The 120,393-nt window shown below is 34.8% G+C and overlaps 5 protein-coding genes, 1 long non-coding RNA gene and 1 pseudogene across 8 annotated transcripts; 5 read left to right on the forward strand and 2 right to left on the reverse strand.

Annotated features, from left to right (window-relative positions):
- Nucleotides 1–5,508: 5,508 nt before the first annotated feature.
- Nucleotides 5,509–8,384, forward strand: LOC141663835 (G-type lectin S-receptor-like serine/threonine-protein kinase B120). Its single transcript, XM_074469669.1, has 7 exons — nt 5,509–5,969; nt 6,188–6,313; nt 6,385–6,608; nt 6,813–7,023; nt 7,132–7,369; nt 7,480–7,627; nt 7,750–8,384. Exons 1-7 carry the CDS (start codon nt 5,630–5,632, stop codon nt 8,050–8,052), a joined length of 1,590 nt encoding a protein of 529 aa, XP_074325770.1. The 5' UTR covers nt 5,509–5,629; the 3' UTR covers nt 8,053–8,384.
- A 5,915-nt stretch (nt 8,385–14,299) lies between these two features.
- LOC141667149 (G-type lectin S-receptor-like serine/threonine-protein kinase B120) lies at nt 14,300–17,913 on the forward strand. 2 transcript variants are annotated; one of them, XM_074473534.1, is made up of 7 exons: nt 14,300–15,737; nt 15,831–15,956; nt 16,043–16,260; nt 16,373–16,595; nt 16,708–16,939; nt 17,051–17,198; nt 17,311–17,913. In XM_074473534.1, exons 1-7 carry the CDS (start codon nt 14,444–14,446, stop codon nt 17,608–17,610), a joined length of 2,541 nt encoding a protein of 846 aa, XP_074329635.1. In that variant the 5' UTR covers nt 14,300–14,443; the 3' UTR covers nt 17,611–17,913. The 2 variants fall into 2 exon arrangements, with proteins under 2 accessions (XP_074329635.1, XP_074329636.1); XM_074473535.1 differs by having other exon boundaries at nt 14,301–15,737; nt 16,385–16,595.
- Nucleotides 17,914–19,132: 1,219 nt separating this feature from the next.
- LOC141664928 (G-type lectin S-receptor-like serine/threonine-protein kinase At4g27290) lies at nt 19,133–22,531 on the forward strand. The gene is made up of 6 exons (XM_074470885.1): nt 19,133–20,217; nt 20,739–20,947; nt 21,165–21,375; nt 21,482–21,719; nt 21,815–21,968; nt 22,079–22,531. The coding sequence occupies exons 1-6, from the start codon at nt 19,149–19,151 to the stop codon at nt 22,373–22,375; spliced, it is 2,178 nt and encodes a 725-aa protein (XP_074326986.1). The 5' UTR covers nt 19,133–19,148; the 3' UTR covers nt 22,376–22,531.
- A 585-nt stretch (nt 22,532–23,116) lies between these two features.
- On the reverse strand, nt 23,117–31,498 carry LOC141664929 (G-type lectin S-receptor-like serine/threonine-protein kinase B120). Its single transcript, XM_074470886.1, is given in 15 exon segments — nt 23,117–23,616; nt 23,691–23,838; nt 23,945–24,182; nt 24,257–24,467; nt 24,891–25,096; nt 25,202–25,348; nt 25,430–25,785; nt 26,249–26,677; nt 28,075–28,373; nt 28,468–28,615; nt 28,708–28,945; nt 29,040–29,250; nt 29,351–29,568; nt 29,661–29,771; nt 29,932–31,498. Coding segments are annotated over 15 exon segments (4,524 nt in total). The 5' UTR covers nt 31,235–31,498; the 3' UTR covers nt 23,117–23,355.
- Nucleotides 31,499–64,342: 32,844 nt separating this feature from the next.
- Nucleotides 64,343–68,630, reverse strand: LOC141668844 (universal stress protein PHOS34-like). The gene is made up of 2 exons (XM_074475871.1): nt 67,811–68,630; nt 64,343–64,759 (listed from the first exon to the last, which is right to left on the reverse strand). Exon 1 carries the CDS (start codon nt 68,463–68,465, stop codon nt 67,815–67,817), a length of 651 nt encoding a protein of 216 aa, XP_074331972.1. The 5' UTR covers nt 68,466–68,630; the 3' UTR covers nt 64,343–64,759; nt 67,811–67,814.
- Nucleotides 68,542–114,014, forward strand: LOC141664930 (E3 ubiquitin-protein ligase CSU1-like; annotated as a pseudogene).
- Nucleotides 114,015–118,031: 4,017 nt separating this feature from the next.
- LOC141668984 (uncharacterized) lies at nt 118,032–119,989 on the forward strand. Of its 2 annotated transcripts, XR_012553298.1 has the most exons (4): nt 118,032–118,226; nt 118,321–118,362; nt 118,929–119,028; nt 119,807–119,989. It is a non-coding gene; the product is annotated as an uncharacterized LOC141668984 (long non-coding RNA). The 2 variants fall into 2 exon arrangements; XR_012553297.1 differs by having other exon boundaries at nt 118,036–118,362.
- The last annotated feature ends 404 nt before the right edge of the window (nt 119,990–120,393 follow it).

The raw sequence follows: 120,393 nt of genomic DNA on the forward strand, positions 1-120,393 counted from the left end.
GGTTACTGGTAGCGTAAGAGGCCGAAGCACCGGTCCAGCGTGAGCTATTATACAGAAGTGTAATACGGAAGTGTAATATCTTACAAGGCTTGTTATGCCTTTTCTGGCGCCCTATAGGTACCGTATGTCTTCGGAATACGGGTAGTACCTATATTTACGGTATACTGCGGGATACCGGTGCTGTTTCATGACTGATCATCAGGAACAGCATAGTGCAGAATTTGGTTCCAATCGAAATTATTATATTGATTTTGACATCTTACAAGGAATGATTTATTAAGTATTTTATTTTCGGATAAAAGATGAAATGTGGTTTTGATTCAGTTTCTTATTTTGAGGATACTTAGTTTGTTGTTAAATATCAAAGATGGTATTAGTACAGATGATTGGTGTTGACTTCAGTATGGAATGTTGTGAGCATCAAAGTTCGTAGTGATATCTAATTTGATATGATAACAAAATAAGTATTAATTTCAAGAGTTCGGTTTTTGAGTAAAGTTTACGATTCAATCCATAATCATTGTTTCATGTTAGAATTGTTTACGATATTTCCGTAAACACTGTTTTACGAGTTTTATTCTCGTCAAGATTCAAAGTAGTGTTGAAGCATTTCGCTTGAAAATATCAAAAAGAGTTTTATGATTCAGCAATTATGATTTCTAAATGTTCTGCACTGATGCAGATGTCGGTTTTATATCAAACGACCCTATATTTACTATAATGATCTTGCTGAGCATTTCTTCCGCTCATACTTGCCTGTTTTTAAATTTAACCTCCAGTGAGGATTAGCTTGCGCTGTTTAGCTGCATAATTTGAGGAAGCAAAGAAGAAACTCTTGGAAGGTGGTTGATCTAGGGTTTGCGGGCTAGTGTAAGTTTTATTGTGTAAAGTTGTTTATATTATATTATATTATATTATAGTTTTGTATTTTATTTGGGCCTAGTATACTTCATTTCGAAGTTATACTAGTGAGTTTAGTTTTGAGTTGGAATTTATTGAAAAGAGTTTTAAAAGAAAGTGAAAAATTTATTTATGGAATTTGGAATTCTTGTTTCTAGAACTGTAACCTTAAAAGATCTTGGATTAGTTTGGGGTCATTTATGCTAAATATCTTCCGCTGGCATTTGTTTATTGATTAAACAGGTTGATTTAGATTGAGGTTTCATAGTGACGACCAAATCCTCTGACCCCGGATTTGGGGGCGTTACAGGTAAGGGCTTCATCTATTAGTATTATAAAAATATTCTGAAAATATAACATTTTTTTTAGTTTTAACGAGCCGAGTTCGATCCGAACGAGTTCGAGCCGAACATACTAAAAGCTCAGCTCGAGCTCGTTTTCTTAACGAACACATTTTTGTGTTCGAGTTCGAACTCGAGTGGTTAACGAACCGAGCCGAACCGAGTTCTTACCGAGTCGAGTTCGAGCTTGTTCGCGAACAGTTCGGTTCTTGAACAGCTCTATATAAATAGATATTGGACAATCATGTGAATTTAACACGACGTTTTCGCCTACATTTTAAACATAAATATATCGAACATTAAAATTTTGTAAAAATTATCTTGTATATATATATAGGGGGCTACTCCAATAAAAACCAATTTAGAATATAAACTAGAAACCATTTTTTTTAAAAATTAATTCGAAATATAACACATATGGTATGCAAATCGATCGTTGAGAGATGTAGAAAAATACAGTGAATTCGGATTTTAAAAAAAGCTTACGGTTTGACTGGAAAAATCAAATTAAAAACGGAGGGGAAAAGCTGGAATTGGATGTGTGAGGGTGCAGAATTGTTGGGTGGAGTGATTTAGGAGGACCATTAGATTAGTTAGATCTAATGGCTTTGATTGATTTCTAGTTTCTAGTTTCTATTTTAATTTTAGTTTGTATTTGACCATTCCCCTATATGAGTAGTTATTGGTGGATCTTCGATATATAGGTGACGGTTCTTGAATGTCTCTAACTACTTTTTTTAATTTTTTTAGTTAATAAATATCAAAAATTAAAATTATTTTATAATCTTTTGAATTTATTATATCATTCGTAATATTCTCCTATAATTTCTACAATATCTTCCATTAAGATTTTTGAAATCAATTTACCATCATAATATTATCCTGAAACTCTTGCTTTCTCTTTAAAACAACTTACTATCCTGATATTTTTATTTAGATCTTCCATTAACATTTTTGAAATCAACTTATTATCATAATATTCTCAAAAAAAAATTCTAATTTTATCTTAAATCAACTTACCATCCATATATTTTTCTAAATTCCATTTTTAATATAATTTATCATCTTTCTCCTGAAATCAACTTACTATATTATATTTTCCTAACACTTTTCTTTTAATTTTAACCTAACAAATATTACAAAAACACGTATCTATAAATGTATTTTCTTAATATTTTTTAAAATTATTACATCGTACTTGTGTAAAGGAGAAGACGAGTGCGGTGAGTTGACGCTCTCCTCTTGTTTCAATCTATTTTTGAAATTTTCTCAAATTTTTATATTATTAAATAGAAAAATATATTAATTCTTAACTAATAAATAATATAATTTTATGATATTATATTTGTTAATAATTAAAGAGTGACTCACTTGAGTAAACATGTTTAACGAGATAACGGCTTTTAAAATTTCTTGATTTTTTATATTTATTTTTTATTCTTTATTTCAGAATGACCAACAATAGAAAAGAATTACAAAAAAGAAAAAGAAAAACGAAATATCATTTTATAAGGCTGTTTCGAAGCGCGACTTAGCAAAGCAGAAGACGGAGGCGTTCAAGTGGCCTCTATCAAATAATCTCATTCTATTTTCTATTTTTCTTAATTTTTTAAGATAACAAATATTAAAAACTACAATTAACTTATAATCTCCTAAATATATTATCATCATTTGTATTATTCTCCTAAAGTTTATATAACATCTTCCATTAAAATTTTAAAATCAACTTATTATCATAATATTATCCTAAAATTTATCATTTTCGTTTAAATCAACTTACCGTCTTGAGCATAGTTGAATATCTCAAGTGCTTATGATTTTATCCTCCGTCGTCCGCGGTCCTCGGTTCGATCATTTCTTATCTCGAGAATTTCTTCGAACATATACTCATTTGCAAGCCATATTTATCAACAATTGTTTTTTAACATCTTGATATTCTATTAGTTTCTTTTTTTAATATCATTTCTCATAAAATCAACTTATTATATTTTCTCTTCCAATTTTTTTTAATTTTGGGCCAATAAAATACTAAAAAGACAAGTATATATAAATATGTTTTCCCAAATTTTTAAAATCATTATATCCTTATATTATAGTGATGTAAAGGAGAAGACGGGGACGGTGTGGTAACATCTCTCATTTGTTTCAGTTTTTTTTTGTAATTTTCTCAAAATTTTATATTATTAAATAAAAAAATATTATATTGATTATTGACTAATGTATAAATTATATAATTTTATGGTATTAGATTTGTGAATAATAAGAGAACGGCTAATTCGAGTAAATATGTTTAAATAGAGAACAAATTTTCAATTTTTTATTTTATTTATTTATTATTCATAATTTCATAATTACCAAAATCATATTAGAAATACAAAAAAAACGGAACAATGTTTTAGAAGACAGACCCAAGGGAATCGCGACTCCAATTACTATCTTATTATTCTCCAAACTAAAGTCTCTCGACCATATTAATAAAATTTTCTCTTGATAAATTATAATCTTATTATTCTCCTAAATTACAATATTTTAGAAAGTCGATATGAAGTTTAGTAAACTAGTTTTTTTTAAAATTTTATGTTTTACATTGTTCAAATCCATAGAGAAAAATATACCCGTCTATCCCAAATTACCCACATAGTTAAAAATATAATTTCATAAATTATCTCTGAATTCGTTTTCTAATAAAAAGTTAAAATATTAAAATTATTTTTATTTAAAATAAAAGTTGAAAATTATGTATGTAAATATCTAAAAAGTGGACAAGTTTTTGTCACAAAAACATACTATATCCCTCCCTATTTGGTTATCATGTTTTGACTTTTGATGATTTATTTGATAAAATTTTGTCTAAATTTTTTATGTATTATATAATTAAAGTTATTTTTTAAAACTTATGTTATTAGAAACTACAACTATATAATCTATTTAATTTTTTAAAATAATTAACGAACGATTTTTAGTATGTTAAAAAAAATTTCAATTTCATCACCAAAAAGTCAAATAAAAAAATTAGTATGGACATTATTTAGTTGAAGTTTACATGCAGCTATTTCTATCGAAATTTAAGGTATTTTTTTATCGTAAAGAACTCGCAACCGCTATCTTTCGGGTGTACACTTAAACTTCACAGACTCACGTAATAGCGTGCAAACCAAGTTAATCAAGATAAATCCGACTAATTCGACAAATTCTAGTTCAGAAAGTATAATCATAAATTCTATTCCCGTAGAATTCGATAATTATCCCATATTTAATAACTGAGTCAATTCTTTTGTGCAAATCTACAGTGCTTCCTCCAACTTCTCTAGACATTTTTTTAGGTTAAATAAACTAAAATTTGTGAAAATGTTATTTTATAGCAACTTTCTTATTTTAAGAGTAACAAGTAGTTAGAAGGAAAAATTGACCTTGCATTTACAATAAAAACTCTTTAGAAAAATTGAGACATATTATTTAATAATTTTATAGTGGAAATAAAAAATGGCTCTGAAAATAACATTTTCAAAAATTTAACCAATGTGATGATATTACTTCCCGTAAATGTTATAAAAATCGGTAAAATCAACTAAGATTGGTAAATGCATTGATTTATGATTAATCGGATAATTAGAGATTAATTGGATAACCAGATTAATAGAAGAAAAAATTGGATACATTTGAATATTTTAAACTATATTTAATTTTAATACCTTATTTTATTTGTAATTTATATATGAATATACTTATCATATTATATATTTTAAATTATTTAAATTTAATTTAATTTTATATTTAGTAATTTATTTGTAACATACCGATAAGAAAAACACATAAGGATTAATAGGAAATTTTTCGGAATCACCCTTTCTCGTCAATGAATATTACTCCATATTCCCACCTAATTCTTGATATTTGGTATGTGTACGGAGTTTGAGTGCAATGAAAAGTATAGAAATTGAAGATCATATGGTAAATTTGACTAAAATTAGTAAATAATTTTATTTTATTTTAAAAAGTACTAAAATTTGATTAATATATTTCAAAAATAAATGTCAAGAAATAAAAGAGACCAAAAACGTAATACTAGTTTTAATTGACGCAAGACTATCGTAGGTCATTTTTCCATGCTCAATTAATGATTCACAAGTCATAGAATATTGTAGTCGGAGTGTTGGACCACCGTAAATTATTACTTCGTCGAAATTACAGTGTAGTTGCAGGTCTGTAAGAAGATGGGTATTTGACCCAGTCAATTACAAATTGACACCACTCATTTCAATATCAAACCGTACATCTTCATGATAAAAAAAATGTATAGGGATGTCTCATTTTCACCTCCTTGTACTCATCGTAAAAGCATCCCTATATCCCTAAAGTGTAGCACTAGTTTATTACTCTAAATTAAGATGTCAAATCTCGCAAATCTTTTCCTTATATTTCTACTCACGATCACTTGTCCGCTTTTTGTTAATGCTTTGTCCGACTGCAATGGTACATGCACTACTGGAGATGACTGTTCCGGCCAACTTACCTGCATCGACAGAAAATGCAACGACGATCCTGACGTCGGAACTGATATATGTAAAGGAGGATCAGCAGCACCGACTCCTCCGCCTATCGGATTCACCTCCAACTGCAATGGTCCATGCAATCACCTAGGCGACTGCTTGGGCCAGCTTATTTGCATTAATCGTAAATGCAACGACGATCCCGACATGGGAACTAGTTTATGTAAAGGAGGAGGAGGTAAATAGAATTATTTTGGTTGCTCGTCTTTTATTTTAAGGCCATGTTTATTTGCGAGGAATATAAATTGGTCAGTACTACTTTTACTCAATTTGTAGCGTCTCTCACTAGGAGTATAAGTTTTCGAGAATGAATTAAAAAAGAGGACTGATTCTGGAAAATAAGATAATTAATTTTAATATTTAAAGTGAATAAGCTAATATTGGTTTCTGTTATAGAATCAGGAGAGAAAAAGAAGACAAATGGTGGTCTAGTGGCATTGTTCATTATCATTCCACTTCTCATCTGCATTTTGTTGAGTTATCTAGCGTGGCATTTCTGGAGGAAAAAACATAGCAAAAAAGGTAATGTTATTTTTGACATCAAATGTCATGTACCTTCAATTCACTATTCATTTGCTCCTGAAATGATACAGAGGTAGATGCGGAATCAAACGAGAATCTGTTATATCTTAATCTTGAGGTTACCACCAACAAGCAGTACGTAGATAGCAGTAACTTGGCCAGTGGCAGCACACCAGAAGGGGAGAGATATGATTTTAATTTGCCACATTTCAGTTTTTCGAGCATATCTGCTGCAACAAACAACTTCTCTCCTGAAAATAAGCTCGGAGAGGGTGGTTTTGGACCTGTTTACAAGGTATTGCCTATAATTGTAACAAATACTATCAATTCCATAGCTGAGCATGTGTTCAAATCCATTTCCTCACAACTTTAAATGTTATAAATATAAATGCCTTAATAGAGAAAACGATAATGGGTTGTTTTGTCTTTAAGAGATTCGTGGTGCCTAATAGTGTTACACCTGAGTTATTGTTGACTAGAGGTGAAACCTGATTTTTAGGGCAACTTGATTGACGGGAACTCGGTAGCGGTTAAAAGACTTTCACAAAGGTCTGGACAAGGTCTGCAAGAGCTGAGAAATGAAACGGTTTTAATTGCCAAACTCCAGCACAGGAATCTTGTTAGAATTGTGGGATGCTGCATTGAGCAAGATGAAAAAATACTGATCTACGAGTACCTGCCCAACAAAAGCCTGGATCTCTTTATTTTTGGTTAGTGATCAACATGCCTTATGGCAAATAGTATTGTACAATTAGATATGTAATATGAACATTGATATTCTGTCCCTGCCACCCCTTGAGATATTTGTGCTATGACAGATCCTAGTAAACAATTTCTATTGGATTGGAGCAGACGTGTTCAAATAATTGAAGGTATTGCTCAAGGACTTCTGTATCTCCATAAACATTCTAGACTACGTATAGTTCACCGAGATATGAAGGCTAGTAACATTTTGTTGGATGACGAGATGAATCCAAAGATATCTGATTTTGGCATGGCAAGAATATTTGGAGAAGATGAGCTGCAAGCAAACACCAACCGGATTGTGGGAACTTAGTATGTAAAAAAATGCACATGCATGTAGTATTTAGCATCTATATTATAAGTTTTGATTAAATACAGTTAGTACCTTAACTAATGATTTCCTGTAATGATATTGAATCCAGCGGTTATATGTCTCCAGAGTATGCCATGGAGGGCTTATTTTCAGTAAAGTCTGATGTCTTTGCCTTCGGTGTCTTGCTACTGGAGATTCTGAGTGGGAAAAAGAACACTGGTTTTCGCGACTCAGACTGTCTCAGTCTTCTTGGATATGTAGGTTTAATCCTTTTTACTTTTTTTACAATTACATCTTTAAATAAGCGCAATATATGCCTTTGAGCATGACTGATTGGTGTTTTTTAGTAGTCATACTATCTTATAAACTCACTCTTCAGGCATGGGGGCTGTGGAAAACCGAGAGGGTACTTGACTTGATAGATTCAAATCTGGAATTACCTTCTTCGTTTTTGCCACTAAGATATATTCACGTGGGTCTGTTGTGCGTTCAAGAAAGTCCAGCTGACAGACCAACAATGTCTGATGTCATAGCTATGTTCAGCAATGAGCTCATCCAGTTAAGTTCTCCCAATCGCCCTCCATTTACAACTGGTGGCAGCATAGGTTCAAGTTCAATGACAAAAAAAGGCGATAACTTTTCAGTTAATGATTTATCGGCTACAGTGATGCATGGTCGCTGATTACAGGCGAAAACTTTGCAAAATGTTTTGCAAGTCTATTTCCTTTTGAAGAGATCTTAACATTTTCGGGAGTGCAATTAGGTAGCGGAAGACTTGACGTATTCAAATTAGTTTGCTCAAGACTTGTGGGCGTGTATATATATTTTGGCGTGCCAATTAAAAATCCCACCCTTTTATTTTGCCAAGTTCAATTCCAATTTTGAACATACAGTATGTATTCTTTTAGTTTTGGTTTATTTGTTCCTATTACTGGTCTTTTAAATATCTAGAATAATTGCAGTTTGTATTACCTCTTTACCGGAATAAATAAGATATTTATTCCTCCTATAGAACTTGTATAAAAAAGATAATTAAACTTACGAAGCAATTAGAGATATTGATTCCTTTTGATCATTGATCAGTTCTGTGGAGCATTGCTGATTGCTCTATGTCTTAAGTATTAATAAGAAACTAAATTAGTATTACTCAACAATTATTTATGGTTTACTATTATTAAACCAAGAACTGAGAGTAATTTCGAGACACTAGAAGTCTAATAACCTGGTTTGCCTAGGTGCTCTGGCATATTGCCTTGTTAGGGAATATGGCCCCTGACATGAGTTTTGATGTCTTATTATTAGACTAACAAAATATTGCCTTGTTAGAAATGTTCAATCTGTTTTTTATCGGTTATAAACTCAATTCTCTTTATGAACATAAGATTAAGCAATTACATATTACTGTCAGTGTTCTAAAAATCCCTGATTAATCTCCGATTAATCCTTAAAAAAATATTTGGCCGATTAATCATTTCACAGGAAGTGTCAGCCAAGCTATGATATTCAGCCTCAGCTGAGTAACGAGAAACTACCTGTTGTTTTTTGCATTTCCAGCCAATAAGAGTGCCACCAAAGGTAAGACAATAATCAGCCAATGACTGTCTAGTTAGTCTACAGTCACCCCAATCAGCATCACAGAAACCAACAAGGACATGATTTATTTTGGCGGCATAGAATAGACCTTGGGATGCAGTAGTGGCCAAGTATCTAACTAATTTAAGTACAGCATGAAGGTGAATTGCTCGAGGACTGTGCATATATTGAGCCACAATATAAACTGCATAAGATAAGTCAGGTCTTGAAATGGTAGGATAAATCAACTTACCAACAATTCTCCTATAAGCATCTGCATTATGCAGTAAAGGGCTGTCTGAATTCTGCATCAAATCACGTTGTTGATCCATGGAAATAAGAGATGTCTTGTTCTTCAGATTGACTAGTTCTTGGACAATGTCAGCTGTATATTTCTTTTGGCTCGTGAAAATATCAGCAGTGTTTCTTTCCACCTGAATTCCAAAGAAGAAATGCAGAGATCCCAGATCTTTGATTTTGAAGTGACAACTCAAGAAATCAGTGACTTGACTCATAAGGATAGCATTGTTCCATGTCATTACCATATTATCAACATATATCATAAGATAAATCAGTGCATCTCCTTTAGAGTATACAAACATACTGGGATCTCCTGTGGTTTGAGCAAAATCAAAGGAAAGTAATGCAGATGACAAAGCAATAAACCATTGTCTGGGGCCTGTTTGAGTCCATATAGAGACTTCAACAGTTTGCAGACTAGTCTTTGATTTGGAAACATCTTCAAATTTGCATCTGAAATTTGATAGCCATCTGGACAGGCCATATATACTTCCTCATTTAGGAAATCATGCAGAAAAGCATTTGTAACATCAAGCTGAGTGATGTTCCAATTATGCATAGCAGCTAATGCCAGCAGAATTCTGAAAGAGGTCATTTTTTACACTGGTGCAAATATTTCAAAATAGTCCATATTAGCAGTTTGAGTGAACCCTTTTGCCACCAATATGGCTTTGTACTTGTCTAGCTTACCATCTTCCAACAACTTTACTTTATACAACCATTTGCAACCTACAACTTTCTTGTTGGGTGGTAAAGGGACAATTTTCCAGGTTTGGTTAGCCTCCAATGTAGCTAGTTCAACACCCATAGCAGCACACCATTCAGGCACCTGAACTGCTTGTTTGTTAATGTTGTGGTGCCAGAAGAATGTCAGCATTAGCATCAGTCTGTGAGGCTGAGGATATTAAATGAGATGGAAGTCCAGTGAACTCAGAGAATTTTGCAGGAAACTTCTTGACTCTGGTAGGTCTAGTACTAGTTGCAGAAACTGGACAAATATTTTCAGTAACTGTCACATGCAAAGTTTGATTACTCTCAGTAGGTGACTCAATTTCAGAAGAAGGAGATTCACTTTCAGATTCAGTTCCAGTTTCAACAAATTGAATTGTAGCATCTGTAGGATCAATGGAGCTAGCAATTGACTCTGTTGATGTAAAAGGATCATCTATTGTGATCATCTCTGATGATGGAAATAAGAATGCAGGTGGTTCTTGAGCAGATAATTCTTTGAATGGAAAAACATGTTCAAAAAAATGAACATCTCTAGATACTGTCACCCTTCTGGTGTCTAGATTTAGCACTTTGTATCCTTTCTGGCCATATTGATATCCCAGAAATACTCCTTTGATTGATCTTGCAGCAAATTTGTCAGTTAGCTTAGGAAGAATGGTAACATAGCATAATGAGCCAAACACCCTCATAGCATTGTAATCTGGCATCTCCTGAAATAACACCTCATGGGGACTCTGATTTTTAAGAACTTTAGTTGGAGTTCCGTTAATCAGATATGCAGCAGTAAAAATGCAATCTCCCCAGTAAGTAATAGGTAAACCTGAGTAAAATCTCAATGATCTGGCACAATTCAGCAGATGTCTATGCTTTCTCTCAACTAAGCCATTCTGCTGTGGTGAATAAGGATAGCTAGATTGGTGTTTGATACCTGATTGTGTGAGAAAGCTTGTGACTGAATGATTAAAAAATTCAGTACCATTATCAGTTCGAATTTTTTTGATAGTAGTATGAAATTGTGTCTGAATATGCACAATATACTGTTGAAGGATAGCAGGAACTGATGCTTTATCTGACAACAAGTACACCCAAACTGATCTGGCTCCACTAAAGTTAAGAACCATCTATAATTACCATGGGTTGGAATTCTGTAGGGTCCCCAAACATCAGCATGAACCAGATCAAACAGTTTCTCACCTGTATGCTGGCTATCAGGAAAACTGAGTCTGGATTGCTTAGCAAAGAAACAACTATCACAAGTATCCATTATTTTGGTCTGACTAACAACAGGTAGTAACTGAATAACATGAGCAGGAGCATGACCTAACCTGGCATGCCAAGTGTCTATACTTGACACATGTGCATTGAAGTGAGCAGTGTCATTGAGACCAAATAACATTTGCTTTTAGAATTTTCAGAGGTTCGTTCCGCAGTCTGTTGTAATGCAGAGTCAGTCAAAATGTATAGACCATTTTCCTGTTTACCAATCTCCAATCCCGTCTTCCATTGCTGACCTTGCAAGAAGCAACTGTTGGAAAGAAAGGTTATATGGTAACTGGTGTCTTGTAACAGTTTAGACACTGATAGAAGATTATATGTAAATGATGGTACACATAGAACATTCTGAAGTGTTATTTTAGAATTCAGTTGAATGTTGCCCACATGAGTGACCGGAGAAATTTCACCATTTGGTAGTTGTGGAGAAGCATCACTTGACTGTACATTTGTCAGAAAAGACAGAAATGGTGTGATGTGATCTGTAGCTCCGATATCTATAATCCACTTATTTTGAGGAAGATTTCCAGATATAGAATGAACTTGATTGACAAAGTGTCCGTTGTCAGTAATACATTCTGTATTTGCACAATGAAAAGGTGACCATTGTGAATCAGGCCCAAAAGTTGGAGTCTGAGGTTGACTATTCATAGATCTCTGCAACATTTGAATAAGTTGTTGACATTGCTGGTCAGTCAAGGGCATACCAGTAATGTGAATTTCCTTGAGACATTTGAAGTCCTGCACTGACACTCTCTTCAGCTGACCTCATATTGGAGTTAAAGTCAATAATAGTGGAGGCTTGTGAAGACATTGAAGTAATCTGAGAAACATTAGTCACCACTGAGTTTCTAGTATTGAGGACCTTTGGCTTTGGTTTTGGCTTGCCAAAGAGTCTATGCCAGCTTGGATATCCATAAATGCAGTAGCATTTTTCTTTCAAATGTCCACTCATGTGACAGTAATCACATATGACAGTTGACTCAGAACCTTGCTTTTGTTGTAATGATCTGTTCTGATTCTTAGCTTGATAGGGCTTTACAGACATAGCAATATTCTCTGTTAATCCAGTAACATAATTATGTACATCTCTTTGACTCTCCTCTTGTAGAAGTATTGCATATGTCTGACTTAGAGTGGGAATATGATTCATCAACAGGATTTGACCCCTTATAGTGGTATAGGTGTCATTTAATTAACCCCATCAGAAATTGAGTGAGTTGAATATTTTGATCCATTGTGTTTAGCTTGACTTTGATAGCACAAGTACACAGATTACAAGTGCACTTAGGTTTGTTCACTAGGATTTCCAGTTCATCATGTATGGTGCGGAATTTAGTGAAATAAGCAGAAATTGACAGAGATTCCTGAGTTAATCTGGAAATTTCTTTCCTCGAACTAAACAGTTTTGGTGCATTACTTTGAGCATACATCACTTCTAAGTCAAGCCAGATAGCTCTTGCAGTCTCCATATAGACAATACTGTTCCTAATTTCTTCAGTAACAGAGTTCAAAATCCATGATGTAATCATGTTGTTACATCGTAACCAATGAACTAACAACGGTGCATTAGAAGCAGGCTTAGTATAGGACCCGTCGACAAATCTAAGTTTGAGCTTAGATGATTAGGAAATATTCATACATCTTTGCCAATGATTGTAGTTTTGATTCAGTTAACACTACCGTAATCAATTACATACCGGGATTATCAGATGGATGCAAGTAGTACGGATGATTACTATCAACAATTACAGGCATAAATGTAGATCTTATAGTAGCAGACGAGTATGATGCAATTGTAGACATTTAATCAACAATTCCACAAAGATCTTACAGAAAATGTACAAAACAGTGTATCAATTGAGTTTTCTTAGCAAGTAGATATGAGAAATCACTTATGACAAGCAATGAACGAACTTACGATGAGTGATGAACGAACTGCACAATGATGAGTGATGAACAATCTGCAATCTGAGAAACTCGATTGCTGTATCTTCAGAGTTTCAGCAATACTGCGGAAGAACCCTTCGATACCATGTTAGAAATGTTGAGTCTGTTTCTTATCAATCAGAAACTTAACACACAACAATTATCTTTATGAACACAAGATTAAGCAATTACATATCACTGTATACATTAAGCAGATGATTGATTTTATCTATTCTCAGAGAGCAGGAGATATATGAAGATACAGAGAGAGATTGAAGCAGTTGAATCAATAATACAACCTGTATAAATGAGCACTACTTAACTAACTATCTAGTGAGAGTCTATAACAGTTTTGGCGGGAAAGTTTGTTATGCCAGCTGTGATTCTCCCATCTGATGTCAGCACACACATCACCACAGATTTTGCCTTATTAACAGTTAAGCAAATAAATATGATGGTGAATGAAATAGAATTTGTGTTTCTTATTTTATAAAAAATTACAAATTAGGATTATTTTTACCGTAAAGTTTAAATTTTCAAAAATTAAAATAAGAATACATATAGTTTTTATTCAAAAAAGAATTACATATATTTTTCATTTAAAGTAGGACAAAGAAACTGTAAACTTGGCATATTAGAGTATGAATGAACGAAAAATGAAAAACGAAGGCATGCATTTGATAGGCATGATAACTGAGAGCATATTTGCATCCAGTCATATTGTCCATGAAAAAATGTTTTGAAAAGTCTGGGATGATGTTGTAACATTTGTCAACTCAGGGAAGGAAGATACATGCGTCAAACTGCAACTATTCTTCTTGCATTGACAGGCACGGTCTGTTTCTAATTTGAAAACGGGGCCTAACGCCTAACCATTCCTTCTTCTATTATGTATAAAATGCAAAAACATGTGCATGATGTTTACAGTTTACTAGATTGCTTGTGATCACGTCTGTCTATAAGTCTTCTTCTCCCCAAAATAAAAAGTAAAATAAATAAATTATATTAAGATTATTAATCTTAGCCAAACAATCAGTCAATCATTTCCCTAAATGCAGATCAGAACTTTGTGTTGTACATATTTCTGAATATTTGTAACACCACTTGGTCAATGACAATGAGTATACTTATTGTTCAACTTTCAAAGTTTTGGAATTTTCATGCTGTTATACGCCTAATTTCACTGGCAAAAGAGAAGTTGTATTGTGATCATTTGATTACTCAGTGGTTTAAGTTCATTAAATTCCTTGAACATATAACAGCAGCAAATGCAACTCCTTGAGAAAATGGTTTCAGCCAGAAGACCATCTTCATTTCAGCAGCTCAAAATTCTCATCTTTCTTTTTATCTTTTACAACTTAAAGGTTAGCTTTGGATTGGACACCTTATCAACAGGTCGTCCGCTCTATGAAAACGAGATTTTGATCTCCAAAGTTGGCAAATTTGAACTGGGATTTTTCTCCCCAGGCAGTTCAAATAATTCTTATGTTGGTATATGGTACAATTACAAATACATCCAAGATAGAGAAATAGTTTGGGTTGCTAACAGAGAGACGCCTATCCGCAAAAACTCCAACCCCAGACTGGTACTAGACGCGGATGGAAGTTTGATAATCTTTAGTGATTTGAATGAGACAATTTGGGCTCTAAATATTTCTGCTGGTTTAAGTTCAGTTCCTAAAAAGGGCATAATTCATGACGGCGGAAATTTTGTTTTGAGTGATGAACGCACTGTGATATGGCAGAGCTTTGACTATCCCACAGATACTTGGTTGCCTGGTGGGAAACTTGGAATTGATGGGAGCTTGATTAACAAAGAACAGCAACTCACTTCTTGGAAAGACTGGGATGATCCAGCTCCGGGGAATTTCTCTGTAGGAATAGATCCAGGTAAAAGTCCTGAACTTTTTATGTGGATGAACCAGTCACAGATAGTGTGGAGGAGTGGAGCTTGGAAAGGCAACACCTTTGATAATTTTCCTAGTTCTTTATCAAATGGTCTGATGTATTTCAGCCATTTCACAAGTAATCAGTCTAATTATTTTACTTTGAATATATCTACGTCCACCACATTTCGGTATACCATTACTTATGATGGAGAGCTACGTCAATGGAAAGGGAAGCTTGCAGAGGGTAGTCTGTGGGAAGTGCTGTCGTCGTATCCTAGTGATACCTGTAACATGTTTGGTCTTTGTGGTCCTAATTCATTTTGCAAAAATAAGAGTAGTCCTCCTTGTATATGTTATAAAGGTTTTGAACCACGTTTCATGGAAGAGTGGCAGTCTGCTAATTGGTCTGGTGGATGTATCAGTACTAAGCCACTGCAGTGCTTTAATGAATTTAATCCTGTATCTGGAATATCAATGCCTATAAACTCACGATCTCTGAATTTAGAAAGCTCTCAGATTTGTGAGTCTGCATGTTTGGGCAATTGCTCATGCACTGCTTATGCGTACAATGGTGGCAGATGTTCATTATGGTCGGATGATCTACTGGGTTCTCGAGTAACAGACAACTCTCAAGAAGATCTATTTGTCAGATCTTCTGAGGGTCGTTTAGCAAGTAAGAGAATGTACGACCTTTTAAAGAATTTTTAGTTATATATTCCCCATTCTGTTTTGTGCAATGCCTTATTAGTTCTTCTCTTGTAACCAGGGGATAAATCGAAATCAAAGGATTCAAATATTCCAATTGCAGTGTTCATTGCCATTCCACTTCTCATCATTGTTTCATTAACTTGTTTGTTTTGGCGTATTTGGAGTAAAAAACATATGAAACAAGGTATATGTTACACTTATTTTTTTACTTCTAATTGTTATGCCTTCCCGCATGCCCTTCAGATTCATACTACTCCTAAAAATTCACAGAGGTGGGGGAATCAAACGAGGATCTATTATATCTAAACTTGGAAATTAGCGGCACGCAATATACAGATAGCAATGACATCGATGCTGACAGCACCCTAGGAAGAGAGAAGAAAGTTTTCAATTTGCCACAGTTCAGTTTTTCAAGCATAACTGCTGCCACAAACAACTTCTCCCCTGAAAACAAGCTCGGAGAGGGTGGTTTTGGACCAGTTTACAAGGTACTCATAATTATAAAATACGTGTATTTCATACACACGGGCTTTAATTATGAGGTAGCCTAGTAACTTTATTTGGCTTATATTTATCACATCATATTACAAGAGGCTAAAGGTGATGTTTCAGGGTAAATTGTTTGATGGAAATTTAGTAGCAGTTAAAAGGCTTTCAAAAAGGTCTGGACAGGGTCTGGAAGAGCTAAGAAATGAAACAGTACTGATTGCCAAACTCCAGCACATAAATCTTGTTAGAATACTCGGATGCTGCATTGATCAAGATGAAAAGATTCTAATCTACGAGTACATGCCCAACAAAAGCTTAGATTGTTTTATTTTTGGTTAGTGATCATCATACTCTTTGCTTAATGGCCAAACATGTTTTTTTAATAATTAGTTAAACTTTGATATACTATTGCTTGTACTTTTTGAGATATGTGTCCATTATGACAGATCCTAGTAAACAAGTTCTATTGGATTGGAGTAAAAGAGTTCAAATAATTGAAGGGATTGCACAAGGACTACTTTATCTCCATCAACATTCCAGACTACGTATAGTTCATAGAGACCTGAAGGCTAGTAATATTTTGTTGGATCATGAAATGATTCCTAAGATATCTGATTTCGGCATGGCAAGGATCTTTGGCGGACTGCAAGCAAATACTAACCGGATCATGGGAACTTAGTATGTAAAAATGGCACATCTATTATACAACTTTACTCCTGCCTAATTTTGTCTACGTACATTTACTACTTAAATTAATTTTTTTAATTTTATTTACGATATTGAATCCAGCGGCTATATGTCCCCAGAGTATGCCATGGAGGGCTTATTTTCTATAAAGTCTGATGTCTTTGCTTTCGGTGTTTTGCTACTGGAGATCCTCAGGGGGAAAAAGAGCACTGGTTTCTATCACTCAGATTGCCTCAGTCTTCTTGGATATGTAAAATTACTATCAACTTTTGAACAAGGCTTGATAAATGTATTAGTGCATGATTTATAGCCTAATGAGAAATCTTTAAGCAGTCTCACTGTTGTGCATATTCACTCTTCAGGCATGGGAATTGTGGAGAACTGATAGAGCGCTTGAGTTGATAGATTCAACTTTGGAGTTGCCTACCTCGTTCTTGACACTGAGATATATTCATGTCGGCCTCTTGTGCGTTCAAGAAAGTCCAGCTGATAGACCAACCATGTGTGATGTTTTAGCTATGTTTGGAAATGAGCTATTCAAACTGGTTTCTCCTAAACGCCCTGCTTTTACTTCTGGTGGCAGCGTAAGTTCGGGGATAGACAAAGCCGGGCATTGTTCAGTAGATAATATTTTAACTGTTTCAGTGATGGATGGTCGCTGAAATTTGTTGCATACACTCCGCATTCAAAACTCTGTTCTGTTTTTACAAGAATGCTATAGAACCTGTTATTTTGAGCAGGGCAATTATAAATGGATACTTCCCCAAGTTGCAACTGTAATAAGATAGGAGCCATGGATTGACACGTAATCAATTTGAATGTCTATTGAAGACATTATATTCTAAAGAGCATGCGTAGTATGAAGCTCTTTGTTCGGTCATCACATGTCAAAGCTTTTAAGCTGTAACAATATTTTCGCAAAGTTTTGTTAACCTCAGGTATTCCCGATTAACAATAATAACAGACAAAGGATAAAAGCTTATGTTCTGCCAATTCTGTGTGTACACCGTTATCAAACAAAGAAGCATTCAGTTTAAGATCTAATTATGTTAATATTTCACAGAACAGTGACGAGGGAGAAAAGGTTCAGATTGGTACATTTGGGTATAGCGCAGATAAAGAATTGCATCAACATTATTTGGTTACATGCAAACAAGGTGTTGAACAATAAAAAAATTAGCAACACACATAAAATGCATCTAGGTAGATATACATTTGGGGCTTAATAACATTATCAAGTATGGTCTATCTGCAGCCCACCTTGCAATTGACTTTAGCACACGAAATATTCAACTAGTAACACTTGTGCATGTTCTGTTCTTTAGTCTATCTTGTGCAGGGCTTTTTTCATCAGACTAGTGGAGCTCAATTTGGCTGACTTCCTGGAAGATGTCAGAAATAAAAGACCTTTTAGACACCAATTAGGGCAGTCGCTGAGTCCTATAATGTGGTGTTCATGCCATGGCATTTGATACTTTTATATTGACCTGTTCATCTGGTGAAATGAAGAAAGTTTCTCATCTAACTATAACAAGACAGCGCATGATGATGTCAAGGATCGTCGTATTGCTGGATTTTACTAGCAGTATTCATTAGTTTGTTACTAACACTACTCATTTGTGGTGTTTACTAAAAGTATTCAAAGTGCATGAACTTTAATTAACCAGCACCAGAAGTATTCATTAGATTACCCCCTTTCTTTATGGCGCCATTAACATGTGATTTCATATATATAATTTCCATACCGAAAGCTTTGACCTCGTCGTCAAATCATTGCGACAACAAAAAAAAACATTTTCTGCATACATAACTGATATACTTAATTAAGAAAACTCGAAATCAACTAGATTATATAAGGTTTACTACTAATCCACGCTGCATATATATAAATTGTTTTCTGAACTGGTCAAGGTCTGAACATTAATTTAAGGTTTATCGCTGCCAGGTATATCTTTAAGTTTGGTATTTTATGAACACGGTTAAGTCAATGACTAATTTTATGTATTTCTTATGTCTGGACTTCAAAAGATTTGAAGTTATCACGATGCCTATAGCTTGACTGGCACAAACTTAAAATTTTTAATGTTTAGCTTGACTGTAGCTCTACCTGTATAATCCAGTGATTTGTGCTGATTTTGTTCACCGAATTTTGGAAATATTCAAATTTAGACAGTTATTCAAAATGCTAGTCTTTAAAGAGATGGTTCCGGTAAGGAAAACAGATTCATTTAAGCTGCTAATGCTCATGTTTCTTTATACTTTTAAGAGTTTCAAGATTACACTTGGATTGGACGAAATCTCATCAGGCAAAACCGGTGATGGAAATCAAACTTTTAGGGGAGGTCAACCACTCTATGAAGATCAAAGATTAGTCTCTAAAGGAGGCCAGTTTGAAATGGGATTTTTTTCTCCAGGTAATTCTACAAATTTTTATGTTGGTATATGGTACAAAAATATTTCCGTCCAGACAGTAGTTTGGGTAGCAAATAGAGAGACACCCATACGTCAATTTTCCAATGGCTCTCGACTAGAACTAACTACAGGCGGAAACTTGATTCTCTTCGATGGTTTGAATAAAAGAATTTGGGCCGTAAATAATTCTGTGGGTTTAAGTTCGGTTCCTAATAAAGGGGTACTTCTTGACGATGGAAATTTTGTTTTGAGTGACGGATTGAGCATAATTTGGCAGAGCTTTGACTATCCAACAGATACTTGGCTGCCTCATGGGAAAATTGGACTTGATGAGAGCTTGATCAACCAGAGACAGCTCCTCACTTCTTGGAATAATCCTGATGACCCAGCTTCAGGGAAGTATTCGTTTGGGATGGATCCAAGAGGCAACCCTCAACTTTTAATGTGGACAAACCAGACACAGATACTGTGGAGGAGTCAAGTTTGGAATGGCAATGACTTTGCTTTTTTTCCAAATGTTCTGACAAATTTCAGCTACATCATAAATGGTCAAGCTAAATATTTCACATATAATACTTCTGCACTCACCGTTACCAGATATGTCATGACGTATAATGGTCAGATTAATCAGTTAGTATGGTCAGAGACACTCCAACAGTGGGAATTAGTTTTTTCGCAACCTGCAGATAGTTGTAACAGTTTTGCTGTCTGTGGTCCTAACGGATTTTGCAACATAACTTCTAGTCCTGCATGTGGCTGCTATAATGGTTTTCATCCACGTTCGCAAGATGAGTGGCAGTCTGCTAACTGGTCTGGTGGATGCATCAGGACTAAGCCTCTGCAGTGTTCCAATATTGGTTTTAATACTATGTCTGGAATTTCAATGCCTGCAAATTCACAATCTCTGGATTTGGAGAGTGCTCAAGTGTGTCAGTTTGCATGTTCGGGAAACTGCTCATGCACTGCTTATGCTTACAATGGAGGCAGATGTTCGTTGTGGACTGGCAATCTACTGGATACACGAGCATTGGTGGATTCTCAAGGAGATCTATATGTCAAATCTTCTGATGTTATTATAGCAAGTAAGAATAATAATGAGTCGGCATAGCAATTTCAGTAATGTCTATTTTAAGATTTTTTTGAATTGGTTCTTCACCTATATTCAGGAGAAAAAAAGAAGTCGTCTGTTCTAGTGGCACTCTTCGTTACCATTCCACTTCTCGTCTGCATTTCACTGACTTATATATTTTGGCGTATCTGGAGAAGTAAACATAATAAAAAAGGTAAGTGTTAAAGTTAGTTATGACTTCAACATCTCATGTCTGTCTTCTTATACACCCATTAGTGTTTTATTACTCTTAAAATGTTACGGAGGCAGGGGAAAGAAATGAGGATCTGTTATTTCTTAACTTAGAAATTAGCAGCAAGCAGAATACAGCAAGCAATAATATCATTGGAAGCAGTCTGCGAGGAGAGAAGAAAGTTGTTAACTTACCGCAGTTCAGTTTTTCAAGCATATCTGCTGCCACAGACAACTTTTCCCCTGCAAACAAGCTTGGAGAAGGTGGTTTTGGACCTGTTTACAAGGTAATGCCTGTACTTGTAAAGATACTTGTATTCTGTACAAATGGGATTCTAGTAATAATTTTCATGGCTGATTACCCTTTTCTTCATTTAGAAATTATAAGTTTGAATAGCAGGATAGGTCAAAGGTTTGCGGCCTGTTTAAACTATCAAAGATTTACATTAAGTATTCCCATTAAGCAGTTTAATAGTATCAATTTGTGGTATCACGAGATTTCAGGGTAACTTGTTTGATGGGCACTCCGTAGCAGTTAAAAGACTTTCAACAAGGTCTGGACAAGGTCTGGAAGAACTAAGAAATGAAACAGTACTAATTGCTAAACTCCAACACAGAAATCTTGTACGCCTATTGGGATGCTGCATTGAGCAAGGCGAAAAAATTTTAATCTACGAGTACATGCCCAACAAAAGCCTGGATCTCTTTATTTTTGGTCAGTGATCCACATACCTTTTGGTTACAGTAGAAAATGTTTGCTCTACCATTAGAGATCAATTTTCTGTCTTGTTGCTGACAGCTATTGATATGTGCTATGGCAGATCCTAACAAGAAATATCTATTGGATTGGAAGACACGTGTTCAAATAATTGAAGGTATCAGTCAAGGACTTCTTTATCTCCATCAACATTCCAGACTGCGCATCATTCATAGAGACTTGAAGGCTAGCAATGTTTTGTTAGATGATGAAATGAATCCTAAGATATCTGATTTTGGCTTGGCAAGAATATTTGGGGGAGATGAGCTACAAGCAAATACCAACCGGATTGTGGGAACTTAGTATGTATTATGTAACAACTGCATGCCTTTGTATATACGCCTCCATGACTAAATATGGACTACCTGCGCTTACTAATTTGTTAATGTTTTTCTTTTAATTATCATGCTCATTCCCCAGAGTATGCCATGGAGGGCTTATTTTCAATAAAATCTGATGTCTTTGCCTTCGGTGTCTTGTTACTGGAGATCCTGAGTGGGAAAAAGAGCACAGGTTTCCGTAACTCAGATTGCCTCAGTCTTCTTGGTTATGTAGGTTTGCTCTTATTGTTATATATTTAACAATGCGTCATTTATGCTTTTGCATGCTTATAATAAGCAGTATCTGAATATTCTGACAATTGTACATATTCACTGTTCAGGCGTGGGAGTTGTGGATAAGCGAGAAGGTGCTTGAGTTTATAGATTCAAAGCTAGAAACACCTTCCTCATATTTGCCACGGAGATATATTCATGTTGGCCTCTTGTGCGTTCAAGAAAGTCCAGCTGATAGACCAACTATGTCTGATGTTTTAGCTATGTTTAGCAATGAACACATGCAACTGGTTTTCCCCAAACGACCTGCTTTTACAATAAGTGGTAGCTTAGGTTCGGGACTTGTCAGCACAGAGAATCATTCAGTGAATACTTTAACTACTTCAGTGATGGATGGTCGCTGATGTTCCATGTATATTTCATATATATAAGTTTGTTTAGTACCTGAGATTGTATATAGACTCATGGAATAAAAAACCTAGTATGTTAACATATTATATCTATCTGCCAATAGTTTTGTAAGTTTCTGTCCTTATCGATCCTGTCTTTAGTTTAATGCTGCCCACATTTTGATTATCTGTCGGAACTATTGTCGGCAAAAATTACAAATAATTTTTTTTCCTTCAAGCTACTTGTCGACAGTACTGCCACATAGAGTCCAGCGCTGAAACTCAAATCAACCAACTGCTATCGGTGTTTGGTAAACATAATCTTATAGAATTGAGAAAAGTATCGGATGCTATAAAAACACATTGGGAAATACATCATTATTTTCCCTTTTAAGGAGATAAGAAAGCCCATAATATTGTACTTTTGGCCAGTTTCACAACCTCGAACTGGAGGGAAATGCATTAGATTTGTGCAGAGTTTATGACTTAAATGAAACTCTTTTTGCTGTAAGTAGTTCTGATACTTATACTTAAGTTCCTTCTTAAGGGGTCTGCGTTACATGCCAGAGCTTTTACTATCCATCCTGAGGAGCTGGATCAATGAAAGGTAGATCCTCACTTCTTGAAAATAATTCTGCAGACCCAGCTTCAGGATTTTCTCTATGGTGATGGACACTTAAGCGTTTAAGAAGAGCTTACCTAACCCCCCCCCCCCTCCAAGCTTCGACACTTTTCCTGATCAGTACAAGAACCCAGTATTGGAACTGTTCTCGACTTGTAATTACAGTACATGTTTCAACCTCATGAGTTTTACCTACAATCTAGGGTAAACAGGCATTGAATGCTTAAGAAAATACAACAATTATAATTTACTATATATTAGTTGATTCATGAGATTTTAGGCCTTGTGATTTTGTTGAAAATGTAGTTTCTGTATATTTGTTTACAGAAAGTTTGCGTTTATCGTGCACCAAGGTCAGTAATTGTGATCCCGCTTACAGAAGACGATCTTGTCCCAGCTGACGTTGTAGCAGTATTATCAGCACTTCTATAAACAGCAACCATAGGCTGCTTTGGAGATGGAAGTGTTGTTTCGTTGCCATTGTCGGTCTGTCTGCTGCATTGTCCTGCACGCATAAGAGCCCTACTTGTAGGCATCGCAAAACTTCAACTGCTGGAAGAAAATCCTTAGGTATTGATGTGTCTGCAATCTCCAAGGCCCTGCCTTTGCTCCATGATTCCCATACCTGTGAAGTCTATATTAAGTGCAAGAAGTTGAATCAATGACGGCATCTATGATGCAAGTCTAATAAAAAAATTAAATCCGTACATGCTTGATCAGACTTGAATTAGGGATGTCCTCAAAATATCTGTTCTTCTTTCCACTAATGATCTCCAGTAGAAGGACGCCGAAACTATAAACATCTGATTTTACAGAGAAAAAGCCATCTAGAGCATACTCTGGTGACATATAACCACTGTATGCAAACATGATTTTGCTTCCAAATTAGTAACATGCAAACGAGTTGTAAGTATATTATATGCCTATAATGAACATGCTTAATTTGTAAATGTGTAACTTACAAGGTTCCGACCACTCTGCAGGTGTTTGCTTCTACCTAATTCCCTCCAAATATTCTTGCTGTTCCGAAGTCAGAGATTTTAGGATTCAACTCTACATCAAGAAGAATATTACTAGCTTTTAAATCTCTGTGAATGATTTTTAGCCTGGAGTCTTGATGTAGGTACAAGATCCCTCGTGCAATTCCAACAATAATCTCATGGCGCTTTCTCCAATTTAACATTAATTTCTTCCTTTCGTCTGAATAAACATTAGGAACCCATATTAGTAACATACAATTAATTCTTGATAGTAAGTGCTTAAAGGTGGTTTACCAAAAATAAAATAGTCCAGGCTTTTGTTAGGCATGTACTCATAGATTAGCATCTTTTCTTCTTCATCAATGCAACATCCAAGAAGTCTGACAAGATTCCTGTGTTGAAGTTTTGCTATTAGCAAAGCCTCATTCTTAAATTCACAAATCCCTTGGCCTGAGGTTCTCGATAGCCTCTTCACAGCTATTTCCTGTCCATTTGATAATTCACCCTGCATGCAAATGATACTTGAAATCATCTTTAAACACTTTTGCTATTTTGTGTAACACCTGGTTTGACACCTATATCCAAATGCATACATACTGCAAGATTAATTAAAATAAGAATGAACGGGGAAATCATTCTCATTTAATAGAACATGAGATTCTTTTTGCAAGAAATAATTGGATTATATATTTCTTTATATGCCGGTAAAATATCAGGATGATGAGAATTTCTTAAGAGAAGACCATGAGAGTGTGTGGCTGTGTAACTGGCAAGAAATGAACAGGTAGGGTTCATGTGTACATTTATGTAAAACAAGGTTAAGGTCTAAAGTATTTAAAACCTTTGACACTAATGTCAAATGTTTTTCAAGCCTATAACCCAAAAGGGAAATTGGGGACACTTTGTTGTGTAAGTTGTGACATTATACCTTAAAAACTGGACCAAAACTGCCTTGTCCAAGTCTTTTAGCTGGTGAGAAGTTGTTTGTTGCTCTTATGATGGTATCTAAATCGAAGAATGTCAAATCTATGTTGCTGTTTCCTGTAAAGTTGTTGACAGTGGTAAAATCATTGTTTGTCTCTGCATCTGAACCTGCAAGCATCATATCCCGGTACCTTTGTTTTTGCCTTTGGCCTGAGTAATGTTAAATATTGCAGAAAGGATCAGATTGACCACACAGGGTACGCTAGACAACAATTCTGTTCTACACAAGTCTATCTTTTAACAAATTTGGTTTACCTTTTCTCTCAGTGTGTTTTCTACACGCGTAAAGGCAACTTAACAGCAGAATCACACCAAAAATAACAATCAAGACGATGACTACAGTAGGAATCCTCTTCTTTATATTAATCCTGCTAGACTTCTTTGAACGATCTGTTCCATAGGCTGTAGGCACACAAACAAATAATCTGATAAATGCAAGTAAAGAAGATATTAAATATCGACCAAGGAATATGAGATATTTACCAAGCTCTACTGAATCAACTCGCAAATAAAAGTGCTGGCCATCTTGATATGCTTTGATATCATTTAATTCACCTTCCCATACATAGCAACCTTTTCCACCTACCTGGACATTAGCACTAGCATAACTATTGCACTTGCAACTCTTCAAACACTCAACTTCACACTCTCTTAAGCTGAAATTAGCAATATATCTTGCACTTCTTGAATCTGGAAGCTTTATGCCAGTTAAACTCACAAATCCTTCTCCTTTACCTTTTCCACATGTGAGCAGATCTTTACTTTTTTCCTTGCAATGTACATGATCTGATTCATATTCGTACCCTGGCAAACAGGTGCAGTTAGTAGTACTGCTATTGCTGGAGTTGCATATAGAATTTTTTTCCGCAAGTCATATATTTGTCACAGCCATGTTTAGAATTTGGAGCTGACCAGAATGCAATCCATTTATTAGTAAAATAACTTGTTTCGTTAGAGGCATGATAAAAACTTTGTTCAGCAAGTCCCCTGAAATCCATCACATATTTTCGGAACCTTCCAGGGCTGGGGGATGTTAGTGTCATGTATACCTGTCAAGGCTGGGGTTGTTTAGTGCTATGTACTATATGAGATTTATAAAATAGAAAAAAATGATATTAGGAATTAAGTACCTCGTCTTTGTTATCAACGTAGGTATAATTGAAGAGGGAACCGTACTGCGAAAAATCTACTACAGCAGTTTTGAGACTAGTAGCCAGTCTGGCCACACCACTCAGTATTACACCATTCCACGGGCCTGCCCGCCATATTGGAGTATCCGAATTTTTCTTTTGCAAGAAAAACTGAGGCAGCCCTTTGGTTTCCAACGTCATAATATAGTCTCCTTCGGCTGGGTTATCCTCTGACTTCCAAGATGTCATAACCCTGTTCAGACCAGTCTTCCTATCCAGCCCAAGTTTCATCCCGGGCAAAATAGTATCTGTCGGATAATCAAAGCTTTGCCAGATCCTTTTGCGACCATTTGATCCTTCCGCAACAGTTAATTCTAAATTGCCAGAATCCAGTAATTTGGCAGTTGGGTTCATTGTGCCTACATTGTCAGATATATTGCTGCACCACAGAGGTTTTGTCGCAGTTTTATTAGAGAAAATCACAATGTTACCATCAGCATTGATCTTGAAAACAGCATCTTTGGTCACTATAGGGTCATTCCTATTAGCGACCCAAACTACATGCTGTACTGGAACTTTGTTGAACCATATACCCAAGTATCTGTTAGAAGAAGTGTTGGCAGTGCTTCAAAAACCGAGGGTGAAATCGCCATTGGAAGATATAATGGTTTCATTTTTCGCGTCAGACAAGAACTGAGTTGAAGTTATTGTGTCGATCGAGTCGCTAAAATGGAAGAGAAGAAATATTGTAAACCATGATAATGGGTAAGGTGAATCCATTAAAAAATAGAATTCGACAAGCATACGTTTAAAATTTTAATATTCAGCTCAAATATATTGAAGAGCTTCAATTATTGTAGTCTGCAGACAACAACAAGAGGTGCAAATTGATATTTGAGGTTCCAGATACCTAACTGCATTAATGAGATAAGCCAATTGGAATGATACAGTTACTAACATGGTTTAAGAACAACTTGGACTGTATACTGATCATTGTCTTGTGATTACTGGTACTTCTGTTTTTTTTTTTTGTTTTTAAAAAATGGCGAATCAAAATATTAGATATTCACAAACTCATATCTTTACAGATGCTCAAACAACTAAAGAGGCATCCGACTTAGAGGAGGATTTCTCTGATTGTTGCATTCTTTCAGAAATTTCCAAAAGGCTTGCATCAACTTTCTTTTTTCATTATCAAACAGCGATTTTGGAATTAAGATGCACAAGATAACAGCATCCAGCTGAATGAATTTGTTTAGTTTTTTGCAGATACACTTTTCTCAGTTTCGTCAAATAGCTCCTGGAACAAGATTATCCATTTTTAATAGTTACACCTGCAGCCAGCGCCGCCAGGAGCCACTGCCGGAGAAGTTGCAAAAAGAAAAGTTCCCTCGCTAACCCTTAGATATGCTTTTCGTCGATCATCTTTTAGTGTTTGAGCTGCTCAATCATCTATTTTAACGGTTCTTAAATTGCAGGTGATAGACCAAGATATTTATTACTAGTAATGAAGAATCTAAGACATGCTCAGTCACTGAAAAATAATGATAAGCCGAACCATGTGTGAGGCCACTAATTATACAATGTTTCGCTGGTTTCATTACATCTTACCAACTTCAGCCATAGTCTATTCAATGCTGTTCTTTTAGAGATTAAAATCAATTCCGAAAGACAGCACTTACCAGAACTGGACGTTTTCGGTAACTTCGTTTGTTGGTTGCAAATTTGCAAATTTCTTGGCCAATATAACGGTTTCTGTGTACATCATACTTCTGCATATAATTTTAGACCTTTTGAAAACTAAAATCTACTACTACTTATAAAAGCTCTGGAATTTTTTCTAAACTGCTGCTATATTTAAATGTAGCCGAAAGAATATAAGTCACAATTTTATACAAACTGTATTACCAAAAGCAGAACCAATATTTCTTTCATAAAGTCATGCCAACAAAATCACCTACTATATCTACAACTTCTGTTCAAGCATAATTTTGTTACCTTCCGATCACTTCTGTAACAGTTACTTCCGTGGAGGATAAATTAATATCATGATCTCGCATAGCTGACTCCATCTCTACAGAGTTCATTGATGACATGTCCGGAACTCTAGGCATCGGAAGACTAGCACTCTCGCTCTCTAACATATTAAGAACTTGTGACATAGTTGGTCTGTGTGCTGCAGACATCTGCACACACAACATTCCGACATGTATGCATTGCAGTACAATTTTACGAGAATCCACAATTATAGGATCAATCATCTCCTCAGTTTTACCATCTTTCCATAAGTTCCATGCCTGAATCACATAAATATTGCATCATTCCACCTACAATAATATAAGTTGCTAATCCACAGTAAAGAGCAAAACAAAGAGTTTTTGTTAGACTTACATATCGAGTAAGATTAGTGCTTTCAGGAGAGTGAAAAGTATTATTTCTCTGACCGCTGACAATTTCTAATAGTAACACGCCAAAGCTATATACATCAGATTTTACAGAGAATAGGCCCTCCATTGCATATTCCGGGGACATGTAACCACTGCATTGTAAGAAGACATCGATTAAAATAACTGGGTGCTTAGTAATTAATATGCTTAAATACATGTGAGTCGTAGAGGAGAAAAAACTTACTATGTACCAACAACTCGTATTGTATTGGCTTCAATTTGGTTCCCTCCAAATATTCTTGCCATGCCAAAATCTGAAATTTTTGGCTGCATTTCTTCATCTAACAAGATATTGCTAGCTTTTAGATCTCGATGAATTATTCTAAGTCTAGAATCTCGATGAAGATAGAGTAGCCCTCGTGCAACTCCTTCGATGATTGTATACCGTCTACTCCAGTCCAGTTGCGATCTTTGCCGAGCATCTGAGATTGCAGACATTAGAACATATAAACATGATGTTGCAATTATATAAAGTAAATCAACATAGATATACCAGTAGGCTTGAAAAACACATACCAAAAAGAAATGAATCCAAACTTTTGTTAGGCATGTATTCGTAAATTAACAATTTTTCTTCCCCTTCAATGCAACAGCCAAGCAGTCTAACGAGATTTCGATGCTGCAGCTTGGCTATCAGTATCACTTCAGTTTTAAATTCTTCTAAGCCTTGTCCAGACATTTTTGAAAGCCTCTTAACTGCCACTTCTTGTCCCCCAGGTAAAATTCCCTTCAAATTTTGTAAAACTACAAGTCAGTGTATATTTAAAGCATGTATTACCCCCATAACAATTTGTTAACAATATGCTAAACAAAGAAGATTTGTTTACCTTGTATACAGGACCAAAGCCCCCTTGACCAAGTTTGTTCTGGATTGCGAAATAATTAGTGGCTAATTCCACAAAACTGAAGCTGAATAGTGGCAAATGTGGTCCAGTACCTTGCTTCCCTTCAGCAGATAGCTCATCGACTCCCAAAAATTCCGCAGATAATTCTTGACTTCTGCCCGGGGCAGTTAGCAGTGAAGTACTCTGCTTCTTCCATGAGACTAATGTCATGAAATGGAAAGCTAGATCAGGAAATATAGCATTAATTTATTTAACCATTCCTAAAAAATATAATACTCAACTTCAACATTACCCTTAATTTTTCCTCGGAATCTCCAGAAAGCCCACATTATAATTCCAATTACAATTGTTCCAACTACTGCAATTGCTATAATTGCTGCACTTGATACACTCTTCTTACCTCCTGAAAAAAGATAACAAAAAATAGGAATTTGACTATGGGGTTTATGTACTTCAACAATTATATGGAATACTATATAGTCTTCGTCTATTTGCTTTAAACATTGGAATGATTGCTATGAAAGGAATTAGCATTTAATAATAACAAGGCTAAATATGCATACCAAGTTCAGAATTTGATACACGGATATACAGTGTATTGCCACCTTCAAGATGTTCAATATCGATCAATTCACCACCATAAACCATGCAGCCAATTCCAACTACGTATCCATAGGCAATACAGGAACAATTCTTTGTGCATTTATCTTCACATCCCTCGACAGTTGTTTCGCTGGCCAAAACATCTGCAAAATCAGGTAATTTTACCTTCTCCATGTGCAAAAACCCGTCATTAGTACCATTCTTGTCACACTTAAGAGCCTTCTTCCTAATGCATCCACCAGACCAATTTCCTCTAAGCCACTCATCTTCGGATTTTGGACCAAACCCTTCGATACAACTACATCTTTCTGGATCATTCATACTACAAAGTCCAAAATCCCCACATCTATTATAAATTCCGCATTCATCAGTTGGCTGTGACAGTGCCACATTCCAAACTTGCTTACTATCATCCCAAATCAACTGATTAGTCTTTCCATCTGACAAAATATTAAATCTTACGAATTGTGATCTGTCTGCAGCGGTATAAGTGAAGTATGTGTCTCTATTACTATCAGTTGTTGTCCCAAAACCGGAGGCAAATCGTGCCCTACTATTAGGCACACCAATAAATATCAGGCCATTCCAGTGGCCACTTCTCCATATTCGATGATTCAATCCTTCCCAAACAACTATCTGCGGTGATCCTCGTGGATCAAATGCCATAGAATAGTTTCCTTCTGAAGGATCACTAGGACTTCTCCAAGAAACAAGTTTTATAAGATTTTGAGTCTGAGACATTGCATAAACTCTCATTTCTGGCAAAAATGTATCTGTTGGATGACTAAAGCTTTGCCACAAAGCTTTGTTATTATTATCAATATCTTCACTTCTGCAAAGAGCAAGATTTCCAGTATCCCTAAGAGTTATAGAAGAGTTTCTTGATTCTGATGAAGTATTAGTGGACCATATTATGTTAGAATCATTCCCATTTGTAAGTCTCAAATTCCCATCATCTCCAAAGCTTAACAAACCATTTCTCCCAGAGATAGGATTGTTTCTATTTGCAACCCACACAACTGTTTTATCTTGAATACTATAATACCACACACCAACATATCTAAAAGATGAGTTACCTGGACTGAAGAAACCAAAAGCAAAGTCTTGGTTATCTGATGTCATGATCTCACCATCATCTTTCATCACCTCACCTTGCATAAGCAGCTTGCTAACTGAAGTTTGTGAAAGTACAACATAAGCATCATAGATCAATATGATGAGACAGAGACTAATAATTCTTGTGTTTTTGTAAATCTTTGTCATCTTTTTTTATTGAAGCAATCAGGAGAGCTCAGACATTTGTACAATGAAGAAAAAAAATCAACTTGTTTATATTTTGATCAAATGCTATTCAATTTAGGCCAAAAGGATTAACAAAACAATATACTAATAAATTAGCGCAGTTTGTGTAAATTATTGACTTGAGAAAGGTTGAATAAAGAATCTTAGTTTGTGTTCAAGAAAAGGAGTTCATTTTGTAAAATTCGCACTTGGGAAAAGTCCAAAACTAGTGCTCGCCAACTTGAAATAATAGACCTAAAGGGAGTTGTAAATTTATTAATTAAATGTAGTCTTGTCTTCTTCACCATTCATCCCAAGAGAATAACCACCACATCGCACATCCCTAACTAGATAAACAAAATTTATACTAAACTACACTTTTGGGCAGGGAACATTGAGTTCTTTCGGTGTTCGAGTATTCTGGAACCTTTTGGTGGGTGTGTCTGGAAATTATGATTTTTTATTATAATTGTTTATATTTTTTATCAATCTGTAATTTTTTGGTGTTGGTGTGTTTGGAAATTACATTTTTTTATTATAATTATCTATATTTTTTAGCACTCTTGTAACTTTTTGGTGTTGGTGTGTCTGAAAATTACATTTTCTTTTATCAAAATTGTATATGTTCTACAATAAGAAATTAAAATGATTTTTGTGTGAAGCAGGTAAAAATGAATAATTACTAAATAATTGAAAAATCAATATTGTATAACAGGGTCCTACATAGACCTAACAATTCTGATAACCGGTTCGGTTTCGGATCGGATCAATTTCAGATCGGATCTACTTTTAGATTATGGTATATTTGAAGACCATTCGGATCGGATGTGCTTCGGTTTGGATCTAATTAGGATTAAAATCGGATAAAATTCGGATTAAGACCGGATAAAATTATTTTCGGATTAAATTCGGTTCGGATATTTTCGGATCATAACTTAATTATTTTTTCAATTTTTGAGATTTAAAAATATTTTTTTAATTTAATTTAGTCTTTTTAACATAATATAATGTACTTTTACAAAAGAATATGATTAAATAAGTATATTATCATAAACATAAAATTGTTTAAAGTATAAATTTTGCTAATTTCGTGTCATATTCGGTTCAGTTAATATATTATTCGGTTTTAATTGGTTCCAAGTTATAATCCGATCTTGTATTTCGAACCATTTTCGGTTAAATTTTCGGTTCGGATATTTTTAGGATTGATTTAAATCAGTTTTCGGATACTATCAGATTGTATGATTCGAATCTCGGATCGGATCTCGGTTTCATGAATTTCGATTCGATTTTTCGGATTCAGACCCATTTTGTTAGGTCTAGTCCTACATATATAATGACCCTTTTTTTTATCTTTATTCAGCTTTATAAAAATTAACTATTATATTACATCTTTAACATATTACTTGAGATTATTATTTTACTGGAAACTATTTTGTCAAAATTGAACCATAAGTCAATTCTTGGTATACTGAAATCAAGTTGATAATATCAACTTAGCAAGTGGACTCGGGCGGCTGAACACGATGACACGTGCCAGACAACTCGTTTACATCTAAATAATACCTTCCCAAATAATATTTTTTTGCAAATTTACATTGTTTAACGACTTAAGTGTACTACGGCTCAGAGCTTCATTTACTGTCATAACTTCTGCTAATTCCGGAGCCACCCTTCCTTGCTGCAGATAGAGTCGGCCAAATGAACGGTTTGGCTCAGCCCGATCGGAATTCGGCTCACGTAAAATTCGTGTAACTCGGCTCATCACGTGCCGGTTCAGAATTCGACACAAATCGTGTGTTCAGACGAGCCGAATACGAACTAGAATTTGTTAAGCCGGAACCGGCCCGCCAAACCGCCTAGAAAAGAATAACTATACTTCTCTTCCATTACATTATATTTCTATGGGAGACTTAAGTTCACTGAATGATTATAATAGTGGACGCGCACTTAGATAGTTTAATCAGCCTCTTACATTATTAGATTGTTCTTCTCCTGTGATTTCAACCCAGTACATCAATTTTACTTCACTAAATTCTTCTTTTTCATCTTTAGTATTGGGGGAGTATTATGTTTATTCTTATGCTTATGTTGTGGTTGGAGATCTATCTATGTCAAGAATGGCTGACAATTGTAAGATTCGCAAGATAGCTTGGGTCTTGTGCACTTCGCCTTGTAACGACATCTACTATAACTTTTTTGAAATTCACAATGCAATGGTTCGTGGATTTGATCTTCCTTTGGAGTTACTTCTACTGCTTAAAATCGGCTCGCCAAACCGCTTGAATTCGCGAGTTGAACCGTCTGGCATTTGCATTATAGCATACATGTGTTAAAAACCAAAAGTAAAATGCTTTATTCGTGTGTTATTCGCTTGAACCGCCTGAACCGCTTGACTCGCTTGATTCGCGGGCCATTCACGGGTTTTTGTTTTCTCTGATCGGCACGGTTCGGCACGGACCGTTGATTTTCACGGGCCGTTCACGAGTTCAGTGCTGAGCAAACCGGCCCGTCAAAAATTCGGCCCGGCCCGCTCGTTTAGCCGGCTCTAGTTGCAGATACGTTCGAGCTTGCACTAACTCCCCATCAGAGTCTCTTGTTCGCCTGTGGCCTAACCCAAGTTCTAGCTCCATCACCCTCGTATAACGACAAAGATAGAGCATCTGTAGAATGATCTTGGGCACATATCCATTCTACAAGATATTGTTTAGTCCAAGCAAAAATCTTATTTACTTGTGATCTTTTCTTATTCCATACTGTGTCATTACTAGATCTCCAAATTGCCCAACAAATTGAGGCAATCACAGCTTTTTTATCTGACGAGCTGACTTCCAGTACTTCCTTCAACCATACTTAATTATTTGTGCCATCGTTGGAAAACAGTTTGGGAGAGCACGCTATAGTAAATTCAAAGTCTTTGGTGGAGACTTAATCTTCCAAATCTGACACCATGTACTATCATTATCTTGTATCCTCCATGCATTTTTATGCACTTGAAACATCTTGTAAGCACTTTTAACCGAATAGTTTCCCAAGTTTTCCTACCCCTAAGATCCTCATTCCTTAAGCTAAAATAAAGAAGGCTCATTATTAGCTCCTATCTTGCTCATTAAAGAGGTCTTTAATAATACCAGCATCCCATGTTCGACTCTCAACACACATTAGGGTTGCAACTTTATTATCTCCCGGAAATTATAAATCATTAGTAACATATAATCATTCAACCACGGATGACACTTTTTCCCCAGACCCAATACTCCATCGAGCCCCCTTCATAACTGAAAGGAATATGTCCTAAGTCCAATCATGTATTAGGATTTAGGAATAACTTTTATATAATCTGTTTTGATTTCATTGATATTAATAAAAGACTTGTTTTATTTTTATTACGGGTTTTATCTATTTAAGTGTTTAAATAAGATATACCATAGTTTAGAGTAAAGCTTTTTATGAATTATGATGAGATCATAATAGTGAGACCTAAAAGATGATAACTCTAAACTTAAATAGTTCCTGATCATAGGATTACTAACTGGTAATTAATAATCCGCAAAGATCGGTACATAATATGCTTGCTTCATTATGAAGGATGTCTGTTCTCATAGACATTTGTGTGGTGACACTATAGCTAGTATGTAGGTGCTTATTATATAATAAGTTCCTGAACATGACTCGCCCAGCTGAACAACTGATGGAGTTCACTCGCGTGTCAGCAGTTGTTCACATAGTGATAGTTGTACAAGTATCCTTAGACTTGAGGTCATCATAGTCATCTTGTGTACACTGAACTATGCTTTGGTTTAGTTCTTAGTCTCCAGGGACAATTATTAGGGCTCTACTGGGTATAGGAATTTGTACACGAAGATAGTGTATGATCAATAAAGGATCTACCCCTTCCAGTGAAGGAAGCGAATGTTCAAGGCTGATCCACTTATGCTAGTTCAGAAATCTCTGGCCAGAGTGAATGAAATTAGAAAGGAGTTTCTAATTTGCATAGAACTAAGCATAGTAAATGGTAAGCAAGTGATTAAATTAGATAGGCTTGACACGAGATTCATGCCTTGTATTTAATCGGGACATTGTAGGGTAGAAGGAGTTTATTGTACGGTAACTATTCACTGAATAGGTTCTTGGTATTCTAAGCAGTGAATTCATATTATCCGGATAGTCGCGATATGCTGAGAAGTATCCCTCACGATGTAGAATAAATGTGATTAATTAATTAATCATATTTAATAAATTAGAGAATTTATATAAATAATGATAAAATAGTTTTATTATTATTTATTTCTACTACCGGCTTAATATTGAACCTACAGGGTCACACCATAAAAAGAGAATGATTTAATGGTGGAGGAATTAATTAATAATGGCTAATAATTATTTATTTGTGAAATAAATAATTAATTGGAAAATTTAATAATTGATTAAATGAGATTTAATTGATTATAAATTAATTAAGAAAAGTTCTTAATATTATTAATTAAGGATTTAATTTTTTGGAAATTAAATCAAGAGAGAGAATTATTTCTAAAGTGTTTAGAAAAAGGATTAATAATTAAAAGGTGTTTTAATTATTAATGAGAATAATAAATGGGATAATAATAATAATATTTATGGAAAAATTTCAGCTGAAAATTTTGCCTATAAATATACTATTATAAACCATATTTTTATTCTAACCCTAAAATTTTATAAAACCTAATTCTCTCCACCTCCTTCTCCTCCTTAACGTCGTTTTCTTGGTGGATACCGGTGGAGTGCTTCACGTTTGAGGAGCAGCTGCTAAGGATCTCCGATCGTTGCTCTTGGATCGCATATTAAAGGTTAGTAATCGATCCCTACATTTTTACCACGATTTATATGCTTTTATTTGGATCTTATATGTGTAAAAGTATTTTACCATGCCCCCGCTGCGATTAAAATCCAACAATGGTATCAGAGCATAGGTTGTATGCATATAGATCTGTGATAAAAATTTCAGAATTTTATGTGCTTGTATGAATTAATTATGATTTTTATAAGTTATATCATGAATTAATTTTGTCTGATAAGAAATCGTTTCTCAGAATAATTTTGAATGTTGATCTGGGTTCTACAAGTGTTGTAGATCGTCTGGGTATTTTTCTTATATTTTTATGATATATAAATTATTTATTATGAATTTTTGAAGTTGTTGTAATTAAATTCGTAATTAAATAATCATATATATATATAAATTGTAAGTATGTATATATGTATATATATATATCTGCCGCTGTTGCTTGTCTGTCTGTTGGCTGCACGGAAAAGAGAAAAGCAAAGCAAAGGTACACAGATGTCAGGCGGCACGCTGATCAAGAAGAACTGTCAGGCGGCGGCTGCTGCAAGAGAAGGGAAAGAGGTGTCGCGCATTCCGGGAATGCGTTACACCCTGTGGCGCATTCACGGAATGCGTTACACCTTTTAATGGCTTAAAAGGGTTGCAACGCATCACCGGAATGCGTTACAGGGCTTGTAACGCGTTCCTGTAATGCGTTACAGCCCGTCTGTTATTTTTAAATTTGATTTTTGGGAGTTTCGTAACTCCGTTTTGGGCGTGCAATATATCGTTGGATTCATTTTTCCGAGACGGATCTAATGGTGTGATCAAATTTTAGTTTATATAAAAGTTTTGAACTGTTTATATTTCCGGAAGTGTTTTAAAGCTATGTTTGACTGTTTTAATTTCTTTTAAATGCTTCATGTGATACATAGAGATGTATAATGCTTAGACTAATGTGCTAGATGATATAACATGCCTACCTTGATGTTTATTCATGTTTATATATGTGATATATGCTTAATTTATCATGTGATGATAGATTTAGGTGAACTTAAATGAACATAAGGCGTTTGTTAGACAACCTAGTATAGTGAAATTATTTCATAACCTTAATAATAATATTATGAATACAATCATGAGATTCTTGTGTTTATGAAACACGTAATTGAATATGAATTTTCGATATGAGAGAAAGGATGATTCTGTCAACAACAGATTTCGATCTGTAAGAAAAGGTTATTAAGTGACGCCTCTTGACAATGCTCCACCCGATCTGGGAATCATCTGATTATTGATTATTGATTTGAAATATTTAATTTAAAAGGAAGAATCTCTTTATAATATGATTATGATTGTAACGTAATATAATCCCTCTAAAATTAAATAATATCAAGTAGTAATTGGCCAATGACATAACGGGCTTGTGTCGGTCATAGCCTTCCAACGTGATAGAAAGTAGTTCTTATTTTTAAATCATTGTCGTTTCGTGCCACAGCCGAGGGCTTTGATTTTGAAATAAGAAATACTTGTCTATTACATAGAGATGTGTACATTGAATAAGAATCTAAAGGTCGTTGCGTGCCACAACTATGGGCCTTTGGGGACTGATTCAATTGTACGGAATGTTGGGTTAGACTTGACTTAGAATATTGAGTTTGTCGTGCCACAGCCGTGACTCAATTATTCAAGAGGCTAAAGTTTGATTAGGGAATAACATTAGATGTAATTGATAAGAGTTGTCTGCCTATTGAACATTACATGGCGTTTCGTGCCACAACCGGGGTTGTGTAATGGAATGTAGGATCCCTATTCCCACCAGCATTATGAATGCTTAATTTTTCACGTAGGGGGTTGAATAAATTAGATAAACTAGTGGGAGCCACTTATGAATAAAGACCCGATTCATATAGTGTTTTAAAATGAAATCGAATATTTACTAAGTGTTGTTATGTGTTTATCATTTACAGATTTACTTTGTACGTTATGTCTTCTGCACTATCACTCAGGAGCATACTGGATGCTCACAAATTGACTGGTCCTAATTATGCTGACTGGCTTCGAAACTTGAGAATTGTTCTCAGGATTGAGAAGCTGGAATACGTGATTGACTCACCTAAGCCTACTGAACCTGCTAGTGATGCACATAATGATGAACATGTTGTGTATCGTAAATGGGTAGATGATGCAAATGTTGCTCAATGCATCATACTAGCTTCCATGAACATTAAGCTACAGAAGCAATATGAGCATATAGATGCTCACACTATCCTCATGCATCTACAAGAGTTGTATGATGTGGCAGGGAGGACAGCTCGATATGAGATATCGAAGGAGTTGTTCATTTGTAGGATGTCTGAGGGATCATCTGTGAATGACCATGTACTTAAGATGATCAATTTGATTGAACGTCTTGGACAACTTGGTTTTGCCATGGATGGGGAGCTGAGCCAAGACTTGGTCTTGCAATCGCTTCCGAGTTCGTTATCGCTGTTTGTTGTGAACTTTCACATGAATAAGTTGGATGTCAGCCTGCCTGAACTCCACAACATGTTGAAGACTACAGAATCGAATTTTTCCCCTAAGAAGAGTTCTGTTCTTCTAATTGGTGAAGGTTCCAATCCTAAGAAAAGGAAGAGGAACTCTTCCAAGAAGAAGAAAATAGGTGAAGAAAAGCCGGTTCCACCAAAAGCTGAAGACCCCAAGAGAAAAGTTGTTTGCTTTCACTGTAACAAGGTGGGGCACTGGAAGAGGAACTGCAAGGTTTACCTTGCAGAATTGAAGAAGAAGAAGGGTAGTGAGACTGCCGCTTCTGATTCAGGTATGTTCATGATAGAAGTGAATATGTCATTAAGCCAAATTTCTACTTGGGTATTAGATACCGCCTATGGTTCTGACATCTGCAATTTATTGCAGGGACTAAGGAGAAGTAGCACTCTTAAAGAAGATGAGGTGATTCTACTGATGGGAAATGGAGCAAGAGTTGCTGCTGAAGATGTAGAATCATTTCATTTACATATGCCTACGGGCAAGACTATTGTTTTAAATAATTGTTATTTTGTTCCCTCGATTGTGAGGAATATTATTCCCATGTTAGACTTGGCTGGATTTTCATTTATTATTGAGAATAATGAATGTTCTATTCTTAGAGATAATATTCTTTATGGACGTGGTGCTTTAAATAATGGTCTGTATATATGTGACATAATTTACTTCAGATTGAACAAACTAATAAAAGAAAAGGGATGATGAAAATCTCACTTTATAGTGACATTGCAGTCTCCATTTAGTAGACATGGAGAGAGGACTGCAAATTTGCTAGGAATGGTACACACAGATGTATGTGGACTAATGTCTAAGCAAGCCATGGGTGGATTTTCATACTTCATTACTTTCTTAGATGATAGATCTAGATTCGGATATGTGTTTGATGAAACACAAGTCTGAAGCCTTTGAAAAGTTCAAAGAGTATAAGTATGAAGTGGAGAAACAAACCAAACATAGTATTATAATTCTTCGATTAGATCGAGGTGGTGAATACTTGAATGGAGAGTTTCTGGATTATCTCAAAGTAAATGGTATAGTCTCCCAGTGGACGCCTCCAGATTGGTATCTGAAAGGAGAAATCGAACTTTGTTAGACATAGTTCGGTCCATGTTGAGCTATGCAAATCTTTCAGTATTCCTATGGGGTTATGCATTGGAAACCTCAGCATATTTACTGAATAAGGTGCCTTCCAAATCTGTTCCTCAAACTCCGTATGAGATATGGAAAGTAAGGAAACCGAGTCTTAAACATGTTAAGATTTGGGGATGTCCAGCTTATGTCAAGAAAGTTGACCCAGATAAGCTGGAATATCGATCCGTAAAATGTAGTTTTGTGGGATATCCTAAAGAGACTTTAGGGTATTACTTTTACACCGATCATCGCGTGTTTGTCTCTAGACATGCTACCTTCTTGGAAAAGGAGTTTATCCTTGAAGGAAACAGTGGGAGCAAAATTGAACTTGATGAAGTTCAAGAAGCACAAACTACTACGGATCAAGTGGAAACACCTGTTCTGACTGAACAACCTTTTGTGGAACAGCCCATTCATAGAACAGGGAGAGTGTCTCGCCAACCTGAGAGGTAATATGGCCTTGTCATTAAGAATGACAATGAGTTGTCGATCATTGATGATGACGACCCTATGACCTATAATGAGGCTATGAGTAGTGTTGACTCAGAGAAATGGCATAGTGCCATGAAATCCGGAATGGAATCTATGTATACGGTATACGAAAGAATGATTAGAGCAGATGGTCAGGTGGAGACCTATAAGGCCAGGCTTTTGGCAAAAGGATTCAAACAAAGGCAATGGATTGACTTTGATGAAACTTTTTACCTGTAGCCCTGTTAAAATCAGTTCGGATTTTGCTTGCGATTGCTGCTTACTACGACTATGAGATCTGGCATATAGCCAGATGGTTTTCTTTCCAAGGGAAATGAAAACCTATTGTGTAAGCTACTGCGAACCATATGTGGTTTAAAGCAAGCTTCTCGAAAGATGGAACATTCGTTTTGATGAGACAATCAAAGAGTTTGATTTTATCAAAAACGTAGATGAACCATGCGTCTACAAAAGGGTCAGTGGGAGCGCGGTAACATTTCTTGTATTGTATTGAATTAGAGTTGACACACATAACAACATAGCAGACCCACTCACAAAGCTACTTTCTGAAAGTCACTTTGATCGTCATAAAGACAAGATGGGTATTAGATACCAGAGTGATTGGCTTTAGTACAAGTGGGAGATTGAAAGGAATATGTCCTAAGTCCAATCATGTATTAGGATTTAGGAATAACTTTTATGTAATCTGTTTTGATTTCATTGATATTAATAAAAGACTTGTTTTATTTTTATTACAGGCTTTATCTATTTAAGTGTTTAAATAAGATATACCATAGTTTAGAGTAAAGCTTTTTATGGATTATGATGAGATCATAATAGTGAGACCTAAAAGATGATAACTCTAAACTTAAATAGTTCCTGATCATAGGATTACTAACTGGTAATTAATAATCCGCAAAGATCGGTACATACTATGCTTGCTTCATTATGAAGGATGTCTGTTCTCATAGACATTTGTGTGGTGACACTATAGCTAGTATGTAGGTGCTTATTATAGAATAAGTTCACTGAACATGACTCGCCCAGCTGAACAACTGATGGAGTTCACTCATGTGTCAGCAGTTGTTCACATAGTGATAGTTGTACAAGTATCCTTAGACTTGAGGTCATCATAGTCATCTTGTGTACACTGAACTATGCTTTGGTTTAGTTCTTAGTCTCCAGGGACAATTATTACGGCTCTACTGGGTATAGGAATTTGTACACGAAGATAGTGTATGATCAATAAAGGATCTACCCCTTCCAGTGAAGGAAGCGAATGTTCAAGGCTGATCCACTTATGCTAGTTCAGGAATCTCTGGCCAGAGTGAATGAAATTAGAAAGGAGTTTCTAATTTGCATAGAACTAAGCATAGTAAATGGTAAGCAAGTGATTAAATTAGATAGGCTTGACACGAGATCCATGCCTTGTATTTAATCGGGACATTGTAGGGTAGAAGGAGTTTATTGTACGGTAACTATTCACTGAATAGGTTCTTGGTATTCTAAGCAGTGAATTCATATTATCCGGATAGTCGCGATATGCTGAGAAGTATCCCTCACGATGTAGAATAAATGTGATTAATTAATTAATCATATTTAATAAATTAGAGAATTTATATAAATAATGATAAAATAGTTTTATTATTATTTATTTCTACTACCGGCTTAATATTGAACCTACAGGGTCACACCATAAAAAGAGAATGATTTAATGGTGGAGGAATTAATTAATAATGGCTAATAATTATTTATTTGTGAAATAAATAATTAATTGGCAAATTTAATAATTGATTAAATGAGATTTAATTGATTATAAATTAATTAAAAAAAGTTCTTAATATTATTAATTAAGGATTTAATTTTTTGGAAATTAAATCAAGAGAGAGAATTATTTCTAAAGTGTTTAGAAAAAGGATTAATAATTAAAAGGTGTTTTAATTATTAATGAGAATAATAAATGGGATAATAATAATAATATTTATGGAAAAATTTCAGCTGAAAATTTTGCCTATAAATATACTATTATAAACCATATTTTTATTCTAACCCCGAAATTTTATAAAACCTAATTCTCTCCACCTCCTTCTCCTCCTTAACGTCGTTTTCTTGGTGGATACCGGTGGAGTGCTTCACGTTTGAGGAGCAGCTGCTAAGGATCTCCGATCGTTGCTCTTGGATCGCATATTAAAGGTTAGTAATCGATCCCTACATTTTTACCACGATTTATATGCTTTTATTTGGATCTTATATGTGTAAAAGTGTTTTACCATGCCTCCGCTGCGATTAAAATCCAACAATAACTATATTTCTCGCTTCCCAAATGGTTCTCCAGATAAAACTGGGTTGTGCATCAAGAAAATTGCCATTTGCAAAGTACCGAATGTTATGTAGCTAGGATGTCTAGATTCTTAATAAAACTCCAACCTTGTTTACCTAGCATAGCCAAATTAAAATCCCTGAAATTTCTACATTCCAATCCCCCAGCTGACTTATGATTGCATAATCGGTCCCAACTACTATAATAAAATCCAAGAAAGAATTGATGCTTTCTTGTGAAGATTTCCACCAGTATTTTGTTACGATATGTTCCAGGTCCTGTGTAACATTCAACGATAACAGAAAAACAGTCATGAAAAAGGTTGGCATTGATTGAGCTGTCGACTTTATCAATATTTCCTTTCCAAACTTAGAAACTCGTTTTGCTAACCTTTTCCTTTAGAGACACTAGAATGACATATTTACGCTACTAGAAAAATGTCAATAGACATCAGTCAGTAACTGTTGTTAAAAGTTTTCCGAACCGATTTTTATGTGGGTGTAGAGAAAGTTACTCCATATAACATCGGTTGTGAACTGATGTCTAATAACAGCTTTAACATCGGTTCCAAATAGAAACCCGATGTCTATTCTCTATTTCGAAACAAAAACTACATTACAACCTTTTCCATATAGCTTTAATATGATATAATAATGAACTTTAATATTTAATTTACAAGATAAAAATCAGTATTAACATCATTTTTAAACATTAAACTGATGTCAAAGTTAACTTTTTACATCGCCTATAAATGAAAATCGATGTTAGAGGTTTGATTAGACATCGGTTCCTTAACTAGATCTAATGTGTTCGAGAACAGTAACATTAGTTTTAAGAAGTTGTATATCTCAACTGATGTACATTGACTATACATTATCCTCTACTGATTATATTATTTTGCACCCAAATATACCAAATGCTAAATCTAAAACATATTTCAAAATAAAAATCTACCAAAAAATAAACGCAAGACCAAATCGAAGCCATAAAATTCTTTTTATCATTACTAAACCTCCAACAAACTAACAAACTCCTTAAGTCATCAAATATATAGACTATCTACTTACATTATTTAATCCATCCAATTGGCCAACTGTTGTGCAAGACATGCATGTATTATAACAAGACTAAGTCAAATTGACAGCCCTAATAATCAGTTGTATGATAATCTAAATTTATATTTTGTATTGTATGACTTGAGTCGGTAAAAATGTCAAAGATTAGACTGAAGTATTTTCTGTGAACAGTCTCAAGCCTAAGAATAAACTCTGGAAGAAGATCAAGAAGATCACGCCTCAAAGAAATTGTGAAGAAATTTGGAGTTGAATAAATCTGTTTTAGGAAAAATGTTCTAAGTCAAGATATCTACATGTCACGGATCAAGTCATATAGAGAAGTCATTCGAGAACTCCAAAATGACTTATCAAGAAGTCCAAAATAGCTTATAGAGAAGTTTCAGAGATATCGACAAGTCAAATGAAGACGTGAAGATTGGAGATATCGACAATTCAATTTTCTCATTTGAGATCTCAGAAAAATCGACAAGTCAAAATGCTTATAGAGATCTCAGAGATATCGACAAGTCATTTCTACATGCAAAAGTTTGGAGACCTCGACAAGCCAAGTTCACTTATAGAGAACTCAGAGACCTTGACAAGTCAAAACACTTATAGAGAACTAAGAGATCTCGATAAGCCATTATACTTATCGAGATGTCAGTTCTCTAAAGATCAAACTGGAGATCTCGATATGAAGCTCAAGTACAGAATGTAGACAAGTTAAATATTCAAGAGATAACTTAAAGTAGGGTTTAGTACATCTTATTGCATGTTGTGTAAACCTGTGTTTATTAATCTATAAAGTAAACACTGGTCCTTTGCTTTTAAAAATTGTATCAAACAGATCTAGATTTTCTTGTAACTCTCTCAAGTAAGAAGCTGAGTTCTTTACTTACAAAGAACCCAGGATTTGTAGCAAAATACTAGCTTGATTTTAATACAAAATTAAGTAAGTTTTGAAATATTATGTACACTGTTTAATTTGAGTTAACATAATACTACTGCATTTCTAATCTGTTTTGTTCACCAAGTAACAAACATTCAAAAAGCCTTAAAAATATCTACAACACATTTACCCCCCCCCCTCTGTATTGTATTCATTACCTAACAAGTGGTATCAGAGCAAAATATAAAAGCAGATTAAAGATCTTAGAAGAATGAATACACAGAAGATTAACAATATCAAGATTCCTGCCTTTGACAGATCTAACTACACATTATGAAAAAAGAAGATGTTATTGTTTATAAAGATGGCCAACCCATTATATGTTCAGATTCTCAAGAATGTCCCTTTCACCCCCATAGAAGAAGTTGAGGAACTACAGATGGAGACATGGTCATTCCAGCTCATTATGCCCCTAAAGATCCCTCAAAGTATACTGAACCTGAAAAGGAGAAAGTCTCCCTGGACAGTGGCTTGCAATTGATTTTAATAGAGTCACTTGACAATATAATTTACAATAACATTATCAACTGTGACATAGCCAAACAGATCTGAGAGAAAATAGAGATTCTATGTGAGGGAACATAGGAAGTTAGGTCAAACTAAAGGAGAATTTTGGTATCTCAGTATGAGGGTTTTATGTCTAAACCAAAAGAGAGTATAACTGATGTTTTTGAAAGATTCAATAAGTTGATTAATGACTTGTAGCTTCATGATAAATACTATGAAGCTGAGGAGGTTAACTTGAAATTTTTGTTCACCCTTCCTGACCATCTAGAACAGAAGATCTCAGCCATAAGAGAAGGGAGGGACTTGAGCAGAATGACACTGGAGGTTTTATATGGTATTCTAAAAACCTATGAACTGAAAATGATTCAAAGAAAGTCTTTAAGAGTTTGTCAAGGGCACATTGTTGATGGATCAAGTGCTCTAGTTGTTAATAACAGCCAGTCATCTGATGATGAACAAGAAATCCAGACTCCAATTGTCTCAAGCAATGAGCAAAAGAACAAGGAACCACAGAAGCAAGTTATTCTTGAACTTGAAGAGGATGAATTCTATACCTTGGATGAACTGGATGATTTAGATCAGTCCATGGCTTACTTAGAAAGAAAATTCTTTAATATTAGAGTAAAGAAGCCAAAGTTCTTCAAAAATAAGGAACAAACATCCAACAAGGACAATAGCTGGAAAGGAAAAATACAATACAACTCTGGTGGCAAAAGTGGCTACAAAACTGGATCTGTTGACGGATCAAAAATTAGATATTTCAATTGTGATGAATTGGGTCATTTTGCCACAAAATGTAGAAAGCCTAAAAAGGTGAAAAAGGACCAGGCTTATCTTGAATTGAAAGCAAAGTATGAAGCTCTTCTAAGAAAGCAATAGGGTAAAGTTTATATTGCAGAAGGAAAGAGTTGGGATAATTCTGAAAATGATGAAGATGAGGAGTTTGAAAACTATGCACTCATAGCATTGGAGCAAGGAGAGTCATCCTCATCAAAGACAAAGGTACCAACTCTTACTACTATTGATTTGAATGCTAGTCAATATAAGGAGAATATTGAAAAGATGAGCATGGAAATGTTCCACATCCATACTAGCTTGGTAGCAGCTACTGAAGAGGTCAGTAGGTTATCAAAAGCTAATGAGAAGCTTGAGATTGAGAAATAAGATCTAGAACTGCAGCTTGTTGAGCTTGAAACTGTCAAGTAAGAAAATGAATATCTAAAGAACAAGCTAAAGTGTGTTACTGAGATAGAAGCTGTGTTGAGAGAAAAGTTAGACAAAAATGAAGTGAAACTGAAATCATTCAGAAATGCATCTCGGTTAGTTGGTCGGTACCATGAGAAGAATAATCCATGTGCTAACATAACTATTGCCTTGGATTATGATGCATTGAACAACAACAGGAAAGTTTAAGGCGATAAGGGAAAAGCAACCGTAAGTGAAGATATCTCAGCTATGCTGAGAAAGGTTAGTTCACCTATTTTCAAAGCATGTGAAGTAAATTTCAGTGAAGAATAGTTGATCATAAAGCAAGAAATTGTTGATGAGGACAATAAAAATAAATGTACATAAACAACTCCAACTTCTAAAGCTGAGAAGAAGCCCATGGTTGATCAAACCCCCAAGAAGCCAATCAAGGAGGTTAAAACTGAGAATGCAGAAAAGAAAAAGAAAAACAGAAATGGAAAGATTGGGAAAAAAAGCAATAACTTCGCATGTGTTGCATATGCCCCTAGAAAATAATGTCAGAAATGTGGCTCTACAAATCACCTAACTCACTTTTGTCAAAAGGCTGTTGGTGAACCAAGATTAGGAGCATGCAAATATAATGAAGCAAAGACCAAAGATCCATATTCCTTCTGTGATAAGTTTGATTGCATTTCTTGCAACATGAAAGTAATGACAAGTTGCTACAAGCTGAGAGTAGACCTCAAAGAAAACAATATTGGAAATGAACACCATTCTTTCTGAATCAACTCATTCTAATTCTACACATTCTGTTAACAAGAAGAAAGTACCCAACACTGCTTGGGTAGCTAAAAATACTTAATCCTCATTTTGTATAAGGAAAAATGAAGAAAGTCATATGGATCATAGACAGTGGATGCTCAAGACATATGACAGGTGATATGGCTCTGCTATCACAATTTGAGGAGATAATTGGCCTATTAGTGACTTTTGGAGACAACAACAAAGGTTTTATAATGGGATATGGCGAATTGATTTCTGGAAATGTTATCATTGAGGATGTAGCATTGGTTGTTGGTTTGGAAGTAAATCTCCTAAGTGTCAGTCAATTCACTGATAGAGGATTCAATGTTAAATTTGACAAAGGAGAATGCTTAATCATCAGCAAAAAGACTAATAAAGTTGCCATGAAAGGAGTAAGAAAAGGAAGTTTATTTGTTGTAGACCTGGACTCGGTAAATGAGGATGGAATTTGTTGCTTCCACACCAAGGCATCTGAAGAACAAAGCAAGTTGTGGCATAAAAAGCTCTCTCACCTGAACTACAAGGCAATCAATACTCTAGTCAAAAATGAGTTAGTGAAAGACATGCCAAATCTGGAGTTTACTCAGAATGAGGTCTGTGAGACTTGTCAAAAAAGGAAAAATGAAGAAATTAAGTCACAAAAGTAAAACTGTGAATTCTATAAGTGCACATTTGTGACTTATTCATATGGACTTATTTGGACCAGTTAATGTCTTATCAATTTCAAGGAATAAATATTACAATGCGAAAGCCATGCTTATTCAACATAGAACCAGACACCAGGTTCTTGTGAATATCAGGCACAAAAAGTACATTCTTCAAAGTCAGGTTCTTTTCAGAGGTCATCTTCAGAATCACTGTACCTTCTCCTTCAATCATAGAAGTTGCAGAGTTCCCCATGTAGAGCTTCTCACCAGCATTAGAAAGTTTGAGGCTAGAGAAAATTGCCTTGTCCGAGCAAACATGCCTTGTCCGAGCAAACATGCCTTGTAGCTCTAGTATCAATCCACCATTCCCTTGGATTTGAGCCAACGAGGTTTACTTCAGAGATTGTAGCACATAGGTCTATACCACATATCTCCTTAGACACATTATCAATCATGTTTGCTTCCTTCTTCTTGCCGGGCTTCTTGCAATCGGCAGACCTATGCCCCATTTTATCACAATTGAAGCACTTTCCTTGAAATTTTGACGGCTTCGAAATTCCTCCTTTGGGTGCCAGCTTCCCCCCTTTCCCAAAATTGTTAATCTTGGGCTTGGAGCTCTAGTGCTCCACCATGTTTTCCTTTTCAGTGACAACATTAGTTTTCCTCTGGGATCCTCTGTTATCTTCTTCGATACGAAGTCTAACGATAAGATCCTCCATAGACATCTCCTTACGCTTGTGCTTAAGGTAGTTCTTGAAATCCTTCCAACCATACGATAACTTTTTAATCACAACGGAAACTTGGAAGGACTCACTTATGACCATCCCCTCGGCATGGATATCATGGATAATCACTTGTAGTTCTTACACCTGAATGACCACAGTCTTAGAATTCGCCATCTTGAATCAAGAAAGCGACCACTGATCCACTTCTTTGCCCCAGCGTCCTCGGTTTTATACTTATGGTCTAATGATTCCCATAAGACCTTAGCTATTGTTTTCTAGCAATATACGTCATACAATGAATCAGCCAAATAGTTTAGCACATAGTTCCGACAGATAGAGTCGGCATGCTTCCAGGCATCCGTAACATACACAGTCTGCATATCACTCTCTGTAGTGAGCAATGGTACTTCCTCCTTGAGATATCGATCAAGGTTTGGAGTGGTTAGATAAAATAACATCTTTTGCTGCCAGCGCTTGAAGTTCGATCCATTGAACTTCTCAGGTTTCTCAGTGTGTGCAGTAGGCACAACAGGATGAGTAGGCGCTACAGGATGCATAGGCGCAACAGGTGGGACAGTCGTAACAGGTGTCTGTACACCAGTATTCTGTCCAATAGGCACCTGGAACTGTCCAACGACAGTATGTCCCCAAGGCATTTTTCCTTAAGTCACATGTCCCGAAGATACATGTCCAACCGGCGGCTGACCCCCATCAGGTACCAGTACCTGTGCGTTAGGGTATAGCGGCGGTTGGTGATCCCCATCAGATGCTATAATCTGTGCGTTGGGATCAACCACATCGTTACCATTCATATTGTTCACGTTATCCATTAGTATGTTAAATAAAAACAAGCAAGACAGATTTTTCAGTCACAGATTAAACAAAATAATAAGCTTTAAGATTATTTCACAATCTGTGCAGAAACAAACCAATATGTTTATGTGTGTGTGAACAAAATGAACAAACAGAGTAACAGAAAAAGAGGAGAGAAGGATATAATATGAGTCCAGTGCAAAACTGTCTCCTTAAAGCTTATTAGCCCTCACCGTCGTGTGCGAGCGAAAAGTCTCACAGGATAAAACGGATTGCGGTGATGTAGAACATCACTCTCTCAGCGCTCTCTCAGGGAGCTTGAAATATAGCAAGAAATTATCACCGGAGGAGAGAGGGGTAGGGTTTTGTGTTTAGAGACGAATGTGTTTTTGGTTTTCTCTAACCCTAACGCCCTAGAGGTGTTTATATAGGTGTGGTTAGACTTGTGCGCTACTCTTTTCCATAATTATATATCATTATTTATGGAATCAGTGTAATACTTGCAAGCTACTCTATTCCATAAATAATCTGAAACAGAATCAGATTAAAAATATCAAGACATACACCATATCAATTAATCTGAAACAAAATTAAATTAATTTATGCCATATTATTTGAGCCAAATTCTAGTGAAAAATAATAATTTCCATTATTAAGAGAATATCATCATATCTCACACATCTCTTAGTCATAATGCTCAAAATATGACTTACCAATACGGGACTTATACCCATATTTTCCAACAAAAAGAATATTCGCGTAAAAAAAATTCGTTAAAAGAGTAATGTTGTGTTAGTGTTCAACTGAAAAATTATGTAAACATTTCTCTTTATATTAATTAATATATTTAAAAAATTAAATTTATTTTGCAGGCGTATCGCGCGGGCAAAAATTCCTAGTTAAATTAAATACAAAGTGCAAAGTGTAGTATAATGTACAATATTTTGCAATATTGTAAATCACGATTTTTTTTACAAATAATATTAGACTATTATGAATATATAACATAATGTAACTAAAAGAATTGACTAATTACAAAAATTTTATTTTTTAATTTTAACTTACAACCCCGTGCGAAACCGGGACAAACAAGTACTAAGTATAATATAATTATAGGTCAGTTTAACTTATTCTAAACAAGAATTTATATTCACAAAAAAAAATATTTAAATATTACTAAAATTATCACTTATTTTTAGGTTTAATATGTGGATTTACTGATTCCATGCTACATATTCCCTCCATCTCATATTATGTGTCATTTTTTGACTATTATGTGGTCAAAGTTACCAAATTTTGACCGATAATTAAGAAAAATTTAGGTAATATTTTTATAAATTGAAAAGTACATTTTAAAGAGGATTAGATATATTTTCTAATGATACAAGTTTTAAAATTTATTTAATTATATATTAAGTATATTTTGTGGTCAAAGTATAAATAATTTGACCATAGACTAGTCAAAACAAGACACATAATATGAGATGAAGGGTGTATATAGCTCGTGATACATATTTTCGTGTTGCGGGCTGATACGGCGTTGGGTGTTGCGCGTCACCACTAATGCGGCACATATATTAACGCATCAGAGATACATTTATTAAAAGTGAGAGCCGAGGACCATACATTTTGAAAATGAAATATTTTGATGATTATCTCTGTTTAAACGCAAATACTTATTTTTTTAACAAAATTTGTTCAACTATAAAATTCGTCTCAAGTCAAGGTTATATTTTTAAGATATCTAGGGAAAAAGATAATTTTCCGGTGTGATAATTTGTTCATGTAATTTATACATTTTAGACTTCGTCCAATTTGACATCAGATGGATCAAGTATTTCAAGGTGACAACAGACAAAATATATCAAATTTCAATTGGGGCAGTAAATTACGTCTAAAACTGTTATTGCAATTTTCAAAAATCGTTTCTACCTTGCTCACATAGAATCAACCAGAAAGATTGCACGACAAGAAGCAGGGAATGATAAAGACAAATTTATATTTTTTTTGAATAAATAGTACTTGCCATAATCAAATCAAATCTTTGTCCAGTACATACTTAATACAATCAGGTGGGTTATAGAACCATTCACCTACGTCTGACATAGAACAAGTGGCTTGTGCCAATTCATGCGCCACATTATTCGCAAAGCGATAAACAAACCTAACAAGCACTGGATTTAAGTGCTTCAATAATTAGATACAATCTTTAATAATCATACCAAAATAAGTTTCTGCCGGACCTCCATTACATGCATCAACCAGTAATTTAGAATCAGTCTCAATAATGCAATGGTCTAACCGTCGAGAAATCACCCATAATAAGGCCTCTTTCATGGCTAAGGTTTCTGCTTCTCTCGGGGTCCAACGTCTAGACATCTTATAACATTTAGCACCAACAAACAAACCTTGAGCATCTCTCAGGATAATACCCAGACCAATCTGCCCTGTTCGAAATATTGCAGCATCTGTATTGATTTTACTCCAGCCTTCAGGTGGTCTTCTCCAAATAGAATCACCTATAGCACCCTGACCATGTGACTGCAGTAACGATAGCTGAGCAGCTCTCCAGTCTGCAAGAAGATGCATCGCTGTTGCATTAATGCCAAATGCAGACCTGTTAATTTTATCCAAGGTCCATTTATTCCTTCTATGCCAAATAGAGTAACTGATCATTGCAATAAATGCCATTTGTTCCATATTACAGTGCTCAAATATGCGTAAGAATATCATAGCAGTTGTCTCATGTGGTGAGGCCTGTATAATATGTTGGAGCCCTGTACTATACCACACTGATCTCGTAAAATCACATGTAAATAGCACATGTGAATCCGTTTCACTTGAATGTCTGCATCAGGGACATTGACCATGTTCCACCACTCGTTTAATAAGAAGCCCAGAAGCAGTAGGCAAGCAACCTTTACACACCCTCCATACAAAATGAAGAAATTTACCCGGAAATTTCAAATTCCATAGCTTCTGCCAAAACCATCTATACTCACTGTCCAACACACCTTGCAGCCATTTATAACAACTTTTTACGGTGAATATACCTGTATCCTCCAAGCACCAAAACCAGGAATCTCGTCGATCATAAAGAGAGATTGGAATTCGTTCAACCAAACCTGCATCCCTATTATTAAGAACATCCTTTATGACATCCATATCTCATGTTGTGTCGTCCTCATTTATCAAACCATTAACAGTACTATTCTGCAAGTACTCAGGCATAGGAGTAGTGACATACCCATTCGCATCACTTGGTAGCCAAGGGACATGCCATACTGCTGTGTCCGCACCATTACCAATGCGTCTCCTAGCCCCTGCTTTAATCACAGTCATAGCCTCCATCAAACTACGCCAAACATAACTAGGATTTGAACCCAGTTTAGCCTGTAAAAACATTGTATTTGGATAATACTTGGCCTTTATAATTTTAGAGACAAATGGATTTGATTCCTGAAGCAGTCGCTACCCTTGTTTAGCAAGCATGGCCAAGTTGAATTTTCTTAAGTCTTTAACTCCCAACCCTCCATGGTGTTTAGGCACACACATTTTGTCCCACCCCATCTACCGAATACCCTTACCTGCTACACCCTTTCCCCATAGAAATCCATTCATCTTGCGCTCAATATCCTCACAAATACCAGCATGAATTAAGAACAGATTCCTCCAGAAAGTGGGAAGCATTTGAGTTGCAGATGACAATAGAGTCAACTTACCAGATCGAGATATATTTTTAACAACCCATCCATTAATTTTCTACTGAACTTTATCCTTTAAAAAAGCAAAAACATCATGTTTAATCCTTCCTATACTCATTGGCATACCAAGATACTTACCTGGTTTTTCGACCTCCTGCACTTGAAGAATGTCACAAACCGATGTTCGGTCCGCAATCTTTGTATTTGGACTGAAGATAATATTAGATTTTTGGTAATTAATCAGTTTCCCAGAACATGATTCATACTTTTGCATAATTGTTTTCATGGATCTAGCTTCGACAATAGATGCTTTAAAAAAGAAGTACGCATCATCAGTAAACAACAAGTGAGACACTGGGGGGCACCTCTTGCTATCCTACAGCCATGAATAAGTCCACTATTTTCATACTGCCGCATCATGCCACTTAAACCTTCAGCACATAGAATATAAATGTAGGGAGAAATGGGATCTCCCTGATGAACTCCCTATCAGGCTTAACATTACCAAATATCTGCCCGTCACGTAAAAAAATATAAGATACTGTTTGAATGTATACCATGACTCGTTCAATCCAAATGCTATGAAAACCAAATTTATTAAACATGGTTTGTATATATCTCCATTCCAGCCTATCGTAAGCCTTTGAGACATCAACCTTTAATCCAGTCATCCCTTGTAATTCCTGTGATTTCCTATGAATATAATGGTTGACCCCATATGCAATGAAGGCATTATCTGTGAGTAAACGATTTGGGATGAATGCACTCTCCTGCTCAGAAATAATTGTGTTCAATATTAATTTCAGTCTGTTTTCCAGGACTTTGGATAAATTGCGCATAAATACATTACATAAGGATATGGGTCTAAGGTCAGCAACTTTCTTTGGTTGTTTAATCTTCGGAATCAAGCAAATAATGTTGTATTAACACTATCAGGCAGCCTTCCCGTTTGAAAAAACATCTTGCAAAAATTACACAAGTCCTGACCAACAATATCCCAATACACTTGAAAGAAAGCAGGATTTAGTCCATCAATACCTGGAGATTTATCTAGATGCATAGCAAATATCGCTTCTTTAACTTCAAGATCAGTGATTGGCATAATAAGAAATTGCTTTTGATCCTCAGATATTTGTTTGAAACCAAGACGTTCTGATAAATCATCTCCCGTATCTGCTGAAATGAAGATATCCCCAAAATATTGTGTAATGAGCTCCTGGATTTCTTCATCTTTTTCTATCCATTCTCCTTGTGCATTCTTCAATCTTCGAATTTTATTATGCTCTCTCCTTGTAGACGCATACTGATGGAAGAATCTGATTTTTTTATCACCATCTCGCAACCAAAACTATTTGGCCCTCTGGCGCCAGAAAGTTTCCTGCTTCTCCAATAATTTTAAATATTTTCGGCGAATCTCCCCATACATACGAACCTCAGCATTGTCTCGTCTAGATCGTAATCCTTTCATCTCGCGTCTATACCCAGCCAACTTGGTCTTCAGGTCCTTAATGAGCCCCCCACCCCATTCCTCCAATTTAGCACAACAGTTCCTAATCTTGTCTAGCAAATCATTTGCTTGTCCATTAGTCCAACACTCTCGAATAATACATTTACAATTACTTTCATTGAAATTTACACCAGACATTGTCATTATCTACACTACACTGATCAACCAACGAAAAATTTAATGCATTCAAGAAAAAGATGGTGAAAATTTGTATAGAAGATGGGATTGGTAAATACAGTAACTGTCATAAAAAATAGAAGGAAACTGTCAGTCAGGACAGAGAGAAAAAAGTTACTAAACTTTGGCTATGAGAATTACTTTTTTTCATATGACTATAAAGTTTATTAAATTGTAGGACAAACTTTATATAAGAAGAGGAGGAAATGATAAAAGACAAACCAATCCGCAAATGAGATGTTGGGCTAAACGTTGCACAACTTCAAGACAAACTACATATGAGATGAGAGTTTTTGGGCCGAACCCAGTACTAGTATCAAACTAACCTTTTGGGCCAAACTTGGTAATTATTGGTGAAGAGAACTCCTATTAGGATTTCGGTTCAATATTCAAAAAAGGGTACTCCATAAATTATTCAAAAAACTTATATAAGTTATAAATATTTAATAAATATTTATCTATTTATCACTTATAAATCAGTTATTCGCTTTAAATTATAAGTTATTTATTATAAAATTTTCTAAACGAGCACTTATTTAAGGGTAATTATTTGACTTGTATTTTTGGTAAGTCAAATGAATACAAATGTTTAAGATTTAGGAGTTAGAATGTGCCAAGGACATACCGGGCAAACCCGTTTGCAAAATCAAAATTCTGAATCACGTAGAAAACTTGTTCCCCTGGTAGATCGTAAAATACTAAAAACCATGAATGGTTTTATTCTTCTAAGCAACGTGGTGTACGCAAACAGCTTGCATGTCCAAATCCTGGGGACACATTACACATACCATTCCAACCACAATTAACCTCTTACCTAGCTAATTTACTTCTTTATAGTCTGCTGTGCATCAGCGCATGGGAATGTTATGGGGGCACTGAATTTATATTTATATCCTATTTGTTCTACAAAGACATGGGGCTCAAGCCTTCTTCCAACCACGAGCTTGTTCACTGTACAATATTTTTTATATACATATTGCATGACATTCTTATCTCTGTTTCATATATTATATTATCCATTTTCTTGCATATAATTCCCAAACAGAAAATTCTCATAGCCATCGCCTTCCGTCCAACCTTATTTCGCTTCAACAGTGCTTTAATTTTTCTTTTTATTTTATGATCGCACTTCTTCACCTTCTTTTTATTTAACTTATAAAAAAATACACTATTTGTATATATACAGTACACATTCATTTCATACAATCTCGTGATGAGTAAAAATCAAATTCAGATTTTGAAGCGCTAAAAACTAAACTTGTACTACTTAAAATTATCTTACTTTACTTTCATTATAATTATTGACTTAATTAATAATGTGATATTGCATTATAAACTCTGGTGGATAATTGCATCTCACGGATATATAAAAGTTAATTTAGATTATCATGATAACGATTAAAAGTAGAACCTTGCGCACGTAGGGCACACGTATGTTCGTATTCAAAAAATCCTAAAAAATGTTAGGTCTCTTAGGTACATAGATGAAGACTTTTTTTTTCTAGGGTATGCAGAGATTCAAGCCACTGTTACATGGTATGATACGGAATAGCTTATAACCGGTACTAACACTTTGTACCACACATACCGACGTAGGCAGGAGGTTAGAGCATCTTCAAGAGTAACATCTAAAACTGTTAGCTAAAATATGGTTAGCTAAAATTTTATTCAACCTGTAAGCATTTTTATTCCAGTAGCATTAGCTATAACCATGAGCTATATTGATAATATTATTATTTTTATTAATTTTAAATATATAAATAAAAAAGTTTAATTATTTCTTTTTTTGAAAAGGAGTTTAATTAATTATATTTTTTATATTAGTGGAAATAAAATAATATATTTAATAAAAATATATTTTTATAATATTATAACATTTTTATATTTATATCAATATTTTAAAGTAAACATTATAAAATAAAAATGAGTAATTATTATGAACATTACTTACATATAAAACAAAATATATGACTAGAACATATATTAATATATTAGAATTTTTATAAATTTAGTTAACAATAAATTATTTATCACACTTAATATTACATAACACTTTTTTTATAAATAAAAATACATCTATACATCAATATATATAATAATTATGAAGATATATACATCATTTTCATATTATAATATTATATATTTAAATCTTAAACATGTTATAAAAAATTATAAATAATAAAATTTAGAATAAAATTTAGGCTAGATTAGGGTTAATAAAGGCGGGAGATGACGTGGAGTATTATAGATGATGGGTGAACAATCAACAAATTGGCGTGCTTGTTTTTTGTTATCTAAAATTATAGTCTTCTCGTTGGAGTGTTCCATTTTTTACATGTTAGGTATAATAGAATGACACATAGATATTATACCTAACAGATGAAGATGCTCTTAGGACTAGAGGTTCAATGCGTCTATTGAAATGGTTGGTGAGCTATTAGGGTTCGATTTATATTATAATTGAATCGGGCTTGTTAATTAAGTCGAGCTCCAATAATTCAACTTCTCTCCCGAGCCGCGTGAGTTCCAACTCCAAATTACACGTCTGGCTAGATTCGTCAGTTATATCAAATCTTTACTATTTTTTAAATTTTTTTATTATAAATATATTTTTATATACATATTTACAATTTTATTTATATTCCATATATCTAATCGAGTTGAATTCAAGTCGAACCGATCATATTTTGAATTTTTGTTTAATTTAGTGAAATTAATTCAAAATTTTTAATCAAATTAGAGAATATTGGATTTTTTACGAGTCAAACTCCGAATTTGAATTTTAAGACTCAATCGAGCTTGACAATATTAAATTCCGTATAAAATTTACATCATTGCTACTTTTGCAGTCTTGCTAAGAATTTGTTTCAACTTTCGAGCGTGTAGCATTACCCCGAAAAACCAATTCACAATATATGTGATTTGTCGAGTTAATCACAATATTTACTTGTTTCAATTTTCAAGCATGTAGCATGACCCCAAAAAACCAATTCACAATATATGTGATTTGTTGAGTTAATAACAATATTTACGAGTTGTATTCTCGTATTTGATATGCAGTTTTATTATTTAGTTGCTATTTTGTGGACATGAACCCCAACGTTAGGTGTTGGCGTTGATGATCTGTCCTATGTTGGAATTTATTGATCATGAATCCATGCTCTTCCTGTCTTGTATCTCATTGGATTGACGCCCCTACGCCGTAAATGTCTCTAGCGATGATAAAAGTACAACAATAACCTTAGTTGACATGTATGTCTCTGCATACTTTGCTTAACATTTTCCCGATGATGATAATATAGTACTTGGGTTTAAAAGAATAAATAATGTTGCACCAATTTTAAAATCAATGAAAACTAGAACACTACTATCGAACCCAAACTATAAGAAGGTTACTGACTTCTCTAGCAGACCAGCAGGCGATGACATTGAGCCTACAGTGCTGTATATAAACAATAATAATGTTTTTTTTATTTAATTTAATTGTGTGGTTCATGGCCACAGAGCCCACAGGTAATGTTATGGCCAGCCATTTTTGTCAACACGGGGGAGTCAATATTTGTGATAATAACATGCTACTATATATATTTGCCATCTCAAGAAACTTTGAACAAAGACCCTTTCCTGCAACAACTTGCACTTGCACTTATCTTTTTCTCTTTCTTTTTTTTCCTTAGGCTTTATCACTTGGAATTTGAAGAAACGACTACATTATTTATTTAAGTAAATCATATCAAAATCTGGAACCGAAATAGATTTAGTGTGGTGTGACACCCATATATATCTTGAAAAAAGATTAAAATCTCTTGGAAGAAGAATCATGAAGAAATGTGAGCTCTGCAGCTCCATTGCAAGAATGTTTTGTGAATCAGATCAAGCAAGCTTGTGTTGGAGTTGTGATGCAAAAGTCCATTCTGCTAATTTTTTAGTGGCTAAACATTCCAGAACTCTTTTGTGTCAAACCTGTCAATCTCTTACTCCATGGACTGGCTCTGGCCCTAAGCTTGGACATACTCTTTCAGTCTGTGAATCTTGTTGTGTTCATGGGGATTCTACTCATAATAATCATGTTGATGATGATGAAGAAGATGAAGATGAAGAAGATGAAAATGAAGAAGATGATGATACAGATGAAGAGCAAGAGGAAGATGATGGGGAGAATCAAGTGGTTCCTCTTTCATCTTCATCTTTGGCTCCTCCACAAATTACAAGCTCTTCTAGCAGTGAAGAATCTTCTGTTAGGTTGTCCAGTGGTGCACAAAGTAGCAGGCAACCAAGATTCTCCATACCATGGAGAAGAAATCAATGATCTTGACACAAAAAAAGGTGTGTTTACATTTTTCTTTCTTCTCTGTTTCCTTTTCTTTACATGTTCTTGAGATTCAATCAACTTTTCTCCAAAAGTTTGATTAATGATTACGATGCTTGTTTAGTGTTCAAAATCTTAGTTGAAATGTCATGACTTTCTTGCTATCTGGATGAGTAAAATCTCATTTTGAATTAGTCTACCTCTATGTTTTATGTATGTATGTAGTCAGACAAGAAAAAGACCATGGAAACACTTGTTTGGGCCAAATGAAGGAGGATACAATTGGAAGATCAAAAGGAGGACAATGAGACAAGACCTGGTGATGTAATACAGTTAGACAAGTCTTGAATCCAAAGCCAGGGATGAAAATATCACAAACCTAATTCTAGTCAACATATTTTAGCATGTTACTTAATGATGTTTATTGTAATGTTGTTATGTTAAAGCTGCAATGCTACGACTAATTTATACCATCATGTAATGAAATTACAGATTTTTTTACTGTGCCTGCTATCTTAAACCTATCCGTACCAATTAAAATGATAAATACAAATTTATTCAGATAGTATATTTTTTTAGATCTCAATTCTCAAGTTGTTTCTTGGAATAAAGCTACTCTACTAGGTGTAGTATGATTCTTGGTTTTGGATGCAAATTTTAGGCAAATTTTGTGAATTAAGTGTCACAAACCATGATTAGTGAAATTAGGCTTCTTAGAAATGCACCAGTTCATGAATCAACCATTCAACACATGCATAATTTGCGTAAATAATGTGTTAACAAAGTAACCAGAAACCGACCATTTCTTGACATTCAAACAGGACGCAGGAGATACCTGTGATCTTATATTTAACGTCTCCTCCAAATGTAGGAGTAAAATATAAATGATTCCTTAAACAATAATTTAGACTAATTCTATAACAAGCACCACTATAAATAAAAGTTGGTCCCGATTCCGACAGAAGCATGTGCCTCCCATCAATTTTCTTATTTTGCCGTGCAGATAGTAACCTCACTTTGTACTTAAATTATTATTTTCACGCCTAATCCCAAAACATGATTATATATTTCGAAAATCAAAATTATTTAATTGAAATATCAATTTATAATTTATCAAATATTTTTTAACAAATTAAATTATTTATCATCGATCTAGCAAGCCGATTTATCAGAATGGAGGTCTCAAATTTTAACCTTTAAATATAGTTTTGTAATGGGAAATATGTGAAGACATAATTTTTTTAAAATTTTAGGGAAAATAAATAATTTCGTCACCCAATTTATTATGTGTTTAAAAACTTACCACTCAACTATAAGTTTTTTTGTTTTACTCGCTAACATTAGATTTAGATTTTTTTTTGTCACTAACATTAGGTTCGGATTTGATTACTAGTATTTTGTCAATTTTCAATAGTATTATTAAAAAATAGTGATAACCAGTACAAAAAATGTCATATATGTGTTTTATAAGAAAATTTATATATGTCTGAGTTTACTAGATGCATATGAAGGATTCATATAATGTCTGAATTATATACGTATGTTATAAGAAGGACACATATTATTTTAAACATCTTATCAGAACAAATGTATATACATTGTTTTAAACAGACGCATAAAATCAATTCATATACGTATGTTACTTTTTAGGTGGGGTACTAAACTCAAAACCAAATTTATTAGGAAGAGACATCCCAATCTGTACTAAAATTATTGGGAAATAAGAAAAATAAAAAATTCAATATAATTAAATTAGCAAACTGATCATAAAATACTAAAAATATTAAAAATTACATATCAATATTTTACCAAACGACACTTTCGAAAACCAAATGAAATCACTAATCACGACTCCTTCATGCAATTCTTACCGGCCCAAAATCAAAACTATAAACCCATCCACTCTAATAGAATTGTGAAACAAGTATACGTATAAGGATTTTTCTAGTGTGTGTATAAACGCAAAAATAGAAAAATGTTGTAATAATGTGAATTTGGTATGCAATCAAACAACTCTCACAACATATTTTTCTTACAAACATAGTTTTATAACTTATTTATAAGATTTTTTTTGTATATAAAAATTTAAACGTTAAATTATTATTAAGAAGAAAAAAAATTAAAATAATTCATGAAACTACATCTTTTAGGAGCCTTAAAATGCTTGTCAAACTCTCATCATCAAGATAAATGTCTTGGGGGACATATAGAGTACTATATATAAAGATACATATATATATCGAATCATTAAAATATTACAGACTACCACTATATATTAATAATCCTAAAAAAATTTGACAAAATGCTAATAATTAAATCTGAACCTTACATTAGTGAGTAAAAACAAATATAAACCTAACATTAGTGAGCAAAAAAATAAATAATAATTGAATGGTAAGTTCCTAAAAACACGATAAGTTGGGTGACGAAAAAATTCATTTTCCCAAAATTTTATTAATTATTGTAAGAACGATTACTGTAGCAGGTAAATTATACTTTGAATTTTCTAGTGTGTGCCCAAGAGCACATGCTAAGAATCCGTGTCTGATGAGTTGTCAAAATTTTATTGGTGGGGAGTTTATTAATAATGATGGATCTCGTGCATGCACAAAAATCTCCACCAATAAAATTTTGACAATTAATCAAGCACGGTGATTCTTAGCATGTACTCTTGGACACACACGAGAAAAACCGATTATATTTATCTGACATTGTTATCAATAATGACAGAATAAAAATCAACACGCTTGCTAGCTGCTGGATTGGTTAAATACTTAAATCATGTACACTGATATTGGATATTTTGAGGGGAGAGAGAGAGAATAAATAAGGAGAGAGAGAGAGAGGAAAGTAGTGGTGGAGATAAAATGTGAAGACGTGATGGACATATTCGTGGCCATGGGTGTATTAGAATTGTTTAGTTAGTAGTAGCAGATTCCTTTTAGAGGATAGAGATATATGCATGTATGTATGTAATCTATATATCTAACTTATCTTTTGAGGTGGCCCCCTGTTCTGATTGATGATGTTTGGATTCTGTTTTCTTCTTCAAACCCTGGTGGGTATCGATTTTGATATGTAATTTCATTTCATAACTCTGAGTTGCCACTAATCTTAACCCCATATTTACAACTATTTTCTTTATATTTCCATTATTATATACAAGTTGGTTCGCACAATTCAAAATTAAAAATAATAGTATCACATTATTATTTACATAAAATTAAAAATCATAATTCGTGTAAAATATAGATTTAAATATAATAGATAAAATGCTGTTAAAATATGTAGTTAAAAAAATCAAAATTAATTTCACCGTATAGTCCAGTTATGCATGCACCTAATTATTTACTTATACAAATCTGATGTTAACTTACTAATACGATTATTTTAAAGTAAACTGACGCTTGGATGTTCAGTAACAAATAAAAATTGAAGGAAAATAAAATTTATAAAGAGTAGAAGTTAATTTTTGTCAGTTGAGATTTTATTATATAAAATTTTATAAATAGTTATATATTTTTTTTGTGAGTACCAAGATTTGGGACCTAAACATGGTTTCGATTATTAGTATAAATAGTTGATAGTTGATAACTCGTGCGAAACACGGGTCCGAGACTAAAAATATCGAATTAATATTTGTAGAGAATTTTTCATAATCTGTGCGAAACACGAATTAAAATTAATATATTAATATCAAATATTAAATTGGCACTTACAAAAAATAGTTATGTGGTTAAAAAGAATCAAATCAGTTATGAAATTTTCCACTATAATTTTAATTTTGCATTATTTTACTTGATATAGAAATCTAACATATTAGTTTTATTTTTGTGACACGAATTGTATATCTATCTTACGAACCAAATATTTGTTCTTTAGATAATTTAATATTAATTAATATTATTTAATAATTATTTTATAACTAACTTTTTCAATATAGTTTATTTAATATTACCTAATTATCGATAGAAATTAATTTACAAATTAAAAGTAAATAGATGTTATTAAACTTAATTTAATATTACTTATATAATCTAAATACAACCCATAAATTTGTTATTGTTAAAATATGTATTTTAATTTTAAGTAAATAAACGTTGTGATGGACAGTAACAAATACGATCGTTAAATCAATAATTTTTGGTTTAAAATTTAATAAATATTACTAAAGTCATTTGCTATTACTTAATTATTTTTAAAATAATATTATCCAATTTAAAAGTAAACTAACACTAGGATTGACACTAACTAATAAAAAGAAGTCAATTCGTGTTAATAGTTTACTTTGCAGTTAATAGTTTTTCAAAATAAAAGTAAATATAGGTTTTTTTACTTAATTTTTTTTTATCGTAGATAACCCGCAGCCGCTACCCCTTTGGTGCGCACTGGGTTTTTTTTTACTTAATTTAACGTAATTTAATAAATTTTAATATAATTTATAAATAAATAAAATTTACAGAGAATATAAGTCAATTCACGTTAGTAATTTACTTAATAGTTTGCAAAGAAAATAAAATTTACAAAGAATGGAGGTTGATTTGTGTTAAAAACAAAGTTTACAAAAAATAAAAAATAGAAGTCATCATAAGTTAGTACTTTGCTATTTGATATTTTTAGCATCAAATTATACATGATTTGACTTATTAATAAAAAATATATCTCGTATGCTATTTAATAATCGTTTCTGCTGCAATTATTATCTCCAAATTTGACATTAACACCACTTCTGCTCTGTGGGCTGTAGACTAGTAGTTGAACTTGGTCACGGCGCATAAAACACAGATAAACTATTAAACTGTTTCACTATCGCAGCTCCTAATGTTCAAATTTTATGTAAATATTTGTTAGTGTTTATTTGATGATGACTTTCAAGACTTCAAAGAAGAAATATTCAGGCATAACCTGGTAACTGGTATCAAACATATATCAAGCACATATGAAGTTCTGCTCAACTACACAAACTCATGTGGAGTTCAGTTCGAGTTTATAATAAGAATCGAACAAGATTAAATTTGATCTCAATTCATCAGCGAGCTCCCCCGACTTACCGATTAGAAATGCTAGCAAAGTAAGCAATCAAATTATATACCCCTCAATACGCTGATATCACTTCATCCATTCTTCCTGTATACCTGCACATCAACAATCACTAATTGGCCCATGCCCCCCTACATATCACTTACCTGAACATCAACCACCACTAATTGGACCCTAACCCACGGAGAGGTGCAATTTGGAGCCCACCACTAGATAATCATTTCATAATTGACATTCAATCATTTAGATGGGCATCTTCATCATCTCCTATCACAGAGTCAGTCACTCCAGTTACTTGTCAAGCTTTATCTCCGGTATGTCTGTTTTTTACTACCTTTAATGTTATACACAGAAATGGTTATAAGAATTTTACGTATTAACTACAATACCAAGAAGAAAGGCATATACTTTAGCTTTATAAAGAGACCACTAACATAACCATCACAATTATTTCAACTTCCAAACACAGAGATGACCCCCACCCAATTATACTCTTGTATATTGTAGCGCTACTCTTTCATGATATTGTTATGGTTGCAAAGCACAACTAAACACAACGTGCAAAGCACAACTAAACACAACGTTTTAGATACAGTGCAACATGTAAGAAGTAAAAGAAGCCGAAAAACATTATCATTCCGTAACTTAAAACAGAACCAAAAATTACAAGAAGAGGAAGAGCTCAACACCACCTCACTTTATTTTTTCAGACCGCACAAAGTCACAGCAGAGGATCACTACACACTCTGCAACATCTTCGGTAATTCCTGTCACTGGTAAGGCGGGCCTGAATACACGACACTAGTCCAAATCTGTAGAAATTATTTAAATTTGTTAGAAATGTAAATAACAAGGGCACCAGAATATAGACAAAGGTTTCCAAACTGTCCTGAAGTGATAAATACTAGTAGGGTAAGAAAGGGCACAAATTCATGCACTTGACATGTTTAATTGCATAAACATTCCTGTTCATGATAAGAAGTACATGCTCTATAATTGTGAGTCGGCCACAAATATGAAGCATCAGGTGGACATAATGCTCTATAGTTGTGATTCAATTACTATATAAATCAATCTCATTTTCGATTTGGCTTATTGGATGTTGAGAGTATGATTAACGTTTCATCGGTGTTCTATGCAAATATACTGCAGATAACCAATTTAGGTACCTCTCTTATAGAACCTATTAATAATGACACATTAGAAATGCAAATGAAGCCTTGTAATAAGATATAAGCCAAAACTGACCCACATCCAATAAGAGGACATGTTCAAGGAATGCATCTTAACTTTCCAGCCAATAAAATATTTAAATTTAAGTGACTCTTGTACATGTAAAGTTATTGAATTGAGCTCCTAGTTTTATGAAAAAAAAACTTAATAGGGGTTGTGACTATGTAAGTATGTATTAGGAACCCTTGCATTCTCTATAATCACATTTCACGAATCTTGACTTTTAAAGGATTGTCCAACAAGGGAAAGTCGGAACATTAAATATATAATTGGACTGGAGACCCTCAACTTCCCTCAATGGTGATTGAACACGTCCAATCTGTCATTATGGACACATTTAGCTGTGAATTGGGAAAATGAAGATATTGACTGGTTATAATAATTCAATTTCCCACCAAACTCTTCTGAGCTTAGGACAAACATGCGGAAAATTAGAGTATATCTACACATTACCTTTCTCTTGGAACCTATTTATTGCATAAACTAGGAAGATCATTAGTAATAGCAATGATAGGGTCACATATTACAACCATCACACAGGATACCGGAAACATGAGGTTTTTCAAAAGGCTGCACTCAATAAGCATATCAGCAAGACTGCATTTGTTCAGTTAGTAATGGACTTCACTGGATGATCAATGTGAGGAAAAAATAGTGCCGTTCGATTTCCACTTATTTGTTTATTGGTAAAGAGCATTTAAGAGTATCACTAGTTATCATATATAACCATCAGAAAGTACATTCAAATAGAACAGCTACAGACTATAGGTAAAGCTTAAGAATTTTAAAAGAACTACAACCAGAAAACTGTTAGATACAAAAGACAGAAACTTTGAACATTATACATAAGAGCATCGAATATTTAGATACACGGATTTGTGAATTGAAATTTTCTCCTAAGAACAAAATTGCTCAACTTATTTTAAAAGGAAAAAACAGCATTGAGCATACAATTTATTGCCATTACAAGAGTACCTGAAGCCTGAAGATTTTAGGTTGATAATTAGAATTTGCCATGTACTAAACAAATCTATGCCGATAGCATTAGTTAGTGTTACGATTAACTTTGCATGAGAGAATCAATCCTAATACACTCACAAAGTCACAATTATCTAACTTGTCAACTAGCAATACAAGAGAAGAATTGCAGAAAAAATCAAGTGACAGCAGCTCTTAAGTTGACTGACTTAAGAAAGGTTAAATGCATTATAAACCTGACAATGACAACACAACAATACAACTATTAACTTGATGATATCTACAAACAGTCAGTCAGACAGAAAGAGAAACTGAAAAAACATAATTATTTTGCATTTAAATTTGATATATATTTTAGAATTTGCGAGTTATTTGAAGACATTCTATACTCTATAAACTCCATACTGACTACAAAATATTTATATCATCGGAAAACTTTGAAACATTATTTAAACAAGTTTTGCTCAAACTAAAATGTAGTTCCACTCGATTGTTGTATTTGCAATTTACTTTAATCAAAACTAGTATCTATCTGCTACCTATAATAATATCAGAATCGTGAACTACAAAAATCAAATCTCAACCAAGTCAAAGCAAGTAGATTGTTAAAAAAGGATATGCAGAAGGGCTGAAAACACCCTTCAATTTGTACATAATCCAAAACACTCTTGATCATACAGTTATTTCCTATTAATATAACATTATCCACCAAAGTTCTCTTATAACTAATCATGTACAAGTGGACAATATACATTATGTATCCCGAAAATATGCACAAGATCAAGCAGTCATATGCATATAAAGAGTGTTTGTCCATATACAAACTAATTTAGTCTAAAACTACAAGTTGGTGTTTTTACTTGGAACTCCAAGCTGGGTGTCTAGTAAGATTTGAGACCATTAATATATAGTACTGTGAGTCAATAACTAGCTAGTTTCTTCTTTATTTTTTTGCATTACACCGACGGCTGATTTCTTGTGAAACATGACTTTGGAATGAAACGAAAACTAAATTTCACCCGGTCTTCAATTGAGATCCAATGAATTAAGCAATTCACATTATTTATTATAACTAGTAATTTGTACCATTGCAATTGTATAATCAAAGTCTTCTATTGATGATCCAATAGATTAAGCAATTCAAATTATCATAACACGCAGTGTACTACTGTAATTTTATAATTATCCCCTACAACAGTGCAACATAAAACACTTCAAATTAACATTTTTAGACCACAATGTTGAGAATTAACATTCTGTTTCCTGAAAATAAGCATTATGCACAAGATCAAGCACACACAGGTATATAATGAAGAGTCTTTGTTCATATACAAACTATTTAGTCTAAACACTACAAGCTGGTGATTAGTTTAATAGTCACATTGTGTACGGCAATATGTAATACTGAATACTGTGAGTCGCTGACTAGCTAGCCTTTTGCACTATCGTGACAGCAAATTTCTTGTGAAACATTAACAAAATTATAAGGCTTGGATGAAATCAGTGTCCAATTAATGATCCAATTGATTAATTAGTAATCTGCATTTAAAACCGCTAATTCATAGTTTTGTGCCAATGTAATAGTATAAACATCCCCTACAACAATGCAACAAACACCAATTCAAATAAATTCAGTCATAACCATTTTATACCTGCTTATTTATCCGAATTAGCATCGCGAGAAGCCGGATCCTGTTCAGGCACAGAATCAATCTTCCCAGCCTTCCCATTCTTATCAGCACCAGGATACCTAACAACAACCACAGGACAAACACAATGATGCACACAATAATCACTCACACTCCCTAACCTCCCTTTCGCATTACGTCTGGAAGCACCAGCACCTCTACTCCCCATAATAACAGCACTCAACCCTAACCTCTCAATCTCCAAACAAAGCCGCTCCTTCATATCATGATCCTTCACAATATGTATCTTAAACGGCACATGCGCCTCCACTAACGGCTGCGCCACATTCTTGGCTTTCATATTCGTTAAGTTATCGAAATCTTGTTCGAGTTTCTGCTGCGATTCTTCGGAAGGATCGTCGGGGACTGTGATGTCTCCTGAGCCCCAGTCAGCGCCGTAGAGAATGGAAGTAGGGCTGACGTGGAGGAGGATGACGGCGTCACCGCGACGGAGGTAGTTTTGGACGGCCCATTTAACGGAGTAAGCGCTCTCGTCGCTTAGGTCGACGGCGATGGCGATTTTGCGTTGCGCGTTGGAAGTGGGTGTCGGGGGTTGAGGGAAACGTGGGGAGGCTGGTTGGATTGTGATCACTTCTGGTGGCTTTTGCGATGAGGACATGATGAGAGAGATTTTTAGATACGAGAGAGATTAAGAGAGATTTTTAGATATGGATTTGTGAAAGCGATGTAATAATATGTGCTTGTGTTGTGATGTGGATGGGGATGGAGAGATGTGTAATGACGCGGGAACGGTTGGAGAATCGAGGTGAGTTATTATGACGGTGACGATCGCCTTGGTAAATGTGATTGTTTTTTTTTTTTTGGCATTCGTTGATTTTGAGTTCGGGGATTATTTTGTTATTTTATTTTATTTTGTTTGGTGTTGTGATTATTTTATTTTGTGATTACTGAATTCGCATCAAGATAATTTGTACTGTCCCCATTAGACTAGACTAAATGTTTCGTCCATCTTCGCGTTTCGTGGGTTAAAAAGTCAAATATAAAATTGATATATTTAGAATTTATGTATTTTTATATTATGTTATATTTTCGTATAAAATTGAATATTAATATTAATTAAATAAATAAAAATATAAGATTTTTAGGTAAACAAAATATATAAAAGTTAAATATTTAGATCATATTTATATACATATTATAAAATTAAGTAATTATTTTAAAAATAAACATAGAATATCTATTATAAATATACATATATTCATTATAAATATTAATATTTAATTATAATATTTATTTATATCGTATACTTTATGTCATTTCTTGTACTTGAAGGGAAAATATAAAACCGACACAAATTTTGATCGTGTATTTTCGTGTTCATGTATTATCATATTGTGTACTAAAAATTTAAACACAGACACTAAATTTTCGCATTATTTCGTGTCATGTACGTTATGTCGTATCCATAATTGTACCTGCACCATCAGCTCGTCAGAAATCGAGTAAGATTAATAACATGAAACATTATTACTTAAATTCGATTATAATTCGATAATGTACAAGTTTAAATAATTTATCCATTTTTAAATACATATATTTATTATTTAAATCAAATTAGTATTCTAAATCAATTTTAATCTTCAAAGTTAAAACAAATATTTTTACATACAAATGTGTTTATTAGGCTAATTCTAACCGGGTACTAGTTCAAACAATTGTACACGATTTTTATTCGAACTAGGAATAATCCAATACTCCAAACACAACCTTAATTGGGCCAAACATAACTAATTTTGAGGGTTCATTATTCTAAGTTTTTTTTGCGAAAATGTGGGAATTTTATTAAGTACTCAGGTCAGTCGCCATACAATTTGTCACCTCGATGTAAATAGACTGTCTATCAAAAATACGATCGGGATAATTATACAACGTCGTCGTAAGCTTATGAGCAGCAATATTTGCAGACCGTTTAATAAAATATAATCAATTTTATTTAATTGTTGAAAATGTGTACGATATTCCTCAATTACCATTCCAAACCTGGAACGCATCGGAGTTTGACTTCTAATTGCTTGTATTGCCACGAGATGATCAGATTCAACGACGATCTCCAATCAGCCCATTTGTTTGGTCCAACTTAATGCTTCTTTGATGGCCACTGTTTCATCCAATTTTGGCGCAACCAATCCTTGGTGTAACTTAGTTTCAACTTGAATTAGCTCTCCTGTATAGTCACTGGAAATTAGTCTCAAACCAACCGTATCTCGATCTTCAAAAAATGCCGCATAAACTGTGACATTCAATGTGTTATGTTGAGGTTTAACTCAAGTAGAAGCTCCATCTCCCGTCATCAATGGTTGAAGACGGACATTGGTAACACGACCTTGGGTAGTTTTCCAGTGTGAAAGGTACTCTTTTGTTGCTGCAACAACCTTATTAACCGTAGATGATCTTTTGTTCCAGGCCAATTTATTTCGAGCTCTGCAAATTGTCCAAAAAACCATAACAGTAATAGCTCGTTCTTTATTACTCCTGTTGCTCAACACTCTTTACAACCAACCTCAGAATTTCATTTCTTTTGTATAATGAACTTTGATGTTCAAGAGTTGCCAACACTGTACAACAAAAGGGCACACTGCTAGTGTGTGCGTGATAATTTTTTCTACATTATTACAGACTGGACATTCGACTTCAAGTGTTACATGTTTTCGTTTAAGTTGGACAAACGTTGGTAGACAGAACGATAATGCACGCTATACCAGATTAATTGTCTTTGGTATTGTTTGAATTCCCTAAAGCATTTTCCAAATACTAGTATTATACTTTGTTCTCAAAGTTCTTTTTTGTGATTGAAGCCAATTGTATGTACTGCATACAGAATACACTCATGTGTTCTCATGAGTCTAGTTAATGGTGTTTGCTACATTGGCTTCCTCGATTTGTACGTTTAAAATGCAATGTAGATCTTGTTCATTATAGATATCCTTGATAACATCTACATCCCAATCTCTTCTGTCAACATACATGAGTGACACCATTTTTTAATTTTTGATTTCTTGACTTACTGTACTAATGAAAGGGTTATAACCATCCAGTATAGCCATGATTGACCAGAAATTTTGATCTCCTTCCCTTCTCTCACTATCCGTCTAATTCCAACCATTGTCATATTTTTTTCCTAAAAAATGCTACCCCAAATAAAACTGGGACTAGTGCCGAGAGTCGAGTTTAGGAAACCCCTATACTTAAAATAACTTTCTTTATACACCTTTGACACTAAATTGTTTGTATTTGAGACCAGCCTCTAAGCTTACTTGCCCAACATTGCAAGATTAAAATCTCCGAATTGTCTAAAGCCTAACCCTCATGCAGATTTATGTTTAGCCATATGTTCCCAGCTCATCCAGTTTATTTTAGAATTTTCAGAGCAATTTTTACTCTACCAAAACTTTGATAGACTCTTCTCAATGTCACATGTAATCTCCAGTTGTAGGAGAAAAATGCTCATAGCATATGATGGCAAAGACTGAGCTGCTGTGTTAGGAATATATGTGCATTAGTTTGATGATATGTTTAACAAAACACTTAAGTAGAAATCTAGTGTTTGTAGCCTCAACGGATAAGACCACTTTGACTATCCGTTGATGGTGTAGCTTTACTTAGAAATAAGTCTAGTATTGTAGCACATTTCAGTCTCTGAATTTGAGATATAATTCTTAAATGTTGAGGGAAATTATAAGTCATGTTGACTACTAAAGGATATGCAGATAGGAAGGCCAATTGTAAATATTTCATGCCTTGTAATTTTGTATAAATGAAATGGTGTCAACGGATAACTTAAAGACCTTCAACGGATGAGAAACAAAACTTCAACGGATGTCTCTAAAGCTTCAACGGATAACATCCTTCAACGGATGAGTGCATCAACGGATAGAGCTTCAACTGCTAACACATCAACGGATAAAGCCATCAACGGATGAAGGCTTCAACGGATGTTCTGTTAAATAGCAGTTGACAAGTGGTAGTTGTACCTACAAACAGAGGCACATGGGTTGACAGAGACAACTGAGATGTGGTAGCCTATTTCAGGAACATCAGAAAAAGCAGCCGTTCTACTCTAGTATAAAGAGGCAATAGTCAACAATGCACTGGAGTAAAATGGAGAAGAAACAAGTGGAGAACTTATTTTATTATTGTACTTTTTATCTTTGTCTTCACTTGTAAACTTGGTGTTATATAAACCAAGTAGCAGCTAGTAATTAGAATAGAATTTTTCCAGAGCTGTTTAGAAAAATCTTGAGAAAAATTATCTAGCTTGTACTAGGATGCAGCGGTGATCAACTTCTTGAATCACAGATTTTCTGAAATACCATCTCTGGTGGAACAACAAATCCACCAGAAAAGTTTTTAAGGTCTGTTGTGTTCTGTACTTTTGTGCTTGAATATATATCTGTCTGTATTAGCTTAAAGCAATTCACACACTTGTTTATCTTAAACACACAGCCTTTGAAACTGCTCAAAACTTGAAAAAGTTTTGAGATTTACATTCAACCCCCCTTCTGTAAATCTCATTGTTAGTTTACTAGGAATAACAATTGGTATCAGAGCAGGCTCTTGACACACAAAGAGTTTAAAGTTCTTGGAAACTAACAAAGATGAGTAAGAAGGATATTGGAGTAAAAATCCCAGTTCTTGACAAAGACAGTTATCACCATTGGAAGGTGAAAATGCACCTTCATCTACTCTCCCAAGATGAAGGTTATGTAAACTGCATTGAGAATGGTCCTCACATTCCCCACAAAGTAGCCACAGTTGCTACAGCCACAATTGTTGTTGGTCAATCCATTTCAAAACCTAGAGCAGAATGGACAATGGAAGACACAGAAGAAGTCCACAAGGATAAGAAGGCTATGAACATTTTGTTTAATGGTCTTGACAAGGATATGTTTGATAATGTGATAAATTGCACAACTGCCAAAGAGGTTTGGGACACAGTTCAGCTACTGTGTGAAGGTACAGAACAAGTAAAAGAAAACAAAATGCAGCTTCTCATTCAACAGTATGAGTATTTTTATTTTGAAGAAAATGAATCTTTAAATGACACATTCAATAGATTCCAAAAGCTGTTGAATGGACTGAAGCTGTATGGTAGAGTGTACCAGGTGAAGGATTCAAATCTTAAATTTTTAAGATCATTGCCAAAGGAATGGAAACCCATGACTGTCTCCTTGAGAAACTCTCAAGATTATAAGGACTTCACTCTTGAAAGATTATATGGAATCTTGAAGACTTATGAACTAGAGCTGGAACAGGATGAGGTATTGGAGAAGGGAAGAAAGAAAGGAGGTTCAGTTGCCTTGGTAGCTGAAAATGAGAAAGAATGCAGACAAGAAACTGTGAGATCAACATTAAACTCCAAAGATGGCACAAGCAAATCAGAATCAGGTAAGGGGAAGGAGCAAGTTGCTGAGAATGAAGACAACTCCAGCCAAGATGACTCTGATGGTATTGATGAGCATCTTGCATTTCTGTCCAGAAGATTTGCAAAGATGAAATTTAAGAAAAACACTAGAGCCACTAAACCTCATAAGAACATGGTGGACAAATCCAAGTTCAAGTGTTTCAATTGTGGTATAAGTGGACACTTTGCAAGTGAGTGCAGAAAGCCAACTACTGAAAAGAAGAAATTTGACCAAGTAGATTACAAAAAGAAATATTTTGATCTGCTCAAGCAAAAGGAGAAGGCTTTCATTACTCAAGAAAAAGACTGGGCAGCTGATGGAGAAGAAGAGGATGAAGATGTGGAATATGTCAACTTGGCTCTCATGGCTGATTCTGAGGAAAATGAAGTTAGTTCATCAAGCAACCAGGTAATCACTACTGATTTAACACAGCTTACTAAAGAAGAGTGCAATGATGCTTTTAATGACATGTCTACTGAATTGTATCACTTGCGTGTGTCTCTTAAATCTCTTGCTAAAGAAAATAGTAGGATTAAAGAGAACAATCTGTTTTTAAGTAATAGAAATGCTGTGTTAGAAGATAAGTTGATTGACCTAGAGAAAACTAAGCTACATTGTATATCTGTTGAAAATGAACTAGCTGAATCTGTTAAGAAAGTAGAAATACTTTCTAATCAATTAGAGAGAGAGCAAGAGGTGATTAAAGCCTGGAAGACATCTAGGGATGTTAGTGCTCAAATTGTCAAGGTCCAAGGAATTGAATCATTTTGTGAGACTGCCTGGGATAAAAACAAAAAGAAAATGGAATTAATTGATGGGCTTTCAACGGATGTGGAATCAACGGATGATGAAAATTATCCGTTGAAGGAAGAAAAGGAGCATCCGTTGAAGGTTCCTCAATTAAAACAGGCAGATGTTTCTAACAGTGAAAAACTAAAGAAACTCAATAAAAAGTTTGGTTCAACTTCCAAGAACTTTGTCAAAGAAGAAGCAAGCACATCCAAAGATTTCAGTAAGGTGAATATAGGACACATGACCTTAGAACAGTTAAAGAATAGGCTCAAAGTGGTTGAGGATAAAAAGGAAACTAAAAGGAAATCTAATAGAAATGGGAAGGTAGGGGTTAACAAATATAACAATTACACACCTGATAAGTATGCTCCTAGAAAAAGCTGTGTGCATTGTAATAGTGTTAATCATCTATCTGCTAATTGCAAATCTATTAAGAAAACTCCCATACCTGTACCCTCTTCCATGCCTAATATGCCTGCATCACCTCTGCATGCTATGCCTGTTATGTCTCAACAGAATCCTTATGCACATTTTGCAAACATGCCATATTTTAACAATCCTTATCTTGCTGCATTTAGTATGCCTCAAATGCCATACAATATGCCTATGTGGAATAACATGTTTGCACAATCCATGCCTTATCAAATTCCAAATGTGCTAAATGATTCTGTGACTAACCCTACACCTCAACCAACTACATCTAAGATCAAGGTTGACTCAAAGTTACCTAAGTCTAAAGATGCAGGATGAATGAAGTCTAGGAGAAAGGCTAACATGAATGGACCCAAGGAAACTTGGGTACCAAATTCAACTTGATTGATTTTATGGTGTGCAGGGAAACAGAAGAAATCTATGGTACTTGGACAGTGGCTGTTCAAGACACATGACAGGAGATTTCTCCCTGCTCACAGAGTTTAAGGAGAGAGCTGGCCCTAGCATAACCTTTGGAGATGACAACAAAGGGTTTACTATGGGATATGGCTTGATTTCAACAAGGAATGTCATCATTGATGAAGTTGCATTAGTTGATGGTCTCAAGCACAACTTACTGAGCATCAGTCAACTATGTGATAGAGGGAATACAATTTCCTTCAATTCTGAAGCCTGTGTTGTCACCAGTAAGAAAGACAACAAAGTGGTTCTAACTGGAGTTAGAAAAGGAAATATGTACTTAGCTGACTTCAACTCTACTGATGCAGAAACTATTACTTGTCTCTTCAGCAAAGCAAGTCCAGTTGAAAGTTGGCTATGGCACAAGAAGCTATCCCATTTGAATTTCAAGACAATGAATGATCTAGTCAAAAAGGACTTAGTTAGAGGAATTCCTCTTGTTGAATTCTCAAGGGATGGTTTGTGTGATGCTTGTCAGAAAGGCAAACAAAGGAAAGCATCATTCAAAAAGAAGCTTGAAACAACAATTGATGAACCATTACAGCTGCTACATATGGATTTGTTTGGACCAGTCAATGTATTGTCAATTGCAAGAAAAAGATATTGCTTAGTGATTGTAGATGATTTCTCAAAGTTTTCATGGGTCTATTTTCTTGGATCAAAGGATGAAGCAAGTGAAATCATTATCAATCACATCAGGCAAGTCAATAATCATCCTGACTTGAAGGTTAGGAATATCAGGAGTGACAATGGAACTGAGTTCAAGAATTTGATAATAAGGCTGTTCTGTGAAGAAAATGGAATCATGCATGAGTTCTCAGCTCCAAGAACACCTCAGCAAAATGGGGTAGTTGAAAGAAAGAACAGATCTTTAATTGAGGCTGCTAGAACAATGCTTGAAGAATCAAAGTTACCAACATATTTCTGGGCTGAAGCTGTTAATTGTGCCTGCTACACTCAGAATATTTCTTTGATCAATCAAGCTAAAGGCATGACTCCTTATCAGTTGTTCAAGAGAAGAAAACCAACTCTAAACTTTCTTCATGTCTTTGGATGTAAATGCTTTATACTGAGAAATCAATCTGACCATAAAGGGAAGTTTGATGCAAAGGCTGATGAAGGGATATTTGTTGGTTACTCAGCTGGAAAATCTTATAGGGTCTACAATCTAAGAACCAACATTGTTATGGAATCTGTGCATGTTGTGTTTGATGATAAAAAGATTGATGGACTAACAGATGAGGGACACCATGAGAGACTCAAATTTGACAACATTGAGATATATTGTGATGATAGTGAAGAGGAGACTGATGGAGATGACACTTCAAAAGGGATTCAAAACATGCCCTTGGATAATGCACAAAATTCTGCATCCGTTGATAGAGGCAATGCAGTATCCGTTGAAAGACATAGTGCATCATCCGTTGAAGTACAAAATGAAGCATCCGTTGATCATAGATCATCAACGGATAATCGATTTACATCATCAGTTGATAAAACTCCAAGTTCCCTGCAAAGGACCAACAACTCAGGGGGAGTTTCAACTAATCAACACTCTATCTCATATCATGACAATACTGAGGCCACCTCATCTAGAGTATATCTTCCACCTCAAAGAAAATGGACCAAGAATCATCCCTTTGAACTGATTATTGGTGATGCATCATCTAAAGTGCAAACAAGAAAAGCTACTCAAGATGAATGTCTGTATAGTAGTTTTCTATCTCAGGAGGAACCTAAGAAAGTGGAAGAAGCTTTATTGGATCCAGATTGGATATTAGCTATGCAGGAAGAGCTGAACCAATTTGAGAGAAACAAAGTTTGGAAGCTGGTACCCAAACCAAAGAACAAGAGTCCTATTGACACAAAATGGGTATTCAGAAATAAGATGGATGAAAATGGCATTATCATAAGGAATAAAGCCAGATTGGTTGCTAAAGGCTATTCTCAACAAGAGGGAATAGATTTTGATGAGACATATGCTCCTGTTGCAAGACTTGAAGCCATCAGAATTTTTCTAGCCTATGCAGCCCATGCCAATTTCAAAATCTATCAAATGAATGTCAAGAGTGCATTTCTAAATGGGAAATTGGAGGAAGAAGTTTATGTAAGTCAACCTCCAGGGTTTGAAGATTCAAATTTTCCAGACTATGTGTATAATCTGTTGAAAGCACTCTATGGACTGAAGCAAGCACCTAGAGCCTGGTATGAAACCTTATCAAAATTCCTTTTGGAGAATCACTTCACTAGAGGTACTGTTGATAAAACTCTCTTCTTTAGGAATGTTAATGGCTCTAGTATACTTGTTCAAATTTATGTAGATGACATAATATTTGGATCTACAGATGATAAGCTTTGTAAAAAGTTTGCTAAGCTAATGCAAAGTAATTATGAAATGAGCCTGATGGGAGAACTAACCTATTTTCTTGGTTTACAAGTTAAACAAGTTAGTGATGGAATTTTCATTAGTCAAACTAAATATATTTATGATCTTTTAAAGAAGTTTGACTTAATAGAATGTTCATCTGCAAAAACTCCCATTGCCACTGCCACCAAACTTGAATTAAATAAGACTGAAAGGTCTGTGGACATTACAAGTTATAGAGGCATGGTTGGTTCACTTTTATATTTAACTGCCAGTAGACCAGATATAATGTTTTCTACATGTCTCTGTGCTAGATTTCAAGCTGACCCTAAAGAATCTCACTTAGTAGCTATTAAAAGAATTTTCAGATATCTCAAGGGGACTCCAAATCTAGGAATTTGGTACCCTAGAGAGTCTGGTTTTGATCTAATTGGCTACTCAGATGCAGACTATGCAGGTTGGAAAATAGACAGGAAAAGTACAACAGGCTCCTGCCAATTCCTGGGAAACAAGCTTGTATCATGGTTTAGCAAAAAACAAAATTCAGTCTCTACTTCTACAGCTGAGGCTGAATACATTGCTGCTAGAAGTTGCTGCTCTCAAGTGTTATGGATGAGGAATCAACTCCTTGATTATGGACTACATGTTGATAGAATTCCTATTTTTTGTGACAACACAAGTGCCATAGCCATAACAGAGAATCCTGTGCAGCACTCAAGGACCAAGCACATTGATATCAAGTACCACTTCATTAGGGAACATGTGATGAAAGGTACAGTGGAACTTCATTTTGTTCCAAGTGAACAACAAATTGCAGACATATTTACCAAGCCACTTGATGAATCAACATTCACAAGATTGGTAAGTGAGCTAGGTATGCTTAATTACTCTTAAAATTCATGTCCTTATTGCAATTTGATTTGAAGCCTGAAATGTATTAGCTGCAAGAACAAATTTAATTTTTAACATAGATTATTCCATCAACGGATATTCCCTATCCGTTGAAAGTCAAAATTGTTCTATCAACGGATGTTCATTATCCGTTGAAAGTCATATACATTTCTGGAATTTTTATCCGTCAACGGATAAAACTGAAGTGCTCTTCAACGGATGACAGTTTACCTTATCCGTTGAAATATCACATCAGTCGATTCAAGTGTTTCACAGCCGTTGATTCTATTGTCTTAACCGTTGATACTCATACATACAGCTGTATGTATTTGTTTTAAAGGTAATTTTTAGAATACTTACAGTTTATTCTTAAACGGCTGAAATTCACTTACACATATTTTTTGTTTAATCTCGTATTTATGTTTTTTTTTTAATTTGAGAAAGTATATAAGCCCTTCTGATTTTTCATTTTTACTTTACGCTTTCTTGAAATTTCAAAGCTTTTACCATTTTCTCTCTGCAAAACCTTCAAGTTATTCTCTGCAATTTCTACTCACAACAATGGCACCAGTAGTAAAGATTATGTCTCAATCTGGGTTCATCTATGAGAAGAACAATTTCATAGCTTTGGTAGAAAAGAATGAAGCCCACTCAGATTATCACAAAATGATGGACTTCATCAAAAACTGTAAACTTAGCTATGCAATGCTGGAAGCCCCAACGATTTACTGTGAAGTAGTTGAGGAGATTTAGACAACTGCTGAGTTCAACTCCATAGATATGACTATCTCCTTCACTCTCAAAGGTAAAAATCACTGTGTTAACTGTGATGACTTACTAGCATGTTTTAAATTACCTGAGAACAATGCCATGACACCACACACTGATAATGATGTATCCAGCATGTTAGATTCCATAGGTTATTCTCTTAACTCTGCTAGTTTAGGGAGTATTAAAAGAAAATGCCTTAGGAAAGAATGGAGTTTTCTTGGGGATGCCTTTATCAAGGTTTTCTCTGGGAAAATTAGCAATTTTGATGCCATAACTTCATCTCTTGTTAATATGCTCTATATGCTTGTTTCTGATAGGTATTTTAATTTTAGCAACTATGTTATGCTAGAATTGGGTACTAGATTAGGTAACAAAGCTAATAGACCTAATAACATCTATTATGCTAGATTCTTTATGTTATTGGCTAACCATGTTGCTGAAGGTTTGGTCATTACGAATGAGAATAATAAACTCAAGTGCTGGGCACAAGAGAAAAGAGTTCTTGCAGATTTATTGAGAATGGATCTCAACAGCAGTGTGTCATTGGTATATTTACCAATCATGAATGCACCTCAGGTAGGTGAGGTAATTACTTCTACAACTCCTACTTCTTCCAACCCCTCTATTTCTTTATCTTCTAGTGTGGCCATGGAATCTGTGACAATGCCCTAACAGATTCCTACCAAGGTCACCAAAACTAAACTTTCAAAATCAAAGACAAACAAAACCACCTCTGTTGTTTCTCAAAAGACAACAGTTGTAACACCTACCATTAACCCTGAGGGGAGTGAACAGGGTGTGAGTGGTGAGGGGAGGGGTGAACATCAAAGAAACCCCCAGGATAAGGAAGGAGAGAAAAGTGCTTCCCAAGCTAGCCAAGCCATAGTTTCTCAAAAAGCTGTGGTGGTTGAAAAGGTTACTAGCATATCCCTAGCTGCATCCTCCCAAAAGGATGTAACTATTGAAAATAGTTCCCAACCAGGAACACACAAACGAGGGAGGGACACTAAAGCCAAACACTCACCAACAAAAGCCTTTATTAGAAGAAAGAGAGCTAGAACCCAATCTTCTACACAGGGTTCACACATTGCACAGATACATCCATCTGTATCTATGCCTTCTCAAACTCAGTTTGATATGGCTCCAACAAATGTGGAGTCACAGCCCCATTCTCTCACAATTAACACACATCAATCACCACACACTTCTTCACCATCTCAAGATGTGGATATGTTATTCCCATCAATTCCTGATTCTCCCTCTTTACAACTCAGGGAGGAGCCCCACTCAAATACAGGTGATCATCATCTTTTAGATAATTTGTTGGATCACCCGCAAATTCTTTCAGATGTAATTGAAGGATCTGTGTCACCAAAACTCATATCAATCTACACAGATTCAACAGTTATATCACTTTCAATTTCTACTTCTTTTCCTTCTTCAACGGATATCACTCATCCGTTGACAAGTGGTTGTTCTTCAACGGATAAGCTTAACAGCAGTTATCCGTTGATACCATCAGTTTCACCTTCAACGGCTATTCCTCATCCGTTGATAGTCTCTACACACACAACTGAAATAATTCCAAGTGTAGAAGACTTGATTACTGTACAATCACTTCTAGGACTGAGGGAAGGGAGTGACAATTTGAGTGAGAGGCTGGGTTGCTCCCAGACAAAAGGAGAGATTGAGAGCTCAAATATGCATGCTATTTCTTCCAGCATGGCAAAAGTAAGTGAGAGGAGTACCGCCTTAGTAGGTGAAGGTGAGGGAGTGAGTTGTGTGAGCCAGGAGGAGCCCCTGATGCAAGAACATAGAGAAAATGAGAGAAAGGCAGGTACATCAGATATAAGGATGGATCCAGCCATTGCTAGTGAGTCAATGATTGTGAATGATGCTGAAAAGGAAAAACAATTTCAGCAACATTACAAAGCTGTAATTGATAACATTTCCTTGGATGCTGACACTTTTACTCATCCTGTTTCAGCCTATCAAGTATTGGCTGCACAGGGCAATGTGGAGGCAGAAAAGACACTACATCTAGTACATACAACAGCATCTCTTCAAAGGGACAAAACTGCTATTAACAAGATGCCTTCAACAGCTGGTGAGTCATTTGAAGAATTTGGAGTAAATTCTGATGATGATGACTTTGTTTCTTCTGATGGAAGCATGAACTTAGGGGGAGATGAAGGCCCTAGTTCTATTCCAAATCTACCTGAATGGGCCTTCACAAAGGAGTCTACAACAGGGCAATTCAATGTCTCCTTAGTCAAACAAATCAGTACTATCAAACAGGCCATTCAGAAAACTTCTCATGCTGGTACAAAGGCTATCCTTACAGCTCACTTGGACTCACTGCATCTCATGAAGTTGCAGCAAGTAAGACAGAATCTGACTGTGGATGAACTCAGAAAGGATATTGCTGACTTGAAATCCTACAATTCTGAAAAATTGGATTCAGTCATGCCCTTTGGTACAATGCAGGACATTTTGTTGAGATTGAAAAAGGAATCACATACTGAAAAGAGGCTGGCCAAATTGGAAGACAGAGTTCAAGTTATTGAAGATTCTGTGGCCACCATTCTTCACAACCAACAATCTCAAACAAATCTACTTATGCAGCTGGCAAAAGCACAGGGCTTGACCCCTCTCCTTGATGATAACAAAAAGGGGGAGAGTAAAAGGGAAGGGGAAGGAGAGCCATCTACAAAAATCCAAATATCTAAAGTGCTAGTTCCTGCCATCACTACTTTTCCAATAATTCAAATCAAAGGAAAGCCTGATGGAATTGATTTAATCCAGCTAGCAGCAGCTGAAATTCAAGTGAAAGAGCAAAGGAGGAGAATTGATGAAAGGATGCAACAGCTGTTTGGCTCAACACAAGATAAATCAATATCTGTGAAACATAGCACAAAGGTTGAACCAATCAATATGGAGCACAAGCCAGAAAGGAGAAATAAGGTTGGAGAGACTTCTTTCAAGAATCTGAAACCTATGGTTCTCAAGCCCAACACCAGATCCAGCAAGGACTCCACAAAGAACCCTCTAGACTTTGCTCAAATGAAAGAAGTAGACTTTCCTCTTCCAAAGCCTGATGAAGACAAAGTTTTGGGTACTAGCATCATAAAACACAAGGAGACCATGGATGAGGCAGTAAGGAGAAACATGGCTATTATCTTTAGAGAGGGAAAGAGCATATGTGTGATGCAAGGACATCCCAAATTCTCAATAGCCAAGAGGGAAGAAACCAAAAGGTTAAAGAAAGAAGCTGAAAAACTCAAGGCTGACAAAAGAGCACAAGCAAAGCTTGAACAAAAGCTAAAGTCAAGTCTAGTTGAAAATGAGAAAGGAATTGAAGTCAGGGGTGAAGACAAGATTGCAAACTTAGATGAGGTTTTTGGGAGTATATTTGGTGAAAGCATGGAGGAAAAAGAGGAATGGCAGAAGGGAAACAGAAGAAAGGCCAAGGCACATAGAAGGAGTGAAGGCAACACTGAAGAAACTAAATCTCTACCTTCCATACCTGAACCCTTTGTTGCTGATCCCACTATAAACATCCATGGTGAACCAATCATCCCAAAAGAGGAACCTATTGATTGGGACACCATCAATTTGCCTACCTTTTTAACCACTCTTCCACTACCAAAGAAACAGAAAAGAAAATCCAAATCTACACCTCCCCTAAACTCTAAGAAATTCACTCAAAAACATAAACCTAACCCTAAGCCACCCATTTCTAAAGATGATTATGTTCACATCTGTGACATAAAAGAAATTTCAGACATTGAACTCTATCTGGATGAGCTGGAGGATGTAAGGGGAATTGCTGCTTACAGACAGCTACCAGAGAGATTGGTGTTCAGATACAAAGGAGCTGGGGAAAGAACATGGCCTCTCTACAGGATTCTGAATGAAGGCTACTCTACCTTGATCAGAGTCTTTTCAGCCATACAAAAGGATTCTGGCTTTACCAGGACTGCCAAGACTGAAATTCTCAACAAGATTGCCAACATAAGGAAAACTTGGAGGGAGCCCAATGCTTTGCCCAGAACCTTACTCATTCAAGAAAGGGGAACTACAATTCACAAATCACCTCATTGGTTGATGGAATTCAGAGATGATAAAGGAGTCAGAAGATTTTTCAGACTTGAAGACCAACTCAAGATTGCCAGCAATGAAACTCTCAAAGAAATGCAATCTAAGTTGGATATCAGTGATGAAGATGAAGCTGAATTCTTCAGACAACTCCAACTCCAAATTGAGGAAAATGACAAAGGGCTAGGAAAGAAAACCAGGGATCAAAGAAGAAAAAGATGATTTGCTCAGGCTAGAGGAGCACCCTTGGAAACACTGTAAATCTTCAATTACCTTCTAGTACATACACTTTTGCAGCACTTTTAAATTTCTACTTAGTTTCGGTTCATATATTTGTTAAGTGTTTTGTTATCATCAAGTTAACCTTGAATTTATGTCTACAATTCTTATAGACATAAATAGGGGGAGATTGTTAGGAATATATGTGCATTAGTTTGATGATATGTTTAACAAAACACTTAAGTAGAAATCTAGTGTTTGTAGCCTCAACGGATAAGACCACTTTGGCAATCCGTTGATGGTGTAGCTTTACTTAGAAATAAGTCTAGTGTTGTAGCACATTTCAGTCTCTGAATTTGAGATATAATTCTTAAATGTTGAGGGAAATTATAAGTCATGTTGACTACTAAAGGATATGCAGATAGGAAGGCCAATTGTAAATATTTCATGCCTTGTAATTTTGTATAAATGAAATGGTGTCAACGGATAACTTAAAGACCTTCAACGGATGAGAAACAAAGCTTCAACGGATGTCTCTAAAGCTTCAACGGATAACATCCTTCAACGGATGAGTGCATCAACGGATAGAGCTTCAACTGCTAACACATCAACGGATAAAGCCATCAACGGATGAAGGCTTCAACGGATGTTCTGTTAAATAGCAGTTGACAAGTGGTAGTTGTACCTACAAACAGAGGCACATGGGTTGACAGAGACAACTGAGATGTGGTAGCCTATTTCAGGAACATCAGAAAAAGCAGCCGTTCTACTCTAGTATAAAGAGGCAATAGTCAACAATGCACTGGAGTAAAATGGAGAAGAAACAAGTGGAGAACTTATTTTGTTATTGTACTTTTTATCTTTGTCTTCACTTGTAAACTTGGTGTTATATAAACCAAGTAGCAGCTAGTAATTAGAATAGTGTAAGTCATATGTCAGAGACCTATTTGTACATTCGAGGATTCAACTCAACTCAAATAAGAATGTAATAAGTAAATAGTGGATCGACCGTCAGAGAGATCTCGCAAAGTAATATCTGTCAAAGGATTCAGAAACAAGGTTCATCTACAGACTTGAGGAGTTAATTCACTGGAAGAAGTTCAAGAAGTTGATCATGCCTCAGTGATATAAATCAAGATCGTGGATTTAATCAAGTGACAGAGATCTCGTCAGAGTATCATTAATTACAAGGATTTAATCTCAAGAAAATCAAAGTGTCAAAGTCAAGACATGAAGAAACGTCACGGAAGTTAGTCACTCATGAACCAGACAGTACATCGAGTGTCAACATTGAAGTGGTGGAATTGATTCATAATTTTCAGTGATTTTCAGAAGATTTGCAGAAGGATGGGTGTTGTTGAAGACTAGAATTAATTCTCTATTAATTAATTAAGTCATCTAATTTAATTAAGAAAATAAATTATATCTGCGAAGAATAATTTATTTATTAATTAAATTAATTGATTAATTAATTCTGAATTAATTTTAGGAATTTTCAGAATTTAAATTGGATTAAAATTCATTTAAATTCAGCAAGTCAAACTGATTGTACTAGTATGACAATCGGTATGACAATCAATAGTCATACCGAAAGTCATGCTAGTACAAACAATAGTCTCACCGAAAGTTACACTGGGAGGAGGATTGTCTTGCTAGTTCATTCTGATTGTCTTGCTAGTTCATTCTGATAGTCTTGCTAGTTCATTTGATTGTCATACCGAAAGTCTTGCTGAGCTCAGGATTGTCATTCCAGTTCAATTCAATTCTGTTGAATGAATTAAAAAGAAAAAGAAGCAGCAAAAAGCATCATCCAATACACAAGTCAAGAACAAGAACACAGCAGCCGCAACAAATATTTCATTTTCATCTGCAAAACTTCAAGATCAACTTCTAGATTGTAAAGTTAAATCCAATCAACTAGAAATCTTTATCTTGTTCTTGTATAACAATCTAGCGGATCAAAATCCCTAGAACTTAATCTCAGATCGCGTTTAGCATTTGATTCTAATTATTGCAAAAATAGAAAAAGTTCATGTCGAATTTATTCTAGATTTGTGATAATTGATTTGAGATTAATACCTTGTAATCGATACAGTTGTTGTAACACCTTTCAAGTTTAATAATATTTTTATTTAACTTGAATTTTGTTTCATACTTTTTATTCCGCATTTAATTCGATTATTCGGTGCTGTTTGTATTCAACCCCCCCTTCTACAAACACATTGGGACCCAACAATTGGTATCAGAGCCTTCTGATTAACGAACAAATCAAGATCCTAGACTTTTGTGATTTTTCAACTCCTTGAATTTTTATTTATTCAAAAATTCATAATGACTTCACATAAAGTTGGAACCATTAAAATTCCACAATTTGATAAAGAGAATTATATCATGTGGAAGAAGAAGATGCTATTATTTTTACAAGTTGCAAATCCCAAATATTCAAACTTGTTAAAGAAGGGTATAAAAACTCCGATGGTTATTGAACCGGAGGTAATAATAGATGGTGTGGTGACTACTGAAGCTAGAACCTATCCAAAAGAGCCTGAAGATTTTACTCCTGCTGAGAAGGAAGAAGCCTCCTTGGATGCCAGCCTTCAATTAATATTAATTGATTCCCTTGATCCCTTGATGAACAGACATGTGATGAACTGTAAAAATTCTAAACACATGTGGGAAACTATTGAGGTAATTAATGAAGGCACAGAGGAAGTTAGGGAGAACAAGTTGGAAATCCTAACCTCTGAATATGAACATTTCAAATCAAATCCAGGAGAAGGAATTACTGAAGTGTTTGAGAGGTACAATGCGTTGATCAACAACCTGAACATCAATGGAAAGTATTATTCAATCAGGGAGGTCAACAAAAAGTTCCTTTTAACACTGCCAGCTCATCTTGAACATAGAATCACTGCCATTAGAGAAGCTAGAGATCTGAGTGAGATTTCTTTGGACAGGCTCTATGGAGTGTTAAAAACTTATGAGTTGGAGCAGATTCAATAGAAGGAAGTCTACGGGAAGGATAGAATGGTCAGCACATCTAATGCACTTGTAGCTGAAGGTCAACAACAACAACAATCTCAACAGTTAGAAAGAATGGTACAGTTTTCCAAGGGTGAGGAAAATGAGTTAGTAGCAGAATATGATCCTCCTACTACAAATCAATCAAGTGATGATTTTTATTCCTTGGAAGAGCTGGAGCAATTGGAAGATGAATCAATGGCCCAAATTGTCAAGAGATTCTCCCATGTCAGATTCAGGAGGAATCCCAAGCTTAAGTACAAGTCCAACTACAACAAATTCCAGAAAGGTGGATCTTCATCCTCTAACACCAGCAGTGGTGGATACCAAACAGGGATGGTTGATCGGAGCACCATTAGATGCTATAACTGCAATGAGTTGGGACACTTTGCCACAGAATGTAGGAAGCCAAAGCAAGTAAGAAAGAACTCTGAAAGGGCTTATCTGGCAAAGGGAAGAAGCTGGGATGATACTGACAGTGAAGATGAAGATGAAGGAAATCTTGCTCTTATGGCTATTGATGGAAAAGCTTCATCGTCAAGAATAGAGGTAAAACTTTCTGATGCTGAAATGGTTTATCATCTAAGAGGTAACTTAGATTGTGCACGTCGTGATAATGAACTGTTAAGTTTACAGATCACAGACCTTGAGAAAGAGGTCAATGAATTAAGACTTGTGCACATTAATCAAGACAAATTAAAAGAATAGGTATCTTTTCTAGAGAATAGAGTTGACTGTTATAGAAAACTCGAAACTATTCTCAAAGACAAGATCACCGGTCTTGAGACTAAGGTTAGAGCCTACTTCAATTCTTGTTCGAAGGCTAAAGAGTTCTACAGTAAGCAAGCTGTTAATCAAACATCTGGAATAGGTTATGATTACAATGCTGCTATTGGAGAATTAGGCATAAACTCCCCTCCTCATGTCTGTGCTAAAGGGAGGGAAGTACCACATGTGCTTAAGGGTGTTGATGAACCCCTCTATAAAGCATCAGTTGCTGAACCATTTGATGCGACCTCTTCTGTTATTCATGAAGAAATACGTGCTGAAGATCATGCTAATGAGAAGATTGTTTCCAAGTCAAGTGAGTCGAAAGTTCCAGTCAAAGTTGTGAAAGCAACTGAGACTAACTCAGACACACATGAGTTGGATAACAATAATTCCATGTCTACCATGAATAAATTACCTGCTGTTAATCACTCTCATAAAGCATGTGGTGTTGCTAATTGTATGTCTTGTGCTTTTAATATGATGTATGCTTATTTTAATGGTAAGCATGTGTCTAATGATAAGACTACTCCTCGTCAGCATGTGAATAATAAGAAACATGATAGGTCTAAGACTGCTAGTCCTTCTAAGGCTAGAAAGGAGACATTTGTGCCTAAGCTTAAACAGAAATTTGTTAAGGCTATTTACAAGGTCAAATGTTCAGTCATTGAGGATGTTGAGATCGTTAAAATTAAAAATGTTGTTTTGCCTGACAAAGGACAATTCTACAAGTATGCCGGGCCCAACCAAGTTTGGGTTCCGAAGAAGGTCTAATCCATTTGAAGTGCAGGGCATTAAACAGGTGTAACCGGTAGTGTGGATTCTTGACAGTGGATCATCAAGACATATGACCGGAGATAGAGCCCTGCTATCAAATGTGGATTGAGAAAGCTGGCCCCCTGATTACCTTTGGAGATAACAGCAAAGGTTTATCTGAGGGATATGGCTGTTTGCAAGCTGGATATGTTATCAGTGAAATTTTTTATATTGTGCTAGGTTATTATCAGGAAGCAGTATCTAACATATAGCACCAGTGACGAGACTTGAGAATATTACAACATATCAGGCACTTGATGCACATTACACTTGGAATTGTACTCTAGTAAGATGTGTACAAGTGTACTCCTGGTTGGTGAGTTAAAAGAGGAAGTCAGTGCACCACAGTTCATGGACTTTGCAGCTGCAGATCTATTGGACTATGCAATCTCTTCTTCACAATCTCACTTTAGGTTGGTATGAACTAGTATACTGCTCAAGCAATCGTCAAGGACATGGTATGGCACTCTAACTGCAGTTACAGTTTTATATGAACTAGTAGAGTCGTCATATTAATAACTATCTTATCACTAAGCACAATCATATTGTTTTATATGTGCAGTGGTATATTGATTATGCAATATAACAATTAGTATCTAAAGTACTTGACAAGTATCGGTCAATGATATCTTGTTAACATTATGTTGCAGATATTTGTAAGCTTTTGATATGAATGAGAATTACTTAGACTTTAACCTAAGTGATCAATGTTTTATCAAAAACTCATTCATATTGAAAAACAAAATCAAACTTCTTTCTACATTAGTGATTTCTTATTTCATGTAAAATCTTTTGAAATCACTATTGTAAATCATTTTCTCTCTATTACCATATGTTCTGTGTTACAGGTTCAGTCTCCAATGACTTTCTTTCATTGACAGTCATGAGGTTGAAAACCCACAACGTCTATCCCAGACTGTAAAGACAAACACAAAAACAGAACCAACCAACACTCTCTTACCACTAAATATAGTATGAATGAGCGTGAGGGAGATAGTGCCTAGTGCACCACATAAGGAAGGTTCTATAGTCAACCCAGTGGCTCTGTCTCATACATAGATGAGTAGTATTTAAACCGAGACAACTGCTAGCCCCCATACATCTTCTCAAAAAGATGTAATGGCTGAAAAGGCACAAAAACAGTTACTAGATTCATTCTCTCAACAGGGTGAGTCTATTGAATTTTGCCTGTCGGCCAAGGTATCCGATGTAGTGTCACCACTTCAAACATAATCAATTCTTGATGCACAAGGAGAGGTTACACACACAAAGGATGAGTTGACGGAAACAAGAGTTTCGACCATTTTAAGGTCAGATTCGATTGTTCAAGGTTCGTTAGTGGACCAATTGCCTTTACAGGTGTTAGGAGAGGATACTGATCCAAAAGCCATATGTCAGTGGTCAGTGTCTACCTCCCCAGGCTTAAATCCCCTGGATGCATCTGCGGATAGTGGATCTGACATAGGTGCAGATCGGCAACTTGTTGACAATGATTCAGATATTACCTGATGAGTCACAAGGAAATGTCTTCACAGACATTAGAAGGGAACTTTGATCTTTATGCTAAATTCGTTGGATCATTGTTTACCTTCCCAGAATTCAAATCTGGAACCCTAAAAGGGAAACTAGCAACTTGTAGATTATGACTCAGATTCATCTGACGAGTTTAACAAGGATGGGGATTTGCGAACTCCCATTGCACCACCTGTGACCTCCTTAAGGATGGCTAAGGTAATTTTCCTTGCAGGTACAGCTGGATTATGGAGCTATGAGAGAAGAGTGATACACTTGTGAGAATGAGTGTAAACACGAGTGGAGAGAAGAGTGAAACATATGTGAGGTACACTAAACAGAATCACACACTCACAGTGAGGAAGAAAGAGAAACTTCTTGTTATTTCTTTTCCAACCAAGTGAAATATGAGAACTCCTTCAGACGACGGCATACATTCCTTCTTTAAGGGGGAGATAAAAGCTTAAGTAATAGTTTGGAGGATTCCTCAACTAAGGGGGAGAAATAGCAGGGAGGAAGAAAAAGATCATATGTACACTACACCACACCATTATTGTTTGTAACTACGGATCCTATTGTACGGGAGAGGTGGTAAACACAAGGTGATTTCCTAGTAAGGGAAGAAGCTGTTAGGGGAGTACCATTGGTTTTTATCTGCGGATCCTATTGTACGGGAGAGGTGGTAAAACGAAGGTGATCTTCTTTAATCAGTTGATTCTCATAGGGGGAGAAGCAAGAGATATGGGCTTCTCAACAGGAAATGTGGTTGTACAAATGAAGATGGAACTACTTGAAGATATGTTCAGTCTAGAGGAACATCTACTTGGAATCTGGAAAATGTTAAATCTAGTCCAGAACTTTTCTACTATTTACTTTGCATTTCTTTTTATATCTTTTTTCTTATTTGTTAGTTGAGTTATCCTCTAGGTATTTGTGTGTTATTGTCTAACAAACAAATAGGGGGAGATTGTAAGTCATATGTCAGAGACCTATTTGTACATTCGAGGATTCAACTCAACTCAAATAAGAATGTAATAAGTAAATAGTGGATCGACCGTCAGAGAGATCTCGCAAAGTAATATCTGTCAAAGGATTCAGAAACAAGGTTCATCTACAGACTTGAGGAGTTAATTCACTGGAAGAAGTTCAAGAAGTTGATCATGCCTCAGTGATATAAATCAAGATCGTGGATTTAATCAAGTGACAGAGATCTCGTCAGAGTATCATTAATTACAAGGATTTAATCTCAAGAAAATCAAAGTGTCAAAGTCAAGACATGAAGAAACGTCACGGAAGTTAGTCACTCATGAACCAGACAGTACATCGAGTGTCAACATTGAAGTGGTGGAATTGATTCATAATTTTCAGTGATTTTCAGAAGATTTGCAGAAGGATGGGTGTTGTTGAAGACTAGAATTAATTCTCTATTAATTAATTAAGTCATCTAATTTAATTAAGAAAATAAATTATATCTGCGAAGAATAATTTATTTATTAATTAAATTAATTGATTAATTAATTCTGAATTAATTTTAGGAATTTTCAGAATTTAAATTGGATTAAAATTCATTTAAATTCAGTAAGTCAAACTGATTGTACTAGTATGACAATCGGTATGACAATCAATAGTCATACCGAAAGTCATGCTAGTACAAACAATAGTCTCACCGAAAGTTACACTGGGAGGAGGATTGTCTTGCTAGTTCATTCTGATTGTCTTGCTAGTTCATTCTGATAGTCTTGCTAGTTCATTTGATTGTCATACCGAAAGTCTTGCTGAGCTCAGGATTGTCATTCCAGTTCAATTCAATTCTGTTGAATGAATTAAAAAGAAAAAGAAGCAGCAAAAAGCATCATCCAATACACAAGTCAAGAATAAGAACACAGCAGCCGCAACAAATATTTCATTTTCATCTGTAAAACTTCAAGATCAACTTCTAGATTGTAAAGTTAAATCCAATCAACTAGAAATCTTTATCTTGTTCTTGTATAACAATCTAGCGGATCAAAATCCCTAGAACTTAATCTCAAATCGCGTTTAGCATTTGATTCTAATTATTGCAAAAATAGAAAAAGTTCATGTCGAATTTATTCTAGATTTGTGATAATTGATTTGAGATTAATACCTTGTAATCGATACAGTTGTTGTAACACCTTTCAAGTTTAATAATATTTTTATTTAACTTGAATTTTGTTTCACACTTTTTATTCCGTATTTAATTCGATTATTCGGTGCTGTTTGTATTCAACCCCCCCTTCTACAAACACATTGGGACCCAACAAATAGAATTTTTCCAGAGCTGTTTAGAAAAATCTTGAGAAAAATTATCTAGTTTGTACTAGGATGCAGCTGTGATCAACTTCTTGAATCACAGATTTTCTGAAATACCATCTCTGGTGGAACAACAAATCCACCAGAAAAGTTTTTAAGGTCTGTTGTGTTCTGTACTTTTGTGCTTGAATATATATCTGTCTGTATTAGCTTAAAGCAATTCACACACTTGTTTATCTTAAACACACAGCCTTTGATTCTGCTCAAAACTTGAAAAAGTTTTGAGATTTACATTCAACCCCCCTTCTGTAAATCTCATTGTTAGTTCACTAGGAATAACATGCTGACTTGAATAAAATCTCTTTACCGGATCTTGATATAGCTTTATTATTCCAGCTCCGACCACGTGTCTTCACACTTTCCTTCAAGTAGGCCAATAAACTCGGTTATTCCTTCCCAACAGATTTGGCAGGCCCAGGTATTTACTATGTTCATCTGCTTCATGCATTTGTAATTCTTGGAAAACCTCATTTTTGTTATATTGGATAACATCAGAGCTAAAAAATATTGAGGATTTACCACTTTTAATTTTCTATCTCGACGATCCACTCTGCGCCTTTTAGAGTCCATGATTAATAATTCATTTAAATCCACTTTTGAATTATTTCCCGCGTCTTGACTTATACTCTCATGCCCCTCTGTCACAACATTTTAAATTTGGTTTGTTACAACAAACATAGTTCCTTTATTCTCGCTACCAGACCTCCTAGTTTCCTGCAATCTTCCGTCTCCGAAACTTCCTGAATTTTCCCTAATCATGATCTCCGTTGCATCATTTATGACTATTTTCTTAATTCCATTGCCACCTCCGGTTTCCCCTGTATTGGTTGTTGTAACTATGCCCTTGGCTTATTTAGCTCCTTGGTATCCAGTCTTCTTCTTGGTTCCGCACGCATCCAAGCCCCGTAAGGTTTTTTGATTTTATCTAACGGTGTGTCAGATATCTTTTCACATAACATTTCATTATGTCCGATCTTGCCACATATAAAGCAAAATGTGAGTATCCCCTCATACTTGAAATTCACCCAACCTCACTTTTTTGAGCTCCATTCTCTGTAGAACTTGTAACATCCGGTGTTATTAATACTCTGACCCACATATATTCCATCCATACTCTCACAAAATTGTTGACATTGCCTTTAATGAAGTCACCAATATAATTACCTATGTCCATTACCACTCTTTAAGACATGAAGCCTGCACTTATTTTATGGAGTTGAACCCAAATGTCGAGCTTGTTTGTATTTTGAGTTCTTGGATTATCTCCTTCCTTCAGTCTTTCAAACACAAGTTGAAACCTATCAAACGTTCATGGGCTTCCATCTATCACCCTTTTGAAATCCATTTCATGATAAAATTGAAAGATAAAATGATTACCATACAGTTGTTTAACAGACTTACCCATGTCAGATTTCCACAGAGACATCATTTTGTGTTGCATCACCCGGTAATCAATAGAAGAATCTGTGAGAAACCGACCGCTAGGCACCACAGGATCACATGATGTCTATTTCTCTTAGTTCTTCTGCACTTTCAACATACACCGGACCCCATTATTCTTCATCCTTAATTTGGGTCATAGCAAACTCATCTTACATCTTTTGAATCGCAATTCTTTGTCTAGCCATTTAACGAGAAACATATCACAAGATAAAATAATAATACTTTCCTACCATGTCATAAGACAAGACTTAACTAAATGACTTTATTATAAATCCTAAATAAAAAACATAATATTATTTAAAGCTCTAATACTAAATGTATTAGGAGCATTATAAAAAGCCTATTTGAGCATATAAAAATATACACATGCAGAGTATCAGTCTCATTTCTCCTTTCTCATTCTTGGGAATTATTATACTAAGTTTCTAACCCCAAACCTTTCAAAATCAGAAGGCTGCCTCAGTGACATTCGAAAAACAACAATGATCTAGCATTCTTCACTTACGATGAGAAGAAAAAAATCGGGTACAGAACATAGAAACGACTTGAAAGAGACTCAATCAAACTCTTCGATGCTTGTGCTCTTTGTTTAAACACAGTCATTGATCCTATGTGTTGTCAAAAAGGTCACATCTTTTGTAAACAATGCATTCTTGAGTGCTTTTTAGCTCAGAAGAAAGATATTCAGATGTCCCGTCTTTTCCTAAACGTATATGAATAGTTGTGCACGGTTTGTGAAGAAGGATATATGCTCTTGCCACCTTTGCATTGTGTTTGTCTCTATATGCAGAGACTACCTATTTCTCTCATTAGATGCTTTTATCTATTTTTATCATGTATAAGGTTACAAAGGACATTTACTAGTCTGTGGTTGTTACAATATTCCAACGTCTCTCCTCATCTTCTATATAGAGGGAGTAGATCTGTATTTTCCAGCATGAATGTATATTATATCGTCTTGCCTTTGATGTTTATTTCTCACTTCCAAATTTTTATATTGCTCATTTAGTATATCAATCTATATGGTATCAGAGCTTGTATGTGTAAAACTAAGATATGTTTATATGATTTAAACATCCTTTTCAGGCACAGTATGTCTTGTCATTCATCTTTCTCTGCTCTGATATTATTCACTTTTTTCCAGATCTAAGAAAGTTGTCACCTTTATTTATTGTCATCTGATTATTCAATGGCAAATGGTAGCCGATTTACCTTTGTTGATATGCAAAACCCACTTTTTCTTCACCCTTCTGATGGGACTACATCTGTGAGTGTTGCAAAACTCCAAGGAGCTGGAGACTACAGATCTTGGAAATGCATGTTTGAAATCCAACTTTCTGCAAAACGTAAATTGGATTTTTTTACTGGATCTGTGACTCGAAGCACTAATGATGAAGTTCAAGCTGCTCAATGGGATACATGTAATGACCTGATAATATCTTGGCTCCGACTAATATTTTTGATAGCATAAAACAGTCTATTCTCTTTATTAACACTGCTAGTGAAGTATGGGCTCAACTAGAGAAGCGTTTTTTACTTAGCAATGGTTCTAGGAAATATAAACTCAATAAATATCTCTTTGCTCTTAAACAAAACAAGTTGTTAATCAATAAATATTTTACTACTATGAGTAGTTTGTGGGAAGAAATAGATTCTATGAATAGTATGCCTGTACTAACAACTGTTGCTTAAGATGTTACTAAGTTTGTCGCTGTTATATTGAATCAAAAAGCTAAAGCACATCTATTCCAGTTCTTGAATGGCCTCGATGAGTCATATGCATCTTTAAAGAGTCAATTATTAATGCAAAACCCTCTCCCTACTGTGGAATCTGCATATGCTATGATTCAGCAAGTGGAATCTCAAAAGGACCTATTTGTTGTAGCTGATTATGATGTGACTACCATGTATAGTCGAAGTCAAACTGAATATAAAGGGCCTGCTTGCACAGCTTGTGGTAAGAAAAACCATAGCACTGATCGTTGTTGGACTGTTACAGGCTACCCAAGATGGCACAGAAAATATAAACCCTCTCCAAAACCACATGCCTCTGCTCACCCTAAACCTGTCCCTAAATTTTTTTAATTCTACCACAGTCACACAAAGCCAAACACCTACCAACACAAAAGTGTTATTCACACCCCAACAGCTAAAACAACTACTCAAACTAAACTTGCTCCCTACTAGCTCTCTACCCACTCATACAAGCTATGAAGATGAGTTGGATCAATGTTTTTCTGGCATGGTTACCTGGCATATGTCTGTCAAGAACAATAATGCTTGGATTACTGACTCTGGGGCAAGTGACCACATGACTTTCACCTTAGATAAAATGGTGAATGTGCAACCAGTTTCTTCTGATTTGATAATTAAACTTCCCACTGGAGCCACTATAAAATAACTCACACCGGAGACATCAAATTGCATAATGGTTTGCTGCTTCACAAAGTCCTCTATGTCCCTCAATTCCAGAACAACTTGTTGTCCATACATAAATTATTACATGACAATGCTTGTGTGGGAAACTTTCACCCAACTAGATGCACAATTATCGATGCTCAAACACAGCATGTGAAGGCTATTGGAACTTTACAGAATGATCTTTACTATATGAAGGAGGGCACCTGCTCTTCTACAAAAAGCATGGCTAATGTTGTCACTACAAATAATGTGTTAGGTCACACACACACTGTAGAGGGGGTGAATACAGTGTATAGTACACTCAAATCGAACTTTAAGAACTTAAGTAACAGAAAACAAACTTTATTGAAACAATAAACTCTGTTACAGTATGGAACTGTTACCTCTCAGTGATGAACAAATATCACGAGAGCTGCTAGGGTTACAATGAATAATCTTTTCTAATAATGATAACACTTATAGTGTAAACCCTATGTCTGTGTTTATATACTACACAGTTACAAGATAATCGCTAATTGATATGGAATATAATTCTGCTTCCTAAAATATATCAATCAGATATCTTTTCTTCCAAGTATTCCATTCTTCACGGAATTCCTTCTTCATGCATATCTCTTCTTATGTTTATCTCGATCTTCTTTCCTTTAATCAGCTACTGTCCTTATCTGATTGTCCTTCAGCACTTAAGTTCTGATATATATCTTCTGATGATTATCTCCTGATAATATAAGTACTGATATCCTTAAGTCCTGACTTCCAGTATAAGTACTGATCAACAGTTAAGTACTGATTTATCCTGTTCACGTAAGATCTGAAAGCTAAACATAAAACATATTAGCCATGACATTATCAAATATATCTAACAATCTCCCCCAACTTGTAAATTAACAAAATATACAAGTTTAACAGATATTTGATGATGTCAAAAACATTAAGTACAAATGCATGAGAAATAGACTAGATAACTACAACTTACAGTCCTTAAAGTTTTTACCAATTTCAACTTCTGATAACAACTTCAATCTGTATAAATATCAGAATTTAAGCAGTTGTAGATCTTCGACTTGGCTTCTTCATTTTCTGATCTCTCTGATGTCAGGAGTTGTTCTGAGATAGTTCTTCAACAAACATTTCTCAGCATATCTTAGTTCATCAATCATTCTCCTTTTAACACCTTTAAGCTCTGCAGTATCTTCACCAGTTTGAAAGATTGCAGCTCTGAGATCATTAATCTTTGCTTTTCTTAACTCCTGATCTAGTCTTATGACATAAGCTTTGTCTGACTCAAGATTGAATTCAAGTCCCTTAATACCAAGATACGTTCTGATCTGTGCAGTATTAGGCTTCATATCAATAATATCACCATTGTGATCTCTGTACTTTGGAACATATATGCTGTCAGACTTAACAGAATAAAGCCTTTTCTGTCTCTGAATCTGTTCTTTTAAGTAGTTTGCAGCAGTCTCTGTTATTCTGTCATCCACTTGAAGTAAGAAAAGTACATGCTCCAATTCTTCAAAATACTTCAAAGGAATGGCATTTTGTCTTATATGATAAACCCTACCATCTGTCATGAAATACAACATGATGTATTCTTTCAAGTAGGTATGGTAAACCATCTGTACAGATTCCAGTTGATTCAATCTCTCAGGAGTTGCTCCAATACCTGGTTCACTCAAGGAAGTTGGATCATTGGTAGTGTTGTGTACTCTTCTTTCATCAGCACTTCCCAATCCAGTTTTATCTCTAGCTTCCTTTCCAGTAACTACTCTTGCTTAAAACCACTTGCAGTAGTCTTCAAAGATTGAGTCTGTTTTGCTTTAGTGAATCCTGGTAGGAGTGTCTTTGATCTATTTTCTGATATCAAGTTAACTTGAGCTTTGTCAGAGGTTACTTGCTTCTTCTGAATATCAGAACTTACAATTTCTTGACTCTGAACAACTTGAGCCATATCAGAGGTTGTTTTAAGAACTTTTCTTGTAATCAGAGCAAGATCATCTTTTCCATCAGTAATTTCTTCTTCCTCAGGAGGTACATAAGGCTTGATAGGTTCACCAACCTTTTCTTTACCCTTGGATCTTGGATCTATCTGTGGTTGTGATCTAGCCAAAGTTGCTTCAGTATGTGTCCTTTCTTTGATCACAATGCCTTTAGGTTTTGGAAGTAACTTTTTACCAGAAGCTTCAGATTTTGATGTGACTTTCTCTGATTTAAGTCTGGCTTCTTCTTCCTTTAAACTTTCCAAGTCCATCCCTGGATTTTCTTGAAGAAATAACTGTCTTGACATTTCCTCATCAAGATCTAGAAGTTCATCAGAACTTACCCTTTTACCAGCAGCAAAACTTATTCTTTTCCCAGTATCAGAACTTGTTCTGTGACTAGCTTGTCTTGATGTAAACCTTCTACCTTGACTATGACCACTACCCATTCCAGAGGTTCCTTGGTCATCTTTTCCATCATCCTTTCCTTGCAGTGTCTTGTTGGTTGTGCATTTGGACTTAATTACCTTCTCCCCCTTTTTGGCATCAGCAGGTAATAAAAGAGAGATAAGTAGTTCCACTGAGGTCTGGATTTTAGTAAGTTGTGATTGCTGAGAAGCTTGATTTGTCAGAATTTGATCAATCTGAGCTTGTTGTTTCTCTTGAGTTTTCTCAATATAAGCAACCCTGTCAATGGTAGGTTGGAAGAACTTTTTCTTATCAATTTTCCAAACTTGTTCCTGTTTGATAAAGTTCTCCTGAATCTTGTGTAGCTCTGCATGAGTATTGGAATGAAGACCTTGTAGATGTTTAGTACTCAATGCAGTGACTCTAAGCTGGGTTTTAAAATCATCAGAATTTAATATTTCATCAGCTTTAGTCAAGTGCTCAGCAAGATGTAAAGCATTTGGAACACATGAAACTGAGTTCCATTCCTTAGTCCACTCCTGACCTGCAGGAGTATCACTCCAAGGCACTGGTGCATCCCTGATAACAAACTCCTTTACCAGTTCAGACTTAGGATGAGTCGGTGGAGGAGTATGTCCTGAAGGACCTGCTTCATCAGCATCTACAGTTGTAGCAGCTTCACCAGTATCTCCAACATTTGCAGCATCAGAACTTAAAGAATCAGTATCTTCTGATAAGACAACAGTGTGAGTAGCAATGGAGGCTTCAGCATCCTCTAATTGCTGATCTGATACTAAGTTCTGATCAACAGCCATATCCTGATGCTCACCTAAAATCTGATCATCAACATCTTGATGCAGAGAAGGTGTTGTTGATAACTCTGGAGTTTGAACAACATCAGTAATAGGTGTTGTGGAAGGATTATTTGCTGTTGGAGCGTCTAAGAAAAGTATTGCAGGCACAACCAAGTTCTGAATATCAATTTCAGCACTTGTGCCTGGATCAACAAGAGACACAGATGGTGAGTTATCCTTGTCAGATACAGCTTCCTGAGATGGAGTTGATGGAGAAGAAGTGACTGGAGCAAATTCCTTGTCTTGTGAGATCAGAGATTCCTGATCCCCTTCCTTAGCTGCTTCCTCCTCATCATCTGAAACTGGCCTTTGTGCCCTCTGTTTCTTGTACTTCCTTGTTGATTTGGATTCCTTGGGAGTTTCAGGAACTATCATACGCCTAAGCCTCTTGAGAAGCCTAGAACCCCCAATTTCAGAATCCTTCTGAGAAGTTGCTTTCTCAGCTTCAACCACCACAGGTTCTGAAGAAGGAATCTATTCCTCAGAATCTGATTCATCTCTCAAAGTAAATCTCCTCCTCTTTTGAGGTGTGTGAGGAACAGTCTTTGTTCTCTTCGGCTTAGAGGATGTAGGCTTCACAGTAGGTGCTGAAGAAGAAGGTTGAGCAGTCTGTGAAGTGGAGAGATAGGATTTGAGATAAGTTCTGAGGGTAGGTTGAGTAGAATGAGAGGTAGGTACTGAAGTTGATGGATTTTGGTTATGGTGAGTTGGTTGAACATTTGAGTAAACAGATTTGTAAGTAGCAGGATCAGCATTTACCAGAATCTGTTTCACAGACTGAGGAATCTGTAATGGTCTCACCATTGATTTCTTTGTGTCAGCATTTATCAGGTCGTTAAAGTACCTTTTTGCAACCTTAAAAGGTGGGGTTTGAGTGCTGACTAACTGGGGTTCATCAGTACAGTAAGTGTAAATAAGTTGACAGAATCTAGCAAAATAAACAATATCTCGATCCTCTGTCATCCTATCCCCAATAAAACCAATTATTCCAGTTGCAAAATCAAAATGAGTTTGATGGATAATAGCATACCCTATGTGCTGACTCAGAATTGGGATAGCATCAAAATTTGAATATTTGTTCCCAAAAGCTTTGGTGATGCAATCAAAGAAGAAACTCCATTCTCTTCTGATATTAGCCCATTTCAACTGTCCAAGTTTCATCAGACTCTTTTTATATCCCAATTCAGCCATTAACTCCCGAAGGGCTGAGTCCTCTGGAACTGAGAAAGTACAATCCTCTGGAAGATGTAAAGCCCTGCGTACTGTACCAGGAGTGACTACAAAAGATGAATCACCCACTTGAAAGATAATACTGGGAGTTCCACGGTTACCACCATCATCAAAAACTCCAGTCCTCCAGAACCTCAGAACTTGTTGACTTGAAAATAATTCAGGCTGATTTAAGGCGTACCCAACCTCACTATGTGCAAGAAGATCTTGCACAAAGTGCAATTCAGATGGAGCTTCAGCATGATCAAGAATTGCAGCATAGTTGTTTGGAACAAACTTTGCTCCATCAATGATTAAATCCTTTGGTGCCATGTGAAAAAAAATGAGAATTAAGTATGCCTGATAGGTGTTTGATATAATGTCTGTATGAAAACAACGGAAAAAGTAAAGTGAAGGAGAGTAAAAGTAAGAAGAGAGATAAAAGATGAAGAAATTAAAAAGATTACAAAAATCTTCTCTCTGCTGTACTTATACAAAAAAATATTACCGTTGGACACCTGTCAGACATGCAGTAATAACGGATAGTTACTGGGCTCGAGAAAACAGGAATGATTACTTACCCAGTTGCCTTGTTTCAAGGAAAAACCGTTCCATTAATCAAGAGAAACAATTTTAATTCAAAATTTAAACCGTTAGCACTGATTGAATTATTTTTCACTGCAACATTAATATTCTGAAAATAAATCATGTTAAAAATGACCGAGATAATTTCGATGAATAAGTGCTGACAGAGAATCAGAACTTAAATAAAAACAAAATTGAAATGGTCATCAGAATATCAATCAGGATTTATCAACAGAAGATAAAATAACTCGGAGACAAAATCTTGAAGTAAAAACAATTTTCATTAATATATCAAGTCAATACATTTATGAAATGGAAATTTACATCAGTACTTATACAAGATTTTCCCTAAGCTCCTAATCCTAACGTCAACAACTTTAGTCCTAGCTAAGAAGCCTGACAAAGCTAAGGATGAAGAAGAACAGGAAGAAGACAAGATTAAGTCATCTTCCTCCTCCTATCTTCGACGAACAAGATGGTGAGTCGTATGATTCGCTCTTGCTGACGGATAGCTACCCGCCTTTCCTCCTCCAATCGCTCCAGATGGCGATGGTAGTCCATATAGAAGAACAGGAGGCGTGTCAGTACCTCCTGTGGGACAGAGTCCCATATCTCCTCAGGAATGGCTGTGACATGCCATTCCTTCTGCCACTCGACACAACTTAGCTCCATAGTGAAGGTTTGGGTGTTCAAAAACATGTTGTATCGAACCATTGTGTTTTTGAGAGAAGAAGGAGGATAAGTGTGTGAGAAGAATGTGATGGAAAGACTGTTGTGAAGTGGTTTCTTATATAGGCAAGAGAATGCCAGGAGACGCAAAGATATTTAATGCTGACAGGTAGAATTAATTCTACCTCGTCTCCCTAGACTTTGAAAAAGAATAACAGTCATTGGAAAGGGGAATCATGGTCTATACCGCACAAGACACAAGAAACAGTGGACTGTTCAAGTACAAATACCATTAATCCTAATCATAGTGACTATTAATCTTCCACTTCAACATATTCGAGTTCGAACTGAGACTGTTATCAAATTTTATTCACAGATAAGTCAAGTAAAGGATTAGACTGAGAAATCAGAACTTAGACCTATACCAGAACTTAACAGTCATCAGAACATAATTTCTTAACTCGAAAAAGAGGAATGCCTATCTTAGTAAATACTCATACAAGTTCTGAGTTATGGACATCAGAACTTAATCATCAGAACGTGTAACTTAGAACTTGTCCTCAGAATTTGTGCAATAATGACACAATGACTGTTTATCTAAAATAACATAGACTACCACAGAAATTTTCATCATTCAGATGGAGTGATTAGTGTGTGCATTAAGCTAAAAACAGACAAAGAGTAAAGTCTGATTCACTTCAGTACATCTTAGAAATAAGGCTTAACTAAAATTTTGCTAAAGATCTGTCATTGTCCTGAAACCTACTGAAGAATGAGTTTATGCTTGAGTCCACCTCAACTGTTTTGTGCTAATTTTATGCATCTTTTGAAATTCTATTTTACAGTGGCTTCTCAGTGTAAGTGAGTCACGACTGTTTATCAGAATTTATGCTATTATCAGAGTATTTCTCCAGTAATCATAGAGTGTAAAAAGTCACCAAGAAAATATTTTGCTTTTCTAATGCATATTTACTTAATACCAGCAATGCACTTGGGTCGTCCCTTCCACATTTTTACTCTAGATCTCAAAGGAGTACCTGATTTTAATCTTTGATCTTTTTGCTTTTTCTTTTGATAAGAGAGGTTTATCAGCACTTAGTACATTTAGCAGTTTTACTAGTATCAGAACTTAACAGATGAGTAGCATTATTCTAATTTGTGACTTAGTAATAAGATATACAAAGTAAACTTAACTAAGCTCAGTTATCAGAATTTGCTAGTGTCATAAGATTTCCACTGAAATAATTACTTTTTCCATGGAATCATTTGTTTATTGAAGACTACTAGGTCAGTATCTAGCACAGTTATCCTCATAGGATTGAATAGGTACTAGAACAGACATATCACTTATCAGAGTTTAGAAACATATATCAGACAACAGTCAGTACTTAAAGACATTTATCAATTAAGCACAGAATACACAATGAGATTAATTCTGTAAATACTGAGCATAAAGTCTGATAACACAGAACAAGTCTAAGCAGATTTAGAGAAAGAACCTGAAACCATTCCAAGTTCATTTACCAATCTTGTAAAAGTAGCTTCACATAATGGTTTTGTGAAGATATTTGCCAATTGTTGATCTGTGGGAACAAAATGCAATTCCACTGTACCTTCATCCACATGTTCCCTGATGAAGTGGTACCTGATGCTGATGTGCTTTATCATTGAGTGTTGAACTGGATTACCTGTCATAGTAATAGCACTTTGATTATCACAGTAAATAGGGATTTTGAAATATGTTAACCCATAATCCAGTAACTGATTCTTCATCCAAAGAATCTGTGCACAACAGCTTCCTGCAGCAATATACTCTGCTTCTGCAGTTGATGTGGAAATTGACTTTTGTTTCTTGTTGTACCAAGAAACCAATCTGCCTCCAAGAAATTGGCAGCTTCCACTTGTGCTTTTCCTGTCAATTTTGCAACCTGCAAAATCTGCATCTGAGTAACCTATTAGTTTAAAATCTGATTCTCTAGGATACCATAATCCCAGAGCAGCGGTTCCTTTAAGATACTTAAAGATTCTTTTTACAGCTGTTAAGTGAGGTTCTCTTGGATCTGCTTGAAATCTTGCACAAAGACAGGTAGCATACATGATATCAGGTCTACTAGCAGTTAGATAGAGTAGAGAGCCAATCATACCTCTGTAGTCAGTAATATCTACTGATTTACCGGTGTCCTTATCCAGTTTTGTTGCAGTGGCCATTGGAGTGGATGCACTTGAACAATCTTGCATTCCAAATTTCTTTAGCAAGTTTCTGGTGTACTTGGTTTGACAAATAAAAGTGTCTTCCTCATTCTGCTTGACTTGAAGGCCCAGAAAATAGCTAAGTTCCCCCATCATACTCATCTGATATCTTGACTGCATTAGTTTGGTAAACTTCTTACAAAGTTTGTCATTTGTAGATCCAAAAATGATATCATCAACATAAATCTGGACCAGAAGTAAGTCCTTTCCATGGTTGAGGTAAAACAGTGTTTTGTCTATTGTCCCTCTGTTGAATCCACTTTCCAGAAGGAACTGAGCTAAAGTCTCATACCATGCTCTAGGAGCTTGCTTAAGTCCATAAAGTGCTTTGTCAAGTCTATAGACATAGTCTGGATGTTTGGTATCTACAAAACCTGGAGGTTGTTCAACATATACCTCTTCCTCCAATTCTCCATTGAGAAAAGCACTTTTCACATCCATTTGAAAGACAGTAAACTTTTTGTGAGCAGCATAAGCCAAAAATATCCTTATGGCTTCTAACCTAGCAACTGGTGCAAATGTTTCATCATAATCAATTCCCTCCTGTTGAGAATATCCTTTTGCAACCAGCCTTGCCTTATTCCTTGTAATTATGCCATCACTGTCAGTTTTGTTTCTGAATACCCACTTTGTACCAACAACAGATCTATTCTTTGGTCTTGGTACTAGGGTCCAGACTTTGTTTCTTTCAAATTCATTCAACTCTTCCTGCATTGCTTGCACCCAATCAGCATCTTGAAGAGCTTCTTCCACTTTCTTTGGCTCAGTCTGAGAGAGAAAAGAATTGTAAAGACACTCATTTGAAGTACCTGTTCTAGTTCTGACACCTGCATAAGGATTTCCAATTATCAAATCAGGTGTATGTGATTTTGTCCACTTCCTTGCAGACGGAAGGTTTTCTCTAGAACTGGATGCTCCCCCATGATCCATGCTATCTTCATTTTCATTTTCTGATGCTCCCCCTGAAACTATGCTCTCTGAGTTGGATTCTTCAGTACTATCAGAACTTGGCTTATCAGAACTTGACGAATCAGAACTTGAAGAGCCAGATGCATGTTCGGATGTTTCTTGAGATGTGGTAGGATCTTGAGTATGCTCCCCCTGCATAGGGGCATCTTCCTTTAACGTAGTCAGGATTTTCAGTATCAGAATATGAGTCTTCATTTTCAAATCTCAGCTGATCATGGTCAACGAAATCTTTAAGACCAGTGATCTTCTTGTCATCAAAAGAGACATTGATAGATTCCATGACCACTTTTGTTCTCAAATTATAGACTCTGAAGGCTTTTGTGGAAAGTGGATATCCAACAAAGATTCCTTCATCAGCTTTTAGATCAAACTTTGATAGCTGTTCAGGATGAGTCTTGAGAACAAAACACTTGCATCCAAATACATGAAAATATTTCAGATTTGGCTTCTTTTTCTTCACCATCTCATATGGTGTTTTTCCATGCTTGTTAATGAGTGTTGCATTTTGAGTAAAACAAGCAGTCTGCACAGCTTCAGCCCAGAAATAGGTTGGAAGTTTTGCTTCTTCAAGCATTGTACGTGCAGCTTCAATGAGAGTTCTATTCTTCCTTTCAACAACTCCATTTTGCTGTGGAGTTACAGGAGCAGAAAATTCCTGCTTTATTCCATGGCTTTTGCAGAACTCTTCCATTTTTAAATTCTTGAACTCAGTGCCATTATCACTCCTTAAAATTTTCACAGAATCTTTGACCATTTTATCCAGCTGTTTGACATGATCAATCAAGATAGATGCAGTTTCACTTTTTGTGTGCAAGAAATACACCCATGTGTATCTGGTGAACTCATCCACTATGACCAACGCATACTTCTTCTTTGCAATAGACATGACATTCACTGGACCAAATAGATCAACATGTATAAGATGATAAGGCTCAAGAATTGATGAATCAGTCTTGCTCTTGAATGAAGATTTTCTTTGTTTGGCTTTCTGACATAAATCACAAAGACCATCAGGAGCAAATACTGTGTTTGGCAATCCTCTCACAAGATCTTTCTTGACCAGTTCATTTATATTGTTAAAATTTAAATGAGAGAGTTTCTTATGCCAATTCCAGCTTTCTTCAATTGATGCTCTACTTAACAGACAGATTTCAGAGCCATCAGTACTTGTTGAAAGCTTAGCTTCATAAATGTTACCACGTCTGTATCCTTTCAGAACAACTTTGCCTTTAGATTTACTCACAACTTCACAGTGTTCTTCAAAGAAATCAACATGATAACCTCTGTCACAGATTTGACTTATACTCAGTAGGTTGTGTTTAAGTCCTAAGACCAGAGCTACTTATTTAATTATGACATTTCCAAGATTGATATTGCCATATCCCAATATTTTTCCACTGTTGCCATCTCCATAAGAAACACTTGGGCCAGCTTTCTCCATAAAGTCTGATAGCAGGGCCTTATTTCCAGTCATATGTCCTGAACATCCACTGTCCAGAACTAGAATATTTTTCCTGTTGCCCTGCAATCACAAAGACCACTAATTATTAGTTTTAAGGACCCAGACTTGCTTGGATCCTTTGGCCTTATAAAGTTTGTTAACATTTGCAGCGGATTTAGCATCAGAGTTTATGTTAACATTTTTCTTATCAGAATTTACATTATCATACTTTGAATCAGAATTTACACTAGAAGGAACAATGGAAACTTTCTTCAAAGAAGGTTTTATTTGATAATAATCATAGTACAAACTATGATATTCCTTACAAGTATAAATGGAATGCCATAAACTACCACAATAAAAACAAGGATTTTGTGGTTTGTATCTAACAGACTGACTCTTAACTCCTGATTTTGAAGGTAAGGAGTTAATATTCTTATTTTTCCTGCAAAAAGAAGCTAGATGGTTAGAACTTCCACAGTTATGACATGTTTTCCTAGGAGCACCAGGAACAGGTTTATAATCATTGCTTTTATTCACACCTTCCTTTCCATTCCTATTTTTCCTAGGTGATTTTACCTTGTTTGCATTCTTGACATCTTTTAGCTTATGCTTAAGCTGCTTCTTTGTCATTAAGCCTATGTTTACTTCAGCTGTCTTTTCCTGTTTTAGTTTGTCAGAAGTTAATTCCTCTTTAACTTCTGATTTCTCATTATCAGACTTTACAGTTACAAACTTAACAGGTTTTAACTTTGGCTTTTGCTTAACAACAGGCTTAATTTCTTCAGTTCCTTTATCATTCTTATTCTCTCCATAACCTAAGCCCTCTTTCCAATTTTCACTACTTAGCAAATTTTGAGTTGTTCTGCCAGAGTTAGTCCAAGTCCTGATTATCTCTCTTTCCTTTTCTAACTCAGTTTTTAGAGATTTATTCATTTTTAGCACTTCATCCCTAACATAAAAAGCATCATCTCTATCTTTCTGAGTTTGATGGAATATAACTAACTCTTTTTCTAAGAAATCATTTCTTTTCTTAAAAGCAAGATTTTCAGAAGTTAATCTTTCACATGTTAAGGTTTGATCTCTATAACTAACAAACATGGTTTTAAGATATCTTCTCAACTCATTAATATCATCAGTATGAAAAGCATAAGTAGTCTGAGGTACCTTTGTTTCAGCAGCTTCAAAACTGCTCTCAGCACTTTCTTTATCAGCATTTGCCATCAATGCATAGTTCTCCTCACTTTCAGAGTCTGAAGTGTCTGTCCTGCTTTTCTGCTTTGTGACAAGAGCCTTGCCTCTGTCACCCTTTACCTTCTTGCAGTCAGGAGATATGTGGCCTTTCTCACCACAGTTATAGCATTTAACATTGGTGTAATCTCCTCTGTCAGACTTTTCTCCTCTGCCTTCAGATCTTCTGAAATTCTTCTTATCAGAACTTATGCTTTTTTTGGAAAACTTCTTTCCCTTCCTGAACTTCCTGTATGCAATCTTGGTGATTCCTTTCACCATAAGAGCACACAGCTTCATCATCTCTTCATCAGCATCAGTCTCAGGCAAGCTTTTAGAATCTGAGTCATCATCACTCTCAGAACTTGATGACTCAGTATCAGACTTTATGAAAAGAGCTTTACTCTTGTCTTTCTTTCAGGAAGCTGCTTTGGGGAATTCTTCTTCAGCCTTAAGAGCAAATGTCCTTGACTTTCCTCCTTTCCTCTTGCTTCTTTGTTCCATCTCCAGCTCATGAGTCTTGAGCATTCCATAGATTTCGTCAAGAGTTGTTTCATCAAGATTGTAGTTGTCTCTTATTGTCGTTGCCTTTAAATCCCAGCATTCAGGAAGAGCTAACAAGAACTTAAGGTTTGAATCTTTAAGATCATACTCTTTATCAACCAATGACAAATCATTCAAAAGTTTGACAAATCTATCATATAAATCATTCAATGACTCATTAGTCTTTGAGTCAAAGTGTTCATACTCTTGAGTGAGTATTGTCTTCATGTTCTTCTTAATTGTGTCAGTTCCCTGACATCTTGTTTCCAGAGCATCCCATATCTCCTTAGCAGTCTTGCAGTTGATTACCCTGTTTGACATTACATTATCAATGGCACTATGCAGTAAGTGTCGTACCTTAGCATCCTTAGCAATTGATGCTATGTCCTCAGCAGTATAATCACTCTTCTCCTTTGGTACGGTCATTGCTGCTTCACCTGCAACTACAACAGCGAGTTTGGTTGGTTTGTGAGGACCTTCCTTGATTCTATCTAGGTATTCTGGATCTGTTGCTTCCAGGAACATGGTCATCCTTACCTTCCATATGGGATATTCAGATGGTCTCAGTATGGGGACTCTGATGGTCTCATACCGACTCTGAATTTGTGTCTTTGGTGGTTCCTCAGTTGTGGTAGGCTTAGTTGGAGTTTCTGTGTCCGACATGATTGTGTTTGGATCTTTAACTGTATGTAAGTTAACAGATAGGCTCTGATACCAATTGTTAGGTCACACACACACTGTAGAGGGGGTGAATACAGTGTATAGTACACTCAAATCGAACTTTAAGAACTTAAGTAACAGAAAACAAACTTTATTGAAACAATAAACTCTGTTACAGTATGGAACTATTACCTCTCAGTGATGAACAAATATCACGAGAGCTGCTAGGGTTACAATGAATAATCTTTTCTAATAATGATAACACTTATAGTGTAAATCCTATGTCTGTGTTTATATACTACACAGTTACAAGATAATCGCTAATTGATATGGAATATAATTCTGCTTCCTAAAATGTATCAATCAGATATCTTTTCTTCCAAGTATTCCATTCTTCACGAAATTCCTTCTTCATGCATATCTCTTCTTATGTTTATCTCGATCTTCTTTCCTTTAATCAGCTACTGTCCTTATCTGATTGTCCTTCAGCACTTAAGTTCTGATATCTATCTTCTGATGATTATCTCCTGATAATATAAGTACTGATATCCTTAAGTCCTGACTTCCAGTATAAGTACTGATCAACAGTTAAGTACTGATTTATCCTGTTCACGTAAGATCTGAAAGCTAAACATAAAACATATTAGCCATGACATTATCAAATATATCTAACATAATGACTACACTCTTTGGCATAATAGACTGGATCATGCGCCTATGAGCAAGCTCAAATTTATACCACACCTACAGTCACTTCATCAGCCTGCAGATAAAGTGTGTGTTACATGCCCAATGTCCAAATTCACTAGGCTGTCATTTGATTTGAGCAAGTCACATGCTGCAGAATGTTTTGCACTGATACATGTAGACACTTGGGGGGCCATACAAAGTTACTACAAGGGGTAAATATAAATTCTTTCTGACCATAATTGATGATCATGCTCGAGTAACATGGGTGTACCTTCTTCAGAATAAATCTAGCTATCTAATGACTATGAAAGCCTTCTGCAAATATGTTGATACTCATTTCAAAGCAAAAATGCAAACTATCAGGTATGATAATGCCCCCGAGTTCAGTGATGCAGGGTGTAGAAAGTTCTATGCAGAAAATGGAATTCAACACCAAACTTCGTGTGTTAATCGCCCACAATAGAATGCTAGGGTAGAAAGGCATCATCATTACATAATGGAGGTGTCAAGATATCTCAGGTTTCAAGCATCTCTACCTCTGGATTTTCAGGGGGAATGCATAATGACTGCAGTTTACATCATAAATCGCTTGCCCACATCAGTGTTGGGTAATAAAATGCCATATGAAACCTCGTTTGATGAGCCAGTGGATTATAGTGAAGTGAAGACATTTGGGTGCCTGGCTTTTGCCACAAACCCATCATATTACGGAGATAAGTTTGGGCCACGAGGGGTCCCGCGTGTATTTGTTGGCTACCCATGCACTCAAAAGGGTATAGACTGCTGAATTTAATGACTAAACAAACATTTATATCTCGTGATGTTATTTTCCACGAGCAAATATTTCCTCTAAACAAGTCCAGCTTATAAGTCTATATGATGCCTACTCCTATTGCTATGCCCTTGAGCACTATAGTACCAGTTAACTGTGAAGATGTCTTTATCAATGAACATCCTACACCTCATACCGACAATGATGCAACTAGGAATACTTCACCTGTACATCCTACTTTATGTCATTCCACTAGAGTTTCGAAAAAGCCAGCCTACTTAGAGAATTATGTTCATAATATCCAGGCCTACTTTAACATAGTTCAGGTGGTTGACTTTCCCATGCCCCAAGACTCCTGCTGTTTCTCTGCTCAATTCAGCTTTAACACCGATCCCATCAGCTTTAAACAGGCATTCAACATGCTCGTTAGATTGATGCCATGAACTCTGAGCTCTCTGCACTTGAAGATAATAATACTCGGAGAATCACTATCTTGCCACCTGGTAAAAAGCCCATTGGTTGTAAATGGTTTATTTAAAACCAAATATAACCCAGATGGTTCGATTGAACGTTACAAATCGCGTCTTATCATGCTCGGTTGCAAAAAACCTATGATATTGATTATGTTGAGAACCCAGTAGCCAAACTCACAACAGTTCGAACACTCTTGGCTGTGGCTGCTATCCAAAATTGGACCACTGTGCATATGGATGTGTCCAACGCTTTCTTACATGGAGACTTGGATGAAGTAGTTTATATGAAACTCCCACAAGGCTATACAGGCATGGGATCTCGAATTTCTGCAGATTCTGCCACTACTACTGCAGTTTTTACAATTCAACTGACATGTCTTTGTATGGCTTGCGACAAGCGCCTAGGCAATGGTTCAACAAGCTGACCGAGACCTTGCTAACACTGAGCTTCACTCAATCCTAAACGGATTATAGTCTATTCACAAAGGTTCGAGGTGATTCAATTACTCTTGTGTTAGTTTATGTGGACGACCTTCTTATCTCTGGCAACAGTTGATGAAATAGCCTATCTCAAACATATGTTAGTAGAGAGCTTTCACATGAAAGATCTAGGCCTAGTCAATTGTTTTATAGGTCTTGGGGTTAGCAGACCAGACACTGGGTTCTTCATCTCACAAAAGAGATATACTCTCGAACTTCTACATGAGTTTGGTATGTCTTCAGCTAGTCCACTCAAGTTGCCCATGGATTCTCATCTGAAACTAACTCCAATGACTGAAACACCTTTCACTGATCCTCATAAATATCAACGCTTGACTGGAAATTGATTAATTTGATGGTTACAAGGCCCGACATCACCTTCCCAGTTCATGTGTTAAGCCAATATATGCATTAGCCAACAGATGCACACATGGATGCTGCTAAGAAGCTACTTCGTTACCTTGTGAGTAACCCTACTCAAGGCATTTTGCTGGCTTCTGCATCCTCAATTTTCTATTCAAGCATACTCGGACAATAATTGGGCCAACTGTCCAGTGACTCGCAGGTCCACATCTGGCTTATGTCTTCTCCTCGATGACTCTCCTGTTAGTTGGAAGTCCAAAAACAAAACGTAGTGGCTCGTTCAACCGTCGAAGCAGAGTATCATTTATTTCAAGGCTCTTCTAAAAGACACGGGTCTGTCTAATATCCCTCCTGCAACCTTGAATTATGATAACCAAGCAGCCTTGTCTATTGCAGCAAACCCGGTTATGCATGAACGCACCAAACATATCAAGTCGATTGCCACTTCATGCGAGACAAAGTCAAATCTGGTGTCATTAAAACTACTCATTTCCCTTCACAATCTCAACAGGCAGATCTCCTTACAAAGCCGTTATCAGTCAAGCAACACTACTTTCTTTTGGACAAGCTTGGAGCTGCTGCCAACACCTCAGCTCCGCTTGAGAGGGAGTGAAGAAGGATATCTATTCTTGCCACCTTTGTATAGTCTTTGTCTCTATATGCAGGGCCATCTATTTCTCTCGTTAGATACTTTTATCTATTTCTATCCTGTATAAGGTTACAAAGGACATTTACTAGTTTTTGGTTGTTATAATATTCCAACGTCTCTCCTCATCTTCTATGTAGAGGGAGTAGATCTGTATTTACCAGCATGAATGAATATTATATCGTCTTGACTTTGATGTTTATTTCTCACTTCCAAGTTTGCATATTGCTCATTTAGTATATCAATTCATAGTTTGAATTATAAAATTTCAATCGGGTTAATGAGGATAAAATGAGATAATGATATAAAAATTTATTAGGATAGCATTCCTATTTTTGTTAATCGGATTGTAATATATGATCTAGACAGCACCTAAGTTTCTCGTTCAAATACAAATTACAATTGCTAATTAAATGTCGAAGTTATTCTTATATGCAATTGCTTGTGTATTTTAGGAAATACTAATTTAGAGATGTTAAAGGCTATTATTAATGTTTTTGATGGTGTTTTCGAAGTAGTGGTTCTTTGAATATATAACTAATCAGCTGATTGACTAGCTACCTGTCTTGTAGTTGTAAGTAGAGTTAAGCCCAAATATGGTGTTAAATGTGAAGTACTGGTGCAGAACTAATGCTCTGCTCTCGAGATTTGTTGGGAGAGAAGAGAAGTGAAAATATGGGAGAAGAAAAGAAGAGAAAAGAAATAATTGAAGAAAATAAATATTTTTATAAAAAATGAGAAAAGTGACAAAAAAAGAAGGTAATGTGAGAGAATATTTTTAAAATCTTCCCATTTTTGGGAAGAAAGTTTTGGGAGAAAGTTATAGGAAATTTTCACTACCCATTTTTTCTCTTCTCTACCCAAAAAACTCGGGAGCATGTTTGGTAAGAAAAATTTTAAAGTTTTCCATCCTCTTCTCTTCTCTCCTCTCTATTTTCAAACTCTGGAGTACAGCTTAAATAATTGAGATGTGCAAATGAATATAAGAAAATTATGTCAAGCACCAAATGAAGCTAGACATAAAGTTTTGAACTCAGAACGTGGTTTAGCTGGCAAGTCGAACTTGACAATTGTCTGAGACGGATTGGCATGTGTTATTGAACTACGTAGAGTGTCTGAATTTGACTCTGATTTTTTAGGTTTCATTAATACTGTATCATTTGGAACTCAAACATTTATATATGAACTGTTCTGGGACTGGTTAGCGAAATTCCAAATTGAATTCAATGCAAACAATTACAAGACTGCAAGACCTAGAAATATTTGCAGTTGTATTATAGATATTTGTATAGGTGTATGTCTTGGTTCTTAATATCAAAATGTGAATTAAATTTCTAAGCATTCTTCCTAAAAGATACGGCCAAAAGATTACTTTTTACCATCTATGATTCATAAATCTTGATTCGACAATATATGTGCATTGTGTTGTATGTGTAGTTTGCAATTCTTTTTTCGAATGAACGCTGAAGGTTCTGTTTTTTATTGCCTGGTAGGAAGCTGGCAGCTCATGCTATGCAGCAGAGGCAAGATAAGGTAAGGAAGATGAAGAGGAGAAATTAGCGTTTCAAAAAGACCATGGTGCATTACCCCAGTACAGTGATAAGAATTATTAGAGAGACAAAAATGGGTTCCATGGGGCCAATAGTGTTAAAGCCACATTATATGAAGAGGAAGCACTGAGAACAATGAAAGTATTCTGGCTTCCCTCTGCAACACCGGAAGCTCCTTCAAAGTTAGAAGCACCATGTACATGTACTACTTGTCCAAAAGGCAATGAAAAACTCAAGATGAAGCCCCTCTTCCCCGTTCATTTCACAGAGAACACGACCAATAAAAAGAAAGCCACATGTGTTGACAAGTCCTATATCTGTCCCAGCTGCAAGGTCACAATGATCAACACAATTGCGCTCTTGTGGACACGTATTCTGAAAGAAATACGCTGATAAGTTCAAGGCTGTGGACAAGGTCTGTTTGGTTTGTAACAAAAGATGCATGCAAGCAAAGGACTGTGGTGCGCTTGATAAAAAAGGCGGAATATGGTTCTCTACTCATGGAGATAATCTTGAAGCGGAAGACTTCAAGCATTTGGGAAGCGGCTAAGGACAATGAAGATTTGATCTGATCGTATTCATCTTACATTATTGAGAAATGTTGTTGCTAAAAATTATAAACATTGGTTGCATGAAGTTTACATTAATCCATCCATTTGATCTACAAGTACAGTCATCAACATCACAAGTTTACTAAACTTCAACTATAATTCAGTTCATCCAATTTATTTTCCTAGATCAAAATAGGTTGAAAACATCAATATTTTTATTTGTCCTCTTAATTAATATTTTGTGTGAATATAATGATGATGGGATGGTGATGATCATGATAATAATTGTTACAAAAATTATAAAGGTTTTCTAATAATTAATAACCAAGTCTTAAATTTTGTTTGTAAAAATAATATTACTTTTTAAAAATATTTGTAAAAATACGTTTATAATTTTAAAATCATTTTGCAACTACATTTGCAATTTAAATTAAAAAAAAAAATTGCGAAAAAATATGTTATCAAAATTCAAACTAAATACAATCAGTTATATAACATCGTATTTTACAATATTTTTAGAAAAGAATTATATTTTTATAATTTTTTTCAGAAATTGATAAAATCATAAATAATTCTATAAAAATTTATCTTTTTGATAAACTTTCATATAGGTAATTACCCAGTATAATTAAAATCGAACGAACTACACTAGCTATACTCCCACAGTCACACTAGGTATACTCAAGTCACACACCGCGACCCAGGCAGCACTAGTACCTGTGTAGTTAGTTGTTACCTTCTGGGTTACAGCATGGACCTTTCTTATCCGCGTCTACTCATTTTCTCCCATAACGCTATGGTCATGGATCTCATGCTATCTTAAATTAATCAGCACATTTTCTTTAGTGTGTATATCAAGATTTCGTGATAGTTAAATAAAATACTCCTTTTTTTCAAATAACTAAGCGTTCATTCAGTTTACGTATTACGAAAAAAATAAATATAAAATGTTTTTTTAATGAATAAATAAATATCAATTGTTAATAAATACACTAAATTATTAAATGGTCAGTAAACAACGAATTATCGAATACAGAATATATAAAATAGTTGAAAATGTCCTTACTAGTACAATAAGTACAAAGCGTTCAATATCACCATGAAATTTAAGACGTAAATTTCAAGTTTCAACGACTTTTGATTTGAAAATAAATAAATAGATATAATAAATACAAGGAGTTCATTTTGCAACAGGGAATCCAAAAATAAATAGTATAAATATATTTTACCATTAAAATGTTATATACCGAAATAAATATATAACTTACACACGCTAAGTTATTCGTATTTGGTATTTACATTATAAAAAAGATATATAAATTATATTTTAAAAATTATATATCTTAAAAATTTATTTATTTATTTTGTTTATTTTCGTTATGTCTAGTGTACCTATATTGGAAAAACAAATCCCATAGTAATTATATTTATATATTTTTGTGTTCGTTTACCAAATTTTTACATTCAAATACTAATTATTTGCTTCTTACTTTGTAAGCAGGTTTATACATATGTGTAATTTTGTGTACTAAATAAATAAATACGATTATATTAGTTATGGGTTAATATTATCAAATTATTATACAAATGCAGATTCAGTTCGGCTTCATACTTAAAGTTTCTCACATGAAAATACGCAATAAACAAATTATTTGTACACGACACATAAGACCATATCTATGTCATTTGCAAATATCTAATACTCCCTCTATTTCATTTATTTGTATACAATTTTTTTATTGCTTGACACAAATTTTAAATTAAATATAAAGTATATTTTTATAATTTATTTTTAATTCTTTTTATAAATTAAACTTTATACACTTAATTTCTAAACAGAAGAAAAAATTAAAATAACTTTTAGAAGTATACCAGAGGGGGGAGCCTTTAAAACTTAAAATGCTTCCCATATGTGATTAGGGGAGTACAACTTCTTTTTACGACCATTCTTCCATTATTTCTATCATCTGTTTATCATTTTATCAATCCGATGATTGCTCTATTACTTCTATTATTTATTTATTATTATATTTATCTGACAATTTTTCTATTACTTTATTATCTATCTATTAACTTGTCTATTACTACATTTTAAATTAGGAAATAAAGGCAAAAAATTTCATTTTAATAGATATCAATTTATTAAAGTACCCTTATTCATCCAATAATTACAAAAAAAAACATTAAAAAATTAATTTAGAAAAATATAAGTTTGTTGACAATCGAACACAGCAACTTAAACTCAAAATAGGACTATCAACTACCAATGTTAAACATTTATTTTGAATACAAATAAAATTTATTATCAATATTCGTAAGTACCCAATATTCGATTAATTTTCGGTTTAGTTTTCTTATAATTTATTTGGTAAGATATATATTTGCATGCACAAGTATCTTAAAATCAAATTTTAGAAATTACTTTTTAAATTAAATCATATTGGGCAACACTTACTCGAAAAATAAGCATATATATATTTTTAGTAATTTTTTAATTAGGTCTTATTGTAAAAACGCTTTCAATCCGACAAATCCGTGGACACCCAATATATATTTATGTAATTATAAATTAATCAATCACACATTACATTTACAAAACACTTACAATTTTAATTTAAAATTGTTAAAATACGTGATATCATAGAAAACGGGGATCATAGTTAATTTGTGCAAACATCGTTAATGGATTAATAAGATAATTGGAGATTGATTGAATAATTACTCGAAAACTATCTGAAATCAATTATTAATATTTATTTAATAATTTCATTAAATTAGTTAAACATATTTGGTTATCATGTGATAAAATATATTAAAAATAATATTTAATTTTAAATTATGGTTGATCGTGCGGAACAAAGATTATTTATAAATTCATACATATTATATTTGACTTACATATGTAACTATAGATTTTATGCATAAAAAGAAAATGTAGAAAAACCCCAAAATTGATATTTCCATAATACTAATTGATTGAAACATATGTTCACCCTATAATCCTCGATATATACCCAATTTTATATCTAAAAAATAACTAACATTTCATAAAAATCATATAAGTTTACATAAGTTCATGTTCATATCAAAATAAAAAAAAATTGTTTGAAACATTACTGTAAAAAATTAAAATAAATTTGAAATATTTTCCTTTATTGTGTTTTAATTACAAAATTATTTTAATACATATATAGGTTCATTCGAGAAATTATTTTTGTTTATAAGTAGACCCGTGCCTTACACAAGGTTTTACTCTAGTCTATTACTATATATTAAATGAAAACACTATGGCAAAAATAGCCATTTTAATACCCGTGAAATCACGATTTTGCCATTTTATATTGAAAAATTATAAAAATATCATTTTTACACAATATTTTTAAAAAGTAAGTACTATAAAGTAAGTACTATAAGTGTATTAAATATGAATCGAACCTTAAATCTCGTACTTACATATTTCTTGTCACTACCACATGTGTTATATAATTTTTTAGTTCACTTTGAAATTCTTATCAGATAAGTCACATTCTATCTTTTTATCAAATTCTTCTTTTATAATCTTAAATATTTTTGAGTGAATAAAATGTTGATTTATATTATTTATATGACTCTATTTTTTTAGTTTAGATTTTATAGTTTTACTATAAAAAATTAAAATAGCACTGCTTGTTATTTAAGCAAAAAGAAACACAAACACACATATACGTAATTTTTTTTGTTAATTGTTATAATTTATATTTTCTTATAATATTAAATATTTCTTTATACTTTATTTGGCTTTGTTTTTTAAAATCATAATTTAAAGTAATTGAGTTTGACTTAGTGAATTTATCGAGTCAATCATATTAAGTTTAATTCGGAGTACTCGGGATGAGTACTCGGATCAAAAATTAGATATATTAAAAAGTTAACTTTTAAAACTAATACAAAATTAGATATTACTTTAAAGATAAATTAATCGGAATAATATATATTACTCAATTGAATACTGTTTTTACACCCCTACCCTAAAACTTGCTACTTAATTACATCAAATGCCATTGAATTCAAACAAATAATTTTTATAAACGTTTTACAGTTCACCTACTTTTGGCATATTAGCTCCTCCACCTCCACGGCTCCACGTGATTATATACATACATATACACACATATCAGTTGACCAAATCAAATTATATCAAGTTTCAAAAACCAGTCTCCCAATTTCAAATTTCAAATACACGATTTCTTATTTCTCTCTATCATTATTGGAGATTCAAAATCACCATACATATTTCGAATATTGTTTCTCTCTTTTGTAACTCCGATTTCATAGATCCAGTATCATTATATATATTTCTGTTTAATTGCATTTACATCTTTTGTTGATCCTATTTAACTTTGATTTGCAGGTTCAAGATTAACCTTTGTTGCTAATAATTCAATGAAATAAGGTCTGTAGTCTACACAGTAAGTAGTTGTCCTATATAATTTTTTTGTTCATGTATGTTGATTGTATTTTGTAAGTGTTGATGCGTCAAATTCAAAATATTAAGCTTGACTGAAGTAAGGGCGGAGTTGTATATTTTGATACATATACATATTATATTTTCTACACTGTATGTTGATATGACATGATTTTTCTATTATCATTTAATGTTATGTTTCATCTCATTTCAAGTTGCATGCGAGATTTCATCATGTTTATCAGGTACGATGAGGGCATCTAGAGTCATTATTTTCATTTATATCATAATTTTGAAATTCATTCAGTGTGAGGAAGCATGAATGAAATGATTCTTTCAAGACGGTTTATCCCACCCCCTAACTGTTTGATGAAAGTTGTGAGAGAGATTTTATATGATTTTTTGTTTAAACCCTGCAGATTGTATGTTTATCTTTTTGTGTAAACGAGTTATATGCCAATTTTTGTATTCTTATATTATTTTTGGTTTTAAATGAGTTATGTGACAATTTGTGTGACAAATTACATTTTAGGTAAATTGTAAATGTTTTGCAGGAAACGTTTTGATGGTCATAAGCTCACAATCGTCGTCGAAGAAAACCTCATCAAGAGTCGCTGTACATGAACTCACAAAACTTTATATCAGATTACAGAGGTTTGTTATTTTATCAACACTTCTTATAAAATATTCTCATAGTTAAAAAATTTTGGGGTTGACGTTAATTGGCTGATCATGTGAAATGTTTACATATTATTTTTTAAGATATCTACAAGTACTTCTCTTGACATGAGCATTATAGTCATGTGGATGGTCGTTAGCCGAAACATATTAAACTTTTTCGAAATATAACTTTAAAGAAGCATTATTTGAGATAGTTTACATATATATCTAAACTGGATAAATACATAATAACTTCAAAGACTTTACGATAGAGTTTTAGATGTGTCAAATTTAATAAGAAAAGATAAAATTACAAAGCTGAGAAAATTAGAGGCTCGAGTGATCATAAGTGAGACGAAAGGTATACATTTCAAGATATTGTTTTTTCTTCTGTAAAAGCAGTTAGATATTTTCAAATGTTAATGAAAAAATCATTAGTTATGTGTGAAAAGTGTTTACAATCTATCATGCCATTTTACTAGCCCACCAGTCTATACCAGTCTATATTAGTTCTGTACAAAGCCTCATGGACACAGTCTAAAAAAATATTGATGTACGTGGTTTAAACCGTGACCTAGCCAACAATATATGGACTAATTATATCACAAACACGACCTTTAAACAACACGAGGATGGAAATATAGTTATGCTATTATGATTATCAAGTGTTTCATGTAGCAGGTTACAAGGGCCTCAGAGTTGATATATGTATGTTTTAGCACACTAATTCCTAATTCCAAATTTTCTGATGTATAGCATATGAAAGTTTCAGACCTGTCTTGACGACAATCCAGGGTTTGAGGATGAAGAAGTACTGAGAAGCAGTAGTGTTCTGTTCTGCAACTGAGAGTTGAAGAAGTGTCATAAATTATTGTATTTTAGAGTATGTTTTTCATTCAAATAACTAAACGTCTGTAAATCAGGAAGGATTTATTTGAACCTAGTCTATTTGTTATATTTTTGTGTCTGTGGACATTTTGGTCGGTATGTTATGGTTTTAGACATTATTTAATATTTACAAGTGACTTTCATGTATTTTATTCTCCTGTATTTCTTCTCACTGTGTATCTTTTAGTTCTATATACTTACTTTATATACTTACTTAGTGATTGTAAATATACTACGAAGATAAAATAGTTATCTTTGATCATTATTTTGCTCAGAGGTTTTCACAATTTTGTTATATTATTTTAGTGATCAAGTGGTAGAATACTAACTTGATCTCAAATAATATTTGATAATTAATAGAATTTTATGTACTTGCCCTGCAATTATCAAATAGAACATTTTTTTATTTGCTTAAATTTGTGCAATTTCAAGTAAATTTCTCATATTAATAAAATATAAATTTCATAAGCA

Source organism: Apium graveolens, chromosome 6, assembly GCF_009905375.1.
Source record: "Apium graveolens cultivar Ventura chromosome 6, ASM990537v1, whole genome shotgun sequence".
NCBI lineage: Eukaryota > Viridiplantae > Streptophyta > Magnoliopsida > Apiales > Apiaceae > Apium > Apium graveolens.

Excerpts from the sequence above, each read along its gene's own strand:
- LOC141663835 (XM_074469669.1), top strand. The coding sequence starts at position 5,630 with ATGTCAAATCTCGCAAATCTTTTCCTTATATTTCTACTCACGATCACT. Across the intron at positions 6,609-6,812 it reads GTTTTGGACCTGTTTACAAG|GGCAACTTGATTGACGGGAA; the intron begins GTATTGCCTATA and ends CCTGATTTTTAG. Across the intron at positions 7,370-7,479 it reads AACCGGATTGTGGGAACTTA|CGGTTATATGTCTCCAGAGT; the intron begins GTATGTAAAAAA and ends TATTGAATCCAG.
- LOC141667149 (XM_074473534.1), top strand. The coding sequence starts at position 14,444 with ATGCAACTCCTTGAGAAAATGGTTTCAGCCAGAAGACCATCTTCATTT. Across the intron at positions 16,596-16,707 it reads CTTAGATTGTTTTATTTTTG|ATCCTAGTAAACAAGTTCTA; the intron begins GTTAGTGATCAT and ends CCATTATGACAG. Across the intron at positions 16,940-17,050 it reads AACCGGATCATGGGAACTTA|CGGCTATATGTCCCCAGAGT; the intron begins GTATGTAAAAAT and ends TATTGAATCCAG.
- LOC141664928 (XM_074470885.1), top strand. The coding sequence starts at position 19,149 with ATGGTTCCGGTAAGGAAAACAGATTCATTTAAGCTGCTAATGCTCATG. Across the intron at positions 20,218-20,738 it reads TCTGCAGTGTTCCAATATTG|GGGAAAGAAATGAGGATCTG; the intron begins GTTTTAATACTA and ends TTACGGAGGCAG. Across the intron at positions 21,969-22,078 it reads GCCTCAGTCTTCTTGGTTAT|GCGTGGGAGTTGTGGATAAG; the intron begins GTAGGTTTGCTC and ends TTCACTGTTCAG.
- LOC141668844 (XM_074475871.1), bottom strand. The coding sequence starts at position 68,465 with ATGTCCTCATCGCAAAAGCCACCAGAAGTGATCACAATCCAACCAGCC.